General features: G+C 38.4%; 6 protein-coding genes across 9 annotated transcripts; 5 read left to right on the forward strand and 1 right to left on the reverse strand.

The window, feature by feature from the left end:
- Window positions 1–31,723: 31,723 nt before the first annotated feature.
- psmg3 (proteasome (prosome, macropain) assembly chaperone 3) lies at window positions 31,724–33,295 on the forward strand. The gene is made up of 3 exons (XM_033971086.2): window positions 31,724–31,822; window positions 32,120–32,348; window positions 33,099–33,295. Exons 2-3 carry the CDS (start codon window positions 32,130–32,132, stop codon window positions 33,249–33,251), a joined length of 372 nt encoding a protein of 123 aa, XP_033826977.1. The 5' UTR covers window positions 31,724–31,822; window positions 32,120–32,129; the 3' UTR covers window positions 33,252–33,295.
- Window positions 33,296–34,530: 1,235 nt separating this feature from the next.
- tmem184a (transmembrane protein 184a) lies at window positions 34,531–71,042 on the forward strand. Its single transcript, XM_033970627.2, has 9 exons — window positions 34,531–34,990; window positions 35,190–35,417; window positions 41,045–41,210; window positions 44,886–44,976; window positions 48,357–48,432; window positions 54,526–54,617; window positions 57,297–57,466; window positions 58,101–58,298; window positions 67,919–71,042. Exons 2-9 carry the CDS (start codon window positions 35,190–35,192, stop codon window positions 68,152–68,154), a joined length of 1,257 nt encoding a protein of 418 aa, XP_033826518.1. The 5' UTR covers window positions 34,531–34,990; the 3' UTR covers window positions 68,155–71,042.
- Window positions 71,043–71,090: 48 nt separating this feature from the next.
- Window positions 71,091–85,630, reverse strand: mafk (v-maf avian musculoaponeurotic fibrosarcoma oncogene homolog K). 3 transcript variants are annotated; one of them, XM_033970630.2, is made up of 3 exons: window positions 85,362–85,630; window positions 75,196–75,272; window positions 71,091–74,593 (listed from the first exon to the last, which is right to left on the reverse strand). In XM_033970630.2, the coding sequence occupies exons 2-3, from the start codon at window positions 75,238–75,240 to the stop codon at window positions 74,117–74,119; spliced, it is 522 nt and encodes a 173-aa protein (XP_033826521.1). In that variant the 5' UTR covers window positions 75,241–75,272; window positions 85,362–85,630; the 3' UTR covers window positions 71,091–74,116. The 3 variants fall into 3 exon arrangements, with proteins under 3 accessions (XP_033826521.1, XP_033826522.1, XP_033826520.1); XM_033970631.2 differs by having other exon boundaries at window positions 71,091–74,557; window positions 85,362–85,587; XM_033970629.2 differs by lacking the exon at window positions 85,362–85,630 and having other exon boundaries at window positions 71,091–74,557; window positions 75,196–75,288.
- Window positions 85,631–92,513: 6,883 nt separating this feature from the next.
- ints1 (integrator complex subunit 1) lies at window positions 92,514–113,693 on the forward strand. The gene is made up of 48 exons (XM_033970621.2): window positions 92,514–92,651; window positions 92,949–93,022; window positions 93,692–93,982; window positions 94,385–94,581; window positions 94,672–94,809; window positions 94,934–95,093; window positions 95,165–95,270; window positions 95,692–95,878; window positions 96,254–96,399; window positions 96,472–96,613; window positions 96,695–96,871; window positions 96,947–97,055; window positions 97,134–97,254; window positions 97,345–97,422; window positions 97,522–97,679; window positions 98,388–98,484; window positions 98,572–98,663; window positions 99,264–99,324; window positions 99,398–99,595; window positions 100,005–100,134; window positions 100,733–100,912; window positions 101,080–101,229; window positions 101,739–101,918; window positions 102,001–102,105; window positions 102,339–102,506; window positions 102,609–102,720; window positions 102,793–102,951; window positions 103,030–103,176; window positions 103,245–103,343; window positions 103,415–103,536; window positions 103,647–103,901; window positions 103,967–104,126; window positions 104,208–104,339; window positions 104,616–104,784; window positions 105,252–105,375; window positions 105,845–105,960; window positions 106,126–106,213; window positions 106,307–106,545; window positions 107,920–108,049; window positions 109,193–109,326; window positions 109,402–109,594; window positions 109,690–109,814; window positions 110,421–110,530; window positions 110,608–110,721; window positions 111,928–111,998; window positions 112,088–112,179; window positions 113,070–113,179; window positions 113,285–113,693. Exons 2-48 carry the CDS (start codon window positions 92,968–92,970, stop codon window positions 113,398–113,400), a joined length of 6,543 nt encoding a protein of 2,180 aa, XP_033826512.1. The 5' UTR covers window positions 92,514–92,651; window positions 92,949–92,967; the 3' UTR covers window positions 113,401–113,693.
- A 9,133-nt stretch (window positions 113,694–122,826) lies between these two features.
- si:dkey-43p13.5 (paired mesoderm homeobox protein 2) lies at window positions 122,827–124,203 on the forward strand. The gene is made up of 3 exons (XM_033971656.1): window positions 122,827–123,088; window positions 123,365–123,522; window positions 123,838–124,203. Exons 1-3 carry the CDS (start codon window positions 122,827–122,829, stop codon window positions 124,201–124,203), a joined length of 786 nt encoding a protein of 261 aa, XP_033827547.1.
- A 1,794-nt stretch (window positions 124,204–125,997) lies between these two features.
- micall2a (mical-like 2a) lies at window positions 125,998–142,011 on the forward strand. 2 transcript variants are annotated; one of them, XM_033971657.2, is made up of 17 exons: window positions 125,998–126,199; window positions 126,788–126,836; window positions 130,274–130,415; window positions 130,932–131,095; window positions 131,167–131,297; window positions 132,250–132,792; window positions 133,312–133,496; window positions 135,580–135,637; window positions 136,245–136,423; window positions 137,311–137,412; window positions 137,597–137,661; window positions 138,559–138,682; window positions 140,606–140,708; window positions 140,872–140,945; window positions 141,604–141,718; window positions 141,789–141,835; window positions 141,932–142,011. In XM_033971657.2, the coding sequence occupies exons 1-17, from the start codon at window positions 126,057–126,059 to the stop codon at window positions 142,009–142,011; spliced, it is 2,304 nt and encodes a 767-aa protein (XP_033827548.1). In that variant the 5' UTR covers window positions 125,998–126,056. The 2 variants fall into 2 exon arrangements, with proteins under 2 accessions (XP_033827548.1, XP_055079627.1); XM_055223652.1 differs by having other exon boundaries at window positions 138,565–138,682.
- The last annotated feature ends 2,168 nt before the right edge of the window (window positions 142,012–144,179 follow it).

The raw sequence follows: 144,179 nt of genomic DNA on the forward strand, positions 1-144,179 counted from the left end.
TAATTACTTTGCCATAACTCATTCTTCCTATAGAAACACAGGTACCATCACCAGGCAGCAGACATAAAGGTCTCTCCCCCGTCTCTGCTGCAACAACACTTACACAAGATGAAAAACGTAATTAGCCACTTCCATATTCGCTGCACTTAAACGCTGCTATTCTCGGCACCACAATACTGCCTTTCAAATTAGGACCCTGCTAAAATCCTAAAAGCGGTCACTCTCTGATGCACACAAAACCCAGCATCAGATCCTTTTCACAGCTGTTTTGCAGAGAACACTCTTGTGATTTCCCCGGAGACGTTGTGGAGATTTCGGATCAAATGCCGCGCGGAGAATTGCGAGTTTACAGCTTAGAGGTCGACTGGATGACAAGCGCATAGACTTGGCCCACGCACGTCTCATATCTGCAAATATAAAGACTACTTTCAAATCCAAACCCATAGCAACACATAGCAACACTACTTACCTGCGCTACCCACTCATGAGTCAGGCGTCTAATCCACAGCTGTAATCCTGGCTCTGGTGGTAATATGAAAACATCACAATAATGTTGTAGAGGCTGCAGACAGACTGGGTGTTGCTATTTTGTACTTGAGCAAAGGGTTCGACAAAGTGAAGGGAGTGACTAAGGTGTATTGTGTTCATAGGACGTGCACAAGTAATACTCAGATTTAAAGGGCCCATATTAGACTATATTCTCTGATCTGTGTTATGTTGCTTTGGAGATGTAGACTAATAATAAAGTGTTACTCAAACGTGTGAATGAAATAAAACACAATTCCAGGTATGTTTTTGATGAGGTAAAAACAATCTAACATGGATTAAAGCTCACAAGAGTCAATTTTGTGTAATATTGGACCTTTAAACAAATCACAACATACAAAGGTGGAAAATCTAAGCAAATGTAATTCAAATAGTGTTTTATTTTTGCTGTCAATTGAGCGCACGTCTAATAATCAGCTAGGATTTTACCTAGACACAGTAGTTAGTTGCAATGAGTGTATAATTTGTACAGTTTTATATTATAGGATCAAATCTAACTAAAATATATGGCCTACTTAAAAACAGTATGTAACATTTCTGGTACACTACCTGCTTGTCTCCACGGAGATGTTATCGCTTTACCATGTGTGGTCTTTGACGTCACAATCAGCCTATCCAGGGACAACGGATGGAAATTTGCCTGTTGCTTTAATCTGACATATTTACACATGACTCATAATGTAAATTAATATGTATCTATGTACATAATTATTGGTATAAATTAAACTGTGGAACATCCAGAGTAGGTACTGGACCCTCTACCCGAAAAATTATATAATGCGCCTTTAAATTATAGGCAATATTTGGAGGACTCTGCACACAACTCAACTTGCCAAAGCGACTGTACTTTAAGAGCCAAAATTAAAATCTGGCAAATATCAATGCTTGCTAATAAAAGCAATAGTTGTTCATTTGTTCACCCCTTCAGACTGAAGTGGCTCGACTCTTTGGGCCTTCGACAGTGCACATGACATTTTGAAAACCTCATGATAATCTTTTATTACCTTCACACCACAACACATCACACTGAGCCTGATACTAATGACATCAAACAGACAGAATAATGACTATCGACTGATCGCTCAATGACAGGTGGAGCAATATTTTCTGGGGATCAATATTTGAAATTAAAGTTAAGATACACTTTATTGTCCCCTTAGGGAAATTTGTCCTCTGCATTTGACCCATCCATCAGTGCTCTGGGACTACCCATCTCTAGATCTTGCAGTAGGCTTGGTGAGGACTACTTTTTCCTGGGGGATTTTAACTATGATGCACGTTTTTCAGTATTTATCGTGGGTACTTCTTCTTGGAACATTGTGTTATTTTTGTGTACAATAAAATTTGAGCTGTAGAGGGTTGAATAAATAACTTCTATGACTCACAGATATAAACTAACTACCGAAGTGTTTTATTCTGCTGTTAATTTATCGCAGCTCCAGTTAATCCTGCTTTAAGGTTATTGTTTCAAAGGCAAAAAATATTTCAGTAATAACATGTCATACTTCAAAATGTGTTATCATGACAGACTGGAGACCAAAGCATAGGCTAGGTCTCTACTGGTCTACATTTCAGTGAATAACATGTTTACCTTTAGTCCAAACATTACGCATATTGAATTGAATTGAAGTGAACATTATGCGGATGAAACGTGATTGGCATTTGGCAGGTTGAAGGTTAAGATAACAGATAAACAGTAGAGAACGTAGCGCTCTAAACTGTTTGGCTATGCCTGACTTGATCCTTGATAAACCCAGAGCCAACAGATGTTATCAACAAGCACATAGCCCCGGTTATGAATCCCCAGCTAAATAAAATCAGAAAATCAAAATGCTAATAATCACAATATGGCTGCATGTTGATCTCCCTGGTGGCTAAGCTAACCCCCGTGGTTAAAGCCATGGATTATTCATAGCCTTTACACCATCATTAGAAATCACTAACTAATTAATAGATGGATAGCATTGGGTTCTTAGCTTGGTTTAACATAACACCCAAGGTAACACACTGCAGAAGTATGAGAAGTGAGAAGTATCTGTTTTGCATTGGGTAATACTCAAAAGAGGCACATAATGAGCAATATTCCCAGCTAATGCACTGTAACAGAACTGCTCAACACTTTGTTTATTGCACTGGGACTTGTCAACTCTCATGACAAGAATTCTGCCGGATATGACAGTGATGCATGTGAAATAATTATGCATTCTCATCTTAGTTAAAAATGATTCTTGGCTTAGAAAATTATGTAAATGCGCATTAAAGCTGAAGATAAAGCGTTACCACTTGTAGCACAGGACTGACACAACTTTATGAGGTTTGATTTTAACTTAACCATGTACTGATGACCAAAAGTAGGTATTTAGATCTATCTATGTTTAAAACTATTGTGCGTAGATAGAACACTAGTAGCCACAAAACAGGTTAACAGCATTGGATAGGGGGTGTGGGGGTCTTCGCCCATAAAAATGCTAGCTATTTAATTCAATTTTTTTCAGTTTTCTGGTGAATTTTAATACAATGTTTGATTTTAACTTATCACATACTGCTTTGGGGGTCCTTGCTAATAAAAAGCTAGCCATTTTTTTTTTTTTTACTTTTTTTTCGGTATTTTGGTGAATTTTAACATGTTTGATTTAAACTTAGCGCGTACTGATTACCAAAAGTAGGTATTTAGATCTATCTATGTTTAAATCTAGTGTACAGATAGAACACCAGTAGCTGCAAAAACAGTAGTATACCAGCATTGGACAGGAGGTATGGGGGTCCATGCCAATAAATACAATAAAAAGCCATTTTTTTCAGTTTTTTGATGAATTTTAATGTTATCCAGCTGGCTAAAGTGCAAAATTCTAAGTACTCTTAAGGGCCCTCGGGTGGTTTCAGGGCCCTAAGCAGCTGCGTAGTCCACATATAGGGTAAAGCCTGCCCTGCTTATACTCTGCTTATTCAGTCTTTTGACCAAAGGGATTGATAGCATTATTTTGATCCACACACCCACAAAGGGAATCTAAAACCATTGCGTGTCATTGTCCGAACACACAGACAGACATTAAAATATAAACCGTGGTAATAGTCAGACTGTTTCTGTTGCGATTTGCTATTAGCTAAAAGCATACTCTTCAGCCACTATTACTGTAATGGAACAAAATTGTACTTTAGGAACAACACCCCACTTTTGTTCACATACACCACAGGCACATGCAGCCTGACCAGCCCTCTGTCCCAGCATGCTCCGACAAAATGGTTGAATCAGTGAATCAAGCTGTCTCCAAACTCACAGAGGGAATGAGAGCAGCACGCCTGGGGTGGTCTATTAAGGCCCGTGTTTGACATGCATGATTTCAAGTTTTATCTCCCTGCTGCGTGGGGAGGTCCCTCACACAAAACCAAGCCTTCTTTTCCATTTATCTGACAAATGGTTTGAGGGCTATTGGATAAAATTACTTTCACTTCGGAAAATCGCCGGCTCCAATTATTGCCCAAAGTGGAGTCTTAACCCATTCTCTTTAAGTTTATTTCACACAGCGAGACCGTCTTCATTTGAATAATTTAATAACAAAAAATGCCTTTCAGTCTGGAGTAAATTAGTTTGTGAGACGTCCCCCACCAAGGGGCAGATAAGAACAGTGCAAGTCAAACACAATGTTCTTGTTCAGTGCGCACATTGAAATGATGGACATGGGCTATAGACTCAAACAAGACCTGGACATTTTAGGCCTTTGAAACCTTATTGTAAATCAAAGCAAACAGCAAAGGGACCCGCATAGGAGTACATACCTCCCTAACCTCATCAGCCAGCCCTCACTCTCGCAGCTCCCTGTATCGATGCATCAGTGACGGATAGCTGCACTCCACACTCCCACACCAAATTACTCTGTGGTCGTGTTAATTTAGCAAATTAAATATCAAGCCAGCCAGCACAGAAACAAAAGATCTGAGAGGTCACTTCCAAATGGACGTGTTAAATCTAACTTATAGTTGGGTTTAACGAGCTCGCTGGTGATGTATTTTCACCTATTAAGACAACACATATTAAAGTGCGAGGTCTGTTTATGGAATACTGTAGTCTCATTAGAAAACTGTAAATAGCTATTTGATGTGAAAAACAATGGGTCGTGTTTGTGATTCCAGAAGATCTTAAAGCTCCACTATGTAACATTTCAACCAATAACTGACTCAAATTAAAGCCAATGACTATTTCGAGCTAGGTCTATGGAGAAGCAAGCCCACACACAGCAACGGCACATAATTTTTTAAGCTAATTTAATAACTTTACTTGTTTTAGTCCATTTATTGTCAGAAATATTACACCCTAGGGCTTTAAAATATTCTGTTTTACTGTTGTGGCGTTCTACAACATACTTGCTTCATTCAAATGTCTATTTTTAAAATGTTGTGTATCGACTTGGAGCCTGAAAAGACAAGTTGTCGCTAGCAAAAACATACGTCTTAACACCTGTTCCATATTGCATTGTACACTGTGATAATCTCCATATGGTTCTTACATCTGACAATTATTTACACGCTATAAATATATTCTTGGAAATGTGCATTGTGAAGAAAAACATGAAAATAACTAAAATTAGAAAGGTTCAGCAGTATGGTATAAACATATTTGCTGGAAATACCTGGGTTTGCAGAGTCTCTTGCTAGTCTCCGTGGAAGTTGCCAAATTTAATGGTATTTTGTGGAACATTCCAGGCAAAACAACAACAGAATAGAAAGTTTCAGACATTACACTAATTTACATAGTGCCCGTCATCTGTTGTAGCAAGTTCATTCATTCATATTATGTTGTTGCTTTATACGGGAACCTATCGCATTACCTTCCTCGGTTGGGATTAATCTTGGACAAAAGCTGTCTGGTAAATACATTCTTAGTCGAGAAAACATAAAAAATTACAACTTTCAAGTATGACGGATGTAATTCAGTCAAAAGATTTCAGTGAACTTGTGGGTAACATATTGTTGTAAAGAAACGAGATGGAAGAAGCCATTTAGCATTGCTCCCTATTTTTCTCGATGACCTTTACGGGAGGTGTGAGCGACGCCAACGTGCTCTAAAGAACGCCAATCCGGGAGGTGCCTCAGCGCTCACCAAACGCCAGTCATCAAAGAGAGAGGCTGCAAGTGATGAATGAATTTAAGGAGGCCCGCCTACAAAGACATCAACGCGTCAGGGTAAAAAATGGCGTCTATTATGTGTAGTGAAAAACAGCGCCCAAATGGTCCCATCAGTTGGATGTGTGCAATAATGTTACAGACAACAATGGTGCCAAATGTAAGAGGACAAATGAACGCAGGTGTTTTTGAATTACCATAAATGTCACTATAAAAATGTGCTTTTAAATGTGCCACTATGTTTGGGAGAAAGATAAGAGCAAGGTTGAATGAAGTGCAGTTCCTTCCTGTTATATTATTATTATGTGGCAGATTTGTTTTGCTTTTTTAAAGGTCCCATATCACGCAAAATTGACTCTTGTGAGCTTTATGCCATGTTATAATGTTGCCTCATCAAAAACGTACCTGGAGTTGTGCTTTGTTTCATTCATACATGTTTGAATAACACTTTATTATTAGTCTGTCTACATCTCCAAACCTTAAAATGCTCTGTTCCACCTTGTGATGTCATGTAGTGATAGTTTAAGTCAACAGCTACCTTTTGTTCAGTAGAGATTGATAATTCCTGGTCTGAAATCATCCAAATGATTCTAGTGAAAGTGTATGGACAGATTGTGACATAGATCTTAAATGGTGAAATATGAGGATTTTAAATAATAATATGTAATGATGATAATGCACTGGGGTTTGATTTTTGGATATTTTACATTGCATTTTAGTTCACTACAGTACTATGTCCACATGTGCCCTTGAACTGATGGAAAGTCACGGCTGACAATCTGTGGCAACGGCCTCTCTGACTATGGCAAATCTCATAGATATATAACGGTACACATTGGTTGAAGTTTGGGATTTTACCAACAGCTTTTATGGTTATAAGACAATCACCACACAACCAATGTCACACTTGCTTGTATTTTTGATTTTTAGTCACTATGACAAGTTTCCTGTCCGTTACAGACTGTATACACGGTGTTCCAAATTATTATGCAAATGATATTTTTCTCTGATCAAATTGTCAATTGTCATAATTCAAATCATCAATCTTTTGAGAACAATATGAATGTTATTGAAGAAACCTCCCAATGATGAACAGTATTTTTTTCAAAAATAAAAACTTAAAATGCACAGTTCCAAATTATTATGCACAACCGAGTTTCAAACCATGTTATTGTTGTAAAGAACTGAAAATGGTCATTTGTTTATTTTTCAATGAGAAGCATTAGCATACTAGCATTACTGAAATCAATCAGTAATCAATTTCAATCAAAACGTCTTAACTGGTCAAGTTACATTTTAACATAGGACTCCTTATTTGATAGAACCTTCACAATTCTTGCATCCATTGAACTTGAATTTGTGGAGAGTTTCTGCTTGAATTTCTTTGCAGGATGTCAGAATCCTCCCAGAGCTGCTGTTTGGATGTGAACTGCCTCCTGCCCTCATTGATCTTTCTGTTGAGGATGCTCCAAAGTTTCTGAATAGGGTTGAGGTCAGGGAAGGATGGGGGCTACACCATGAGTCTTTGATGCCCATAACAGCAAATGACGCAGAGGTATTCCTTACAGAAAACACGGTTCTTCTTTTTGTACCATGAAAAAATGTGGTCAGTCAAACTCCACATACTTTACAGAGATCATTTTCACACCTTCAGGGACCCTAAAGGGGCCGACTATCGCTCTCTCCATGATTCCGACCCAAAACATGACTCCGTCACCTCCTTGTTGATGTCCCAGCCTTGTTGGGACATGGTGGCCGTTCAACCATCCACCACTCCATCCATCCAGGGTTGCACGGCACTCATCAGTGAACAAGACTGTTTGAAAATTAGTCTTCATGTATTTGTGGGCCCACTGGAGCCGTTTCTGCTTGTGAGCATTGGTTAAGTGTGGCTGAATAGAAGGTTTCTGCATAACTGCAAACCTCTGGAGGATCCCACACCTTGATATTCACACGACTCCAGAGGCACCGGAAGCTTCAGATACCTGTCTGCTGCTTAGTAATGGCATTTTAGCAGCTGCTCTCTTAATCAGATGTATTTATCTGGCAGAAACCTTCCTCACTGTGCCTTTATCTGCACAAATCCGTGTGTGCTCTGAATCAGCTCCAAATCTCTTAATAGTACGATGATCACGCTTTCGTGAAATATCTAAGATTTTCATACCTTGTCCAAGGTATTCAACTGTTTCACGCTTTTCGACACTAGAGAGATCCTTTTTCTTTCCCATATTGCTTGAAAATGGTGGTCTGCTTCATAATGTGGAATGTCCTTATTAAGTAGTTTTTCCTTTAATTGGACCTGGCAAAGTCATTGGCCCAGGTGTGAGATTGATTTCACTGACCCAAAGAGCTCTGAGACACAATACATCCATGAGTTTCAACACAAAAAATGTTACATTTATGACATTTTTTTTTTACCTTAAACACAATTTGCATAATAATTTTGAACTCGGTGTAAATGAACATAGCTAACCTGCTAGCCGTCGAGTTCCTAATAGGAAGTGAACACTCCAATTCACTTTTTATTGAAAAACTTTCTCTCTGTAACTGCTGCTGTCAGGCTCATCATTTTGCTTTTAAAATGTTCATATTAATCCGCGCTACAAGATTCAGGTGTTTTTATTTGGTGTAAATAAAATATGAGCATTACCTTCAACAGTTTCACTCATGATTGGCTCTTTGGTTGCTATGATACTCGTAGTCGGACTTCTAAATATAGAACTCAGCTCCAAATTTGCCACTATAACCACTCTAGCCTCGATGAGCTTCATTTGCCTGGAGCCGGACGCTATGGGTGACGTCACACTCCCTTCGTCCACTACTTCATACAGTCTATGGTCGCAACCAAAACCCACTTACTGTCATGTTTCTTGCCTACGCATTTTCTTTCCTGTGTTATTATTACAGTGCTAAAATACTTTTTAATAGTCACTCTCTTTGCTGTTTGATCTTTCTATCAAAAAAATTATAATATGCACGAGTAACTCACACATCCATGAGTGGCTTTTACAGTGTAAGAAGAAAATCCTATTTATTTGGCTTTTTCTCGCGGCCTGACACGTCCTTCGTGTGAAGTCGTCTCATTGGTGATAAATCATGCAAAATGACACTGAGAAATGGCACTAGCAGCTCCTTTCTCTCTCACACAGCTGCGACACAAATGAAAGATGCATCGGGAGCAGAGAGTGTGTGTATGTACATTATTACACATTTAATTTCCCCTGCGCTGACTCCATGATGTGGTCACAGTGTTCCTCACCTTTAAGAATACGGGACGGGGACCTGCAGCGACCCAGACTTTATGAACCTGCCCCTTCTGCTCTCGCCTGGGACCACAGGTGATTAAAAGGTTTCTTTGTCTGCTGACAGCCCCACTCTGTGCACACACAAGCACACACACGCACACACACGCAACACCACAATAGTTATCCACCAGGTATAAGTGAAATAGAGAGCCACAGCAGGAAAGAGTGGAGACAGATTTAAAACCATTCTTTTATGTACAGAAAAAGAGTATTTAGGATTTTGGAACTTCTTATTTGAGACACGAGGCAAGGTGGGTTAAGTGTGTTGCCCAAGTACACAACAGCAGAGCAGCATGTATCTGTGGGAGCTGGAATTGGGGCCATAAAATAAACCCAACTGTCAATATGGGTTTATTTCATGGCCGAGTTCTGTTAATATTTTTGGACTGATATATAGAGTAGATTTAGATTTTCTTTTCCCCAAAATATATTCCGCATTACAACAAACTCAATGACTGACTATACACTGCGCTTCTCTACATAAAATATTACAGGGAAAATAATATATTAAAAAGACCCAAGCAGTTAAATGTTGATTAAAAATGCCTGAATCTTGAGCTTGATTAAAAATGTGTTCAGTTGCAAAGCCGCCAGCAGTTGAGTTTATTCCTTGATGTAATATTTCTTTTGATTATTATTAACTTAAAAGTCCTATATTAACCAAAATTGATTCTTTTGAGCTTTTAGCCATGTTATAATCTTGTTACCTCATCAAAAACATACTGGGAGTTGGTTTTTCAGACATGTGTGAATGAAACAGCATCTTTATTATTAATCATCTGTCTACATCTCCAAAGCTCAAAATGTCATGAAGTGGTAGTTTTCAAGTTAACACCTACATTTTACCTTTTGTCAAGTAGAGAGTGGCAATTCTAAGGTTGAAATTATCCAAATGATTCTATTCAAGGTGTATGGAGGTTAAAAACACAATGGAGCACTTCCTGTATTAAAACATGGCATCAAAAGGTGGAACAGAGTGTTTTCAGTTTGAGAAAAGAAGTCAGCTTAAGTATGCAGGGTTTGTGTGTTAAACGTGTGAATGAAAACACAACTCCAGGTCTGTTTCTGATGAGGTGTGACAAAGTGGGCTTTCGTCCTGTTTAATTTCACCTTTTTATTTAAATCATCAAACACACTTGTTAGTTTAAAGATATTTGATTTTGTTAAATGTAGTTAATTCAGTTCAATACTGCAAACTATGTACCTGAATCTCCACATGGTCCAGACACAGAGGAGGCGAGACCTATGTCGGCCATGTTTAGAGGCTTGGGTGTGGCTGTGGGCTGGACCATTTGGACCATTAAGTTTGTTTGTTTCTTTTGTGTTAATGTCTTATGTATTTTGTTTCAATGTTTTAAGTGTTTATAGTTTATTTAGTATATTTAGGTAAGGAACTTGGGCCCTGAAAGATAGTTTAATATGAGATATGGCTAAAGTTATACACACAGCACCTGGGAAGAATATGGTGTGTACCGGGGGGAGGTGGTTCTTGTGCAGGAGGGTATTTAAGCAGGGCTAATTAGACATTCAGGAAGACGTATAGCCAGGGTACAGGTGGATTTGCTCAGGTTTTTTTAAATTTCTGTTGCTTTGTTAAGTTGACCACAGTTAATTTAAAATTATAAACATTTTTTTTGTAAATATGTTTTTTTTTTTTGCCCACAGTCTACCACGGTACTTCAAAGAAATTTTGTCAAATGGGACTTTTCTGAGTCGGCCTCCTACTTCTACCACATCGGGCCAGCTTCCCCACATGAGGAAACAACATTATAACAGGTAAGAAAATGTGGCTTTTGGAAGTTGAACACTGAGTAGAAACACCAGCACGTATATGCCGAGATGTTCTGAAATAATACAGAGTAGCTGTAGGCTCTGGCTGTAGCATAACCAAATTACTACAGTCAGATTGGATCATAACCTAAAAATAGCTAAGGGACATAAAACCAAACATAGACCATAGAGTAAGGCAGCGACATGCAGCATCCTGACCACAAAACATGCACATGGAATACTAACCTGAAAACACAACTCCAGGTATGTCTGCGATGAGGAAACAACAATATATAGATCAGAAAATAGCGTAATATGGGCTTTTTAAAAAAGCAATCAATCCAAATGCGAGATTCCCACTAAATCCTTTGCTTTTATGAGGTGTTGGGTTTTACTGTCTACAATTCCATCTACTCCCTAATCAAAATCTCAATCCACATGAGCACCAAAGGAATCAATCATGTTAAACGAACAACGAAATATTAAATACGTAGGAGTAAATGTTATGGCTGAGGTTGAAATCCCGAATGCACTGTAAAATTAACAGTGTCCTATATTACCCTGCACACTGAAATGGCACATTACACAGACGGTACGCTACCTTCATTTTATTTTTAATCAAGTCAACTTTTTACAACGTGTAATCACAGACTGTATAAAAAAGTGGACTAAATGAGTGTGTATATGGAACATGGCGGCTAGCAGGTTAGCTATGTCCATTTATATATACAGTCTATGTGTGTAATTTTGCATATCTCCAAAGCAAAAATGGCAATACTTTTTTTTTATTTCCTCTCTCATCAACTATAAAAAGCTAATCAACAGTCTCCATTTAGTGACTCTCTCCATCACCTCATCTTTTTCTGAACAGTCTTCAACTCGCTCTCACACTGCTCATGAAGTCGCTCGTTCATATGTAAACCTTCAGCTACTCACACTAATGCATTATTTAGGACTCACTTGAGCAATGTGCATATTATGTATGTCATTATAAAACATGTACCACACTCTGCCACAAAAGTAGGGTCTGATGCCTCGGGAATCCTGAACAAAATGAGACAGATTTTAAGAGTTTAATAAACAAAAAGGGTGATCGCAAAACAATTTCCATGAATGATCACTTTGGTTTAATTGCAGCGTATTTGGTCGTTTAAATAAATCAGATTATTAATAAAGAAAATAACTAATGACAGTTATTGTGTTCACCTCCATATAAATAACAGATACACAATAGGGATGGTTTAGGTTTATTATACTTTTTTGTTTTTCCTAGTAGGCCTGTCATGAAAATAACTTGCCGTTGTATTTTTATTACAGATATTAAAAGAAAAAACACATGTAACAAGGGTAATTTCTAGAGACTCGCCCTCGCTATACACCCTCGACAGTAGCTCTGTTAGTAGAGTTAGTGTTTGTCCACTGAAGATTGGTGGTTCAAATCCGTCTCTTGACACAAAACATCGTGGACCAGAGGTTGGCGGTGCGATTCCAGCTGCCCCATGAATGCTGTCGTTATGTCCTGAGTGAATAGGTGAGTGATTCCCTGATGCAAAACGCTTTGAGTGCCTTGAACGTGGAAAAGCACTATATAAAAATGGACCATGTTAACATATATACCAATATAATTCTGCATATTAACAAAAGCTAAAACCATAGTTATTTATTCATGGGTTTCAAATTCCTATTCCAAGTTAAAAGATGTAATCATTTTGTGAAACAGCATGGCGAAGGTTACAGACACCATGGTAGTTTCAGCATCCTTCGTTCATTTATAGCATATTGTAAAACCGAACATTAGCACAGTACCGCTTTGTAGTAACTTTGAGTGCCAGGCTTGTCCTAACAAATGTTTGCCGTTCCCAGTGGAGCCATACGGTCACCGCTTCTGTAGAAGATCAGACAAAACAACAACGCGACAGGAAGCGAGCACAAACTTTGAACAAACCGTCACGTACAACACTGACTCTATAGTAGCTCTATTTACATGACCGCACACACCCACCGCGGATTCAAAGGCATCATTTCAGAACTTGTCCCTGGAGGGCTCTTGGATGGGGAGTGAGGAGACGCAGCCACTTTTGTCAGAGGAGCAGAGAGAGTGGAGGGAGCACAAGAGGCTGAAGGAAAAACGTAAATAACTCTTGGAAGGAACAAGCCGTGACAGATTGGTTTAGCACAGTATCTAAGTGTGTACAGAATGCAGCAAATGTGCGAAATGTGGAAAACTGGCAATTAACAGCTATATGTGATACAGTGTTTTGATGCAACGCCGTGTTATTAGCCAAAAAAACGCATGGATGGATACAATATGGTGCTTTTGGTAGAAATGCATTGCGTGTCCAAATAACTTTTTGCAATATGTAACAGCCAAAACAACGCCTTATAGAGACGACGGCTACAAATGTGTTCCAGAGTATGGCTTTAAAGAAGATCTACTGAACTTATGTCTGCTGTATAGCTATAATCTATGACACCGTGGATCATTATGTTATAATTTGCACATTTTAAATCGCATTGTTAATCTAAAACAACTTAATAAATGAAACGCCCGCTGACTTCTGCTTTAGAAAACTGCAATGTTCGAGAAAAACTGACGTCGCCGTAAACGTCATCGCAACAAAGAGCTGTCGGACCCTCCCATCACACTAACAAGACGTGGATTTTTTTTCATTTGCACCAAAATGACTAAGAGACGCTGCTGAATACTTATCATCGATTAAGAAAATGGGAAATGGGCGAATGCCAGTGGCGGTGAAAACAGGGACTGGTCAACAGTATGGCGTCTTGAAAATAAGCAATTAAAGACTGCTCAAAAATGCATGAATCCCTCCAAAAACAACTCTGAGAGGGTAAATGAGAAGAGGAAACAACTATCATGGTTAAAAGCTCTGAAAAGTCGATTTTGCATAATAGACCTGCTTTAAGCTTATCTAAAAACGCAAGCAGGTGGCAGCACCAGGGCTAAGTCACATGTCAGATGTCAGAGAGGCACGATGTTGTTAAAAATAACGCACGTTTTTCAAGATATTTATGAGCAATAAATACACCCATGAAGAAATAGATACATTTTATACAATTCAGTGGAGCATTACAGACAAAGCAATAACATACGAGGCAGCAGAACCCACACCAGGAAAGTTATATAGTGACCTTTTAACATAAAGCTGAAATATCTGTGTAAACAACATTTGTTTATTTTTATTTAAGTCCTGGATTTTTACTCGCTGCCAGGAGGCTTTCGGGGGAACTTGTGCAGTCAGACCACTGTGAGTTTAACCATGACAAAACAATGGAAGATGTGCATAAGCCAGCAAGTCTCATTTTTAAATTCTACTATGTTATCTACTGTAACAATAAGTAGATGCCCAGACAGATCCATGGATCCTGACTCATTCCTTTACATAGAGCCACATTCAGGAGGTTGACAAAGGATGGAATATAAAGTAATCTGTTTTGAATGAGTACAAAAGTGGGTATGTCTCACAGTTCTAGCCAATGGGTTTCAGTTTCCTGTTATAGCTGACATTTTCATGACTTTTCACCTAGTTTTGGATTGTTACTTGCTATCTCAACTGGGCTAATTTCCCATCATCCTGAAACCCATAGACAGACTCACATCAGTTATCTTGTACTCCAGGGGTAAATGCTGTCTCCACGCAGCCAAAGACCTGAATACAAATGGGTAAACAATCCACTTTTGCATCTACACTGACCCCCTCTGGCTACGTGTGGTATTCGTCCCTGCAATGCATTTCCATAACCCATAAATAGGCTCTTTGATGTTCCTTATATACTTCAGTAAAGTAGTCTCTCGTCAGTCTAAAAGTACACACATTTGAGAGGTGACGCTGAGCCCATATGATGCGGCGGCTATATTCTCCAGACATGACGTCGTGTCCATTTTGGCGCTGCAGACGGCCTTGAGTGTCCCACACCGGAGGAATTTAAAGGTGCCGGGTGAAGCTCTGTGGGAATACTCAGACACAGAATGGAAAACTAATGGATGCCATCTGAGTCCAGGTCCGGAGGCAACACGGAAAAAAATAACTTCAGATTACCATGTCTGAAAATACACACGGAAGATGTACATTTCAAATTTCCTCTTCCTCATTCTATAATGCATAGTGTACCTTAATATGCTACAGTATGGTTTATAAAAGAAACTATGAATCACTGATATAAAAATTTAAAAGGGCCCATATTATGCTATTTTCTGATAAATGGCATAACGTCGTTTCCTCATCACAAACAGACCTGGAGTTGTGTTTTGTTTCATTCACACATGTTTAACACTGTATATTTATGTCATGTCATGTGTTTTTAACTTCATACACAAGAATCATTTGGATAATTTCAGCTGTGGAACTGCCAATCTCTACCGAACTAAAGGTAAAAGGAGCTGTTAATTTGAAAACTGCTGCTTCATGACATCACAAGGTGGAACAGAGCATTTTGCGCTTTGGAGATGTAGACAGACTAATGAAGGGTTAGTCAAACATGTGCCAGTGAAACAAAACACAACTCCAGGTCTGTTTTTTAGGAGATATGAGGAAATCTACTTAAAAGTATTAAAGTATCTGTTTAAAAATCTACTTAAAGAGTGAAAAGTAAAAGTACTTCCTGAAGATTCTGAGATGTAGTAAAGCTTCAAATATTGTGATTTTTTATAAAGATTTGTATATTTTCGTTTGCTCATATTATTAACGTTTTAAAAATAAAACCCTTTTCAGCAGGTCTCAAACAATAAAAAGTCTAGCTAAAAAATGTAGTGGAGTAGAAAATACAGATACCTACTCTCAAATGCAGTGAAGTAAAAATAAAAGGTACTTTGCCAAGTTCCACCACTGCTACTACTATAACAACTACTCAAGTATTTATCAGTAGCCAAAAATATCTAGATTTTTCATAATTAACTAAATCCCCCTTAAACTTCTATTCAAAGTCTGTGTGCTGGTTTAATTGGCAGCATGTCTTGCAGTGGCAGAAACATAATAATTGCATTAAGAATTCTATTTGCACCACATGAAGCGGCTGAATGTCAATATTAATTATGATGAATATTTAATTTCTCTTCCAGACGGTGACAAATGCCTCACGGTCATTCTGATCTAATGAGGTGCTACATCAGTGACCCAGGAGATAATCAGTGGGAAAAATTAACAAAGTTATTTCAATGAATCCACACCAGATAGGATTGTGTGCAGTGAAGAGCCGGCCTCTCATGGTACATTTATAAGAGCATGTCGCCGGGCTGCTCAAACTGATTACTCCTAATGAACTCATCAAACACGCGGCCGCTACTGTTTAGACAGAGTCACACAGAGGCATCGATATCCACGGGCTTTACTACATTCATCCAGCTTTGTGTTACGCTGTCATCATTGGTCCAGGCTCAGGGCTGCAGGAAGCAATCAGTGATGTTAATGAATACAAAAGCCAAAACATCTGAGGAAGAATATTTACAAGTGAGTCACCAAAAGGCTAGTTAACTTGGTGAACTTGTTAACTCGCTTACAAAGTCCACTCTTACTGCTTTTGATTTCTGTGAGTCATGACCATTAGTAATGCAATGTTAGTACTATGATTACTACAAATGTCTCTTCTGCTGTTTTCCCTGTTGTCTCCCCCTCTCTTTCTGTGTTGTCTCTCTCTTCCCACCTGGTCCTGCAGTATAAGAAGTCTGGTTTTTCATCCACTTCTTACCAGTTTGTCATTTATACTACTCTTGTTAGTAGAGGCGTTTGGCTGCACAAGACAGTTAGTTAGTTTTTTCAGCGTTTTTGTACTACAGTTACATTGTCCTTTGACCAGGTGCCTCTGTCGTTATTTCTGGAAGCTGTCTGCCCATCTCCAACCTGTCTACCTGCCTGCTCACTAGTTGAGTTATCGTTCAATACAATTAAACAATAATTCAACCACAAATCGTTATCAAGATCACTATATCTGAAGCTTTATTACGGACACATCTCCAAATCTGCACAAAATACTATTACATATACTTTTTACTCTTTAAATACATTTTTAAACAAGTACTTTAATAGGTTTAAGTACATTTTTTCATGTGATACTTTTACTTGAGTATTTTTTTGACCTGTTACCTGAATTTTTAACTAAATTACAAAATCAAATACTCGAATAAATCATGTAGTAGTAGTAGTAGTTAAGTAGTAGTAGTCAGCCTTATATCTTACCCTTTCATAATAGTTGAAAGTAGTTGAATATTTATGTATACTCACCTGTTCTATTGGCATTACTACACTGGCACTTTTAAAGCTTCTATGACTGTGATTATGACTACTTTAATGTAAGGTGTTAGACCACTGATCAGTGCCAATTATTTTGACTATGATTAAGACATATGCTTTTGACCTTTAGTTGTAACATATGATGCACGTGGGTTATTATTTCATATGCTATTTATTTATTGCAGTTATAGCAGTTGGCCATATAGGAGCTGGTATGACTGCCATACTGTTGCACTGACTGTTGTAAATGTGTTATTTTTATGAGTTTTAACTTGTTGTTGTGAAGCACTTTGTGACTTCCTTGTCTGTGAAAGGTGCTGTATAAATAAACTTGGCGTGTTTACTTGCTTGCTTGCTATATTTACTTCACCGATATATAACGCTTCAAAATTTGTTATTGTGACAGGTCTACAAACAGTAATAATAAGTGTGAATAAAGCACTATTTTAAACATTACATACGACAGAAGTGCCTCCACAGGGTCCACAGAACTCCACAGGTAAAATATAGGACACTGGGGATTCTAGTCTACTGAATTCTGCTCATGTTCAGAAAGGTAATTGGGCAAGTTCACTTTTTATGCAATGAAGTTGGAAAAGCTTACTTTTCCCCTTTATTCACCTTATTTCGAAAGTTGCCGTGGGCGCCGCCATAGCCACTTGGGTTGTATTATTTTGCATGAAGCTGCCGATCCTGACAGCAAATAAGAAAAATATTCTATAGGGACTACAGAGCTGTTTTAAAGCCTCCCAGATAACCGATGGATTGTTGACTTGTTGGTCACATAAACATAGAACATTTTACATAAACCAACTAACTTTATTTCATATTTTAGCAGCAAAACTTTTCCCAAATTCTATATTGAAATTAATGGAATTCTCACTTAACCGGAAGTGCCACCACAAACAAAGCACCGTTTAGTCAGATTTATGACGACTTTACAGTGGGCGGAGCGATATAAGGTGAATAGGCGCACTATGTAACCTGCTCATCTCCATGGAGATGCAGCTGCTTTGACTGCAATGTTCCACTAAATTGCATTAAACTTTTCTCTCTTGCATTTATTAAATTATAGGTAAAACTGCATTCTTACTGTCAGAGTCTCACCTCTCCACAGATCTGACCTGTCACTTGGTATGGTTGCACCTTCTGCTTTTCTCATGGAGATAGGTGGGCTACTGCGAAACATGCGGTAGATCTTTCATGAGAAAAGTTACATAGTGCACCTTTACCTGTCATCTTCTCCCACTCTCTTCCTCTTTATAAAGTGTCTTTGAGTATTCAAAAAAGCACTATATAAGTCAAATGTAATCAGATGTTGGCCATATTTCTCCCACCTCGTTCTAATTTACAACCTGCTCACTATGGCTATAAATATTAAACTAAGATGCAAAATAGAAAATCAAGGATGTCTCACAAAACAAGGACGAGAGGAGCAGCCGCAGAAAAGAACAGAGGGGTTAGAGCTTATGTAACCGGGACAACCATAGGACGCTGGTTTGTTGTCAACACAAGGGAAATAATAATAGCAGCCGGCGCTACCTCCTTCACACAGCTCTGAGGAGATCTCCATAATTTATCCAGGTTTTGCGACATTCGTGGAATACAAAACTCTGCAACTTTATAGAGGAGAAACCTAGACAAAATACTGTACAACGGATTTAAACAAAAACCTGATATAGAGAGAGCTGGAGATTTGTCATGAGCAGAGTTAGCTGTTGTAGATGCAGTTTGGCTTGGAAATTCCTATTAGCTGATTGTGTCTTGGCAATGCAGTGTTTAAACAACTAAGATTGCTTTATATAACAAAGCTTCTTGTTAAAATTACTTTGCAATGATGAGTCAATTGCTCTCAATCCTCCCTCATTATTCAATTTTGTTTATTTATATGGCACATTAAAAACAACTTCAGCTGCCTAAAGTGCTTCACATAAAAGTCAACAAAAAACAAATATACAGATAATATGGCACACAGGCAAAGAACAATAAAACACCAAGATATCCTGTCTAGCTTGTATTAAATGCCAGGGAGAAGAGCTGGGTTTTCAGTCTAATTTTAAGCTGCGTTAAAAGACTGAGAGGATCTGACAGGCAGAGGGCGCTGTTCCATAGACTGGGTGCTGCCACAGAAAAAGCTCTATCACCTCTGGTCTTGAGCCTGTCTTTGGGCACAGCAGCAGGAGCGGGTCAGCTGACGTCAGGGCTCTGGGTGGAGCATAGGGCTGCACTCTACGGGTCCTCCTCAAATAAAGAGGACCCACAGAGTGCATATTTACCTTGTGAGATTTTGACATTTGGCACGTGTTTATTATCTTTTATAGATTTTGAAAGGTTTGATTTCCTGGTGGACATTCTGTCACATACTTGTCTCATGAAGCTACTATTCCTTTGCCTTAAATCCTTCACAGTGAGACATTACATGGTTTTATTTCATTTGTTGACCTGTAATTTGACCCAGTGGAGTGGAGATTTATCAGTTTAATGCCATACAGTAGAACATTCCCAGCAAAGCAATATGATCTCCGAGGAAACAAGTACAGGCCTGACTTTCCAGCAATTAAATGATTCTATCTTATTTGTTGACCTGTAATTTGGCCCCGTGGAGTGGAGATTTACCAGTTTAATGCCATACAGTGGGACATTCCCAGCAACACAATATGATCTCCATGGAAACAAGCAGGGGGCCAACTCTCCACCATAAAAGTGATGGAGCGCACAGCTGTTTATTGTACTAATACTTGAAATGAAGCTTGAAATGGTAAAACAATGCAGTAGTCCATTATTTCCAGAGACATTTTTTTTTAGAGTGCATCTTCTATTTGGAGCTAAAAGAGTCCATCTGGTCAGTGGAGCCTTCTCCCTGTTATAAAGCCCAATGTGTTTTGTCTCTGTCTGGTCAGAGTCTAATTCTCCTGGGGTTGGACTGCAGGTGTCAAATGTCAGCACACAGTCACAGTTAAGCTCCATCAGTAATACAGCACAGCACTCTAGTGGCCACCGCAGTAATGATTGGCTCTGTGCGACTTTCACTGAGAAAATCAAGACAAAGGTGCCAGAAGGACAGCGGCCATAACGTATACTTGAGGAAAAGTACTTTTAGTGAGAGGAAGAGGAGTTATTGAAGAGGTGAAAGTCAATACGTCTTTTTACTTTGTGTGTTTCAGTCAATAAAAAAATCAAATCTTCCAGGCAAATGTTTCTATTCACTCCTTGGTGTAAAATAAAAGTTGTGAATGAAAGAACAGTAACGGTTATGTGACTATATGGCGTATGAATAAAAAAAGGCGAGAAATTCAATCTCGTGAGACCAATGCCAAGGCAATATGGCTGGAACGTGAACTGAAATCATGGTAACTTGGCCAATACCTGGAGGACAAAAGATGAAAGTGAAGAGGGGAGGAGGGTGTGGTCTGGACGTATGAGGAACAGTGTGATTGGTCGACCCGGTATCCAAACTCCGTCCCTGCAGCCAGGTGTTTGCAATCAGAAACACTTGGCTGTATAAGGGCAGTAGTCTTGTGTAATGTCACCAATTACTGTAAAATTGCCACTGGAGACAGCACAAACTCAGGTTTTGAGTGTTTTTGACCAGAAAACTGCATATTGACCAAGTTTATGCTAAAGTTGTTAACAGAGCGAGTAAGTTGCAAACGGTGCTGTTAAAACGCCATATAGACAATTTAGTAGCGGAAAAAGTGGATTTAGTGTTTAGTTTCGCTTTAATGGTGGTTGCAATTCAGGAGATGGGCCCACTTCTCCTCTCTGAAAACAAAATAAAATCCCCCCTCTCAAAACCAGCTAGCTCTGTAGTTTAAACATGTTCTGAAAAAGGATCAAGTCTTTCATTACAGAAGATTAGCTGTTAATTCTTCAGTCTTTTCTCCACTCATAATACTGTACACATTAGGAATGACCAAACATGCACAAAAAATCAGTATTAGATTTATTTCCCCATTGTTCAGACCTTAAACACACAGCACCTTGCAACAAAACATAATCACTAACATGTCCAGCCAAGACTATGGTTTTCCTGTACTACTAAGATGTGTAGTGTAGGTCTGCAGGTCTCTTGTAGAGTTGTGAAGAGCATGATTGAGAATTGAATAAATAACCCACACTACAAGAATACAGAGAGATCACTTGGCCGGCTCAGGCTTTATAATCACTGCCAAGACTGTATTGTATCAGTGTATGTTGTAGTGTCACAGTGGTTTCACACTCGATTTTGATACTAAGGAATAGGACTAGACTCAACAGATCCTCAGTACTGATTCTGATACCTTCCTTTTTTGACAATAGAATGTTATTTTCAACATTTAAGAATAGTACCATCTTTTACACTGCCTGGCCAAAAAAAAAAAAAAAAAAAGTCACCACCTGGATTTAACTAAGCAAATATGTTGTGGTTGATGCAGTTGGTCAGGTCTAGGTTCAGTATCAGTCTGTGCTCAAAGAATGAGGTCAGCTGACACCTGAATATACTGAATGACCAGGTTACTCCATCAGTGGATTTTTTTCTTCCCTGATGGCACGGGCGTATTCCAAGATGACAATGCAAGGATTCATCAGGCTCAAATTGTGACAGTGGTTCAGGAGCATGAGACATAATTTTCACACATGGATTGTCCACCACAGAGTCCAGACCTTAACCCCATTGAGAATCTTTGGGATGTGCTGGAGAAGGCTTTGTGCAGCGGTCAGACTTCACTTGACCATCATCAATGCAAGATCTTGGTGGAAAATTAATGCAACACTGGATGGAAATAAATCTTGTGACATTGTAGAAGCGAAATCGAAACAATGCCACAGTGACGTACTCAAAGCTAAAGCTGGTCCAACAAAAGTGTGTGTGTTTGACCTTTTTTTTTTTTTTTGATGATGATGACTTTTTTTTTTGGCCAGGCAGTGTATATTACTATGTGGTCTTATATCTGTGTAATCCCTCAGTTTTCTAGGTTTGTTACATCACAGCATTCTATACGCCAATCATATTTAAAACAGATGAGGGATGCTAAAAGTATTATTACTAAAATGCAGATTCTTGTTGAAATAAAGACAGTTCTTGGGTCTAGCCACTGATAGAAATGATCAGGTTCAACATTTGCAAATATGCTTTTAGATATTTGTGATGAAAGTACCATTTAATCAATAGGGGAAACTGGCTTCTGCCTCCGATCTGAGAGTATGACATTATCACAAAATAGAATCTGAAAACCACCCACACTAGTCTATGTGTCTTATACTTGCTCTGATACAGCTCAGGATCATTCTAAAGATATTCAAGAAAGGTTCATTTCAGTCCAGTGAAATGAGTAAATGAGTATCTACTTTTGATAATAGTTTTAGTATTGATTAGTATCTGATTTTCGATACTTTTGACAACCCCAGTACATTTAAATACATCCAAGCTCTCCTTATTGGCACCATTTTTCACAGCTCACTGGAACATTCACACTGCTGCATGCATTCAGTTTGTATGAGAGACACTGGATCGGGCAAGAACACGACGCCAATTTAAATTCAAAGGTTATAGAGCTGTTTGTGCATGGAATATTTCATTTGAGGTGGCATTTTGGCACACAGCGGAGGTTTAAGACAGACAGAAGAAATACAAAAAAAAATGGTTGAACAGGCACACGGAAACAGAAAAGTGTTTGTAAGATGAAGCAAGCCCTAAGCACCATCAGCTCTTTTCAATGTGTCAAAGTCAAACAAGTTTTCATTTGTCACAAAAATCCACTTTGGGGACAGAGCCGTGTGTTTATCGCCTAAAGAAACATCAAACAACAAATAAAAAAGAGATCTTCTAAATGTGACAGTAATGCATTATGAAAAAGTTGGCTGCATTCTGATTTATGTATCGAGCAAAAAGTATAAAGGTTAACACTCAGACAGTTTCCCTGCAGCTACTAAAAGTCAAAAAGCTTATCTTGTGTTACTGATATTACCACTATCATTACTTACTGCTGTTATAATTAATACAAATTATAATAATCTGGCACCAGACGCCCCAAAGTCAATTTACAATTTCATGCATTATTCATTCACTCCTCGTGCTCTATGGCTGCCAATCTGTTCTTAGTTAAGGCCCTTCCAACCACAAACAGTTATTCACATATTACACATTATTGCCATAGACTGTTTATATAAATGGACATAGCTAACATGCTAGGCGCTGTGTTCCAAACAGGAAGTGATCAAATCATGGGCACGCTTCCGGCTCCATCGACTCCAATTCACTTTACATTGAACAATTGTCTCCCCTCTTTCTGTAACTGCTGCAGTGAACCTTGTCATTTTCATCCTAAAATGTTCGCTCTACATGATTCCGGTGTTTTTATTTAGCTATTTTGTCCGTGCGTCAAGATATGAACATTAATAACAGGCAACTCAAGAGCCTTCTTTCCCTGAGGTCACTCCTGCTATTGATACTCATGATCGGAATCCCAAATATGGGAGTCGGCTCCAAATTCGCCGCCATAACCGCTCGCCTCGATGAGTTTGACTGGAGCTGAACGCTATGGATGATGTCACACTTCCTTAGTCCAGTCTGTTCTTTATACAGTCTATGATTATTTCGTAATGCAAGGTTAGTAATGTGTCTTGCCCAAGGACACAACAAAATTACTCACTGCACAGCTTGGGTTTCGATATTGGCTTTGACTATTACCGGTAACTAGTCAATACAAACAAGTGAACTGGAAAATATTACTGCCAACTCCTTTTCAGACATCCTTGAATTTATCTAATCTATCAACTATCAAATATTTAATGATGCGATGCAAATAAATAAACTTGTTGTTGATAAAAATAAACCATGATCTGTTTATCTAAGCTTGGTACAAACACTGGATCTGCTTGTGCTCTGTGTGCAGCGTATATAACAGCCAACAATGAGTAAAGGTTGTCTGTACAATTATAAACATATCAAACAAGAAAATGCTGCACTTTTCTTCAAGCAATACTGAAATCCTTGTCCACGCACAAGGCTGAACATCGCCCGAGGTTCCAGACAAAGAACTGATAGATCCTACTTTTTCATAACTCAATGTCTCCGCAGTGGATTTTATCGTTGCATATTACTCCATCTCTACGGCGGCACTAAGCCATGTGTGAATCCCTGGTGAAGCCACTGTAACCATTTACTCAGCCCTTTGCCATTCATTATGCAATCAAAGTCTTTATTCATTCAAAGATATTACATGAAATTCGTGATTTGGAAGTAGGACTCATTACAATGACAGAGCGGCGTTAACCTTTACTCAGAACCCAGTGGATATGGGAAAATGTTCACTTGGCAGTTTGCTAAATGACATGGCTTATGTATATAGGATAGGTTTTACATATTTAAAAAGGCAGGGCATGGTATAATGGTATAATTAATTAAACACCTTTCAACATATATGCTCTGTGTGCACTATCATTTAATAAAGAGCCTCTAAAAGGTTATCTCACAGTGCTTTGGAAGTGCTTCTAAAACTGAGGGAAGTGAGAAATATTGTTAAAGTAAATATATATGATAAATGATAATATTGAAACCAAATTATGAAGCAGAATTATCCTCTAGTTTGTGTCTATAGTGTCATAGTTTGACTTTCTACAGCTCAAATCTCATCGTAGTACAGAAGATTAACCAAATATTTCCCATTACTACAAACTGTACTGACCCCAAAACGATAAGTTGATACGGTATTTATCGTGACGGCCTATTCATCAATTAAAGATGCATAACTTTTCTGGCTGAGTGCACACCACCTCTTTCACTTAATGGAGATGTTATTCATTACTCCTTTGCTTAAAATGTTCTGCAGTATGGCATTACACTTATCGGTTTCCATGGAGACAAGCAGGTAACACCCACAGGCCAAGTTACAGGTCAGATCTTTGGGGAGGCGACCCCATTTATAGTAAAAAAAAAAAAAAAAAAAAGAATACTTTTGAATGTGTTCGAAAAAATGCTAGAAAGACCAGTTTACTGCCGCACTATAGGTCAGGACATCTGAGGTAAAGAAATCACCATGGAGACAAGTGTAACCAGAAAAGTTATGCCGGGTTACTATTCAGATTCTACCTAGAAAGCCAAACCCATTATAAACTGAAGTGCCACTTTATGTGAAAAGTTTGCAGCTGAGTATCTTATTATTTTTGATCTCCCATTTTAGAAAGTGCAACTCAGAACTCACACTTCTTGGACACGTTGGAGAGGGGTACTTGTGTCATTTCAGACGCCGGAAACTTCACCTTTTAAACACAGGCAGCCAAAGCATGACCTTTAATTAAAGAGAAAAACATGACAAGTTTACTGCGTGTTCCTGTTGAAGTCACAGGGCTTTAGAAAGGGTATATAGCCCCAACAATAACAATAGAGCAGACATCAAAACTTCTAACGTTGCACTAAACTGAATGGTTAAGAAGAGGTGGAAGAAGTAATCAATTTTATTACTTAAGTAAAAGTACAGATACTGAAGCAAAAAAATACTCAAGGAAAATCTACTTGAGTAAAAGTATTAAAGTACTTGTTTAGAAATGTACTTAAAGGGTATACCATATTTTGTGGTCCTATAAAGCTTCAAATGTAGTGATTTTGAGAAAGATTTTTGTAAAATTTTGTTCACTAGAAACAACCGAATCAATCGTGGCTTTATTTGTATAATTTTGTTTGCTCAAATTATGAAAGCGTCAAATATTTTAGCAGATCTCAAACAATAATAAAAAACACTTTTACTTTTGAGTCCTGTTAAAAATGTAGTGGAGTAAAAAGTACAGATTCCTGCTCTCAAATGTGGTGAAGTAAAAAATAGCCAATTTAAAGTACAGATATCTAAACTTTTTACTTAAGTACAGTACTTTACTTTTACTTTGTTGCAATACACCACTGAACTTAAGTATAGTTATTTTAAAGATTTGATTACCAAAAACAAGCAACTGCACATTAAAATCAATTGCAACCGTTTTCATTTCATGCACAGGGAAAGTACAGAAGAATAGATTTTAAATACGCCTGAATAAAACAGGTTAATGTATTAAGCACCCAAAAGAAAGAAAGGGTAATTTTGTCCGAGCTCTTGGTTTAAATTGGAAAATAAACTATAATTGAGGTTCACAAAAGCAAATTGCTGTCCGCGTTTAATTTAATTCAAAGGGTCTATTGTGTGCCTTCTGCAGTCAGTAAGAAATGCCATACCAAAAATAAAGTAGTAATTATTTTCAAGAGCTTTTTGTTAAATCGGTGCCTTTCCAGGTAACTATTGTTTTAAGTGAGGTGCATTGGCATACAAAGGAAACTGATGCCGGTAACAACTTCAAATACATCTAAAATCGAGATGTAATAAAAAGGCATTACTATAAAAGGTGCACTATGTAACTTTTCTAGGGGAGGGTCTGCCACCTGCTTGCCTTGAAGGTGTTTTTACTTTGCCAGGAATGTTCCACAGTATCATATTTAACATAACTATATCCATGGAAACAAGCAGGCATGTCAAGTAACGAAAGGTCTCTGCAGCTTCCAAGTTCAAGGCATTATTTTAGCTAGAAAAACACCTGTAATTATTTAAACTATCATTATTATTATTTATTTAAACGTTTTGTCTCATTCACACATGTTTAACACACAAACTCTGCATATTTACGCACTCTGTTCCACCTTGTGATGTCATGTGGTAATACAGTCAATGCTTCACTGTGTTGTTAAACTCCTTACACCTTCATTAGAATCATTTGGATGATTTCACTACCTCTAGATGACATCACGAGGTGGAACAGAGCATTTTGAGCTTCAGAAATGTAGACTGTTTAATAATAAACTGTTACTCAAACATGTGTGAATGAAATAAAACACAACTCTAGGTATGTTTTGAGGAGGTAACAGCATTATAACATGGCTTAAAGCTCACAAGGGTCAATTTTGTGTAACACAGGACCTTTAACTACTGACATATGCAGCGTAATATATAGGATGAACACTATGTCCTTTTAGCTGTACCTTCCTCATAAAAATTCACCTAAAGAGACCAACAAATTCGTAGACTACTGGGGGAATACAGTATATCGATATTTGCATTATATCTGGAGATAGGAGTGATCAGTCAAGGACACACATGGGTAGCCAGGGAGCACAGGGAACACTTGAACCAATTTCATAGCTGCTACTGCACGACTCAAGGCGCATAACAATTCACCTGCTCGGCTTGACTTTGCAGTGTGTCAGTTCACGAGGAGGAAGCGTGCTTTTTGGATCAGCTCGATGCAGCTCTCCGACTTCTGTGGGACCTCGCAACTGCCGAAAAAAAAGTGTAGAGCAAGCATTTTAGCAAACAGCGAAAAATACTGAAGCGCTTCACTCTGCTATAGCTCTAACAGGTACATACAGAAGCTGGGATTGGCTGTAAAGGACTGCTAAACGTATGCAGGCCTATATTTATTTATAGGAGTAGTGCATCCAAAGATAGAACAATAGTTGCACAGTATTCCTGGGTTTCACTTGACATCGCTACATCCCATAGGCCAGTCATGTTTAATTTAAATAAAAAATATTGTTAAAATGCAGGTTTCTGTTCTAATACACTGAGTTTTTACACCAAATGTGGCAGCAAATGTGGCAGAAGATCTTCCAGAAGAAATACTCGGAGACCTTCCAGTAGAGAAACTTCAAGGAAATCTACCATGTCATCACCAACCGCAACAACACAGTGAAGTAAGTGAGGTTTAGAAGAGAGTTGTGTTCACCTGGTCAAATCTGGCCTCAATAATCTGATGATCCTCTGACCAATGTTCCCTCTAATTTTTCACGAGTCTGAGCAAACACACAAACTTCCTGAGCGGTCCCATGGACCACTGTGAGCAACATCAGACGTGCGCACTGTGGTCATGCTGCATCGCATCCATCCAAGTTAAATGGTTTATTAAAAGAATCAAATTACCGCATTTACATTTCTGTTATAAGACTTTTAATTAAGTGCTTTAGCCACTTATACAATGAAAATAACAAAAATCTTGCTCATGACCTGTGTAGTATGTTAATGCTATTGGAAGTATAAATATTTAATTTTAACTATGGAAAAACATGAGCTTCCAACCAAACCAAGCCAACTGTAAACTCCAATGTTGAAAACACACTTAACATTTTTATTATAAAGCTCTGACTTGTATTATGAGTATAAGCCATTGTGTGAAGCTTTTGCTTCATTTTTACAACTCAAACTAGTGACAGTATTCAATGACCTATACACACTGAGAGGAATCTGTATCTGCACACCCAGCTGCTCTATTACTGTACATTTACATATCATATCAAAACACAATATATGTGTATTTGTATATAAAATATATTCAAAACAAGTGGAATGAGTCAAAATAAATATATATTTACGAACCACACACTGCAAACAGTGAACAAACACACACGTCAAAATGTAAACAAACACACATTGGAAACTAAAAATACACTGTACATGTGACAGTGTGACAGTCATTCTGTGACACAGGTTGGAGGATCGAGTCCCGCTCGGACCAACTTCTGTCATTGTGTCCTTAGTTCTGTCATCTTGTTCTTAGGCAAGACACGTCACCCAAGTGGTGTGTGCGTGACGATTGGTGGTGGTCAGGGGGGTCAATAGCAGAATAAACCACGCTTACCGATCAGGAACAGCATCCAATCCATCAAATCATAAGGTCCTCTGCTCCTGAGTCCACCATGAGATCTTCGGTCGTGGAACCGATCACTCGGTTCCACGAACCGCTCCGGGTCCGAGATGCCTCTAGTTTAACTTGTACAAACATCCACAGTGTCCTCGGTCGCGTACTTCCTTTGTTTTGTCCATTTCGTCATGCAAAACTGCTGCAAAACAGTGCGTAAAATTACGCAATTACGCGCGCTTAATTTTACGCGCGGATCTTTGCCCGAGGGCGGGCCGTCGGAACGTTCAGGGATTAAACAGCATTTAGAATCATCAGCGAGTCTTCACTCCATATCGGTCACATGTCGCTAAACTCTGGTAGCGGCCCATGAGGACGCCTGTCAATGACGTGGGTAAACTGCGCAAATACGTATGTGAATCACATAATCGGCTGGAGAAGCTCGTCACCGGTCACACTCACTGACTCACATTGAAAAATAGCGCAGAATGAATTGTTGTGTGTTTATTTTATTTTCAACTCCGGTTCGATTTTTCTTTTCTTTTTTTTGGAGGGAACAGTACCTCTGACCCTACCTGACCAATCCTCCTGTTACTCTTTATTTGATTGAGAAGTGCAGTATGTTTCTGCAGCTAAACTTGAATTTCAATAAAGTATCTCTGTCAGGTTTCTACGCTGTCTAACCCTCTCCCTTCTGTGTCTGTGCCTGGAGCTGGGCGGAGACTCTGGCACCACACCTGCTTCTGATCAAGCAATCAAGCTGTACATGTGAGTAGAAAGGGACTGACAATCCAACACTCAGGGCCAGATCGTCTTCTACCGGTATTTCCACTGGTCGTCCTTCCAGTTTATTTGCTAGTGTATCCACCGTGATCCCACTCCTTGGAACCACTCTGCACCTCTGTCTCTGACCCAGCTCTCCATGTCTGGTACAAACACCCCAGTCTGTGACCCTGTGACCCACAACCTGCTCCGAGACTACTGCCTACGATACCACTCCCAACTGTCTGCTTTGTCTTCCTTCATTCACATTCTTGTATCTGCAAATAAACTCTGTTGAACTGTTTCCCGAGTCTGTATCTTTGGTCCCTCTGTCAGTCTTTACAACACTCTCAGTATCTCTTTCTCTCGCTCTCAAAATACAATGTCGTTAATACAAAAATTTGTTTCTACACATGAAATATAGTTTGACTTACTTTAATATAACCTACAAAATGTTAGCAGTCGCCAGTTTCAACCATATCATTAGCATTTTAACACCATAAACTATCTACATTTAGCATGCATACCACTTTAAAATTGTATCTCGATGTACTAATGCAACAGTTAATAACACGCAAATGCCAGTGAAATGTAGACACATAAAATATAACAGAAGACAGTGTTGCTCAGAGTCAAGGACAGAGCTGTGAGTTTCTGTGGCCGTGCTGTGTGGGAGTTCATGAAGACAACGCTACGCTGACCAGAAGAGGATCCTCCTTCACACACACATACACTATAAAAACTGTAAACACACACACACCTCAGGACTCTCATCCTGTCCTTTCTGTAAAGTCAGTTGCATCATTCTTCACTTTACCTGTGCAAAACTCATTAAACCCTGTCTGACTTTATGTTCCAGACTGTTGGTCCTCTTTGACGCATACATCAGAAACGAACATTCTTACAAAACTTACACATTCAGTTTAAATGTAACTTTTTTGGTACAGGGATGTCGGCCACTTGTTACGCTCCATGGCTATATTGGCATTATTTTTGCCTGCAATCTTTCACAGTATGGCATTAAACGTTTCTCCATAGAGACAAGCGGGTGACACAACCAGGGCAAGTTTCAGGTCAGATCTGTAAAGAGGCGAGCCCATTCACTACACCACGAAAGCTTTATCTGTTTCAAAATATTTGGAGTGGCTACTGCATTGAGTGAACTCCCACCTCGGTTACTACATGGCTATACTGATCGTATGTTGCGAAAATAAAAACGACCAAGCATTCACTTCAAAATTACAGCTCCACTGACAGTTAATTAGAAAACAACCTGCTTATTTAGCTCATTGCTTTGGAAGAGCTGCGGCTAGCCTCTAATATTGATTGAAAAGTACTGGGCCAGAGGATTGCTTTGTTTTTGTGCTTAAAGGCTGTTTTCATGTGAGTTGCTTTATTAACACAACCCCTTAGCCCACTGTGTACTCCCATATGAACAGAGCAGCTGAATAATCCTCATTTAAGGAAACTGACTAAGCAGATTAAGTGTAATCATGCATCACAAACAAACCTTGAATTGTCTTTTGCTGTGAAAGCGGCGCATATTTAGGAGCAGTTTGTTTGTGAAGTTTCTTAATCTTCCAACAAACTTGAGCTGAGAGATGAATATTACAGCTGCTTCCCCCAGATTTTGAAATAATAAAAAGAGAAAAGAGTTAAACAAGTCTGGAAAATGATCATGCTTCAAAAACAACGAGAGGGAACTGATAGTATTAGTCCTAGTGCGAATTTCATGTTTAAGAATTTAGGTTTGTACTGTAATGAAGAGATATTTTTGGCTAAGCTCGTAATTTGAGCTAATAAAAATAAACTAATAAAAATGGGTATAAAAATGTTCTGAACTGAAACAACTGAAAAAAGATTTCAGTTGTTACAGTTGAACAAAATTCAGCACAAATCTTTATCAAAATCACTACAATTGAAGCCTTATGAGACCTCCAAATACTAACTTTTTACTCTTTAAGCACATTTTTAAACAGGTACTTTGATGCTTTTACTTAAGTAGATTTTTCCATGTTATACTTTAACTTTAACTTTAGTATTTTTGCTCGAGTATCTATACTTTTAAGTAACAAATTGAGCACTTCTTCCACCTGTGATTACTGTCCTTGCAGAGATTTCAAAACTGCCTAATGACGAGATTAATTCAGGTAATTATTTATTAAGTTGAGTACTATCCTTTTACTTACTTATCTTAAAATAAAACACGTTAAATTATGCCGAAATAGTGATGCAATTTGTAATCATACCTTGTGAACTGGCAGATCAGTACACTGGTCAGGCGCGCGCACTGACGCCTGCGTCAGTTCCTTGCGCATGCTCAGTACAAACCCAGGCGCATGTTTTGCTTCCGTGGTGTGAGTTGAATGAGCTGTCAAAAGAGTTATTTTGTATAGCAGATTTACTCTAAACTTAACACTGCACAGTCGCGGAGAAAAGGTAAGCAAGTTATATATAGACTGATGTATTTAATCATGTATTATTCGACGCAGATGGCTTTTACCGCTGCTGTATATTAGCAAAATGTGATGCTACTGTTAGCATCTGTCAGTAGCGTCTCGGGTGAAAACAAAACGGAGCTAAAACTGATTCATAAGAACTTGTCGGCTTATGTTAATTAAAATGCCTTATAGACTGTTGGATTGTATGTCTTAAAATTAAATATAGCAGTGTATAGACATTAGCCAAGTGTGTAATGGTTCATGTAATAATTCTTGCACATGTTTGTGTCCATAGGTGCACCATAATGTCAACAGCAGAGTCCATCATCAAATCAAAGCAGGCACAGAAAGAAGTCAATGGCATTTCCACACAAGTTGTCTGCACAGAGTTTAGTAATTACATTTTTGTTGTGGTCACTCAATATGGAAAAATAGGCACTTTAGTATCTGTTACACCAGACTCCAGGTGTAATGACATCAGCACTCAAACTTTCACCACAAAAGTATTACTGGGAAAAGATGAGGTAAGTCAATGTACTATATGTAGTATATTGTACAAATCAAAAAGTAACTAAGCAGTCATATCATTCTGCTTTGTTTAGATACCTAGGTACTTATTGTTATAAAACTAGTGCAAAAACTAAATTCTTTACTTGAACAAGTCAATACTGAAATAAAAATCACAGTTGGACAAGTGGAGAACTAATGTAAGATCACATGACTTTTGGTTATTATTAACAAAAAATCAAAAAAAGAATATCATTTATGTTGAAAATTACATTCTGTTGTCTAAAACAAGTGTTTTATCGTTGTTGCTGTATCAAAATCAGTATTGAGTATCAAGACTTGAGTCTTATTGTCGAGTTTGATATGTTAGTATTGTGACAATACTACAGTTTCTATTCCATTCAATTACAGGTAGACAAAATTAGTCAGATTATTACTTTATCGACTTATTGTTCCAATACATGATAAATGAAACCATTATTTTGGGTTGTCAGTATTTTAAAGACCAGTATTTTTGATTATTTGAGCTTGTGATCCACTGTGTCAGGATACAGTTTTCTTATTTATCTACTACATGCTGGAAGTGACAACTCCCTAATACAGCACATGAAATGTATGTTACACTTTCTAGAAGGTTTCATGATCACTTCCTCTCACTAGAAACACAAAGCATTGTTTATCCTTTGAACAATTGAAACTCCTTTTCTCAGTATTAATAAATGAAGCAGAGTGACCAGTTGTTCTATGTTTTCTGTTTCTATTTTCAGCCGATGACACATGTTTGTGCCAAAAACCTGTCAACATTCGTCTCACAAGAAGCTGCTAATAGACCTATTCTATTGGGACTGGCCCTCAAGGATTCCTCCAAAGATTCAATACAACACTTTAAAGAGATGATAAAATCCTGCCAAGTATGGTGAAGCAAAGAAGGACAAACGTGTGCTTTTTGTAACTTGCAAATTGTTGTTTTTTTTTTATATTTTTCTCTACAATTTTTCTGCAATAAAGTAGAATGTTCTTATATCTGACTAATTGTGGTAAATTTTAATACTAGTAAATTTCAATGGCGAAACTCTTTTCATGAATCAATATAACATTCAATCACTTAAGCCAATGCAAATGTACCATCTTATCATTCCTGTTAGACTTTGAGTTAATGTGATATTTTGATGTTATACAAATACGCGATTCCCATAACAATGTGCATAACTAATTCTCCAAGCATATTCCCGAAAATAGCTTTGAACAGAACAGGTCACCTTTGCAAGTTGCGCTTTCAAATAAATGAAATGCTCTTTTTGCAGAGAAGAATAAATGGGACTCAACTCTCAATAGACTGTGTAAATGAATGGAATGAACATTTAAACTCTATAAATTGCCCCATCAAATTGAAAAATTGACTTAGATGTTTTATAGTCTTGCTGTTAACATTCAGTGACTGAGATAGACCCCCGGCTCCTGAGTGTACTTCACAAAAACGCTGCTTCAAAGGTCATACTGGTTAAGAGCCTGTTTCTAGCATTGTTTTGACTCCACCTTATTAGGGTGTGTTGTAATAATACTTAATATATTACGGTAGTTAAGGCCTACTTTCTTTTTAAGATTTTATATGACTGAGAGATGAGTATTAACCTTTTATTGCTGGCAGCATGAATCTGCTTCTACAAACATAAATAATACAGTGCAACTTATTATTATTATTTTTTTTAACCTCTTTTACATTGGCTCAAATGCAGAGGGAAAGTACAGTAAAGAAGAGTAGGAAAGATGTAGTTTATGTTGTGCAAATGTATGCTACTTGTAATAGGTGGTTCTTATAATGTTTGCATTCCAACTTATTCATTTGATTTGATTTATTTATTTAATTGCCAGAAAGTAGCCACTGCTGTAATCTTGACTGGTGAATCAATACAAAATGCAAATGAGCCCAGGGAGAGATACTATTCTTCTACTGAAATAATCAATCACTATTTAAGTAATTTATTTTGCCTTCTCCCCTCACCGTGTGGACAGGCATAAACATATATTACACAAGTCTTTTCTCCCACAGTCACACATCTAAGCACGCGTTTGGGTTGCGGCTAAAGACATTTACGGTTGGACCCTTTGTTCTTCTGCACTCAAGGGTTTCGAGTTGTTGGTTTGTTTCGACGGAGCTTGAAGACGACGTGATGACGTGATGACGACAGACCACGCGTCGTCCCGGTGCGTCACGTGACCAATCCACCTGTACCTAACCTGTTTACGCGAGCGGCTCTTCAAACTCATCGCTGAAGGATATTGACAAATCTTGCCTTTTTACTCCCCGTGTTGTCCTTCCTAAATTTGCTGTATTTGATCTTTTTTATTCTTCTTGAAGTTTAACGCGTTTTTACTTTAGTTTTGCGTGCTTTTAGTGACTTTTTATCACGTCTTTTGTGGACTTCGCTCTCTCTACACAGATAACTATCAAACAAGGAAGTGTGTCTCTGATGCGCTTACATGGCGGCGTCTTTGGGGTGTTTGTAAATGGCTTTGGATGCTTGCGTTTTTCTTTTGGATGTTGATCCTCTAAAGTTGGCTTATACACGGGTTGTTTGTGAAGACTTCCTCGTTAACTGGATAAAGCCGATTCCTCCCCCCTCCCTCTCCTCCTCCTATTCCCTTCTCTACAAGCAAGGTGAGCTAGCTGTGTGCTGTTGACGCTAATGGCAGTGTCATTTGGTCATCTTTTGTAGGCCATCCAGTGAAGACATTATTTCTGAGTACACCTCCTACTTTTCCTTGTGTCCTGTAATACACTTTAATGCACCTGTCATAACCTTTGCCTCCAGTTTCCCTGTAGTTACAACATGTTTTATGCTTTTCTCTCTTTATAGATGAATAGTTCTATTGAAGCAGTGGATCTTACAGGTGGAAACGATTCATTTGTTCACCTGGATGCACCAATTATCCCTGACACCTCCTCAGGCAAGTCCAATGCGACTATTATCCAAACGCCAAATGGGACACTCATTGAGCAGGACCAGATGTTCCTGAACACAGTGACAGCACAGGCGCTCTCCGGGCTGTTCGTCTGTGCTGCCCTGCTCATTACATGCCATCAGGTGAGTCTGTGCTATTTTGCAATCTGTTGCAACATAACACAATCACGTGAGTGTTACTCTGAAATCAGGCTTGTGTTATATTTATTACAATACAAAACAGTTGTTGACATCAAATACATTCTGAGATTGTGAGGAGAAAATACTGTAGGCTAAACTTTCTACAAATTATAACTTTTTCCATATATTGTAATATTATAAGTACTTAATAGTAGCAGTAGAAGATAGTCTAGTCACTTTTAAAGCTCAACCTTTTAAATATTTTTTAACATTGCTATAGTAATAGTACTACATATTAACAGTGGTGAAAGACGTACTTCATTTTCTTACTTAAATAAACATACAGCTACAGCAGTAAAAAATACTCAAATGAAAGTTAACGTGAAATCTACTAAAAATTACTTACTTAAAGAGTAAAAATTTAAAAAATGTTCCATGCGGATTTTGAGATTCAATAAGGCTTTAAATGTAGTAATTTGATAACAAACTATTGAACAGAAACAACAACAGAAACTACCTGGTTTTATTTATACATTTTTCTTTGCTCAAACTATGAACATGTTAAAAATAACCCCTCAGACTTTTCAGCAGGTTTCAAACAATAAAAAAACACTTTTACTTTTAAGTCCAGTTCAAAAATGTAGTGGAATAAAAAGTACAAATACCTGCTCTCAAATGTAGTGAAGTAAAAGTTAAAGTATCCACTTTAAAACGCACCTAAGTAATGTACAGATAAAATTTGTATTTATAGTGCTTTACTAGTTGTACTATGTTACGTTCCACCGCTGCAAAGTAGCAATTTGTACCTTCATGGCTAGACAGTGAATCAAACACCTTGGCTGACTAAAGAGATGAACATGTTGCAAAGTGACAAAATTGATGGGGATTTTGAACAGTAAAAAATGCAGCACTTAGAGAGGATAAAATCAGTGCGTGTGGCTCTAGTCTGTAATAAAGCCGTCCAGAATAACTTAACCCATAATAGTTGTAATAGCAGTGTATGTAATCAGACACAGTTTGAGGTGGCCAGATTGCACCTCCCTTGCCAGAGGATGAAAACTAATTCTTGTATTTACAAAGGGTTATTTCATGTTGGTGTTACAGGACGCTCTAAGTTTCCATAACTTCATGACTACACAGACATATCTCTCCTAAAGCTAGTGTTTTACTGCCCCTTTGCCTGAGGTGTTTGTCCAGTCTTTACCGTGGAGATCACACTGTACCAGTACCTGTGTCAGTAAATAAGAAAGCGGTTTAATTCACAAAACCCAGTCACAAAGGCTCTCCTACATGGAAAGAAAGTGAAGTTTTGCATCATGGAGGCTAACAAGCACTGAACATTTGTCAAATCAATATGCAAATCACAACACAGTGGGGGACGGCACACAGCTAATTTAAGCACTTGTTTATTTAATTCTCCTGATTACAATTGTTACAAGATTTTATGTAATATTAAAATTGTATGCCCTTCTTGAACTGCTCTTTAGAGATATCAGTCAGTTGTGTGTGTATAGATTGAGTGACTATAGAAACAAATGTTCTTGCTTCTCCCCAATAGGCTATTTAGTTGCACCATTTATAAAGAAGTTAATTGTAGAACCAAACAAACAAATCCCAATCAATAACCAGGAAACACACAGCCAGTGTTTATTGTGTCTTTAAAGATGCACTATGTAACTTTTCTGGGCAATGGGTGGCACCTTCTTATTCGTGGAGATGTTATTGCTCTCCCTGTGATGCTCCACAGTTGCCATTAAACAAATCCATCTTGCATTTATTTGCTTACTGGGGTTTTTATTGCAGAAAAATGTTGGGGGTGTTACACAAGTGACCTGTAACTTGACCTGAGGGTGTCTCCATGGGGAAAGATAAATAGTCACTGTGGATTATTCCAGTGCTCCCCCACGTTAAGAGGAGCCAGCTGAGGTAGCGTGGGTATCTGTTCTGGATGTCTCGTGGACGCCTCCCTGAGGTGGTGTTCAGGGCATGTCCCACCGGGAAGAGGCCGCGGGGAAGACTTAGAACGCACTGGAGGGACTATGTCCCTCGGCTGCCCTGGGGTTCCGCTGGAGGAGCTGGACAAAATATCTGGGATTAGGGAAGTCTGGAAGTCCCTGCTAAGAGTGCACCTCCGCGACCCAGCCCTGGATAAGCAGAAGAAAATGGAGGGATGAAAGGATGGATTAATCCAGGCCAAACAATACCATATACACATCAAAAGAGTTACATAGTGTATTATTTTTCATTGCTTATAGTTAAATAGTTTTAGACATGCCTCACGATGTGTTCATAGCATTTCATATGGACTATAACCACAGGAATGAATGAGCTTCTCCACTCTAATCTTCATGGCACCATTATATACACGGTATAGTGAGTTGTTTTAAGAAGGAAGTTAACTGTTGAACCAAAAAGCTCCAACAATAATAAACCAAAAACACAGGCGTCTTATATCCTTAGCACTGTTGCTGGGCTGCTGTAAATGACTGTTTTCTCGAGTGTGGCAGAGTTGCCCACTGCGTGCAGATAATGGCTTATCATTACAGCTTTATCATTTGCTGAGAATACAGTGGGGTGCAGTGTATTATCAGCAGGGAAATCAATTGATATTAAGATAACATTTACAGCTTTATTCAGAGCTATTGTCGTGATCACAGTGTTTCAGCGCTATATTATTCTGATTTTGTATCGAGTTGTTATTAAGTTCCTCAATTCAATAGCGGCAGTGTTTTCCTCTGCGTGTGGTCATAGCTAACGTTAGGCACAGGTGTATCTGTTTTTATTGCAATATTTGAAAATACGCACCGTGCTAGATCTGAAAAAGCAATTCCATTTTAGACATCCACTAAATTGGCTGCTTGCTTTATAATACAGCCTGTGTTTTGTTGAACCTAAGGCGTTTTAATTGAACAAATAAATAGTGAAAGGGGCCTGCGGGAGAAGACAGCCGCCACACAGGGAGGCAAAAATAGTAAGTGTTGCAATGCTGCTACGGTTTCATTGGAGTCGGCTCCTGAGAATTGGTATAGACTCTTAAACCCACTTTCTGAATACTAAGCACAGATAGACAATGACCTTAGATCCTCTCTGCCGCAGTTGCCAATACTTTTCAGGCTGGTAATCACTGAAGTGTGTCTCATTTTGTCTCCCCCAGTGCAAGTCCCAGTGCGGCTCGATAAAACCATAAAACTTGTCTTTTGCAATATTTTACTAGCACATTTTTAACATTAAAAGTTGTTTAAAGTGGCTCATTAGGATGTCATCATACATCAGTCATTCTTTTATAGTTAAATTTATGGTAAATGGTCACGGTCACATTTTTATATCGCGCTTTTCCACCTTCAAGGCACTCAAAGCTCTTTACATCAAGGAACCACTCACCCATTCACACACACATTCATACACCAGTGTACACAGACACTGGGGGCGAGGTGGGTTAAGAATCTTGCTCAAGGACACAACGACAGCATTCATTTGCCGGAGATGGGATCGCACTGGCAGCCTGTGAGTCAGTGGCTCTGACTGCTCAGCCAAAGATGTTTTATGTTGAGAGCAGGATTCACACCTCCAGCCTTTGGACGCTCTACCAACTGAGCCACTGTCAGACTTGACATGCATTAAAGCCTTATAATTAACCCATCCACATTATCCCCCAAATCGCGTCATAATTAAAGGCATAATATATAGGATTTATATGTAAACATTGTGTTTTTTAATAATGTGATTCATTACAAAAGCATACATTTTGTAAAAGTTATTTATGTTTGGTTTTGGTCAGAGAAAGCCAAGTGATCAAAAATCCCAAAAGGACACTCTCGTTGGCATGATGTGCAGTTACTAATGCCATCCAAGCTCACTTGTAACTATATAGCTGAAACCAGTGGATAATTTCAAACTCATTTTGATTATAAGGAAAAGGTTTAATATTTTTCTAGATAATGCAATATAGTTTTCAATACAAAATGATAATAGCTTCTTTAATATTTCCACATGGTCTTGGCTTATACAAGTTCTGACATAAAGACCACTCTAAAAGGTCAAATTTTGTCCTATTTATGTAATTCACTGATACTTTATTGTACCAATTAGTATCTGAGTATCAATACTTTTGACAGCCCTATTAGCCTCATCCATCAATCATAATGTAATGCCCAATGATGAAAAACGTTACAACCAAAAATCTGCTCTGTTGTTATGTCAACTGTTCCCTAGTTTGTGTTATTTTGAAGTGTAAAGATACTCATCATTTTATGATAATTTGCTCAAACAGAGGACATCTGTCACAGTCTACTCCTCTTCCCGTGTCGAGGGAACGTCCAAATGCATCTCCATCCCTCCCAGTAATCGCCCTTCAACCCATTTAATCAAGCTGGAAAAGAGGCTCAGTGTCCAAACCCAGGCCCAAATATTCTCAGCTCTCTCAAGAGAAAACGCAAAATGAAATCCGAAAATGTCCTGGCAATACTAGAGATTTAATAAAAACCTTCGTAAACAATTATATGGTAATGTTTTCAGAGGCCCGGGGACAAACTTTGCTTCTCATCAGCCAAAGCTTGCATATGTTAGAAGAATTGGAAATTGCCCATAGAGGTCGAATGTGGCTTGTTTTTGGTTGGTTGGCTGTCAGTCTATGTCTCCAGCACTGTAAAATAGCTTGTTATTGTACCAAAATGTTAATATTATACAAAATTATGGTTACAATGTGGGAGTAGTAGAATGAGGAGTGGTATGTTTTTTCATAGGGGTGCAGGAATAATAGCAATCAAATCAAACTTTGAATGTAGACAATTAGCAAATCCCAAATTTGTCATTTCTATTCTATAATTTCTTCCACAAACAACCAAATATTCTTATTCTGCATTATAACAGCTAACCCTGTAGTTTAGATCTGTACATGTTTTGATATGCAATTCTTGTATTAGTTGTTTTTTTTTTAATCAGTTCATCTGGACACGTTTATAACGTGAACTTTGAACAGAATCCTACTATTAAAACATAAATCACAAATGATCCTAATTGCAATGCTTGTCCAAAAGGTTACAATTAGATATTTTTACCAAATCATTCAGCCCTAGCTCTTCATTATATACATATATATATATACAGTATATACAAAAAATTGTATTACTATTTTTCTCTTCCTTGAGTACTTAATTGCTTCTCATATTACGTGTTTACTTGCCAAAAATGTGATTCTCTACATTGAATTAAAGATGGAAACATCCCCCATTAGTTTACTGATAAACAGAGTAAGCAAAGGCCAGTCTTGTTAATGGCCCCACTTCTCAGCAAAGTACACCCTGTAAAAGTATGTGTGGGTTTAAAACAAGTTCAAGTCAGGTGATCACTGCCTCTTTTATTGCCGTACATTTATATACTGACAGTGTAGACGGAGTGAGATAAATCCTGGCTATAAATACAATAATGATTGGACTTCGCAGTAGCTTGACATCCCACTCTTTTCTATGAATATCAATTGAAAAACAACAGCTTATTTTGTGCTGGCTGTAATGCATCAACAAAGGTGTATCTATTTAGGACTGTGTTTTGACAATATTGATCTATAAAGAAAAGCTTTCTTGTGTCATAACTTATATCTGTGTGTTTTTGTTTTTGTTTCCTCATGGCAGATCTACACACATCTTCGATCGTACACTGTCCCTAACGAGCAGCGCTACATCATCCGTATCCTGCTTATTGTGCCAATCTACGCCTTCGACTCCTGGCTCAGCCTCCTCTTCATCAGCAACGACCAGTACTATGTCTACTTTGACTCTGTGCGGGACTGCTATGAAGGTATGTGTCTAAGTGGGAAAAGGTTTGGTCTTAATTGTGATAATTGTTATGCGAGGTGTTATGGGTAGCTTTGGGCTAGTTCGATGATAACTTTGTTTTCGGTTTTGACGCCTCTATAAACCCACAGCGAAATTACTTGTTTGCTGTTGCTTAGTTTTGAACTAAAATGTGAGCTGCTTAACTGATATGAATATTTAATCAAAATTATAAAGATTTGCATATAAAAGCTACATGGATTTCTATATTGTTTGCCAAAAACAACAAAAACATGCATATTATTCTGAAATAGAGACATTCTGAAGTGGACTACAGTCAAAACTATAATTAAATCAGAAAACATTTACAGCTGTATGCAAATCAATAAGCCTTGGGCATGTATAGACATTGAGCCCATAAGTTATTTGACTCTGATGATGTCATTATTTAATGAACTTTACCCCCACAATCGAACAGGCTGTTTACAATTCCAACAGATTAAGAATAGTTCTTCATGTTTTGAACATTTTCTACCTTGGGCAGTTGTATATGAGAATTTTGTTACACGACAAAACTGGCAGTATCCAAGACAAAAGAAAAGTGTTCTTTCTACATGATGTATTAATTACATGGGCCTATACAGTATTACACTGTTGTGTAATTCCCATATTAGTCATTAGTCACTTTATCCCATCTCAATAAAACAATAAGGACCTGTTGAATACTATCATATTCTGAAGCTGATGCTGTGTTCTTTATGCACAAATTAACGTCTTTAGTTTATTACATATATCTTACGTTTATTATTATATTGATTATTATTATTATTGTAACATGTATTGAATTTACCAATCTAACTAGACATCATGTCTACCTTGGATTATTTTAGCACTAATCTCACCTGCTCCTTTTTGGCCCTAGGGGCATCCTTACTGAAACCTCCTGCTTTAGTTGCACACAGTGGTGTAGCATTTCCTGTGGTAGACTTTATACAGATGAGAACCCACATGTAGGTGAAAACCCTGGGCAAACGTTTTGTTTTTTTTAAACTTTCTTTGTTCTCTATTGTTCAGAGACCTCAATGTTTTGCAGTGTTACATTTCTAAGTATGTAATTATGAACGCCTTTACTGATTATGATTATGCAGATTCTTTTCAAGGTGTTTAAAATGTAGCTAATTGTGCTTTAATGAACATTGGGTTTTTTTAGTATATGCCAAGAACAGTTTTCTTTATATAATCTATGGATCAAGAGATGAACATTCTGTACCTGTTAAGTTTTGTACTCATATGTTTTTGCCCTAAAGACATTTTAGTTTGTAGTCGTATTATATTATGTATGTGTATTTTTCTTAATATTTGTAGGTCTATATTGACTTAAAGAGCCCGTATTTCCTGTTCTATGTTATAATCTTATTTCCTCATCATAAACAGACCTGGAGTTGTGTTTTGTTTCATTCACACATATTTAACACAAACCCTACATATTTAGGCTGAGTTCTTCTTTCAAACAGAAAACACTCTGTTCCACTTTGTGATGTCATGTGATAATACAGGAAGTGCTCCACTGTGTTTATAAATTCCATACACCTTCACTAGAATCATTTGGATAATCCCAGCCCTGGCACTGCAGATATCTATTGAGCAAAAGGTAAAAAGGAGCTGTTAACTTGAAAACTACCGCTTCATGACAGCACAAGGTGGAACAGAGTATTCTGATCTCTGGAGATGTAGACAGACTAATAATGCAGCATTACTCAAACATGTGTGAATGAAACAAAACACAACTCTGGGTATGTTTTTGAGGAGGTAACAGCTTTATAACACGGCTTAAAGCTCACAGGACCTTTAACCTTTAATCATATTTTTGTGACTTTTTATCGTCTGTGTATTTTATTTGTGGGGGTGCTTTTTAACTTGGAGTACAGAAGGGAGAATATGATTTGTCAATGACTCTTGATACTACTCCACATCCATTTGTGTTTTTTATTGAGCTATGTTATTATTACAGATAATATTTAACTTTACAATGTGGTTCAAAGGTTTTATCATCCAGCTTAAACTGCCCTCAGTAATATAGTTGCTCGTGATATTTTATGTAGCAATGCATCATACTAAATGCCTAAAGGCCAATATTACACTATTTTCTGTCCTCTGGTAGAATGTTGTTTCCTCATCACAAACATACCTGCAGTTGTGTTTTGATTTATTCAGATATTCACACAGATTTATTGAGTTGCCAATTTCATACTGAACCAAAGGTCAAATGTAGCTGTTAACTTGAAAAAACTACCATTACATGACATCACAAGGTGGAACAGAGCATTTTGAGCTTTGGAAATGTAGACAGACTAATAATAAAGGGTTACTCATGTGTGAATGAAACAAAACACAACTCTAGGTCTGTTTTTGAGGAGGTAACAACATTATAACATGGCTTAAAGCTCACAAGAGTCAGTTTTATGTAATATAAGACCTTTAAAGACATAGTTATTCACCAGTGACAAAGGTGAAACTTATGCCAAGATGATTAGTTGTAATTTGAATTTGGGAAAAAAAAAAGTTGAAAAAATCCATTATTCAGAAGATTATGGTCCCCGTTGCTTTGAGTCATTTTGCTGTTGATTGATGCGGTGAGAGACGCTCCAGTGTGCTCAAACATAATGAACCTGCTCTCGACCGGTCAGCCTCTGCGTTAGCTCCTTCTAATCCCTCCTTAAATAGCAACAAAGGATGAGCCAGGGATTTCCAAGTCACAGAGCCCTCAGAAGTAGCCTAATGTAAAGACTAAATTGGTAATTATCTCCAAATGTAGAACTAATTGTTTTTATCAGTTGGAGTTTTCTCTGAAGGAATAATTTGACCTTTTTTAAACGAAGATATGCTTTGAAGGAGAAGGGGGATAATCCGGGAGTTGGGATCATCTTGGGCTAATGGACACTGCTATATGTGTGCATGTAAAAGAAGTTTTATCTTGGAGCATTTATATCAGTATCTATTAAATTGAGTAATAATAATAGTGATTAAAAAGTCTTAAGTAAGTTCAATTTAAAGTGACTCATGTTTTTTTTCTAAGGGAAACCGTGGATCCGAGCATCTAAGTTACTCATTATATATGGGACTAAAATGTGCTAAAGTGATTTGTTCTTCTTATAGTGGACAAAGTTTCTAGAAAAATAATCAAACTGTCATTTTGTCCATGAATCTTTGGTCTGTACAGTTCAGACACTCCAGTACGCAGTGTGAAATGGGGGTAGGGAGTGGGGAGAGACATTAAGTGAAGCATTAAAGTTTTAATTCAAGAATCACTCTCACAATGCTGAGCCATAAGGACCATTTGTACAAAAAAAACTAAATATTCCATCTTTTAATTGGCCAAAATCCATAACACGGGATCCATAAGAGGAAGAGTTATATTATTAAAACCAGTGATGGAAGATAAGGAAGCACAGGAAGTAGAATTTTTAGGTATTTGTACTTTACTTGTGTCAATTTTACAGTTTTACTTTTTACTTTTACTTCACTACATTTGAGAGCAGGTATCTGTACTTTCTACTTCACTACATTTTTGAAGTGGACTGAAAAGTAAAAGGCACTTTTCATATGATTTGAGGAGTTATATACGAATACGTTATATTCACCACAGTATGTTAACAGCACAGAGGTGTATATGTGGGTGATTGTCTTTTTTATCTTACAGCTTTTGTCATTTACAATTTCCTGAGCCTGTCCTTTGAGTATCTGGGAGGAGAGAGTGCGATCATGTCGGAGATACGAGGGAAGCCCATACAGTAAGTGCTCACATTTTAATCCTACGCGGTCAGGTTCACACCATTACTCCAAATGCACGGCTTTTATGGCAATTTTCTTTCTCTGTTAAATGCATTTTGTCTGATCAGTATTTTCACTTTGACCATTAAGTACCGTGCTACAAGTGCAATCTGGTTTTAGGAGGGCGGCTTTTACTCACTCAACTATAAGGCAAAAGTATGAGAGAGCTTCATCTAGAAAATGTCATTGAGAGTACAGAACTAGCTTATTTAAAGTGCCAGTTTGGGCCTGTATGCTAGCTTTAAGTATTGTATGTCTGCCTGCTCCTTAGGTACTTTAGTTATTCAGAATAATTTAGCGTGTTGGCAATATCCACCGCTTGTTCTGAGTCTTGACTTATCCAACTAAAAAAACTAAAACACAAAAAAAATTGGTGCAAGTGGCTGGCCCGTCAACTCTGACATGCAAATCCCGCTTTTTCAAATTAATTTCCATATGCCACTGTTTTTATCTAGGCCTATTGGTGTGGAAGTTTATGTAAATGTATTCAGTTTTAAAACAGACAAAACAAGCACAAGGCTTTGTAAGTATTCTCTACATAATGCGCTCCCAAAGTGAATTGTAATTAAAAGACATTAAGGTGTAAGTCTATTAAGGGCAGTGGCAGTGGTATGTAAAGCATTTTGTATTGCACTTGTTGGTTAATGGGGTGGAGGTAGGGGTGCGTAGGCGTGTGCGTGGGGGGCGTTCGGCTCCGGAAGTCTATGTGAAGTTGTGATATAAAAGGTTCAGTGCCCTATCTTCAGCTCTCCAGGTGTTACCAGCCGAGTCGTCTCCTGCGTCTGAATTCTTAGGACTTATAATGAAGGTTTAAGGGCTTTTAATGCATAGTTACGTTTGGGAATGTGCAGATGAACATGGCTGTTTGTGCGCTTGGTATCTTTTTTAACATCTGATCTATCAATAAATCAAGTAAAACACAAGGTAGAAATGTTCCCTCTTAATGTTATTTAGCTATTTGGATTATATTTGTAAGCCAAGTTCACTAGCAAGGTCGACGCCACAATAAAGATATCTACTGATGGATGATACGGATGTGGCGGCTGGGGAGAGACTCCGGATGGGAAGGCCCGTCACGATAACACATTTCGAAGCGCGATATATTGCTGAAGTAAATATAGACAATAAACGATAATACTGAAACTAATTTATGGCACTGACTCATAACTCAAGAGCAGATTTAAACTACAAAAATGATTCTAAGTCTACAATATTAAAAATAAATAAATAAATAGGAGAATGAAACGCTTAGTGCTTAGTTTGTATCTTTAATGAGACATAGAAGTTATTAATTCAACCTTTTAAATCTTATATAGCCACAAAATAACCAAATATTTCCCAGTAATACAAAGAAAAAGTACAGAGGTTCCATTTTTCATGTACAGAATGATAAGTCGATATAGTAATCAAGGATTACTGTCTCAGGTGGTCAGAGTCACCCCCTCCCCCGTCCCTGTAGATGATGATGTGTTGAGGCTTAAGACGGGAGACGTGGGGCGGGAGGGAGTGAAAGACAGAGTGGAGACAGGTGGTGTTGTCGGGATAGGCCTGAATAAATAGGGCTTGTGCATAATTCGAGGTGTGGTTGTGTTGAGCTGTGGGTGTCGGGAGAGGAGTGAGACGTTGAGGTGTGGTTGTGCTTTTAGTCAGTCGTATTCACTCCCTTTAACAGCTACAATAATTACATTAATAAGATCAAATTTTGCTGCTGTTTTAATAACTGTTTAATGGGTCCATATTAGGCTATTTTCTGATTTATGTTATGTTAAATGTTGTTTCCTCATCACAAACAGACCTGGAGTTGTGTTTTGTTTCATCCACATGTTTAACAAAAAATGCTGCCACTGTTTGAGTTCTTCTCTCAAACAGACAACACTCCACCTTGTGATGTCACATGGTAATACAGGAAGTGCTCCACTGTGTTTTTTGTACACCTTCACTAGAATCATTTGGATAATTTTGTCCTGGAATCTACTGAACAAAAGGAAAAAAATAGCTGTTAAACTGTCACTACATGACATCACAAGGTGGAACAGAGCATTTTGAGCTTTGGAGATGTAAATAGACTAATAACAAAGGATGACTCAGACATGTGTGAATGAAACAAAACACAACTATGGGTATGTTTTTGATGAGATAAGAACATTATAACATGGCTTAAAGATCAGACCTTTAACAGCACAATCAATTTAAACATTAACCAGAACAGCTAAGTCTGTTTGTTGATAACTAGAATTGTTGTTCTGTTCCTTGAGGTTAGTGATCCTCCTCCTTGCATTGACTTGTGTGTTTTGGAGAAGGCTCAGGTTAAGTGACAGCCACGCCAAACAGTTGCTCTAAATCCTAGTGTAATTTGAAGCTAAAATATCTTTTTGTGTTGGAGTATCCCACAGAGGATTTGACTGCCAGCTCGACCTAATGCTTTAACGACTTGATCGATAATGGTTTTGTTGTCAGATTTGTATTGAGTATACTTCTTCATATCATGCTGCAAACACTAATAACAGTCTACATTTTGATCAATAAAGAGGGAAGTCGTTTCCTTGATCTGAAAGCCACTGTTTTTCCAGGGGTTTTGTTGAATAAGAGAGAGAGCTGCACTGAACTCAACTCGGTACATTTTTAGTTCACAATGCTTTTAAGGTCAAGCTGTGATCTATGTATACAGTTTCATTGTGTTTCATTGATTCACTGTTCATTCACTGGCCATGTTGAGGGATTATTGAAGAGGAAAATCCTTTTCAATAATCCCCAACATGGTGGCGCCCTGTTGCGACTGCTACTAACCAGCTTGTTAATGTGCAAAAACGCAGTAGCAGATTCACTTTTTAAACTGTTGTATTTTTTAAAACTTTGCTGGGTCAAGAAGCAGCAAAATTTTGTTCTTAGTGTTTGCTTTTTAAATGTGTACCTTGAATTGGGAGGGATGCACCGATCCAGCTCATTCTGTTCCAACATCAATGTGGATACTTTGGCTTTAAGTATAAGCCGATACCTGAGAGACTGAAAATACAACTTATTTCCTTAAAACATGAATGGTGAATGGTAAAAAATTGTCTAAAAGTGTTTTGTAACTGTTATCATTTAAAGTAACTACAGAACAGCTTTGTGAAAATATTACGAGGTGTTTTGGGCCAGCATTGTTCAGTAAATCGTCTTATTACACAAATGTATAGGCCAAAATAGGATATCGACAGAACCGATACTTTGGAACCAATATAAGACCTATCACAACTTTCAATATCGACGCCAATATTCGGTGCATCCCTACTTTGAATGACAGTAAAGTCTAAATCTATCTACAGCCATCAGTCTAATGTCTGATATTGTGCGTCCGCAGGTCCAGTTGGATGTATGGTACATGCTGTCTTAGTGGAATGAGTTATTCCATTGGCTTTTTACGATTCTGCAAACAGGTGAGTCTCAAGACTATTGTAAAGCGGTCAGCCCCGTACACATTATCTGTTACGAATTAATGATGTTATACAACTTGGGCTACATCAGATCAAATACTACTCTCAGCTGAAGTAGCAGGCCTAGATTAAAAGTTTGGATGTGCCCAATGGAGGTGGAAAATTGCTACACGGATAGAAACCATTTATCACTCACTCATGTATTTTTGATGAAAGTGTTATATTGAAGAGGACTACCCGGCAAAATTACTTAAAGCCCTACTATTTGTCATGTTCTTGGGCAAGGCACGTAAAGCACCTTTCAGAGAGTTTTATCTAATGCGTCATTGTTAAAAGGATTGCTTGTAATATTCTATTCAGTGCAGATCTATCCAGTGAATGACATATGCTGTAACTGGCTATGTGTTTTTCAATAGAGCAGTTGGAAAAACAGTTGGAAAAATGGGCCAGGTGAAAGGGTCTTGATAACAAATGCGAGTGATGATAGGAGCTGTCGCCGCAGTGTTCGTGTTTATTGTCTGGGGGGGCTCCAGCAGCAGACGGCCTAACTGATGCACATGGAAACGGGGAGTTATGTCTTCAAAACAAAATGCAGCGTGGAGGGAATGAGCTTTTTCATGAGCGGGCCCTGATAAACACCGCTCGTGCTGGGAATTCTCAGCAGCCCACTTTTGGAAGGGGAACAGGAGTTGGCGGCACACGGAATTCAAAATAAAGTTGTAAAAATAGCTCTACAAAGGCATTGTTTTAAAACAGTCATGAGGTGAACTGTAATGAGTGACAAGAAGACATAGATCTGTCATAACAACACATTTTGAAGTGCGATATATTGCTGAAGTACATAGACGATAAACGGTAATATTGAAACTAACTTATGCCACTGATGCAATAACCAAAGAGCAGATTTAAACCGCTAAAATGTACAATATTGGTAAAACAAAATCATGAGCTGCAATAAATAAAAAGCAGGAAGGAACACTTACTTATTTACGTACTTAGTTTACATCTGTTAGCAGTATAGCAACATAATTAATATTTTTCACTTGTTTTGATAACTCACACTTTTCTTTTTCCTATTAAAAACAAGTACCGTAAATTTCGGACTACAGAGCGCACCTGATTAAAAGCCGCACCAGCTAAATTTGAAGAGAAAATCAATTTTGTACATATATAAGCCGCACCTGAATAAAAGCCGCAGGTTTTCATATTGTAACATGAGATATTTACACAGAAAGACGGTGCACCGACACGCTTTTTTTAAAACTGTGCCTGAAAATTGGAACCAACACGACAACAACACGGGATGAACACATCTGCAGGTTTAGAAAATAAAACTGCACCAAAACGGAAAATCTGCTTTTATTTCCTCTGAAAACTTTTGTCGTCTTTTACATTGACCAAGTTGGATTCATTGATGTCGAGCTTACGTGCAGTGGCTCTATTTCAGGAGTCTGCAACCCGCGGCTCCGGAGCCGTATGCGCCTCTTTCAGCCTTATACTGCGGCTCTGCGTGGCTGAAGTGTATTTTATTTGTGTTAGCTCTTTTTTGTTGTAGTTTAAATTGGAAGATTATTATGATCTTAAAATAAAATTATATTTTCTTATTTTTCGTTGCTCAAAATAAGCGTCACACTCGCGGAACAATGTTCAAAACAAACACCGCTCACGTCTCACGTCTCACAGACACAGACACTGACACAGTCCTGCGTAAAGAGCCCTGATTTTCAGACGTTGTGCGCACAGGGGTCAGGAGCAACTTTGGCCCGTCCCTAATGACACACTAATAAGCTCGTCCATAGATGTATCATGAAAATCCTGCTGGAAATCGCCACAGAAATCTATTTGATATAGTAGCAAGTTTATTATCTGCTCTTGTCTCCGCGGTGACGTATCACGTATAACACATCAGACACGTCACCCAAAAGTAGAGCCACAAGCGAGTGAAAATGAGCCAAAACAAAAGTCTTTGGAGAGCTTTTAACAAAGGGGAAAAGGACAACTGAGGAGCCAGAAGAGGAGACTACACCTCCAAGAAAAAGAAAGATAAATTTAACAGACAATGCCTACTTAAAACCTGGGTTTGTCGCTGCAGGTGACTCACGCGCACAGTCCGCTCTACGTAACATACGGGAAAAGCAAATAAGGCAATGAAACCTTCAAAACTGCTTTGGCACATGGAGAATAAGCACCTGGGATTAAACGATACGCCTTTAGAGTTTTTTAAAGAAACTGCGGAGCAGAGTAGACATAATCACATAATCAGTGCAGGGCTCCCTCTGATGCAGCGGTTTGGTGAGTTGTATTTTTTTAATGCACTTAAGTTGTTTTTGCCATATTTATCTGCCACGTGTAGAAGGCTTGTCCGTGAAAATAAAACCCAGGGGCCGTTATCCAGTAAAAAATCCATAAATAAGCCGCACTGCTGTACAAGCCGCAGGGTTCAAAGCGTGGAAAAAAAGTAGCGGCTTATAATCCGAAATTTACGGTAGTTGGCTTTCAATACAACTTTCACGAACATAATCAAGTTGAATAAAAGTCAGTTTATTCTTCCAAAGTCTGAACTGAGCTCTGAAGCACTTTTACAGACAGATGTGTCAGTAGGCTGCAGACCTCTCCATTAAAAAGCGCCATGCTTCTAGTGATTTCAATCTAGAGTCAATTAAAAATCAATTAATTTCACAGCACTGGTAACAAGTCATGAAATAAGTTATTGCCTAATCATTCCATTGAGCTCTTGGAAGTACATTGGGGTTGGTTTAATTTGGTTTTAACATAAATAGCCTATGGACAGATTATAACTACATATAAATTGTGTCTGCAGCCTCTGAATACAGAAAAAAGTAGTTAAAAAGGTGCAATTGGTAGTAAAATACTCAGTGGTGGAAGGTAACAGAGTGCAAATAGTGAAGCTAAGTAAAGCACAGAAACCTAAAAATTCTACTTGAGTAAATTTTACAGTGGATACTTTTTACTTCACTCCATTTGAGAGCAGGTATCTGTACTTTCTACTTCACTACAAGGGTTATTTTGACCATGTTCGTGGTAACATCCTCACTAAAGTTTTTGAGTTTAAGTTCCAGCTTTGGGCAAACAAAAATAATTGCACAAAATTCATGACGAAGACTAACAAATTGATTTGTTTTTCAACTGTTGACCAACATCTGTATAATTGTTTTAATCAGTATCATTACATTTAAACACTCAAACAAATTAACAGACTTTACTTTCACTTGAGTAACTTTTTACCTCTGTATCTGTACTTTTTACTTAAGTAACAAAATCGAGTACTTCATCCACCACTGCTTGTAACATAGTTGGCAATTCTGATTCACTACAAAAATATCAATCCAACTTGAGTTTGCAGGAACATTGAAATTTTCGTACCTCCCCAGTAAGCATTTTAACACTTTTTCACCATTAGCTGCACTTTCACAAACATCTATGCATTATTATGAAGTGCATCTGTATATCTGAAAGTGTAATCATACCAACCTCGCTCACTAAAGCAGTGAAGAGGCAGAGCGCAGTATCCAAAGGCCTTGGTAGTGCAGCATGTTAACATTGTAACAAGCTCTGTGTGATTCGATGAGGTTAAGTGGATCGATGATATGAGCTTCAGCCTTGAGTTACTGTGGTACATAGAGATAAGGTTAGCGGATAAGCCCTTACAGTCTTATAAACTGGTTTAGATATTTGGCTGTTTTATCAGAGTATCACAGAGCACTCCGGGACACATTTGTTAAGCATTAAAAGTCTGGTCGTGTGGGCCGGCCTCAAGGTGAGCTGTTCTTGAGAGGGCAACTAGGGAGAGAGTGAATGTAACTTGGACTGCTTTTTATTTCATTAGCATGGGTTATATAATGTCATAACCTTTTTTGTAATGAACGATTGGGTTAAGCCACAACAGAAAGAAACACTGGCGAGAATCCAACCACAAACCCTTGAGATAGCTGGATTTTCCATTACTATTGCATTGAATATTACGATGTCGACTGGTACTCCAACTGCTATGTCAAAGCATTTTACTGTTACCAGTGCTTTAAAGAAGACTTATTGTGCTTGTGTGTGCTACATAACTGTAATCTATGACACCCATGGATCATTATGTTATAATTTGCTCATTTCAAATCACACCATTTATCTAAAACGACTTAATAAAAGAAGCAAGTCCGCAGAGGTCCACATTGGAAAGCTGCAGTTCCCCATGGGAGCTGACGTCACTGTAAATGTCATCACAACAGAGAGTCTGATGGATAGCTGCAGAACACACTAGAGAGCAGTGGATTTTTCTTCGTGTACCAAAATAACTATGTAACACTGTCGAATCCTGCGCGTATTACCGATTAAGAAAGTAACATTGGAGAACGAAATAAATACAGATCAGTGGGTGCATGCTGGTGGCGGTGAAAACAGGGACTAATCAGCAATACGGCGTCTTGAAAATAAGTGATTAAAGATCGCTAAAAAATGCACAGTCTCTCCAAATACAACTTTGAGTGAATAAATGATGAGAGGACACAACTATAACATGGTTCAAAGCTCTAAAAAGTCATTTTTGCTAAATAGGTCCGCTTTAAATATTACTTTTAAAGTCAGCTTAGATTGTTCATAGCTGTGGGATGAGTTTATTTTATAGCAATTACATTGGACAAACTAAATGCATTTCAAGTGTTATAATAAGAAATGCTAATTTTCTGTTCATGGGAGGTTTTTAGAACATTTTAAATGAACTAAAGGTGCGTATCAAAATTGTTGTTTTTGGAGATATGCAAATAAGAATACCAAGCATAACATGTTTCATCATCGCCCTCATCCTGCCCTGTTATCATTAATAGAGTAAGAATGAATATACTGAAGTACCAGACTGTGGCTTTTAATCCTCTGAAATAAATAAGATATACTTTATTTTCAGCCATAAATGTATTTAGATTATTAATACTACAGTTACTTCCCAGCACTAATCACTCAGCTAATCTGTTTGTAGATTTATGCTAGAGATGGTGTTGTTTCAGACATAAAAAAACAAGTCAGAGAATAATTGATATGCATGCTATCTCACCGCGCAAAACAATTTCCATTGAAGAACTTTAAACTGTGAATTGTGTTTTGAATACTGAGCGCGTCACTCAATCTCTCAACAGATTATTGGCTTTGAGAGTTGAGTGAGTGTCAGGTCTGCATAAAACATTCACAGTGTGTCACCACTGAAGGTTTCAAAGCGAATCTGTAATAAAATGATGAAACTTTGTCTGATCCAGATTGATCTGGACGCATGTGGAAAATCTGCCGCGGGGTAATTAAAGGTGGGGTACTTGAATTTCATGCAGCAGAAGGAGGAGATGGCTATTTAATCTGTTCAACTCGTCAAAACTCTTAAGCACAAAGTTAATATCCACATGCTTTCATTTTCAGGCACAGGTACGGCTTTGAAACAGCTTTTTCAGCCTGTGAAGTGAAACTGGGGTGGACCGCCCAAGTGCAGCCAGTCAGCTTTCAAACTGCCAGGTTGACGAGAAATAAACATACTTTATTATTAGCTGCAGACCATGTGCAGCCATTAGATTTTCACAGTGTGCTGCTTTTACAATATTGTGTTTGAAAGGGAAACACAAAATCTACTAATCTACTTTTTATTAAAAAAAAACCAAAAAAACAGCTTTAAGATAAACCCTGGGTCCGCAGCCTGTCAACTGTGAGTTTTTCATGTATCTGGAAAAATTCTTTGATTTTTAAAATAAGTATTTTCTAAACTGCCTCAGTCTGTGTGCACACTGCCCAGTCGTTTCCAGATTGAAAATGGCAGATTGCAAATTACTGGAAATGTTCAGATTTTCAGGTTGAAAACGACTGTCAGATGGCAGCTGAAAACCATTGTCCAGATGACTCTCTTTGCAACCTTTTCTCCCATGATGGACCGCTCCTGGACGAATGAGGGAATACACCAACTTTTTTTTTGATATGCGTAATGTTTCGGCCCTCCGGCTTTCCTCGGGCAAACTGAGCCATTTGCCTGAGGATTTGACACTGGAGCAGATCTCTGTGCGTTGCCTGTTGCTTGATTTTGCGTCTCAATCGGTATTTTGTGTTTTCTTTCAGGCCACACTCCAATTCTGTGTCGTCAAACCCATCATGGCTGTCATCACCATCGTCCTGCAGGCCTTTGGCAAATACCACGACGGAGATTTTAAGTAAGCTACTCCTCTCTCCTCTTCATTTATCTAGTGCATTCATACCATTGCCAGCAGCATAATTTGTTATTTATGCACACAGACAAACAATGTGCAAATAGAGATAATGGTATCACTTGTGCACAGAACGCAGGTGCATTGAAATGAGTCGAAACGCTCAAGTAGAAAGAAACTACTATTTAGATGCGTGCAGGTGCTTCAGTGTGCATATCCATTTTCATTGGGATAGTTTGAAATTGGCAATTAATCCAAGTGTTATCATGATTATAATTGTTGCTCCAATCTACTTTCTCAACAGGTAATGTTTTAATAGTGTAAAAGTGATTCATTTTCAGCTGTAACCCAGGCCCCCATAGTCACGATTTTTTTTTTGTTTTAATATGATTTAGCAGAGCTCTTTCTTTACTTCATCCTTTAGGCGTGAGACTACAGGAGGGAGATATACTCAAAAACTGGATAATGTTGCAGTTGTTAAAAACTCTTTCTGAAAGGCTACATAAGAGCTGATTTTTAAAAAAGCATATAATGTAATCTATTGAAAAGAGGAGTGCTGTTTCTATACTTTAATGGTCAATATTACAGTGCATTAACGTTTTGCGCAGTACATGAACCTCAAAAACACCACATTTAGAGGGAAGTTTTATTATGTTTCGGATGGATTGCCATTGTCATAATATCCCCTGAACAATTCAATTCAAGTTTATTTATACGGCACATTTAAAACAACTTCAGCTGCCCAAAGTGCTTCACATAAAAAGTCAACAAAAAACAGATTTATAGATAATACAATACTTGGACAAACAACAATAAAACGCCAAGCTATCCTGTCTAGCTAGTATTAAATGCCGGAGAGAAGAGGTGGGTTTTCAGTCTTAAACTTCCTAACTGGGACGCGGCGGTTAGCAGGTTAGCTCTGTGCATTTATAAATACAGTCTATGATCAACCCTTAATTGCAGCGCTTGTCAGAAAAATCGCAATTAGATATTTTTCCCAAATCGTGCAGGCCTAGTGCTCTCATGTTTTCTCTATAATCACGCTCCACACTTGAAAACTCATAATTAAATTTCTGTACTTTATTTTTCACAAACTTCATAATTAGACTCTGTATTACAGGCAAAACCCACGAGTTGTGATGTGAAATGAAGACCCTCAGTTTGTGGCTCGTGAAGCGTTGTTTCATTTTAGTTTATTGGTTTTGAATATCAAGCTATATTAAGACCAGCAGACAACCAAATGTGATTTTTACCTCATTTATCTTAGGCCCACGAGGAGTTGCAGCCGCTGAGGAGGATAATTGTGTCATTGTATTTAGCGTGCCCTCCAAAGCTGTAAAAAAAAAAATCAACATATTTATTCCCCTCTTCCTTCCGTGTCTTTTATATAAGTAACAATGGAGACACGTGCCTGAACTTGGCGAAAAGTTCGACGAGGCTTGTGTGACAAACGTTTCCATTCACTTTACCCATTTTAGCCACTTCAAGTAACAATGTTAGCAACAAGAAGTAAATCTTTTTTTTTTTTATCCCACTGCAATGATTCACAATTGTTTTCCTCTCTTCTCTGGCTCTCAAAGCTTCATGGGAGTAATTAGCGCAGTCACAGCCGGGTCCTTGGAGACACGCTTTAGAGAAAGACAAAGAAATAAATACTACCATGGAACTTTGAAATGCTTCTTGCAGTGAGAGCGAATACTTTATTAACCACCTGTTCCTATAAGTACAAGTGTATATTTAGCCAAGAACAGAATGTAATTAAGCAGTGCCTTCCAAATGCTGAAACTTGTTAAGATAAATTTACGTTTTAAGTATATACATCAGTTGGCCACATGCCTAATATGAAACCTGGTATACACAACAAATAGACTCGTTATTAGAGCTGCAGTTTTAGACAGGCTGTTTATTGCTTGCCAGGGATCAAGAATACACACTTACACACTTCAATACTTTACGAAGATGTGAGTCTGGTCACCGGTTCTCAAATGGGTGTGATTGACAGGTATGGTCTGATGGTGTTGGAAAAAATATAGGGGTAAAAAATATCACAGGGGGTTGAAAAACATTGCGGATTTCTGCAAAGCACTAAACTTTCCTTCATTTCATATTTGTCACTGAAAAAAATGAATCTGATTGCATGATCACGTTTGACTGGGCTTGAGACGCAACTGAGGGCGAGGGACTAATATCAATCTGTATGAAAAATATCAGTCTGGATTTGCCAGGCAGGTTTATTCCTATCAGTACTATCACATGCCTTAAGATTTATATGGTGTATTCACTAATGTCATGTCATGTTCATGTTCCCTGCACTGAAAAAGCTGTGTGTGTGATGCTGTTGAAATAAAACGATACATATAATGGTGCAATATGTAACAGGTAGAAGGTGCACTACCCACTTTTCTCCATGAAGTTGTTAATGCTTTGCCAAAAGTGTTCCCTGGTAAGGCATAAAATCACCTGTAACTGAAAAAATGCAAGATAGATACAATGCCGTACTGTAGAACATTCCAGGCAAAAACAATAACATCTTCATATAGACAACCCCCCAACAGAAAAAAGTACATAGAGCAACTTTATGAATGTGAGCTTGCAATTTATAATATATCCTCTCAAAATCGCTCTGATATAGCATTGTGAGTGGTCATAATGATGTGGCTGATCACTGTGTGTTCTTTGTTGCAGTGTTAATGGAGGATACCTGTACATCACAATAATCTACAACTTGTCCGTGAGCCTGGCCCTGTACGCGCTCTTCCTCTTCTTCTTTGCCACGAGTGACCTGCTGCGGCCGTACGAACCAGTGCTCAAGTTTCTCACCATCAAATCAGTCATTTTCCTCTCATTCTGGCAAGGTAAGCCTCGTTCATTTTGTTAATGTTACTTATACAAAGTGAATACAAACTTAAATGTTATGAAAACATTTATATTATAATTAAATAATAAAGTCATTGATCCCTGAATTTTCATCTGTATCTGCACCTTTTATGTACCCTCAAAAGTATCGTCTTGTGATTTCTATGTTTTTTACTTGATTAAAGGAGGACTATGGAACTTTTTTGGTGGGGAATCTACCTCATAAATTCCACAGTATGGCATTAAACTATCTCACATTCATTCAGTTACAGGTGTTTTTATTGACCAGAATACATTGGAAAAACAGGTGTGCGGTCAGCGGGGTTTCCTCTCCACAGATCTGACCTATAACTTGGCCCTGAGGCATCACCTGCTTGTCTCCATTATTTAATGCCAACCCATCGAACAGTCAAAGCGATAACATCCCCAGGGAGACGAGCAGAGGATGGAACCTCTTTAAACCGCTTTGAGTGCCTAAAAGGTGGAAAAGTGTTATACAAAAATGTGACCATGACCGTAATAGAAAAGTTACAAAGCTCACCTTTAAACTACTGAAATATAAACATTTAACATGATTTTTTTATACATTTATTTCTCAACAAAAAAGTAATAAAACCCTTGTATATATTTCAGGTATGGTCCTGGCCATCTTGGAGCGCTGTGATGTTATCCCTAATGCCCTGAAAATCGACGGGCACGGGGTAGGGGCGGGGACAGTGGCCGCGGGCTGGCAGAACTTTATCATCTGCATCGAAATGTTCTTTGCCGCCATCGCCCTGCGGTACGCCTTTACATGCACCGTCTACCAGGAGAAGAAGAACAACGTGCAAGGTGAGAGGATCCCATCAGGGCAATGAACGCAGCTTTACCTCCTTCATTTGCTTCGATCTGTTAACTCACTTTTCCTCGCACATTCAGCTCATTTATATAGAATACTTTCAGTGTACACTTGGTGGAAAGGACTGGACTTTTTCTACTGCTGTATGTAATGAATATGGCTCCTTAAGTGGAATTTGGGAAAAAAAAAAAAAACATCTGTCAGCACAATCCTGTAAAACTAAATCACATTATAACTGGATTTTGGGAAAAGTAGAAAGAAGCTATTTTATCCACGTAAGATATAGTTTTTTAGGCATAGGCTCTCAAAATGCCTTCTTAATATCAACTATAGGCGACAGTAGCTCAGTTGGTAGAGCGTTTGTTCACTGATCAGAAGGTTAGCTGTTCGAATGCCACTCTCGACGCAAACGCGCTCAGGTCCACTGAGTCAGTAATCAGTGGTCAGTAATTGCGTTTGGTGCAATTTGGAATATATTTTGGGGAAAACAATAAAAATCAGCCGTACATATCAGTCCAAAAATATCGGCAGAACTCGGCCATGAAATAAACCCATATCGACAGTTTCTCAGTTGGTAGAGTGTTTGTCCACTGATCCGAAACGTGACGGTTCAAATCCCGCTCTTAACATAAACATCCTTGGTTTCGCTGTTAGGCAATTTTTGCTCTCACGCATGACTACTGCCAGCGTGTCCTTGGGCAAGACACTTAACCCACCTCACCCTCAGTGTCTGTGTGTGAACGGGCGAGTGGTTCCTTGATGTAAAGTGCCTTGAAGGTGGAAAAGCACTATATAAAAATGTGACCATTTATTTGATTTTGTAATGCTTGTCTCACAACACTATAAACAAATTACATTCACAGGCATTGGAATGATGAGAAATCAGGTTGTCATAGCAATTGACTATTCCAAACAAAAATATTGTTCTTTGAAATAGTCACAAGTCCTCAAAATGGTGGCGTCTCAACAAGGAAAACAAGGTGGGGAAAAAATAGTTGGGAGTATTGTGGACATTCAACATCAGAATACATCTATTTACTCACACAATCCTACATCAGTATACACACAGTGGAGGTAAAGTTTAAGTGCCTTGCTTAAAGACAGTAGGGACCAAACTGCCAACCTTCGAGTTAGTGGGCGACACTCAACCTGAGACGGTGTTTTTTTGTGTGTGTGTAATCCCAAAGTGAAGTTGCGGTTGTTTAAAGTTAAATAAAAGTCAAATCAAAAGCCCTAGCATCAATGTACCTGATTGTCTCTCCTGATATAAACCAAAGGCTACTGTTTAATACCCTTGGACGAGTGATGATTAAAACATTCCCATACAATTTATTTTTGAACAATATCAGGATCAAAGCATGAACTGAGGTGACCCTAATTATTGGAGCTCATTCCCAGCCTTTGTTCACGCTTGTGTAAAAAAAAAAAAAAAAAAAAAAACTTTCTATCTGAGACATAATAATAGTGGAGCGAGCTGCTGATTCCTCTTGGTTATTATTAGACTGTTTGCTGCTAATCGAGCTATTTAGTCCCACATGAATGAAGTTTAGAAAAGTTGTGAATGGAGATGCATCTGTTTGATTGTTCTAAAGTTAAGACTCTATTATTTGAAAGTTCACTTTTTATAATGTATCTCCAGTAGTACAATGTTTTCTATAGTGTCATATGATACTTAAAGGGCACGTATTACACTGTTTTATGATCTATGTTATAATGTTGTTTCCTCCTCAAAAACAGACCTGGAGTTGTGTTTTGTTTCAATCACTATTACATGGCTTAAATCTCCATTCTCCATTTTGTGTAGTATTGGATATTTAAATTATGTTTGGGCTCACCTTGGCTATGGATAAATCTAATTTGTATACTTACTAATAAAATCAATCCTTTTTTAATTAGAGATTGGACATTATAATTATTTAAAGCCCCAGAGTACCTTCTTCCAAAAAATAGATTAAAGTAAAAGCTTTTTTTTTTTTTTTTTTATGTTTTTATTGCACTGAAAAATGTACAAAAACATCCTGCTGCCACTTGCTTGTCTCCATAGAAGTGTCGTTCCTTTGACTATAATATTCCACAGTCTCTATCTATCTATCTATTTCAGCAGAGAATGTTCCCAAGTATTATTTCATCTTTCTGTTTAATTACATTAATACGAGGAAGGAAAGGTGGCCCAGACAATTGTGATACAAAATGGATTTCATATTTCATCCATACAGCCCATAGAAAGGTCATTTTGTTACTGATTATACTAATAAATACTAGACTCTTACTAGACTAGATCGTACTCCGCCTCTGTAACTTTTGAATGACAGTCCGTTGACGCCCCATTTGTTCAAAGAGACACTGTGCAGTCAGCGTGTAATAGCCAATGAGAGAAATGGTAGCCAAAAGTCCCCTGGAGTCATTTACTTTACTTACTTTTGAACGTGGACTATAAAACATCCGGTCGCCTTATAAGAATGCACAATCAGATTTACATAAGCCTTTGTTATAGCCACTTAGTTTGTTAGTTACAGACATTAATTCTATTCTTTGCTGACAAAAGACTCTGATTATTAAAACAACATGACATATTCCTTATAGTTTTAATGAATGACTATGACAGTGTGCAGTGCTATAATGTTCTGTCGGGCACACTTTCATTCATCATTCATTCATCTTAGCTGATTAGGATAGGGTACTTGTTCAAATATAAATAGAAAAGGAAATATTCAAAGCATTTTTCTACAGAGGAAAGGGATTTTTGGACACACATTAGTTAGTTAGTGCTTTGATAGGCTTCATTAGACAAGAGAACATGGGAGACAGTCTGCTGTTTCTCTGGCTCTGGAATTGGACGTAGCACAAAGCTTATGTGCTCTGCAGATGCAGAACAGACTCAGACTAGATTTCAACATATTTATAATTCATTATAATAATTCAGTATGTAGTTATCAGTAGTAGAAGGTAACGAAGTAAAAGTAGTAAAGTATAGATACCTAAAAAATCTACATAAGTACATTTTAAACGAGACACTTTTTGCTTTTACTTCACTACATTTGAGAGCAGTATCTGTACTTTCTACACCACTACATTTTTTGAACTGAACTGAAAAGTAAAAAGTACTTTTCATATGATTTGTGGGGTTGTTTTTACCATGTTTGTGGTAACATCAACCCGATTGTTTTCAAGTTTAAGATTCAGCTTTGAGCAAACAAACAAAAATGCACAAAATTCATAAGAAGTTGATTTGTATTGTTACTACTTTTATCAATATTACTACATTTATCCCTTTAACAAACTAACAACACTTGTGTGAAATGCTTTTACTTTACGCTAAAAGTACATTTTTAAAGAGTACTTAAATACTTTTACTTAAGTAGATTTTTTCAGGTGATACTTTTACTTTTTCTCACAATTCCATTTTTACCCTCATAATACCCAAGAATCATATTTTGTGGCAAAGATCCTGTCATATGTAGGCAAGGGACGATATTGAAATTTGATGTCACTGTTGTCATGGCCAAAATAATTGCGATTAAAGATAATATCATGATAATTAAGTTGCTGACAGTTAAAAAATATTACAGATATGAATAATTATAATTTTAAGACTATGAAGAGGTTCCCTATTTAAACAACTTATATTCAATTCAGGTTAGTTATATAACTCGATACATAGGAAAAGAACAATAAAAAAAAAAAAAACCTGTCTAGCTAGTATTAAATGCCGGGGAGAAGAAGTGGGTTTTCAGTCTAGTATTAAACTGCATTAAAGACTGAAAGGAGTCTACACTAATCCAACTATGGCCTAAAATTCAAGATTGACAAAAAAATAAAAACATTTTCATGTACAAAAAAATTTATGTTTCAAAATGACTCAAAAGTGCCACCTCAAAAATCTAAATACATTACGGCAATGAGAGACCTTTTTTATTGTAGAAAAATGAAACTTGGTACAAACATAGCACATGTCAAGGCAAATAAAAAATTATATTATAACTTCACCCTAAACCCTACAGGATGTCGGCCATTGTGGGCAGAACCCAATTTTTTTTTCAAAATTGTAGCTCTCACATTTGAATTTTTTACACTGAATTTTCATTCAAGAAACTGGACAAAATGAACTAGGCCCATGTGGGATCAGAGGCTCCTCTGACGGCTCCTCTGGGATGTAAACAGTCCGTCCTGTGACCAAACATCCATCAATGACCACAACCCCTGAAAAACAAACTTCTATGAGCACATCTAAAGTTTGAAGTAACCGTACTGGAGTATAGTTTTGGTTACTCGTCCCACAGTGAGGAAGTCTATAAGCAGAGATGTGTAGTACTCAGTTACATTTAACTTTTTGAATAACCGTATCTTTACTCCAACTTAAGTAATATTTAGTTTGAAGAAACAGTCAACAAGTGACAAAAGCTTTATGTTGACAATATGAAATGTTCTGAAAGTTTGTGTTTCTTGCACCGCTCCTTCAGTAGTAGTTTCCCCAAATACTTCATGTAAATACTCTTTGCTACTTGACATATTTCTTGGATTACGTTTAATCTTACTAGTACAATTTGTGGCTAACTCTACCCAATTTGTACGGACATCAAGTGACAGCAACATTTGACTCTCACAGTTAGCTAAAAACTACTAGCGTTAAACAGAATATATTTAATATTTTGTATATAAATTAAAATGTCTAAATGTGGGTAAAGTATAGTAAATAAGTAAAGTCATCTGAGCTGAGACATGCTGAGAGCTGAAGTGGTTGAATGTGAGGCCCACTGAGTTCGAGTTCTGCTGAAAAACAAATGAAGAATGAGCCGATTAGCTTGACGCTATTGGCTAGTTAGCTTAGCTTATGCAACTATTAGCAACCATGGAATGTATCTGGTTACCATGACAGCAGTTAGCTTGTTTTGATTTAATTTTAGGTTTGTTGTTATGGTTTTACATTGTGAAAAGAGCGCTAAACATTGTCAATTCTTTGGGTCACTATATAATCTCAGGGACTTCTGCTGGTGTATTTTTGCCTTATGCTCATTTTTATAGATGGTTTTCTGTATTTTTAGCTAAACAAATGACAATACATTCCCTTCTTTACTGTTGGCAGGTATCAAATTGGTTAAAAATAGAGACACCTGGCCCATAACCCACATTGAATCTAGAGCAGACCTATCACAATTATTATGATGTCACTTATGTTGAATAAATAGAAGCCTCACCAGCCCTGCACCTATGACTTTTCCCACTGTGAGGAAGTCTATAAGCAGAGATGTGTAGTACTCAGTTACATTTTACTTTTTGAACAACCGTATCTTTACTCCAATTTAATATTTAGTTTGAAGTAACAGTCAACAAGTGACAAAAGCTTTATGTTGACGATATGAAATGATCTGAACATTTGTGTTTCTTGCACCGCTCCTTCAGTAGTAGTTTCCCCAAATACTTATTAGTATAAATACTCTTTGCTACTTGACAAATTTCATGGGTTATTCTTAATCTTACTAGTACAATTTGTGGCTAACTCTACCCACTTTGCACGGACATCAAGTGACAGCAACATTTGACTCAGTTAGCTAATAACTACTAGCAGTAAACAGAATATATTTAATATTTTGTACATAAATTAAATGTCTAAATGTAGGTAAAGTATAGTAAAAAAGTAAAATCATCTGACCTGGGACATGCTGAGAGCTGAAGTGGTTGAATTTGAGGCCCGCTGAGTTCGAGTTCTGCTGAAAAACAAATGAAGAATGAGCCGATTAGCTTGATGCTATTAGCTAGTTAGCTTAGCTTAGCTTCTTTCTCCGAGTGCAGAGAGAAAATGGCAGAAATGTAAGGAATGTAAGGGCTTATATATGCAAGTATTAGCAACCATGGAATGTATCTGGTTACCATGACAGCGGTTAGCTTGTTTTGATTTAATTTTAGGTTTGTTGTTATGGTTTTACATTGTGAAAAGAGCGCTAAACATTGTCAATTCTTGACTCACGTGTGGGTCATTATATAATCTCAGGGACTTCTGCTGGTGTATTTTTGCCTTATGCTCATTTTCATACATGGTTTTCTGTATTTTTAGCTAAACAAAAGACAATATATTCCCTTCTTTACTGTTAACAGGCATCAAATTGGTTAAAAATAGAGACACCTGACCCATAACCCAGTGGTCCCCAACCTTTTTATCACCGCGGACCGGCCAACGCTTTAAAATTTTACCGTGGACCGGGGGGGGGGGGGTGCTTCATTGCCTCATTACAGAGCTGGTCGCTGTATATTATGCAGAGCGGGCTTGGTCTGTGGGAATCACCTGTCGCGAAAAATCCATAGTTCAAGTAGAACTCCTGGTATTGTCTGGTAAAAGCTTTCTTTTACTTGGAAGTTGGCTCTTTTTCTGTCTCTTCACTGGGCCTTTTCCCCTTCGAAATGAAACTTTCCAAAGACGTCTGTTTTTTACTCATTTTGTTAATTTGTGGGTTAAGTTGTCGGCGCTGAAGTGACAGAAATGTAACCGAGAGAATCCGGTCATTTTTCAAAATAAAAGATTTTTCAAAATAAACGATTGTCCAGACTCAGATAATAAATAAATACAACGGAAATAATTAATTATTGATCCACGGACCGGTACCGGTCTACGGCCCGGTGGTTGGGGACCACTGATCTATAGTATTATACTTTCTTATAAGCGAAAACAACATTGATCAAGGCAAGACAAGTTTATTTGTATAGCACAATTCATACACAAAGTAATTCAAAGTACTTTACAGAATAAGAAAGACATTAAAATCACAAAGCAACAAATAAATGTATAAATAATCATCAAAATATTAACATGAAAAGAGAATAGTGCTGAACAAAACCCTTTCAGTCATATGCACAGCTAAAAGAAGAGATTCATCATGCACAAGTAGCTTTTTTCTGCACATTCTGGTGATATAATGGTGACTATCAGGATTATATAAAATGTCCCACAAACTGATAAACGATATTATTGTCCCGTGTCTAGTCATGTGTATTCTGTAGCACTGACATTCCCGGTGCGCTCGTACTCAGCTCTACACAGATGTTAGTGATGTGTTTTTGTCTTTGCCGTTTACAACTTGGACCTCTGATTTTCCATTGGCCTCTTCGTCCTTCGGGACCCTCCATGCAGACTCAGCAGAGCATGTTTAACTCCCCCCTTCACCTCTCCTACGTGTCCCTTTCATTTGCAACATCCATAGGCCACATCCACGCCGCTGCTACTCACAGTGAAAAACCAGACTGTAGCAATTTTTTTCTTTTCCTTTCAATTTTTTTTTTTTTATCCAGAAGTCATTTTAGCTGCGAAGCGAATTGAAGCTGGCTCGCTGTGGGGGGCTGAGGGTCTATCAGCCCCTGTGACTGAGAGCAGCTTGGTTCATTTAGACACAGCAATGGGTGAAATTCAATGCTGAAATATCGTTTAATGCTTGTTTCGGTGCGTTATTCAATGAGCTAAAATGATCAGGTAATGCGTGTAATAAAAATGAAAGGATTTGTTCAGATTCATCTCAGCTAATGCCCCAACAGAGGTGAAGGCTTTTTCTGTCAGAATCGAAGAACAGTGTTTTGATGTGAAGATTTGAAATAATGAACTGGTTCTTTTAGTATCACTGCTGGCAATTTTACTCACAACAATATTATGGCTGTAAATGTGTTTTATTGATTTCAAAGTAAAATAGTCCGAATAACGCTTATGCTTCTTAAATCTATCCACTTTATCTGCTACACTTTATATCTTTAGGTGTTTTTTTAATTTATTTTTTTACTGTTTTCTCTATCCCGATGTAACCTATAATATGAGACACACTCCTCCTTCTAAAAGCCCTTATGTTTAAGAAAGTAATTTGTGAGTACCAGCCATTTCTTTAATTGGTACAAATATCTAATAACCAGCTGTGTCTAAAGTAATTTTTTTGGCATGAGGCTTGTACACTTCAGAGGCTCATATCTATGAAACCAATGAAACTCAGAAAAGTCTATCACACTGAAATATAAAGGTTAGCTCCTATAACCACCTCGATGAGCTCCATTTGACTGGAGCTGAACGCTGTGGGTGACGTCACACTTAGTCCACTTGTTTATACAGTCTATGGTTGTAATTGTTTGCTCTCATATTTTATCAGGGAGGAAGGAGATGCTAACATTTTTCAGCACAAGGTTGTACACGTCAAAAGCTGATAACTATGATACCGCTGAAACTCAGAAAAGTCTATCAAACTAAAATATAAAGCTTAGATATGGAACTTTTCACTGATAGCCCTTGTCACCTTGAGTGGTACAGATATAGTCCATGGGCCAGACCCCAAATTTTGACATAAGTTTGATAACAAATGACTTTTTTTCGGAATTTTTTATGTAAAGCACACAGGTTAATGTTTAAATATATTCGTCCAGATCTTTGCTTAACCTGTCTCATGAAACTGGACATTCACTTTAAATGCAGTGTTTTTTCTGTCATGTTTCTGTCTTGATAACTACAGGTGTAATTCAGTTTTACTTGACACTTTTTAGTAACTTGCAGTGTTTTGCAGCAGTTAGGCTTTTGGCAGTGTCTTTGTTCTTGTGATAACTAAAGTTTAAAGCGCTCTAGAAGTAAAGTTGAGCTGAGTTGAGTTGATGATGTGTTTAATCACTTTATGCTCACTTCTTTATAAAATACATCTCCTATTAACTCTCACAGTAAATACAAAGCAACAGTCAATAAGCACAAATTACCCTGTGACTTTAAAATAAAAACAGAAATAAACATTTTTATACGGTCATATTCAAGAGTTTCTTTATATGATTGTGGAGTAATCAAGTCTCTTCTTATTGTCTTCTTATTGCGCTGTTTTGCATATCAGCTATAAGCCTTAAAACTCCAGCACAGGCCGATATTTAGTTTGGGCTGAAAAGGCTTTACGATAGCAGAAACAGGAGAAACGTGGTGCTTTGTTTGAACACTTAAGTGCAGCATTAACTTCAGCACATAAGACGAGAACACTGCACTAAATCTGTCTCCTGGTTTGTGGTGATTCAGGACTGTAGATGTTTAAAATATTCACTATTGAAATTTTGTTTTTTTTTTCTTTTTATGCGATTCTGGCGACACTGGTGTATGGATGTGTGTGTGAATGGGTGAATGGTTCCTTGATGCAAAGCGCTAGAAGGTGGAAAAGGAGGGGAAATGATCAAAATCAGCAATATATATCGGCCTCAAAATATCGACAGAGCTCATCAGCTGATCTAGATTCAAAAACATCGCCATTGGCTGTGAAAAAAGTCATATCGGTCAATCTCTAGCGAAGTTGTTGTGTTCACTTCATAAAAGCTCACACGTTTTATACATTTTCATATTATTTCTGTAATTTTATCCGTACAAAATGTCATTGTGTTACATATTGTGTTCATACTTTCATAGCAGTACCTTCCAAGACGACTATAGAGGCAAAACTTCTGTAAAGCTTCAACATGTTACTGGAGGGTAATAAAAACACATTGGATCTGACATATCACCCCATGCCACGACTTGCCTCCAGGTCGGACATATCTGACACCACATAAAGCTTTACTCGCCTTTCTGCTGTTCACGATCTATTTCCCGTCATCTCACCATCTTCTCCTCCTTCCCCCCCCACAGATAACAGCATTCCTCCTATGCAGAGTATCTCCAGCGGGCTAAAGGAGACCATAAACCCCGGAGACATGGTCCAGGACGCCATCCATAACTTCTCCCCGGCCTACCAGCAGTACACGCAGCAGTCCATGCAGGAAGTGGTCCCGCCCAGCAACACCAACGGGAAGGCGACCGCGGGCAACAAGAACCCCCGCAAGTCCGACAAAATCATGCTCATCACCTCCGACGATGAGTTCTAGGCGTCTCTCCAACTGTTTTTTTTTCATTTTTTGGACCCTGGGGGAAATGGCTCAGTAGCACACCGCAGCCAGATGAATGTGTTTTATGATACTATAACGGGAAAAAACAAAACACCTATTGCATTATTTTTACGAAATGTGCAACTATGAAAGAGGAAACCTGGAGTGGTTGCAAATCGACACAATTTGTATATTAATTTGTTTTGTGTTTTCGTATCAGATGCCCTAACTGACGCAACCCATTTTGATTGAAGGCTGGGAAAAAAAATACATTGTCCCCTCACTAAAAAACAGCTTGTTGTACTATTTATTAAGAATTACGTTGCTTTTCAATCGATTGTGAATTAGCTACTACAAACCAGTCCAATTTGCATATTAATTTGGCAGTCACTTTATGTCAGATGCCCTAACTGATCCAACCCATTTTAATAGACGGCTGGGAACAAAATTGACCCCTCAGGAAACCACTGCTTGTTGTTTTATTTGTTTAAAAAAGTGCCCCTTGAATAGAATTGAGATAAACCAGTCCAATTTGCTTATTGATTTGGCTGTCATTTTATATCAGATGCCCTAACTGATGCAACCCATTTTAATCGATGACTGCGAAAAAATTAAGCCCTCACCAAAAGACAGCTTGTTTTATTTGTTTTAAAAAAAAGGGCACCTTGAAAACAATCGTGATGAGCCAGTCCAATTTGCATATTAACTTGGCAGTTATTTTATGTCATAAATTTATCTATAGCTGGGAAGATTTCCAGGTACCTCGCGTCTAAAATGCAAATGTTGTTGAACCCAAGGGAAACAATTATATATACAGTAGTGGTTGAGTTGTATTGTCCTATTTAAGGCTTATTTTATTCTGTGTATAAATTATAAATCATAGTGAACTGGATTACAATCTACAAATAATCTGCCTCCTTTTATCCTCTCTGCATATTAATCTGGCATACATTTGTACCAGGGACGCTCTTTCGAATGCACCTCTACAATAAGATGTTTGTTGTTGAACTCCAGGGGAATGACCATTTAGCATATCCAGACGAGTGCTGCTTGAGTTGTATGATCCTTCTGTATTGTTTCACTGTGTTATCTGTATGGAATGGCCACGAACAGATTGAAACACGATACCATTCCCATACACAGCCATTTGCCTCGATGAGTTTTGTTTTCGCGTTATAGTCCATGGGCTAAATTTCGTTATCGCTACGGTGGCAAAAGCTATCAGTGATGTACTTTGTCGCTCACTGTCAGGTTCTGCTTTGAAACAGTAAAGACATGGTATATATTTTTGATTCCTCAGATGCCAGAGAGTAATTTAATATCACGAATTTGTGTCTGTCATGTTTCTAGAGGTTTTAGGGATAAAAGTAGTAGGACAAAAAGTTGTAGGAGTGAAGATGTTTCGCTGCTTCTTCAGTTTTGGTCAGATTACTGGTCGACACTGCTTTATATCTATCTGAAGGGAGGAGCTAACTACACTGAAACGCACCTATTGTTTACAGTGGCTTTTTGTAGGTTATGGTTATGGTTAAATGAAATACAAGACACAAGAGTCTAAATCATTATCCCACAGGCAGCACGTGGTCTAAACCAACATATGGACCTGTGTTTAAAGTGCATTTTTCGGTTTGTACACTTCAGAGGCTGATAACTATGATATCGCTGCAACTATCAGATATAAAGCTTAGATATCGAACATTTCAAAAATCACTGATAGCCCTTGTCACCTTGAGTGGTACCGATATGTCAAATTTCGGGGTCTGGTCCATGTACTATAAGTTTGATGTCACATGGATTATTTGTGACAGCACTTTTTTCAAATTTGGTTATATAAAGCACACAGGTTAATGTTTAAATATATTCTGTCTTTTTGACGTAGCTACAGCTGCTAATGCCTGCTAATGGGATTTTACATATTGATCACATTTGTTTGTGAGATGCTCATCCAGATCTTTGCTTTACCTGTCTGCTGAAACTGGGACATTCACTTTAAATGAATATACCTTTGATGTCTTCTGTTGCAGTGTTTTTTCTGTCATGTTTCTGTCTTGATAACTACAGGTGTAATTCAGTTTTATTTGACAGGTTTTAGTAACTTGCAGTGTTTTGCAGCAGTTAGGCTTTTGGCAGTGTCTTTGTTCTTTTGATAACTGCTCACATCATAATCCACTTTTAGGGATTGTAAAATTGTACAGGAATTGTCCTTTTCATGTATTTTCTTTTAAAATTATAAATCCAGCTCTTGTCACTAGCTCAGGAAAAAAATGACTACAGGCCGCGAGGTACAGTCGCATACCAATGTGTGGGATTCAAAGTGGAAAGACATTCTATGCAGCACATATTTCAGTATAAGTATTTATTATTTATAATTGTATAGTAAAAAAATGTCTGTTCTGTCATCTGAACAGAATTTTTTTTTTTCTTTTGCTATGGATCTTATCTGTACGACTGAGCGATTACACTGACAGTTGTAATTGTGGTCATTGGGATTCATAGCTTCTCCAAATATGAATTATTTATCATTCGGCTTAATATCAGCAGTAGGAAATGGCTTATTCAGTAATAAAGGCCATTCAACTTTTATAATTGAAGTACAGATCTGATGTTACCTTTCCACAACATGGTAATAAGGTATGTACCTGCAGATTCTGGCTTATATTTAGATGATTTTATTAAACTTATAATTTAATAACACAGCACATGTACAGCCGGTTAGTACTGTTGCTTTTGAATGACTTTTGTAAATGATGTAACATACTCAACCTCCTCTGTGCCAACGATAGCTGCCTTCCTGAAAAGCAGAAATGAATGTATATTTGGGAACAAGGTTGTTTTAACTTGTCTCTTTCTCCTTGGCACTCAATAAATACAGTTGTTTGATTAAATGATTTTCATGGATTTTTTTGTGTGTAAAATTAGACACGAGGAATGTATAGTTTTAAAACAGAGACAGATTTATTTGTACATAAGGGTTGAAAAAAACATGTAAATAAATGTATGTAAAATAAAAATAATTTAGGTTTTAATAAAATTACATAAATCAATGAAATAAATATAAAACATGAGTAATGACAAGATGTGAAGGGTACAATGTATGCTGCCTTATATCTGCCCTTGTTTACAGTCACTCGATAAGCCTCCAGACTACAACAAGGAAAGCCCATATCATTGAAGTACATACTTAACATAGCACTGATGGCAAGCATTTAGTCAGCCACAACCATATAGTACTTTTAAATGCCCCACTAAACTTCTATGGAGCTGGTTCTACCTCTAAACACCTAAAATAATGAGCTAATTTACAATGTAGCTTGGACAGAGAGCTTGAGTTATACAGCTTAGTCTAGTTAAATTATAAACTATAGAGGACATATCCTCAACCTCCAACTTGTGCTTTGTCAATAGCTTCAAAAATTGCATTGCAAGTTCACACCTTGAACTTCAGTCATACTCACTGGAGACATGTAATAAAGTATTTGTATACTTCCCTATGGCAGTACTTTGTGTGATCACCTTGAGAGAGGTTTGTCTTGTTAAGGCACAAAAATAAAAATACATTTGTTATGCTTTAAGCTGCTGAGCTGCTTACAGTAATAGGCGCTTAATAACTTCTATACGCATTTTGTTTACCACAAGATGTCATTGTGATGTCTGACTTTAATGTTGAGGAATTGAGTCAAAATGAACAATGTAAACATGCTGTCTTTTACATTTTCTATGTCCATAAAAAGATTTAGACAGTCTTTTAGCAGCTTTAGGTATATTTTAGTTTTAAAAAAAGAAAAAAAAGCTATAGCAAAATCACGTGAACTTGAGCATCAAAAATATTTCTTTAACCAAGTCCCATTGAACTTCTAAATGTTTACAGCTAGGAGGATGTGACTGACATTTTGTGTACTACATAGCTACTAAGATCTGAATCAAATACAACAGTATCTGTGCTATGTTTCTTCTATCAGGGTCTAAATCAAAAGAAACAGTTGCATGTATTTGCTTTATTCTTATTCTGTTTGTTGATGTTTGGAACATCGTGTTCATAACCTCAGTTAAACATTATGTGAGTACTGTGTGGAACAAACTGAACTTTATAAAATATGACAGCTCTTTCAGAAAAGGCATTGACATAATTAAACTTGATTATATAATCACACCACTCCCAAGATAGTACAAGACATAAATATAGAAAAATATGTAATGTATATTGTATATGTATATAAAAGTAAATACAGTATAAGGGAGAAATCGGGACGTATAAACATTAAAACCAAGTGAAATTACAAAGTCGAGACACAGCAATGCCCTGCTTCACAATCACAGCAGGTCAAACAGCAGCAAGGCCCCACCAACAGGGGGCAACAGTCGTGTCCTCTTGAGCAGGAGAAGTCCTGACAACAGCTGTCATCCTCACTCCATCAGGAATGGCTCCCAGCACACAGAGCGGGTTTCAAGTGAATTCAGATCGAACTTTACAAATGTCTGGAGTGAAGAGGGAGACAGCCCAGAGTCAGGAGCCCTCTGCTGAAGAGCGTGTCAAAAGCACAAGTAAAGAGCTGTGTGAACCCAGCGCCGCTCAGCCGCTCTGTGACCCCAGGAAGGAATGATATTTGGACGGACTTTCAATGTCGAGTGTCACTGCCACTGTGGGAGCAGCTTTTACTGTTCAGATTTTAGGAGAAATGAAACCAAGCCCCAGGTTCATGTCTGTAATATACAGGAAGTGCGACCTGTGTGAGCTATCACTGAACATCCAATATGGACAACATCAGTGTGGCATTAAAGAGGCACAGTGGTGCTATGGGCTTTAACCTGGTCTTCAGTCACTCAGGTCAGACCTGAACTCTTTCACATTTAAATATCACATCATCGTATCTAAGTCACATATCTAGACGTTCTTATTATACTGTCCCCTAACAGTTTAAGTGCTTTCTGCTAAACCTCTACTGCTCTGCTTAAGTGTTATGAGCCTGGCACAGCCACAGCCTGCTGCATTAGACACAATGGAGCTGTGTCACTTTGTTTAAGTTCCCCCAGAGCCTATGTTTTTTTTCTCCTCACAGACATTAGCCAGTCCAGGCATTTGAACTGAAGTGCTAGCAAAAACCTTTCCACAGTACATTCGCGATGCAGTAGTGTGCCTTTTATAAAAATCACAGACACTGATTCTCTATTTCACATGACAAAAGAACTCCTACTTTTACCATTCAACAACTTCCTGTTCAAACCACCGCAACTGTCTTTAGCCATCAGCATCACCAGCCCAGCAGCTAAATACTACTCAGTCCTTTCTCCACATCTAAGTGCAGTGCTATCCAACATCCCCATAGAGAGCAATCCGTATGCTGGCTCTCCTTCCAACCACACACTTAGCCGCCAATTCCACAGCTTTTCTGAACACTTTTCCAAAAGAGTAATCAGTGAAAACATCTGGTTGTGCGTTTGGCAGAGTTTTAAAGGCAGAGAATTGAATCGCTTTTATAAAATGACTGAAGAAGTGTCCAGCTGACCTCGGAGTCAGGGCACGTCACAGTCGCGTGGTTTAAGGCAACGGCTCTGAAATCCCCCACTTAAACTTTACTATCTGCTTTCTGTTAACTGTTATGGCATATATGGCTCCACTGTCTCTAACATAGGCTTGTGCTTGCATTGTAAGGCAAGTAAATATTCATACAAATAGAAATCTGTGCTATCAGTCATGAGGAAGGGTCACAGAGGGTCAATGCGGTGTTGGTGTGGGAGGGGTGTGGCCTGTGCGTTGGGGGGCGGGGCCAGGAGGCTTTGCACAGTGCACATACAGACAAATGTAGAAACAGACTTGTGTGAATGCAGCATATCGCCTGTGAATGAAGACATGGGACCCACTGCGCCCTCAGTCTCTCAGCTGAGCTCCCCTCAGTTCAGGGCGAGCGAGTCAGGTCTGAACCTCAAGGACCAGGCGGAGAACGGGAGCCCAGCCCTGCCGCCACTAGGACGGGGCGGAGAAGGGGGCGGAGCTGTTGGTGTTGTTGTGATTGGCCGATTTGACGATGGTGATGACGCTGGTGGTGGCGACTTTTCCTGGTGATAGGGGCCCGCGGGTGACAGTCCGGGCGAAGCACTGCAGCGCCTCGTATTTTGCTCGAAGGGCGTCTAGCTCCAGTCTCATGCTGGCGTTCTCTCGGGCCAGTTTGTCCACCTCCATCTGCAGCTCGATCTTCTGCCGCTCCAGCTCCTCCTTCTGGGTCACGCGTTTGATCCTGCAGCTGGCAGCATATCCCCGGTTCTTGAGGGTGCGTCGGCGCTGCTTGAGCCTCACCACGTCCTCTTTGGTCAGCCCGCGCAGGTGCTGGTTGAGCTCCCGCACCGACATGGCCACCAGCTCGTCATCGCTGAGGGCAGGGGCATTCTCACCCGCCTCCTTCTTGACCTGCTCAGGCACATGAACAATGCCAAAGTCAAGGTACTGAGAGGACACAGAATTTATAGTTATTATTCAGACCAAACATTTACAATTCAAAATGCAAATTCTAAATCAAATCTAAGCATGCTTACTGAACGTAGTATGGTTCAGCAGGAATTAAAGGTGCTATATTAAGCAAAACTGATGCTTGTGAGCTTTTAGTCATGTTATAATGATGTTACTTCATCAAAAACATACCTGGAGTTATGTTTTGTTTCATTCACACATGTCTGAGTAACACTTTATTATTAGTCTGTCTACATCCCTAAAGCTCAAAATGCTCTATTCCACATTGTGATGTCATGTATTGGTGGTGTTAAGGTAGTTTTTACCTTTTGTTTTGTAGAGGTTGGAAATTCCAAGGCTGAAATGATCCAAATGATTGTAGTGAAGGTGTATTGAGTTTAAAAACACAGTGGAGCACTTCCTGTATCACCACATGACATCACAAGGAGGAATTGAGTGTTTTCTGTTTGAGAGAAAAACTCAACTCTGGCTATTTTAATGAGGAAACAACATTATGACATAGATCAGAAAATAGCGTAATATGGCCCCTTTAAATTATTCTAATGTGTTAACAAAAGGCAGAAATTAAGTATATTTACCTTTAATGCTTTGTGCGGCTTGAAATGAGTCGTCATTCCCTGCATGCAGAAATCTGTCCAGGAACTCACAGAAGCCACTGAAAGACAAAACATGGAATAATGATCATATGTCCAACTACATATACAGAGCTGTGTAAGTATTGAGTGCTCAGTGTTGTGTTAGGCAGTAGAGGGCAGCAGACGACCATGAAAACACCACCTCTGACTGACAGAGCCTTATATAGCCTATAGTTGCATGGAGGCGGGTCTTTAGTTCACTAGACCAGAGCAGGATTAGTTGAGTCCTCCCATGTGTTTGTGTGAAAAACCTGACATTTGAGCTGCGTGGCTGGGTTTTACGTTTTCAAGCCCCTCTTTGTAGTCTTTTGATGCTTTGAAGACGTAACAAAAGGGGAAATCAGATTGTCCTGCTATAAGACGCTGCGTTTTGGGACGTGAGGACCGGCTCGACCGCCGCGAGCTCAGTGTCATGGAAACGGCGTGTCCAATGGGCGTGGGAGTCTGAGTCACATGGTCAGGGAAAGGGTAAACAAGGCTCATTCATAACCACAACACAGCTTACACACAGCTCCAAATTAGAAGCACTGTGCCGCCAGTCAAGACCAAAAAGTCCACAATTAACCACGTTTTCTTAACGGTGCACTACGAAACTTTTTGGTGAAAGGTCCGCTACCTGCTTGTCACGTGGAGATGTTATTGCTTTGCCTGAAATGTTCCACAGTACGGCATTAAACTGATATCTAGCATTTTGTTTGCAGTTGCGGCTGTTTTATCTGGAAGAACACGCATTGTTGCTGTGAAATGAATCGTCTCTCCACAGATCTGACCAGTAATTATGCATGCTTAGCGTCACCTGATTGTTTCCATGGGGATACATAGCTACAGTTTAATGTCATACTGTGAAACATTTCAGAACACGCGCCGACATCTCCGTGGAGGCAAATTGCTGGAATACGCTCCACCGGAAAAGTTACGTAATGAACCTTTAAGGCCATCACGCGTACACGGTTTAATAATCTCATCCGATCATGTGATGGTCGATTAAAATAACGCGGCATTCGCTTATAACATTTACGCTGAACTTTGCAGAGTCGCATGTGGAAAATTCCAGGCGATAGGGTGTCACAGAGACATAGTTTCCTTCAGAGTCACGTAGTATTTTTACGTTTAGACAATGCTCCTCCGAGTCCATTAAGAGCCGCGGGTTTGGCCACAGGGTCCTCTTTCACACTGGGCTTTCCTGCTCTGCTACATGCCCTTATTTAACTCGCCTGGTGGTTATATTTAGCCCGCTGTGCTGACAAGAAATTCTGCCAACTAAACAATTTAAGTGAGTGTGCGATAAGTGATAGCCAGAGGAGTCAGTGCCCTACGCAGCGGTTTGTGTGCAACTTTGGGAGGGAACGCAGGGTGGAGGGAGCTCATTTGGGAAAAGTAGTTTCTTTTTCCTAGGAAGGGTATATATGACTAATAACGCAACAGTTAGACAATTGTTATGAAAGGGCTTAAAATTAGGAGGGCTGGAATACACTGATTTATAAAGTGGTTGTTTGGTGTTTTAAACTAACAAAAAAGTGTATTGTGTGGCCTGTGATGCAGCAGAAATCCCCCAAAGGGCCTCGCCTGCATAAGTGTGAGTTTGTATGTTTGAGCTTTTGCGTGGTTCAGGAAGTTCAAACCCATGAATAAGAGGATCGTGTTGAACCTCATTCACCCTGGTCGTGAGATGGGTATCTTTGATTCAGTCTGGGTAGCCATGGTGATCTTTTGGCTAGTCCCAAACAAACGCAAAGCCATAGTAGTGGGAGTAGCCTAATCAGCAAAAAAATCAAATTCCTGCCAAGGTTGCCGACCGCAATTTAGTGTTTTACAGAAGAGCAACTGATAAACAAACTTTGAAGTAGAGACGAGCCCATTTGAATAGCAGCGCTTGAAAAAAGTACCTGAAGGGACACTGGCTCTGTATATGAGCGCCTATTATGAGTCATTCTGAAAAGTGAATGTCAGGCAATCTAACTCCTGAGGCACAATAAAGAGAAAATGAATTAGACAGCATTTGTAATATGCAAAACCTACATTGCATTTCATTATAGCTACACAACAACACATACCTTATTTGGGTTGCATTATGGGTTGGCAGTATTTACAAAAATGAATAGAATAGAATAGAAAAAAAAATAATGTATACACGATGGTAACCAGAAATGTGCTAATGTGTGAGTCAGGTTAAGTATTAGATAGAAATATGATTTTATATACCCTCCCCTATTTGAAGCTTGTTCCATTTTATTTTTAATTGTTTCTTTTTTAGTTACTTTTTAATTTAGGTGATCTACCCAGGATTAAAACGTTGCATATTCAAAACAGTACTAACAGTATTGCTGATAATTCAATATACTGCCCATCTTAAACGTTCCATCATATCACAATTTACATATTTGAAGTGTTGTTACTGTAGCAATGTTGACATAACTACAAATATTCCCGTGTTATGAATAGTCAACAGGTTTCAGTCTGGGCCTCCACCACCTCACATGACCTCGCTTCTAAACAGCCACACTATCACTTCTCCCTCTCTCATTTCTGCCTGTTTGGGATCTGACCATAATGTAATTGCACTGTTTTTGCAACAAGTTCTCAAATCTGTGAAAACAAAACTGAAGGAGAAATCACGTAAACATCTGCAGACAAAGATGTCCTTCACTCGCTTTCCATAAGTCCAAATATTTAAGAGTAAATATGGCATCATTATTGTTTCTAATACGAAGGAATTTCAACATGGCACTTCACACAGTAGCGACTTGAACTAAAAACTAAACTAAAATATTCATGTAATTCACAATAGATCACCAACAAGAAGTAATTATTGAGATGGCACGGGGCAACAAGTATATGATTCGATGGCAACAGTATTCTTAAAATAAGTAGGGGTTGGGTAACTACGGATTGTAAATAAACCTACAGAAGCATTTTACAGGTTCTATATTACACAAAATTTACTCTTGTGAGGTCTAACCCATGTTATAAAGTGGGTGCCTCATCAAAACGTACATCGGGTTAAGTTTGTTTCATTCACACATGTTTGAGTAACCCTTTATTATTAGGTTGTTTACATCTCCAAAGCTCAAAATGCTCTGCTCCATTGTGACATCATGAAGCAGTAGTTTTCAAGTTAACACCTCCTTTTACCTTTAGTTCTGTAGAAATTGGTCATTCCAGATCTGAAATTAACCAGATTATTCTAGTGAAAGTGTATGGAGTTTAAAAAGAGTGTTTTCCGTTTGATAGAAAAAGCCTAAATATGCAGAATTTGTGTGTTAATGAAACAAAACAACTCCATGTTTGTGATGAGGAGACAACATTATAACATACGTCCGAAAATAGAGTAATATGGCCCCTTTAAGTAATGAACACGGCAAGCATTTTATACAAGAATTCTTTGGGATCCAAAAAGAGATTTCAAGCAATATATCATCAGACGAGCGCAGTTTATGTCCATAGTGAGAATAAAACTCATCGATCAAATAGTACACTTGCCCAAACATCTGGCAGATGAGCTAATGCAACGTCTGCCTTTCTCTAAAGACAGAGACTTTTTGCTGTGATTAATATTAACAGTACGAATCATTTGAAATCTCACTCACTCAATATTTTTTTTTTTTACATGAGTTGAAAAACATTACAGCGTTTTCTAAATCCAGTCAGTGTGACCTCAGGAGGCCTCTTTTCTCATACTGCTGCGGAGGTAAAAACAAGGCATTCCTCAGTAGCAGTCGGGTCTAAACAGGTCTTGCATCAGAGGGGGTCCCTGCCTGGTTACTGGGGATATTCGTTGCAAAGATCACGGAAAAGTGGTGTGGGGCCTCTCGATATTCATACAAAGGGCCTCTAGCTTGAACCAAGGGGCCAGCTTGTTTAAGTCAAATTCTTCAGGCATGTGCTTATGTTTTTGCAAACGGTTCAAGGAAGTTTTTTTCCCTCATCAATCTCAGAAGTGGAAAAACAACTCTTTACATTGCGTAGTCAAGTGAATATAGGCCTTGTTGCACATTTCATAACAATCACACACAGGGGAAAACAGTCCTTAAAGGTTTTCCAAAACAGTAAAAGAAGGAGTCTGGGAAAATACCTCCAGGAAAAGCTGCAGATGGTGGGTAGAAAGAACAAAAAGCCCACATTCCACAGGGAGTGCACACATGTGAGCAGCCACACACATGCAAATGGACCATCGCGAGGAGCAGGGCCCAGGGAGATGTCCTGGGATGCACTCGTACCGCGGGGGGAGGCGGGGGAGCAGACGGGGAACAGACGAACTTGCTTGTAAAACCTCAGCTGCAAATTTCACAAAATGTCTGGAATTCAAAAGTGTCTCAGTATGTCAGCGTTCACTTGTCCAAACAAATCAAACACGTCTGGAGTGAGCCGTTTGGTGTCACAGAAACAAACACTTTTGCCAAGTTCAAGTGAAAAAGAGCAAGCCAACATTTAGCCCCCCTGAATAGAACATTTTCACATTTGAGTGCAGGTCTAGACGCTACTCAACAGGCTGTCTTTGTTGCAAGACCACTGCATTGGTATGTCTTTATAGAGAGAGTTTATACCCACACACTCTCTTAAATAACTCAAAACTTAAATGTTCTTACAATTGCACTGCGTAATTTTTCTGGTGGAGGGTATGTCACCATTATTGCTTTGTTTGGAATGTTCTACAGCATGGCATTAAATCTCTTTCTTTTGTCGTTTTTACAGCTCAAAAATCCTTTGAAAAACATGCATTCTTACTGTGACCCTTGCGCAGATCTGGCCTAGAGCTTGGTCTGGTGTTTCCATCTGCTTGTCTTCATGGAGAAATATAAGTTTAAAGAAGAACTATTTTGCAAAATCATCTTTTCACATTTTTAACCATGTTTTAATTGTTTCTCCTTCTCATTGATCCTCTCAGAGTTGTTTTTGGAGTGATCTGTGCATGTTTGAGCAATCCTTAATCACTTATTTTCAAGATGCAATATAGCTGATTACCCCTGTTTTCATCACCACCAGTACATGCCTACTGCTCTGTACTTACTTTGTTCTCAAGTTTTATTTTCTTAACCGGTGATTCAGCTTCATGTAGTCATGTTTGTACCAATGAAAAAAATCCACAGATCTGCAACTTTCCAAAGGAGCGACTGACGACTTCACGGCTCTCTGCTGTGATGACGTTTACGGCGACATCTGCTCCCATTGGGGACTACAGTTTTCTAACATGGAAGTGAGTGGACGCGTTTCTTTTATTAAGTAGTTTTAGATGAATATTGCAACTTAAAATATGCAAATTATAACATAATGATCCACGAGTGTCATATATTATAACTATAGAGCAAACACAAGCACAATATGTCTGCTTTAAGGCCGTGCTGTTTAAGGCAGCACTAAACAAAATACAAGGACTTTTATTTCGCAAGTTTGGTTCATTATGTCCACGTCGGTCAAACTAAATCTGATTACACTCATTGATAGTCCAAGTAATTTCCCTTATGGACCAATAAGTTTGTCTAAGTATCACATAAATTTGGATATTGAGAGGAATGAGAACAGAAGGAGCTTTTAAAATCCCATCATATTGTCTAAGAACATTAACTTTGATCAATTGCTTCTATTTTTGGTTCTGGGATCTGGTCAAGTTCATGTCCACACTGAGTGACTCTAGTAGGTAACAGGGAGGCCCAAGCTCTTTACTAAAATAAACAACACATCCACACTCTTACTCCAGTGAAAAATGCACCGCTGGCTTGATTGGGGCCCCGGAATGTTTCGCCTGTTTTAAGTGGGAGTTTAAGCCTTCACATTCCCTGTCTGCTTTTCTTGCATTTTTCTCAGGGAAGTCGGAGAGGATTTTTTCCTATCTGCTTTCCCCCAGCGCAGCACATTCGGTGGGCTGTTCTGTTGGAGGAAATGGAGAGCATAGCTGAGCAGTGAGTCACGCTGTTTACTGGTAAAAAGCAGTGGACCAGCGGCAGGGAATCACACCCTCCTGATCTGACGTTTCCTGGAAAATCCCGCGTTTCACTGGAGGAAGGAAAAGTACATTGGGGCTGGCATGAGAGAGAGCGCCGCAGCTCCGGAGCAGGGAAGGAAAAGGGAGGAGGACGCAGCCATGATTTAAGCAAACCAAGTGTTCTCTGCTAAAACCGCAGACGTTAGGCTTTGGAGAAATGCAAGGAATGTTTAAAAAAGGCATACCTGCAAAACTCAGGCCTGAAATATGAGTCACAATATTATTCTTACTACTTCAAAACAGGGCTGTCAAAAAATGGATACCCAGATATTGACAGATACTAAAATTAGCACCAAAACTACTCATTTGAACAAGTATTGATGTTATAAGAAAAAAAAAAATTACATGAATAGAACCAAAATAGGGCAGACATTTCCTGAATATTTTGAGAGTAGTCTTGCTCTAAATCAGGAGCCCATGGGAATATAAAAAAGACACTAGTATCATTTTGCGTTGTGTTTTGTACTGTGACAACCCTACTGCAAAAATGCTTATCACTACTTTAATTACACGTGCAAGCCTACTTTGATCATTCATGTATTAAAGTTTGGGACCGGCATAAAGAATACAAGCTTGCCGTGATGTAAATGAAACCAAAGTCAATGCTATTGTTTTGAGTTAAGCTATTGCAGCAAAAAGAACGGATAAACGTTACAAATGTGCTGACGTGGTTTGAATTGAAACATGATACTGTAAATGCCAAAGGGAACCAATGATGTGTAATAATAACGTGTGAGTCATGCACAATACCACAAAGTTCTCCATACAAAGAAATTAACTCAACTTAAATAGAAACATTACTGCAACCCCGAATAGCAGTACTACCCACTACTACTACTATTACTACTGCAGCTACTACTACTACTACTACCACCAATTGTTCTCCTAATACTACTCTACAACTACAGCAATGGAAATATTTATGCACACTACTGTTGCAAAACACTTGATACAACTGTTCCTATAAGTGGTATTGGTACCGCCACCGTCAAATTTTCAGCTAGGCACAAATCATTTTCGAAACCATCAAAGCCAAATTCACCATGTTTTTCTGCTATAAAACAGGGCAAAAACACACACCACGTTCTTTATGACTCATCACTTCACAAACCGCAGCTATTCTACTTTCACAATACGCCACCACAAAAACACTGTGCTTTCTGTCTCCATTGACTGACCCGGACACATTGGATATTTGACTATATAAAGCTTGAAATTAGGGATGGGCTGATAATTGGTGTTCAGATAAATCATATGAGCTCAGGAATTCATCATTTTTGGTAATTTTTTATATAGGTCAGTCAAAATAATGTAAATAACTAAGCAATAGGGTCACGTTTGTTATATAGTAGTAAACTCAGTCATAGTAGGTTATAAATGGTCTGTTTTACCACATCTCTGCACACTGAAATAGTAAACAACTGCACTTTTTTTGTTTAAAGAGCCCATATTGCGTTATTTTCTGATCTACAGAATGTTAAAATGTTGTTTCCTCATCAAAAAAATACCTCATCAAACAGAAAAGACTCTGTTCCACCTTGTGATGTCATGTGGTAATACCAGAAGTGCTCCACTGTGTTCTTAAACTCCATACACCTTCACTACAATCATTTGGATAATTTCAGCCCTAGAATAGCTAATTTTATACTGGACTAAAGGTAAAAGGTAGTTGTTAACTTGAAAAGTACAACAACATGACATCACTAGGTGGAACAGACCATTTTGAGTGTGAATGAAACAAAAACACTCTGGGTATATTTTTGATGAGGTTACAACAATCTAACATGACAAGAGTCAATTTCGCATAATATAGGACCTTTAAGCATTATAAAATACGCATCTCTACAATATATAGTTGTCATAGAAACCCTATACTGTCCCATACAACAACTTTTGGGTGAACTATCTCCCAGTTTTTTTTTGCGTTGTCACCGTTAGACAACAAAGGGTGTGGCGGTATGATTCAGTAGCTTCTGCATCCAAAAGAAGACATCATCGTTTTTATGATGGGAGCACATGGTAACCTCATGACAGAGGAGTGCTCCTGTCTGCTGCTCTCATTCCGCCTTTGCAAAACACAGCAGCTCACCAGAAAAAAACAGAAATCCACATAGGTCCAAGGAATTCTCAGACTTGTACGTTCAATGTAGTATTCTAGGGTTGTGCCGTAGATCAGGCGTGAGTTGAATCAAGATCCAATTGTTTGTAATTGTCAGTGAGTGATCGGCTTGGGTCTTTAATCGAGAGATCTACAGCCAATCCTCTGTCAGTAAAAACATGTTTGGATAAGACTTCACACTTAGGAGGAATCAGTTTAAATGATATTTGTGCATTAAATTAAAGAAAAAAAATCAAATGAAATAAAAATATATGATTGACCTACAAGATAAACTGTTTTTTGCTAGATCCAAAACCCAGCTCTAACATATTCAATAAGAGTGGATAGATGACTAACATTTAGCTAAACAAGGACTGGAATAAACCAAACAAACACAGATTAAAAATGTAAGACATGTAAGACCCAGAAATGTCTAATGACTAAACAATCTAAAACCAGCATTAAACAAAGATTAAGCCTGGGTTAAACATGATGATAATACAGATACTGATTGATGGTTATAGTAATAAACCAGGTCTTAACTGAGGATAATATAAACTCGATACATATAATATAAACCAGTGTTTCTCAAACTGTGGCGGGGAGCTCTGAAGGTGGTACAGCTCAGTGTGTTTACCTAATTTAGAGTCTATTTGAACTGCTTTTGCATTGCCTTTGGATAAATTCTTGTTTAGAACTACCGTGACAGTTATGTAGTCCACTTTTAGACCTGGTTTAGCCCTGGACTAGACCTGCATAGTTCTGGTTTTAACTGAAAAGCCAAATCTCTTCTTTAGTAGTAATTAGTGTGAAAATCTGCAAGTCACTGACCTAAACTAATATAATCTAGCATTAAACAAGAATAAAACCTGCACAGAACTGCTTTTGCAAAAAAACAAGAAAGCCAGGATACCACTATAACCCAATAGTACCACCCCCACAGTTTGAGAACCAGTGCCTCTCAGATCTGTGGCTATCTAATTGGAAGACATTACTCACTGGCTAATATTTTCCATGTATCTGAATAGCCTTAAAAGGTCGCTCTTTCTTTAGCCCAGGCTATTGAATAAAACACAATACCATGGCATTCAATATTAAGCCAGTAAATAAAACATTCAGTATCAAAGCTGTTAATAAAAAGCAGTTTCTAAATGTGGATCTGCTGCAGAGTGATAGTTTTTCCTGGGACAGACCGGTCAGCCTTGGTGGTCCTGATTCCCTCCTTGCCCTTTGTCCCACATGTCTCTCAAATGCGCACCACGTGTTGTTTCCAATGTCAAGAAGTAGGCTGTTAAGTCGTTTTTTTACACTACCCACAGTTAATCGAGCGATAAAACGAGCGGAAGTTTTTTTTTAAAGGGTATAGGGTGACGTTAAATTAGTCAAAGTATCACATATTCCTCCCGGCTAATGCTAAACCGTTGGAAAGTGCTAAATTAGCCAAATTAGCAAACAATCACATGTTTAGTAAGCTAATTAGAAGAGCGCTGAATAAATAATAAAACAGCAACAAATACTACATTTCTACCTCTTATTACAATGTGTTTAAAGTTATAGTAACACAAAATTGCCGAAATAGCAAAAATAAAATATTAAAATCGAAATATATAAGATAATATTTCAGTGAGTACATGAGGCGTGGTTTCCCTGTGTAACATTCAAAAATACATTAAAAAAAACAGCGAAATTACGTCATAAATATTTTTTCAAGCAATTAAAAGTGTTTAATAAATATATTCATTCTTATTAGCTCAAATATGCACAATCAAATGGTTTTAATTGGTCCCCTGTTCACATATGGCACAGTCTATCCGCTTTTAGCTGTGTTATGTTACTCTGACTCAACACGTGTCCTAACTTCTCAAACTATTTATAAAGTCAACATTTGATCTAGAACTTTGATCTAAACAAATCCTATACAATAAAAGCACATGGTCAGTATTAAAAGCGGATCAATGCGCCGATCTGTCACCGTGAGAACTTGAGCAATAGTCAGGAATGTCAAAACATCTTCTAAAAAAACAGCCTTACCTCTATGGACGGCTCGTATCTATGAAGAGGAATGCAAAAAAGTAGTGGAGTAAGGCTTTCTCTTCCAATGAGCGACGAAACTTGACACAGATTGTATAAAGCGTCCCTCAGCAACAGGCAGCGGTGTGTCCTCAGAGTAAATTAACTACAAAACAACAACAATGTACTGCATTCCACGCTCTGCTTCCGCAAGCACTCACGTCACCGACTCCTCGTGACCGCCCCCTCCATTCATGAAAATAACTTTGTGCTGACGTCAGTGTGGGGAGGGGGGCAGGAGCAGGCCAGAAATAGAAGATAGATACTGCTGGCCACTGCTTCTGCTTACTTTACAAAACTAATCTGGACAAAGTCGAAGCTTGTTGCCAAAATTAGACAAAAGTTGGCCACTGAAAGGAGAAGTCATAAGAAAAGTTGAGAAAGTGGAGTCATGGTGTACACAGACCCCAGTGCATGGCCCCCTCCTACACTCTCTTTTATGGTCAGGTCTACAGAATAAAAATGTGCATAAAGTGAGCGAAAACAGCCCCCACCTCGCCCGGAGCTCAGAGCTGGGAGCGGAGCGGCATTCCATTCCAGAGGAAAGTATGTAGTTGTAATCCAGCAGTCACAGGATTTCTCTTATTTTAACTGAGCAGCTACAGTAACGTCACAGGTTATTCAGGGTAATTAAAGTCCACATGAATGTGTGAACTCAGTCATATTCTGAGCTGTGTTCATTAATCAGCACAGCTCAGCATTGAGGCGGTGAGGCGGTTAAAACAGATGCAGTGTGTTTACACTATAAATACTGCAGTTCAAACAAAGCTAAAGGGAGAAGCCACACACTCTCCCATTCTTTATGCTGACTGGACTGAGAAAAAGATTTGTATGTTCACATGAGTATTTCATAATTATATATGTATTTTGAACTGGTCTTACGCATGTACACACAAAATATTCTGTTTGCTATATGTTTCTTTTATTATTTAATTTTTTGATTGGCCTATTCCCATAATATATTGACAATTAAGTTGACAGTGGTAGTAGCAGTAGTTGTAATAGTAGTAAACATTTCTTGACCAAAATGTTTTTTGGGTTTTTTTTTGTAGCCGTACTCGGGTTTTGTTTTGTTTTTTTCTTCAATAGTTTGGCTTACATCACTACTGTGTAATAGCCTAAACTGATCATGAAAAAAGCTGTATTGTACCTTACCCACTCGTTAAAATATAAGGCTAGAAATAAAGGCTTGAGCTGGTTGCGTACGTGTTTCATTATTTAATGAGTGCTGCTTACTCATCATATTCATTCCATGATGTGAAGTTGTTAGTCATTAGTGTCAAGAGAGGAAATATGCTGCATTGCTTCACTCTCATGACGCACATCCAACTTTTATATAAAGAATGTGATACGGACACTTAACGTAGAGTGAAATGTGACTGGAAACATTCACCTGTGCCTATTCTGATTCACAAAGGAGATAATGCACAAAAAGTCTTCTAGCTAAAGTGACTTATTCCTCGCTTTTCTTTTGATCCAGAGCCAAAGAATCCATGTTGACGTTACTGTAGCTTTCTGTCATGGTTTGAGGTTGGTGATTCAGTGGATCAGCTCTTCCTCTTGTTGCATGTGGAAGGCATTGTTCAGCATGAGAAGGTGCATGGCTTTATTTCATGTGCAGCAGTGTGTCTGCTCGTGAAAAAACAGTGCTCTTTCATCAAGTGCCTTATTCTGGTTTAGCCTTTTTATCGTGTTTACCACAAACAATGCATCACTTCCTCTGTGCAGCCTGCAGGGAGAAGAAGAATAAGCAAATAGCTTATTTCTCTCTATCCTCTCTATACATATGCTCACACACACATATGTAAAAAAAAATAAATTATATATATATATATATATATATATATATATATATATATATATATATATATATATATATATATATATATATATATATATATATATATATATATATATATATATATATATATATATATATATATATAAAAAATATTACATCTATATTAAAACATGAATTTCTATATAATATTTGTGTACATACATCTTAGTGATTAACATCTTTGCAAATAGCACTGCCAGGCTGTAAAGCCTCCAAGGTCCATAGTTACAAGATAGCCAATTATAGCTACAGAATGCAGACTATGCACAATATATATTAGATGCATACATATACATATGCATAGGGTCAAACAAATCACTAGGGGTGCAACAGGCTAAAGTTCAAGTTTAATAGAATTATTTTTCCATTCAGAAATCTGACTTTACTGAATTAATGAAAAGTGAGGGCAGGGAGTTTCAGTTTTGATTTACACTGTGTGAGGATTCATATTAGATTTGAATATAAGCACATATCTATTAATATGTATTATGTATTATGAAGTAAAAAATAAGCACACAGATTTTCATATATATATATATATATATATATATATATATATATATATATATATATATATATATATATATATGTATATATATATATATATATATATGTATATATATATATATATATATATATATGTATATATATATATATATATATATATATATATATATGTGTATATATATATATATATATATATATATATATATATATATATATATATATATATATATATATATATATATATATATATATATATATATATATATATCTCCATCCATCCATTTTCTTCCGCTTATCCGGGGCCAGGTCGCGGGGGCAGCAGTTTAAGCAGGGACTCCCAGACTCCCAGACTTCCCTCACCCTGGACACGTCCTCCAGCTCCTCTGGTGGGACCCCAAGGCGTTCCCAGGCCAGCCGAGAGACATAGTCCCTCCAGCGTGTCCTGGGTCTTCCCCGGGACATATATATATATATATATATATATATATATATATATATATATATATATATATATATATATATAGTATTGTTCTTTGTTCTCCCGATGACAACAACTATTTTGGATTCATATCTATAGCAAGATGAGAAAGAACATTTAGGTGAAATAATTAGTATTTATTACATGATTTTATTTTTATGGCATGCCGTGTGTGATCTCACTGCAAAACAACTCAGGCACAAATAAGCTTTGAACCTTAATATTACTAATGATAAAAAGCTGAGAAGAAATGAAACTCAAGCAGTTTATTTTTGTACAAAGTTTTAAATTGGACCAGTATGCAGTTTTGTCCATCTGGCAGTACACAGTATAATAAACGGCATAAAGTACACCCATTGAGGCCAGCTAAATACAAACAGCAGACATGTGCTGAACCTGTCGGGCAACCTTAGATCATCTTTCTGTGGGGTCTGTGCAGCTTAAAGGAAGGGTTAGGTTTCAGGAAGTAGCATTGACTCAGTAATCGGGCTTGTTTCTGACTCAGACTACTGAATGCGGAAATGTGATCTGCTCCAAGGGGCCCCCCTGTTGTAAGCAGCACATCCATTTTTCTACCAAACTCAGGGGTGGAAACTGGCTATAGGGTTACAATATATGTTTTGTAATCATGGCCTTTCCAAATATAAACTACCGGTAATAATACTACATATACTACACTTTCCTGGAAGTTGGACTTATGGCTGTGCAATATAATAATAAAGGTCAAATTGTGATCTCATCTTAATGAAAAACTGCTATTTTGGTCATATTGTGAAATCGAGATTCACTTTTTCACCCACTTCTCCTGTTGGTTAGCCTCCTTAAGGTTGATTTAACCAATCACAGTGAAGCGTGAACTTTCAGAAGAAGCAGATGATTTTATTAACCTCTTAAAGGTAATAGAAGAATACAAAGGTAAATGGATCGTGACAAAATCAAAATTGTGATTTGGCTCAAAGAAAATTATATAAATTTTTTGCCATATCCAGTAGTCCACCTTCACATCTGCAAACATTCATTTCAACATCGTGATGTCATTAAGTGCTTATCTGTGTTTTTAAAGTTCCTGTACACTCACCAGACTCATTCAGTTCAGTTCCTCTCTTTGCTCAAAGTTCCTTCACTAAAAGGCATATAAGCAAATGTTTCAGCCTCATATGAACTACTTCACACCAACAAGTCCTTTTTTAACTTTTTTCTGTTTATGTTGCTTCATGCATTTGTCACACATTTGTTATTTTGAGTACTTTTACTTCTTGACTTCTTCCTCCTCAAACTGAAACAAGGCTGATGTCACCCACAGAATCTTAAACTAATAAGGAAAAAGCTCAGAGGAAAATCTCATGTTCGCCTTACAGATGTTTTGACATTGTTTAAGAATAGAAAACACTCTTCCCCTCTGGCCTCTGTGGCTGGATGTAATCTGACATGTTAAAGCATTTTTGGGTACAAACCTCTAGACTTCCCATATGAGACAAGATTTAATTTAGAACATTACTGAACATTCTAGTGACTTCATCGAAATGTGTTTCAAATGAAAACACTTTACGTAACGGCCTGGCGGCTTGGATCAGCGATCTTACTGTAGTAATGGTAGTGGCAGGCAGCAGCTGTTTAGGTTTAAAAACACTTTCATAAATTACAAATGAATGATGCCGAATTTGTGTGATTTACAGAAATATTATTATTTTTTCGACCAAAAAAGGTAGTTCAGTGAAATGGCTGCAGGCTATGTTAAAATTACATTATACACATAATTTTCACTGATATTTTATTGGGTTCAGCCATTGTAAACTCTAAAGAGAAAATATGTGATACTTTTAATAGGCATTTTATCTCTGCATGTGATGTTTTGGAAAATAATGGTGGTCCTTCTGATCTTGATTATGCTGAATCTGAACCTCTGGCAGTCACTTTTTCTCTTTAAGACCTTTTACTTACATGGAGGTCTTTAATGCTCTCCGCTCCATAGACCCAAAGAAGTCCACGAGACCTGATGACCTTGACCCAAAACCTTTATTACTGGCTGCCCCATATTTATTTCAACCTCTAATACATATTTTAACTTATAAATTCAAATGGCAGCTGTACTAGAATTATGGAAAACAGCATGTTTTTGCCTTCATGCTATGCCTATAAATGTGGGACAACTAAAAATGAATAAATCATTTCTGGCCAATATCTAAATGAACTTGTCTTGAAAAAGTTTTAGAAAAGTTCATCAAATCAAGTTACAGTTTATTTAAATAAATGCTCCATTTTGAAATCTTATCAATCAAGTTTCAGAAAAGGGCAAAGTTTGATTGTATAGCTGTTTATTGATTTGACTAAAGGTTTTGATTCAGTAGATCATGAAATCTTCTTGAAGCATCTGAAGCACATTGGACTTGACAATTCTACATGTAATTTGTTCTGAAATTATCTTTCAAACAGACACCAGCAGCTGATGGGTTTTAATACAATTTTTTTACTTTATGCAAAGGAGTGCCCCAAGGCTCAATTTTGGGCCCACTATTTTTTTTTACTATATTTATTGATTTGATTGGTTGCAATTTAAGAGAAAGACCCATACATATATTTGCAGTTGATGCTGTTTTAAAACTGTAGTAAGATTTTGATGGTATCCAACCTCAAGCATCTTAAATTGCCATTGAATGCAAATAAAACTAAGTATAAACAACAACAACAACAACAACAACAAAAAACATTTAAGTAATGTGCAAGTTACACAACTTGCACAACATACGCTAAATGCTACATTGACTGAAAGAGTCATCATCTATAAATATCTCGGATTTTTGGATTTTCCCTTGACGAAAAGTTTTCCTCTAAAATACATATCCTGGAACTGCTTAAAATCTAAATTATAATTTTATTTTAGAAACATATCTTGTATCATATTGAATCATAGAAAAGAAAATGTTCAAGCAACTGCTTTCTCTGTACATAACATACATGCAGACTTCAGCCTCTACTTTGAAACCTTTAGATACTCTCTTTCACTCAGCCCTTTGTTTCATAACAGGTGATGAATGTAAAACCCATCACTGTTCACTCTATGAAAAGCAAGTTGGCCATCGGTATCTGCCAGACGCTGCATAAAATGTATTTATAAGGGACGACTTGATAGACTGCCTGAATATCTCACTTGCTTGTTGAACTTTGATACGAGAACTTTTAATACAAGATGATTGTCCATGTCTAACAGTTGGCTGCACTAGAACTGATATGGGAAAAAAAAGCTTTTAGTTATTTTACTTCCCAAAAATGGAATACATTTCCAGGACAAAACTGGAGACATTAGTGCCACAAGTTCACTTTAATAATCTGGTGATAAACATTTATAATCACACCTGCAGCTGCTTTTAATGTTTCAAATGGACCTATGTTGTTTTTGTCTTTATTTCTATTGCTCTGTATTTTAACAGAGAGCTCTTGAAAAAGAGAGTCTGGTGCTCTCCCTGTAGAAATAAAGATAAATGAAAGAAAATGGCATGGGTGGGGCACCATAGGATACTGTTATATGAACAAAAGAAGGGGGATATTCTTCTACTTTGTTAAACAATATAGGCTATGGGTCCCGTAATATCAAGACTTTAAACAGAGCTGCAGGCCAAGTCAAAACTAAGTTAAGTTAAAATAAAATAAGAATTAAAGTTAAGAAATAAATAGGCTACTGTATAATTAACATGTACCTAATCAAGAAACTGATAATGTATTTAGATTGCCATTGGCCCATATAATGCGCCTCAGGGCTCTGATTATGATCTTTGATTACTTGAGCATATGCATATTGTTTAACCATAACAAAAACACTCAACACTTTCATCTACTCCAGCAACAAACGTTTTTGATTTGATAGAGTCAAACAGTGACACCTGGTGGTCAGTGACTGAGTAGCTACATGACAACAGTAAGTCTGTTTTTTATTTTTCTGTGAAGGTTCGGTGGGTTAAAAAGTTAGATTAAATGTAAATGTCTTCTATCAGTTTACTCGGCAATGGTGACTGACTTATGGAAATATGACTCAAACCACACAATTAGTATACTTATTTCTTTATATGCTTCTGCCATCTGGTGGTCACGTGCACAACAGCGTCTTATGTGGTCTCAAATAACCTCAAATAAAAACACATACTCGTATCTGTTCCCACTTTTACTCATATTAAAAATAATAACAATAACAACTTAGCAGAAAGCTTAATATTAACTTTACTGAAGTGATTAAACTGCATAGTGCAAACCGTTGATTATGCAGTTACACATCACATGCAGTAGGAGGCGCTGTGGCCCCATGTGCGCCAGGCTTCTTCATAGAAGGAGTGACCCTGGCTCTAAACATGTACGATTCTTCTCCCTAAATGTGTTAAATATACTTTATTCACCCTCACTGGAGTGATTTAAACCCCCTCAACCAATAACACACGTGAGTTACATCCTCCGTTCATTCATTTGTTCTTACACGACTCGTTTTAGAGCTAGTAGCGACGATCTTAGGTTTACAATGCTACAGGACATAGCGTTCCGGTTAGCGTATGTTGTTAGCACATTAGCCAAGAAGAATCATCTGACCGCAGTTTCACTCTGAGCTTTGAAGTTGAAACACTTTTGTTTATTGGTGTACTGCAATGTCCGTTATTTGCTAATGTTATTTATTTGTTAATGTTTCACATACAATGTCATATTTTGAGTTTCTAAGTTAATCCTTCTCTTTTTCGGTCAGATGTGCCATTAAATTAAAAATGAATCGCCCAAAGCCAGCAAATATCAGACGGCCAAGTGCTGCTAAGCCATCGGGTAAGTTAAATGTCTATTTTTAATGAAAATAACAATTATTTGTATAGTTACAATGTTGTGATAGCCCAAGTTTATGGATTCAATTGAATTACATAGGGTAATTATTATTAACATGATCCCAAAAGATAAATTGTGCACACATGTGATGAATGATCTCATGAGATTTTTTGCCATTTGTTTACATTTGGTCTGGGCAGGGGTTAAGCTAGTGAGTAACATTCTGAACTGTAGCAATAGAAAAATATAAAATTTGTCAACTGGACACAACGTTGTAGGAGTGAAGAGGTTTGGCTGCTCATCCAAGCCACTTCTGGTCAGATTCTGGTGGACACTGCCTTATATCTATCTGGAAGGAGGAGCTAGCTACGCTGAAATTCAAAACACCTATTGTTTACAGTTTCTGTTTGTAGGCCTATTGTGCTACCCTAAGTGTGCACTGTGCCTGAGTCCTACTTAGCATAGGCATTCAAGCCCCTAATGATAGATATCTTCTGAGCTGTAGTAAAAAAAAAAACAAAGCTACTATGCCAGCAAAATATACATTAAAATTAAAAAAGTAAATGTTAAGCCAAAATGGTCAATTTTGTCAAAATTCTGTTTTATCTCATCTTGGGAAGCAACCTTAGTAATTATTGCCTGATTTGTCCAATATGCTGTTTTGTTTCCCAGGTCACCCCCCTCCTGGAGACTTCATCGCTCTGGGCTCAAAGTCTCAGGGAGGAGAACCCAAAGCCCCGGCTGTGCTCCTCAAACCAGCAGCAGCCGGTTTACCCACTGACCGCAAGAGAGAGCCTCCCTCCTCACTGCCTTCCTCCTCTGGCCTGTCCAGTCTCACCAAACGCCCCAAACTCTCCACCACCCCTCCAGTCAGTGCCCTGGGACGCCTCGCAGATGCAGCTGCAGTTGATAAGAGGGCAATATCACCCTCAATCAAAGAACCATCAGTTATTCCTATTGAAGGTTGGTTATAATATATATTTCAAGGGACAAACAGACAGTAATTTAGCTTCTTATAGAGCTGGGAAGATCATCTAAATAATAATATTGTGAATTCCGTTTTAATATTCAGTATATCATTTATAATAACAAATGCAAAAAGAGCTCATTAAAATAAATGAAAAATTGAAAATATAGACTTTCAAATAAGGGTATAAAGTGATATTTCTGTACTTGGGTAATGTGACATCTTTCACATTTGTCTGATACGTAAACCTCAACTAATACATTAACTAAGACATGTTTTAGACAATGACCTAATTTTATCAGAGTATCATTATAGGGATACTCAGTGACATTTTTTTTAAATTTAGCTTCATAGTTATTAATGTGTTCTTGTCTAATATGCATTTTTTTCTGGACTAGTGTCCCCTTCAATGCTCTTGGATGAGATTGAAGCCGCAGAGTCGGAGGGAAATGACGACCGCATCGAGGGACTGCTGTGTGGAGCTGTCAAACAACTGAAAATGAACCGAGCCAAACCTGACATTACACTGTATCTAAGTTTGATGTTTCTTGCCAAAATCAAACCCAATGTTTTTGCCACAGAAGGAATAATAGAGGTAGGAATCTTTACAAAACTGAAGATTAATTTCTTCTTTCATTTCTGCTTGAATAATTTTTTTAATCTTTTGTGCTTGGCTTATCTCAAGGCTCTGTGCAGTCTTTTGCGCCGTGATGCTTCTATTAACTTCAAAGCAAAGGGAAACAGTCTTGTGTCTGTACTCGCTTGTAATCTGCTTATGGCCGCATATGAGGAGGACGAGAACTGGCCTGAGATCTTTGTTAAAGTAAGTAGTAGTAGTATTAGTAATGGTAGTAGTAATAGTAGTAATAGTTGTAATAGTTGTAATAGTAGTAATAGTAGTAATAATAGAAGTAGAGTATCAGGGATCAATGTCTTTATATTTTCAGGTGTACATTGAGGACTCCTTGGGAGAAAGAATTTGGGTGGACAGCTCTCACTGTAAAACATTTGTTGACAACATACAAACAGCTTTTGGCACCAAGATGCCCCCAAAGAGCATGCTGCTGCAGGCTGATACAGGGAGGACTCCTGGAGATCTCAGTGCTGGTAAACTACAGTATTATCATGTGTTACAACATCTATGGAGAAGTTGTCTTCACTGATGTCATTTTTTTCAGGGAGCAGTCCACACCCCTCTACTCCAGACGAGGATGACAGTCAGACAGAATTGCTAATTGCAGAAGAGAAGCTCAGCCCCGAGGATGAAGGGCAGGTCATGGCAAGGTATGAAAGGTATTTATTCTGTGAGAGAAAAGAATTATTATTATTATTATTATTACTGTTGTTGTTGTTGTTGCTAGTTTATTTGTTCCCCAATGGGGCTGTTCCAGTGTTTCAACACAAAGTACAAGAACAGCAGGAGGGTAAACATAATATATCTAAAAAAAATACTCAAAAATAAGGTAAACAACAATTAAAAACAGACTTAAATTTAACCAGTGTTAGAATAAACTTTCAAAAGGGTGTAAATATATTAAAATACAACACTGTACAAGTAGAGTAATACTCTAAGCCTTAAAAACCTTTATATACAATAAGTGGCTATTATTATGTTTATTTGCAATACAGCATATGGACAAATTTAATTCATAAATGGGAACAGTTTGTAAAGTTTGTAAAACAATTTTGTAATCTGTAATTGTAGGTATGATGACCTGGCAGAGAGCGTGGAGGACTACGTGCTTGATGTACTGAGAGATCAGTTGAACCGGAGGCAGCCAATGGACAACGTGTCCCGTAACCTGCTCCGTCTGCTCACCGCTACATGTGGATACAAGGAGGCCCGGCTCATGGCTGTGCAGAGGCTGGAGATGTGGCTACAAAATCCTAAGGTCTGCAGTGTGTCTTCTGTTAATTTAAATTGATCCAGTGTCTCTTCTTTTCTAAAAATTTAATCAAATTTAAACTGTTTGTAATTTAAAGATTATGTGCACTTTTCTATTATTTCTCTCACAGAAATTCCCTTAACACATTGACATATTTTTCTGGATTTAACTTTGTACTTGCTAAAAAGGTTTTATACTAATTAGATGGTGACAACATGCTTGGGTGTTTTATTTTGCAAATTCTGTTTCTTCTTTGATAATACACTGTTTGGGGGCAAAACTAATTGTACTGTACTACAGGAAAAAAGTAGGTACAGGGGCTTTAATTTCCGTTTGTTGACATTTATCCTAATTTGCATACTTTTTTTTTTTTGTGTACAGTTAACCCGACCTGCACAAGACCTTCTCATGTCACTATGTATGAACTGTAACACACATGGAGCAGATGACATGGAGGTGATTTCCAATTTGATTAAGATTCGCCTTAAGCCCAAAGTTCTCCTAAACCACTATATGCTCTGTGTCAGGTGCGTATACTGACCCTTTAATTACACTTGTTTACTTTCAAAATCTAAACTTTTATGTTATTAATTTTATAGGGAGCTTTTAAATGCTAACAAAGACAACCTGGGGACTATGGTCAAGCTGGTGATTTTCAATGAGTTGTCCAATGCCAGAAATCCCAACAATATGCAAGTACTTCACACAGTCTTACAGCACAGTCCAGAACAAGCTCCAAAGGTAACTTAATCTTTGCTGTGATGAAATTTAAAAACTTAATTAAAATCTGTAACCTTTCTATTGTCATTTTTCCTTTTGTAGTTTTTAGCTATGGTGTTCCAGGACCTGCTAACTAATAAAGATGATTACTTGCGAGCCTCCAGAGCATTGTTGAGAGAAATAATTAAACAAACGAAGCATGAGATTAACTTTCAGTCGTTCTGCTTTGGTTTAATGCAAGAAAGAAAAGAGGCCAGCTATGTTGACATGGAATTTAAAGTAAGTTATAATGTAAATAAAATTAACTCACCTTTAATAAGATTCCTCACTAACTTTATCTTTGCTCACTACTAGGAGCGTTTTGTTATCCAAGTTACTGATTTACTGACGGTGTCCATGATGCTCGGAATAACTGCACAAGTAAAAGAAGCAGGAATTGCATGGGACAAAGGAGAAAAGAAGAGTAAGGGTTTGTTTGAAAGTAACTTATTTTTGCATAGTAATGTTTACATTTAATTCTACATTCATTGTATCTTGACAGATTTAGAGGTCTTGAGGTCATTTCAGAATCAAATAGCAGCCATTCAAAGGGATGCCGTGTGGTGGCTTCACACTGTGGTTCCTACGATTAGCAAAGTCGGACCCAAAGACTATGTTCACTGGTCAGTAATACTCTTGATGTTATGAAATCAGCTTTATACTATTATTTGCTAATTTGCTTCTTTTTTTTTTTTTTTTTTTTTTACATCTAGCCTCCATAAAGTGCTTTTCACAGAGCAACCTGAAACATATTACAAGTGGGACAACTGGCCTCCTGAGAGTGACAGAAAGTGAGCGCGTTTGCCCTAGTACTTAAAGATTACATACACCCCGCTGTGAAGTAAATTGTGTGTTCACTAAGAGGATATATTTGTTCCCATCTCTTCCAGTTTCTTTCTTCGTCTGTGCTCGGAGGTGCCGTTACTCGAGGACACTTTGATGCGCATCCTGGTGATAGGCCTGTCCCGGGACCTACCCCTGGGTCCAGCTGATGCCATGGAGCTGGCAGATCACCTGGTCAAGAGGGCAGCCGGGGTCCAGTCTGACGGTAGGGGTGAGGGATATTTCAAAAAAATGTATTTTCTCATATTGAGTGATCCCAACATTTTGTATAGATATTATTCATTATTAATTGATTCTAATAGTGTTCATAAACCTACACTAGGGTTGTCAAAAATTGATACCCAGATACTGATCATAACTAGAAAAAACAAAACAAAACACTTTTCCTGAATGGTTTCAAATTAATTTATATCAGAAGATCACATGGTACTCTTTGAGAAACTGCTATTATTTTGTGTTAAACCTGTAATAAGTACTGAAATTTTAGTATTGTGACTAAATGAACATTGGCAAGACTTAACAAAGGAATACTCTACTTAAGGGCAATTCATTCATTCATATTTATTTCCCCAAAGTCCTATCCCTGCTCAAAATCACATGCTTTTATTTCCACAGAATTGGCAGCTGAATCAATCACAAATCAATTTAAATTAGATTAATTGCACAACATGTTCTGTTGGTGTGTGAGAGACCCACAGCTGTTAAAAATCACTATTTAGGTTGTATATATTAGCCGTTGGCAGTGTATTTGGACGTCTCGTAAACACCTGCTTCTTAGTTAAACCGATTCCTTTAAGTGGCATCATTTGTTTACATACCAGTAAAATGAAGTCACGCTAACAAGGAGTGTAAAAGAATAGGTTGTATATTTCTTTTCATTTTGTGAGAGGTGACGGCCTTTGTTGTTAAACAGATCTGGAGGTCCTGAAAGTGGAGAGGATCCAACTCATTGATGCAGTGCTCAACCTGTGTACATACCACCACCCAGAGAACATTCAGCTGCCTGCAGGGTACATCATCTTGATTAGCTGCTTTTTAAATGTCTACAACTAGTATAGCTTTAAATAAATAACTATGGAAATGACTCTTGTTTAAAGGTACCAGCCACCAAATCTGGCCATTTCAGCGCTGTACTGGAAGGCATGGCTCCTGTTGCTTGTTGTGGCTGCTTTCAATCCACAGAAAATAGGTAAAGCAATTTCCCCTCTCCCTGCAAGAATGAATCTTTTCAAAAGAATTTTGCCAAAGATTATGAACACCTGGAACTGAAGTTTAGTGTGCAAGAGCTGCTTTTACAATATATCTGTGCTCAACTTCATGGAACAAAATTGCATACAGCCACTTAAAGTATGTTTTACCAGACCTATTACGCTATTTTCTGATCTGTTATAATGTTGCTTCCTTATCAAAAACGTAGCTGGAGAAGGGTTTTATTTCATTCACACATGCTTAACACACAAATCCTGCATATTTAGGCTGAGTTTTTCTCTCAAACATTTTAAAACTCCAAACACCTTCACTAGAATCATTTGGATAATTTCGGCTCTTGAATTTCCAATCTCTACTAAACAAAAGGTAAAAGCTGTTAATTGCTGAAAACTACTGCTTCATGACATCACAAGGTTGAACAGAGCATTCTGAACTTAATTAATAATAACTAATAAAAGGTTACTCAAATAAAACACCACTCCAGGTATGTTTTTAATGAGGTAACAACCTTCTAACATGGCATAAAGACAAGAGTCAATTTTGCCTAATATATATTTAAATCAGTATTTCATCCCTCTAGGTCTGGCTGCCTGGGACAGTTATCCTACCCTGAAAATGCTCATGGAGATGGTGATGACAAAGTGAGTATTTTTTATTCTGGTTTACAAAACCTTAATGTTGAACTGTGTGATGTGTTTTCTTTTACCTCCTCAGTAACTACACTTACCCCCCGTGCACTGTGGCGGATGAGGACACCAAAACAGAGATGATCAACCGAGAGCTGCAGATCTCTCAGAGGGAGAAACAGGAGATTCTGGCCTTCGAAAGTCATTTGGCCGCCGCCTCCACAAAACAAACCATCACTGAGAACAACAGTCTGCTCCTGTCTCAGCTGACCAGCCTCGACCCACAGTATGAGAATGATCTTTTGATACAGTGTTTATTATGTTGAGACATTTAAACTCGCACTACCTGATTTTGTCTTAAAAACGTGAAAAAATACAAGTGCTAGTTTTTTGCAATTATTCACTGCGATTAGTTTATAAGGGCTTTGGCTTCCGTAAGTTGTAAAAAGCAAAGTTTTGCCATCACAGTAATGTCAACAACAACTAGCATGCTAACAGCACACCTACATTACTTCCTGGTTCGCGGACATTAAAAAATGCTTTACAATGAGATGCAGACAGCACATAGCGGTCTCATTTTAAACTCAGGAGCTTCTTTTACAGTATATCTGTTCTGGGGCAAGATACATTTTACTTTATTACATTAAATAAATTGGGTACAGCCCCTAAACTAAGCCTATTTGTGTTGTGTTCAGGGGTCCTCCTCGGAGACCTCCCCCCCAGGTGCAGGAGCAGGTCAAAACCCTGAATCAGTCTCTTCGTCTCGGACATCTTCTGTGCCGCAGTCGCAGCCCAGATTTTCTCCTCAACATTATACAGAGACAGGTAAAGAGGGGTTCAAATCAAGGATGATAATGGCTTTATTTGTCTGTGAAAAATTAGCAGCAGTGCCATAGCAATTAAGCATTCCAAACAAAGCATTATGCCTTTTGAATGATGAAAATTACTCATAATGGCACCAATAAACAGAATGCTAAATCTGTGAATATCAGTTTTTAAAGCAAATTGCTTCATAGAATCAAAGTCTTACAGCCCATAAGAACCATCAAGAACTAAATGCATTACTTATAATCATATAAAATTAACTATAGAAACAAGTGTCAGAGTAAAAATGGCAGCCTATAAAAACGGTTTATAAACAGTTTATAATTTATACCTAAAAGTGGCCAAAGCCTTGGATGACCCGATCTCCTCTGGCTGATTACTACTTATTGTTGTAATTTTTTCTTGTCATTCAAATAAATCCTGAATCCTCCTGAAATCCTGCTGTTTTGAAATTCATCTACACACAATATATTGTATTTAGCTGACTGAAGTATAGTTGAAAATACCCTAAATTTTGGCTCTACTGTATGTGTATTTTAAATATGGTAAACTTACTTCCACGCTACCTTGTGTTACATTTTTTTCCGACCCCTCCCAGGCGTCGTCTCAGTCCATGCCATGGTTGGCAGATTTGGTTCAGTCCAGTGAAGGGTCTCTGGATGTGCTCCCGGTGCAGTGTCTATGTGAGTTCCTCCTTCACGACGCCGCAGACGACACTTTAATGGCCGATGATGATGATGAAGGAGAGAGCAAAGAGCAGAAGGCCAAGAAGAGACAAGTAAGTCAACTGTACACAACACCCAACCAACTATTCACATTTTAATGATCATTTATAGACTTTCTTTGTATGCTAATGTGTTAATCGTGTTTACCGCTTTTTGCAATTGAGTGTAAAATAGAATCAAGTGAGTCATTACTAATCCCACGTTTTTAATTTTCTGCTAGAGGCAACAAAAGCAGAGGCAGTTATTGGGACGGCTGCAGGATCTACTGTTAGGGCCCAAAGCTGATGAGCAGACAACATGTGAAGTGCTGGACTACTTTCTACGCCGCCTCAGCTCATCTCAGGTGGCCTCACGGGTGCTGGCAATGAAGGTACTGGACTACACAATACTACACAGTACTACACAATACTATAGTACCTACAGCTTTGATGTTGTGTGGGGAAAAATATCAGGGTTAGCTTTTCCCTTCACATTGATCCATCATGATTTTTAAAAATTTGGTTTGGGAACACCGGGAGGAGGCCCCGGGGAAGACCCAGGACAGGTTGGAGGGACTATGTCTCTCGGCTGGCCTGGGAACGCCTTCGCGTCCCACCAGAGGAGCTGGAGCACATGTCTGGGATGAGGGAATTCTAGGAGTCCCTGCTTAGACTGCTGCCCCCACTACCCAGATAAGCGGGAGAAAATGGATGGATGGTTTGGGAACACACACACAGGACATACTTTTTAATACAATTTTATCTTAAACATCAAATGAATGCTTTCCAATCCAGTGCATCTAATCCAATAAAAAATACCCAGTTTATCCTCCAAAGCTCTCCATGACTCCTTCATCTTAAATCAAACTATTATAATTTTATCATGCTATACATGTTTTAGGGTTTGTCGTTGGTGCTGAGTGAGGGTGCTTTAAAGGACGGAGAGGAGCGGGACCAGCCCATGGAGGAGGACTCCACAGATGCTGAGCTGTTGCCCTCTTACCAGTGGTTGCTCCAGGACCTGCCCAAACTACCTCTGTTCGACACTGTCCGAGCAATGACATCCACCGCCCTTCAACAGGTCACACCCTATTCCCACATTTTAGTTTACTTTCTATATTTTAGTTGAATTCTTGTTAACAATACAATTTTTACTTCCTTAGGCAATTCACATGGAGACAGACCCACAAACGATCAGTGCTTACCTCATCTATCTCTCCCTGCATGCACCTATAGAAGAACAAGCTGCACATAATGATTTGGCTCTGGTAATTATTATTATGAATTATCTGTATAGATGTATTTATATAGACATCCTTTTTTTTTTTAAACTATTTTTGCTACTTTAATTATTTATAATTTTATTACCACTTGTGTTTTTTTCTCGTTATTATTATGTTGCTACTGTGTCCGAGTAATTTCCCCTGTGGATCAATTAAGTTTGTCTAAAATGTAAATATTTAAAATTTGATTATGACATTGTTTTACCACATCTGTCCAGGATGTAGCTCGTCTGATCGTTGAGCGTTCAACCATCATGAACAGCCTGTTCTCTAGACACTCCTGCAGACCTGAGTCAGACGCTGTGCTCAATGCTTTCCTCACCATTTTTTCCACCTACATCAAGAGGATGAGGAAGACCAAAGAGGGGGAGGACCTGTACAGTTGGGTAAGGGCCCCCTTGAGATTCTCCATCTTTATGTTAAGTTTACACTTACAATTTCCTGTTGTATGTCTTTTTCTTATTTCATAATCTTTTGTCGCTTTTCAGTCGGAGTCTCAGGATCAGGTGTTTCTGCGCTGGACCACAGGGGAGACCGCAACGATGCATATTCTTGTAGTTCATGCCATGGTGATCCTGCTGACTTTGGGGCCGCCCAAAGGTGTTTGTCCTGGTATTTCTTATGTTTTCTGTCATGTTAGACACAGACTAATCTTTGTGTTTCTTTTCTAAGGTGACAGTGACTTCTTTGCTCTTCTGGACATCTGGTTTCCGGACAAAAAGCCTTTGCCCACAGCCTTCCTGGTGGACACGTCTGAGGAGGCGCTACTGCTCCCTGATTGGTTAAAACTGAGGATGATTCGCTCGGAGGTCTCTCGGCTTGTGGATGCAGGTAATTTAAGCTTTTTAAAACTTTAGTCCACAATAATGAAATGACTTGAAGGTAACTCTTTGTTTGTTTTGTTTTTAGCTTTACAGGACCTGGAGCCCCAACAGCTGCTGCTGTTTGTGCAGTCTTTTGGGATCCCAGTGTCCAGTATGAGTAAATTGCTGCAGTATCTAGACCAGGCTGTGTCACATGACCCACAGAGCCTAGAGCAGAACATCATGGACAAACGTGAGCACCAACTATTTTTATTTTTGATCCAAAATTGTGTTTATTACATGTGTTTTATGTCGCCATAGATTACATGGCCCACCTGGTGGAGGTGCAACATGAGCGAGGTGCCACTGGGGGGCACACTTTCCATTCGTTGCTGAGCTCCTCTCTGCCTCCACGCAGAGGTGGGTATTTTAGATTAGCTGTGAATCACATCAGAATAAATTGAGCTTTTTCATAAACTATTTTCTGGTAGATTCCTCTGAAGCGAGTAAAGCCAAAGTGACAGTGGAGCAGGCCCCCAGCTCCGTGAAGATGAGAGCTGCCTCTCAGCTCAATATCAGCCCTGAGGACGATCTCACTGGAATACTGCTCCAGGTGAAGGGCATTTAGTGTGATAATACTATGGATAATAAATAATTTAGTGTGATAATACTATAGATTATAAATGATACAAACAAACCAATATGAATGCTTTGTTGTTACAGATCTTCCCGCTGAAGGTGGATGCTCGCTGGCACGGCCCCCCTCCCTCTCAGCTCTCCTTGTCTTTGCAGCAGGCTCTGGCCAAAGAGCTGATGAGGGCCAAGAAGGGCCAGATCCAACAGGGAGGACTTGCCTTCTGCCTCCTGAAGGCCATCGCAGCTCTGCTCACCTCGGCTCATGCTGGGCCTATAGTCCTGTCTATGCACCGGAGCCATGCCCTCTCATGTCCTCTAATGCGACAACTGCACCTCTATCAGGTACAGATGCTTACTTTAGCAACTGTGTGGAACGAGCTTTAATATTAATCAACTGTTTTTTTCAGCGCCTTGTGTCCCAAGACGTGGCCTTTTCCTCCCTGTTTCTCAAAGTTATTGTTGAGATGTTGATCTGGTTGGACAACCCCACCATAGAGCCAGGACCGCTCAAGTCTCTGCTCAAATCTTTTGCTGGACAGAACTCTCATAAACACATGCACACTGACGGTCAGCAGCCCTGATTATTTGTACTATATTTATATGAATATTTGTACACATGTGTCTTATGTCTTTTTCTGGCTCGTTTAGTTCGAACAGGCTTCCTGCATCTTGCTGACGCTCTGGCTTATCAAAGGGAAACTGAAGTTCCGGTCAGGGCTATCATTGCAATGCTAAAGGCTGGAGAACGATATAATGCAGAGACTGAACTGGTTGGCAAAGGTATAAATAATCTACTTGCTGTTCACATGACACAAAATTAACACAAAATAATATATAGGAGTTACAATTCAACATTTTTTTTTAAACTTAATAATAATTTTTATATACAATTATAGGCCTAAGTTATCCTTACTTACCTACAGTGTCTTATGACACTTCATGAAACCTGATTTTCTTTAATAAAGGAAGTGAATATGAATATTACTTTATGAACTGTCTGTGTAGTTGCAGTTAGTTTTCAGTATTTCCCTTATATATATTTCTCCTCTTTCACAGTGTTAAAAGGCCTGATGGAGGTGAAGTCACCGTACTTGGAGGAACTTCTGTCTCTGCTGATGGCTGCTAGTACGCAGGGGGGCACTGCGGGGCCCGTTGCCATGGTGATCTCCTTGTTGCTTCAGGAAAGTGAGGAGCGAGCCGTGAAAAAGGAGCCCGACTCCAACAAGTGAGCGTCGCAATTCTATTTCCCTCTCAAGTCATGCACGGAGCGGTTTTTATTTGACACAACTAAATGACAAACATGGCTGCCTGTGACAAAAATAACAAAACGCTGCTTCATGTCGCCCGCCTTGTACTGCGATTGGATTTGCTTCAGAAAGGTTTAATTGGTTTTGGAGTTTTACCTTGCCTTCTCAGATTGGTTTGCTGTGAAAATCAATGGTTTCTCTCCGTTTTGAATTTACTGCAACTCTGGGGCCCTGGCATTGGTCTTGTAAAAGTTATATACCGTAGAACTGCAGAGGGAATCAATGAACTGATTTAACATACTGGTTTGAACAAAGTTTTCTGCACTGAAACTAACAGCCTTTAGACCTAATACTGTCTTGCAACATTTCCCCATTAACACAATATATTGCATTTTAAGCAGATGAACATATAATGCTAATGTTATGTACTTATTTGTTTGTTAAGTTGTGAGGTGATAAAGTCTGGTCTGAACTCGGGGCTGCTGGTGGACTGGCTGGAGCATCTGGATCCTGAGGTGACTTCAGTTTGCCCAGATCTTCAACAGAAACTGCTCTTTTCTCTCAACAAGGTACATCCCTTCTCATCTTAATTATTTTTCAAATTTCTCAGGATCAATAAATGAATGAACGTAATGTAACTGATTGCAAGAGTTTACCAACTAACAGACTTTTAAATGTTAAGAATTTTCATATAATCAGCTCAAATATAAGACTGAAAATAGCTCAGTTGCATTCACCCACTTACCCAAAAGTTGACAGTTCTCGCTCCATGCATACTGTTGTTGTGCCCTTGTGCCAGACACTTAATCTGCTGTGTACCTAGTGTCTGCTTTCACTGTGTGTGAATATGTGGGTGAATGGTTAAATCCCTTGATGTAGAAATGGGCTGTATCAAAGATGAGTTAACATTGCGATTTATATCAAGCCAAACATTAAATAAACTTTATGTCATAGTAATAATTAACTTTTTTTAAATTAATTTTGTTCTAAATACTGTCCTGTCCTATTATTAACCACAATTATGGTTTTCCCCTTAAGGCTCGTGGCAGTCCGGCCTACAGACCGTATCTTCTGGCCCTGCTCACTCATCAGTCCAACTGGTGCACCCTCCTGCAGTGCATCAGTGCTCTTCTGGGCAAGCAGCGAGACCACAAGTACACGCCTCCTTAAAGCCTTTCCCAGCTATTGTCTTAAGTCATAAAGTAGATTAACATAATTCCTAATACATAATTCAGTATTAATTTCTCCTGTTTTAATGAGATTTCAGATTAAGATAATGTCTTTATGGAGGATTATATTAATATTTAATCATTTTTCAGACTAGACCCATCTTCAGCTTTGGATTTTCTCTGGGCTTGCAGTCACATCCCACGTATTTGGCAAGGGCGTGACCAGAAGATTCCCGAAGTATGCTCAAATATATATATATAAAAATAAATAAATTACAAAGCAAATCTGTAAATGTAACTTTTTGACTTAACTGTGTTGTTGTGTCTGCAGAAGAAAACTGAGAAATTTGTGCTGCAGTTGAGTGCGGAGGAGCTGATCAGTCTGGTGGAGTTGATCCTGGCTGAGTCTGAGCTGAGTAGTCACACTGAGGCCCATAAAGACACTCAAACCTCCAACTCTCTGCTCCAGTCCCGCCTGCCTCTGCTTCACTCCTACTGCAACGGAGAGATGGACAATATCAAACAGGTGGCAGAGTACCTCATCAACTGCATCAAGAAACAAGAGGACAGGTACGCTTTTATTGCTGGGTTTCAGATGACGCCGCAATGTTCTATTGGACAATCATATTTATTACAGGTTTAGGTTAATCTGTCTTTATTCTGAAATGTAGTACATCAGGATCCACACAATCAGTGAATACACAATAGATAAGACCTATCAGTTGTGTCAAGTGACCTTGACTGAAATAAGGAGGCACTTGAAATTCATATTGTTCAAATGCAGATTCTTGTTGAACTACAGTGAGTTCTTGAGTCTAGTCACTCATAGATATGATCAGGTTCAACATTTGTGAGTTTACCTTTTGGATATTTCATAGTTTATATCATTAGGACAAACTGGCTCTTGCCCCCATCTAGGAGCATGACATCGTCACATTGTAGAACCTGAAAACCACCAATTCACCTGCACTACTGTATCTGTAGCTGTTTCTTTTCCCTATCACTAACTGCTTGGTTTTGCACTGTGAAAACATACATTATGGGGCAATTACATATTTATCAGAGGGTTATTTCAGTTCTCATCTCATGTACTTTTCTGCACTGTATTGTTTGGTCTAATTAGCACAAATATTGGCCCCTGTATACAGCACACTGATAAAAGTGCACTACATCGCAGCTTTTTTTCATGTGAGCGCAGATGAACTTTTCCGACTCGTCTGTCAGCCACAATGCCGTGGACCAGGGAGAACTCAATAATTAGGTCTATTGGTGTGAAATTAAAAGCAGCCGAAGTGGTCTTTGCTGTGATCTCTTTAAAAGCTCAGTGTATTATAATGAATCCGAGCGGATTAGGCCACGGCTCTAAACTTGCCTGTGTTGTGAATTCCTGCTCTGACTTAGCTGTCAGAGATCAGGGTGCAACTCTTTGTGGAGGCAAACCCTGCTTTCATGAATATGTCTCTCGTTATTAAACCGCTTTAATGAGGAAACTTTGGCCAAGGTCAAGCAAAATTAGCTTCTGTATTATTGTATTTTAAGTACAGCTAAGCTTTCTGGTAGAATGGTTGCTAGTGAAAATGTAACAGGATAAAAACATGTTGGAAGTAAAGGCTTCTGGCCTTGTAGTGAATCAACATACTCATATGGCAGATAAGCTGGTGTTTACTCCAATTACACACTATCCATTTAAAGACAGCACTTTGCTCTCCATCAAGGTCACTCTGATTTACTCTAATGCACAACTGTAATCACTCCTTTGGTTTGTACAAGGTGCAGAATATTAGGCCGTCAAGAGCCTTAGTCAGTAAGAGGATTTCCTATGATGAGTTGAAGGCCTTTTAATACAAATGCATAGACTCTAGTGTGTGCCCAGTTATACTGTAGTGTAAATTGTACCAAGTGTAGTTTCTTTAAATATATATTTTTATATATTTGTTTCAACAGTGAGATGAACCAGCGATGTCAGAACCTGTTGCTGCAGATTTACCTGCACTTCCCAGAGGTGATCCAGCACGTGAGTCTGCCTGAGAGCACCTTCAGCAGCGGAGGAGCGGCCGACGGCAGCAGCTGTAAGGTACAAATACACAGAGATGATCAGGTGTCTTTACGCTTTTTGGTTTTAAACTATATAACATCTGTAGATCATTATTTTACATTTTGTTCATTGTAAGCCGCAAAAAACTATTTAAATTTTCATTTAGATGTATTTGTTTGTATTTAGAGGAGACACTACAGGCAAAACCCACTTTCTTCATTGTTTTGTGTTTTGGTCAGTTTGGTCTCTTTGTATACAAGCTTTTGTGTGGAAACAACAAAGCTGCCCACTCTGCACTGAAAGATATTTTATTTTTTAATTAAATCAACTTGCAGCCAGAGTTATATGGGAGAATGTAACTTCAGGGACAGATGGATGTGTTTTATGTGTTTCACTGAAGCTGCCTGTCCAGGTCATCATTGTAAATGAGAGGTTGTTCTCAATTGACCCACCTGGTTAAACATTGAATTAATAAATAAATAAATGGATCACCCCTTAAAGTAGCACCTGCATACACCAAACTTTACAGTCTGATACTTAACAAGATTTAGACAGATCTCACTGAAGGATTTGTTGATATCTAATTCCAAATTTACCAAATTTATTAAAGTTTTAACTCCAAAAAATTAGCTGAAATTTGAATATTTAAGCAACTTTTCTGTGAAATTAAGCTTACTCAAATAATAAAATAGAAATGTTTTTTATGCTTTTTGGTGGGGGTGTTTGATATTAAATTATATAATATATGTAGGTCATTATTTTTTTTGGTATTATTTAGTTAATTGTAAACCTCAATATTGATCTAAATCTGCTTAATATTAGAAACAGATTCAGTGGCTTCATGTTAAAACTGCAGAACTGACAAGCTTGCCTCCTCAGTCTGTCATTTTGCTGTAACGAGCAGTGGATTTTAATATACATGTTTTTATTGTTGGAAAATAGCTACATGACATTTTTTAACCCTACATGTATGATCTGGACCCTGAATTTTTTGGAATAATCACAAGTAAGGACAGAGCAGTGAGTCAAGATGGGGGACATACGACATTTTTAGCACCAGAGTCTCAAATGTAGGACAATACAGGATTACTCAGACATGCATAAATTTACAACTCAGGGTTCGCTAATGATGAAGGAACATTGTTTATAAAAGTCGATATTTAAACTTTGATATTTTCTCAGCTTGACGTTTTGGTGCATCGTTTGGTGACACTGCTCGCTGACATTGGAGACTCCAAATCTGCTGAGGGCCGTGTTTCTGATGCTAACCTCGCATGTAGGAAACTGGCAGTGTCACACCCAGTGCTTTTGCTCAGGTAAATACAATAGATCTGTTTTGATATTTAGTACGATGACGAAACCATTTGACCTTTGACCCCTTTACCCTCCAGACACCTGCCAATGATCGCTGGTCTGTTGCACGGCCGCATTCACCTAAACATTCACGAGTTTCGACAGCAAAACCACATGACCTTCTTCAGTAATGTGCTCGCCATCCTCAAGCTACTGCAGCCTCTAGTTTTCCACAGTAACCACCAGAGGGCGCTTCAAGACTGTCTCCTGTCATTTATGAAAGTTCTTCAGGTTGGTTCTTCACTCTCACAAGAGCAATACACACAATTATGTATCTGTAGGTATTTGAAGCTATTTTAATTTACATCTGTTACTGTGTTTTTCAGAACTTCCAGAGGTCCCGTTTTCCACTGGTCTTTATTAACAAGTTTCTTCAGTTCACTCAAAAATACATTACCCATGATGCCTCTGCTGCCATTCCCTATCTGCAGAAGCACTCAAACATTCTGCAGTAAGTTTACAAAACCTAAATTAAAGGTGCACTGTGTAACTTTTCTGCTGCCAACTGTTTGTCTCAATTGAGATCTTATTGCTTTGTATTATCAGGCATTTATTTAATTACACATGATTTTTAGCTAAAACCCCAAACAAAACAAAAAACACATAAAAAATGAGAAACAATTGCCTCTCCATAGCCCTGATCTGTAACTTGGCTTGGTAGTATCAAATTGTTGTCTCTGTGGAGTTTAATGCCATTATGTGGAACATTCCAGGAAAATAATAACATCTCCATGGGCACAAGAAGCATTTCCTCAATCAGAAAGGTTACATACCGCACTTTTAATGCTTAATAAACTAGTAGTAGTAGCCCACTGAATCGAAGGTTGGCGGTGCGATTCCATCTCCCACAGATGAATACTGTCATTGTGTCCTTGGGCAAGACACTTAACCAACCTTTCCTAGCATCTGTGTACAATGGTGTATGGATGTGTGTGTGAATGTGTGAGTGGTTCCTTCATGTAAAATGCTTTGAGTGCCTTGAAAGTGGAAATGTGCTATATAAACATGACCATTTTGCTGATTATAAAATACATTTATTTGTTTTCCTATTTTACAGAAGCCTAAGTGCAGAAAATCCAGACCTGGTTCAGTTAAAATCTCTATTGGCAGGTCTGACTTTACCTGTAAAGAGCTCTTCATCGGAGGTCTCAGCGGAGGAGCGCGATGGTGAGAACAGACGTTTTAGACACATTTATTATTATTAAAGATATTGTAATTGAACAAAATGGATTCCTTTTTCACAGATGATGTAGCGGCCGGATCCTTGCCCTTAGTGAACATCTCTGCCTCGGTGTCGATAAGTCAGGCCGATTTGACACGGTACCTGAAGAAGATGTCAAGAGGAGAAGCAGTGGAAGGTAACTATTATTACTGAGGAACACTTTATATAAAACCACTTCTGCTTAAGTGATATAATGAAATGTGTTTCCACAGTAGAGAAAAGTTTCTGCTTTACTTATATTATTTATATTTATTGAAAAGGTCACTGTTTGGTCTGTGGAGCGCTGTAAAATTGTGATTAAGTTAAGACAGAAACACACAAATAAACAACACATATTGGTTACTTATTGGTTTAGAGATTCAAATGAAATGACTTAATTATCCTATTAAATGTTCAGGTACACCCCAAAACATGTTGCCGAGAAAACTAAAGCTAAAAAAAGATTATTACTGACTGCTTTCACACCATTTGCTAAAACATTTTTTCATTTCCATTTAGTTTTATTTATATTTAGGGGAGACACTACAGGCAAAACCCATTTGATTCAGTGTTTTGTTTTTTGGTCAGTTTGGTCTCTTTGTATACAAGCTTTCATGTGTAAACAACAAAACTGTCCACTCTGCACTGAAAGATATTTTAATATTTAATTAATCAACTTTCAGACATTGACTTAAATGGGACAATGTAAATTCAAAGGCCGTTTTCATAAAATGCATTTTCCCCCCATTGGAACATAAACATTGGACCTTAAAGTAGCACCTACACACATCAAACTTTACAATCTGGTACTTAACGAGATTTAGACAGATCTTACTGAAGGATTTGTTGATAGCTAATTTCAAGGCTGACTTATTAAAGTTTTAACTCTAAGAAATTAGGCAAAAATAAAATTTTTAGACATTTTTCAGTTAATTTTACTCAAATAAGATAGCCAAAATCCCCTCTATATATATCTGTCCCACAAATGGTAAATTTTGGCTATTTTTACACATAAAATGCCCTATTTATATATGAAAACATTACAAGAATGATGAAATAACTTCATTTAGTATGTCTATAATGAGCCATAGATGTTCATAAATCAGCCTTCTACAGCTGAAATCTCATTGTAGAACAGAAAAATAACGAGATTTTTCCTCTAGCACAAAATAAAATTCCCCACGATAAATATTGACCCCCAAAAAGTAGTTTCATCTGCCATGTGTCGAACTATATAGTAATTGTCATGACAGGCCTATGTTCACCTGCAGTGTCTTGTCTTATTACGACAATTTCATACATTCATTGTTCCGAAAATTACCTCTTATAGCTAACTTCTTTTTCCTTGTCTGATTCACTGTAGACGTGTTGGAAGTGTTGACAGAAGTGGATGAGAAGTCGAGGAGGAGCCCAGAGATCGTACAGTACTTTATAGTGCGTCATAAAAACTTGTGTATCACCAGAGTAACTGTGCTTGGTGTTGTTTGTCGATCGTATGTAACAGTCTGTACTTTTGTTTGTAGAGTGATCTGCAGAGACTCATGGCTTCATCAGAGGAACTGTGTCGAAACATGGCGTTCAGTCTGGCTCTGCGCTGTATCCAGAACAACCCCAGGTGACTTGATGTGCATTTGAATCTCATGCAGCATCGGACTGTGTCAGTGTTTATGTGAGATGTGAAATGTGTGGGTAAATGAGTGGTTTAGTAAGTGGTGGAAGAAGCGCTCAATTTTGTTACACAAGAAAAAGTACAGATGTCAGAGCAAAGAAATACTAACAAAAATATCACATGAAAAAAAATCTACTCAAGTAAAAGTATCCATTTAAAAATGAGTAAAAAAGAGTGAAAGTATTTCATGCAGATTTTGAGGTCAAAGCTTCAAATGTAGTAATTTTGATAAAGATTTGTGCAGAAACAGAAACAATTTAATCAATAGTTGTTGTTTTTTTAGCTGTTTTTATTTGTATATTTTTGTTTGCTCAAATTTTGAACATGTTAAAAATAAACCCCAAAGCCTTTTCAGAAAGTCTTAAACAATAATAAAAAAAAAAAAAAACTTTTATTCATCATTTTTATTTTATTTTTAGTCCTGTTCTAAAATGTAGAGTAGAAAGCACAGATACTTTGTGCCAAATGTAGTGAAGAAAAAGTGAAATGAAAGTGAGTGTCCACTTTAAAATCAGCAAAGCAAGTAAAGTAGATAACAAAAATGTATATTTAAGTACAGTACTTAACTGTATTTCATTTTAGAAAGTAAAGTAAAAATAGTAAACTAAATTTGTAGTAGCATAAATCAGATGAGAACAAAATTATTAGTTCAACAGGATTTTTGACACAAACTGATTTTTTAAATATATATAATTCAAGTATTTCTCTTATTTTCCTATTAAACAAATAACTCAAATGCCCTGGAGAGTTCTGATGCTCATCCATCTTTGTTTTATATTCTTCAGTTATTGCCCTGTGTCACTGATACATTATTTATATCATTGTCTTTATTGCAGCTTGGCGACTGACTTCTTGCCAACTTTCATGTACTGTTTGGGCAGCGGTAACTTTGACGTGATCCAGACAGCTCTCAGAAACCTCCCTGAGTATGTGCTTCTATGTCAAGGTAAATGAAACACCTCTTCAGCTGCAGTGAAGGGTTGAACAGATATTTTGATTCCTATGTTAAAGTGAGATGTGACTATAGAAACTCCGTCTTCTCTCTCTGCAGAACATGCCGACATCTTGCTCCACAAAGCCTTCTTAGTGGGCATCTACGGACAAATAGACACAAGCTCGATGATTTCAGAGTCTATGAAGGTTCTGCATATGGAAGCCACAACCTAACAGTTTTTTAAAAATACCTGTTAATTCTAGTTTTCATTCCAAAGTGAATTTTGCATTACTGTTTTTGTAGATCTACTTATCTCATAGGTTACTCAAAAGCTCTTTACATTAGTGGTGTGAAACCGCCATTGGCCTTCTGTTAATTTGGTAACCAGTAAAGCCTCTGTATCTAAATATTTCTATCAAAAAATAAAAAAATAAAAACATAGCAATTTGTTTGTTTTCAAATTATACGCTAAAATCAAAGTCAAAATTGGAACCCACACCCACCCGTCTGAAATAAATGAATGTCCAAAATACTGATTGCAAGCTGTAACAATCCCTTTTGTAGCTTTGGAATGCAAGCTTTAAATTTTGTCTTGCTTCATTTTGAGTTTATTCTTTCATTTGTAAGAACACAATTTTCCACATAAACCAATTATTACCTTTCACTTTTAGCTGTTTCAAAGATAGGACAAAGTGGTGCCAGGTTTGTGGGCTTTCATTTTATTCCAATAATTTGTAGGTCCTGATAAAGGGGAGCGGCTGTCATCGTGACTCGCTCTTCACTGGGGTGTTGCAGACAAATTAAAGGCACAATGTTCACGCTGCAATGGAAACCGTTTTGGCGTGAAAGTGTGAGTGGTTTTGCCCAGTGCCTCTGACTTCATCTGAAAAGCTCTCGATGGAGTCAAAGGCACAAGTTAAACAATGCGGAGGCACGCCGATAAACTAAGGAAGTGCACGTCCCCATTGGTGGCAAACTAAGCATGGAAGTAATTGTTCAATCACCGACTAAAGAAAGCTTTGAAGGCTGATGCGGGTCTGACTTTTTAGTGTGGAGAGTAGCAGGGTTTGGTTACATGGACAAACAGTGGTGGGAGTGGGGGTCTTATAACTCAGACTATAGGACATGTCCACACCAGCAGCTAAGGGGAATCTGACATTCAGGAGGATAGATGGCTGTAAAAGAATATTTCAACAACATTTTTGGGGCTTTGTAATCTAATGCAGCACAAAGGTCAAGTTAATAACTCAGAATGTTTTCAAACATATTAAACAAAGATTTAGAAATACATAAAATGATAAGATACAAGTTTATCAATGCATTTGATCCTGTGTGTGTTTTTGGGTTTTGGGGTAAACGGGAGTGCCCGGAGGAAATGCACAATAACATGGGGAGAAACAAACTGCACAGAAAGGTGCAGGCACGGCGGAAGTTGAACCCAAAACCTTCATGCTTTTTTGCTGTATATATTCATGTCCTCCAACCCCAGTTAACATTGACAATATTCTATTAGTTTGAGAATATGGTGTATACATGAAAATGGGAAAAACATTTCAAGAAGTCATATCCAAAACTCCAAATCATTTCTATTGTGGTGTACACATAAACTATTTCCACATACTTGTATAGATAAATGTGTCTTTATCATGTGTCTTCTGGCCTCTGCTGCTCACTTCCTGTGTACGTGTAAAAGTGTACATTGCACCTGTTTGGTTTCCTATAACCAGCTGAAAGCTGTGTTTATGGTTTATCAATCACTGGAGCACAGGCCTCTGCAGAGCTGCTCTTGGTGCGGCGCCAGCGTCTGATTGGCTGAGCAGCAGTGAGGCGAGACCGGGCTGAGTGACAGCTAACGAGAAGGGAGGGGCCAAAGTGCACCGCTGATCGTCCTGATGGAGTCTGTGATAAGGCAGACCACTTTATTTGTCAGCTGACAACTTCAAGTATGATCTTCATCTTTGTGCATTTCTCAGCTACTGTATAGTACAGTGTAGTATCCACAATTTATATTCCACCTCATTCAAGTGTATTTTTTCTGTGGTTTGCAGCATTCAAAACTAATATGGAGGTAACTGATAGCATTTTCATACTTTGTCCTTTCCCTGATACAACTCCAGGCTTGGGAACCACACAGAGGTGCACTGTGGAATATTTCAATTTCCTTTGGCAAAACACAAAACGATTTTCATACCATTTCCTGGCATGATTTGTGGCCATACCTCTGTGTGCCAACAGCTGTTTACTGACACCCCTCTGTATCCACCCATTAGCCTCGTCCCAGCCTTAATACGGTTTGATCGTCCCTACATCAGAACATATCCTCCTCTATGTAAAAGTGTGCAGTGAGTGATGGGCGAGCAGGAATGCGTTCTAACCCAGATGTGCTGGTACCTGCCCGCGCACATCTGTCTGCTCTCCGTCATCATCTGCGTGGCACCTCAGCCTTAGATCATCTCCTCTGCTCCACGCTTCAGTTGCACTTGGCTCGCATAGCACAAAACAGTGGTCCGTCTGTGGCATCTCTCTGCTCTTTGGCACTTTGAAGTCTCAAGTGTGATTGCTGTTGGATTGTGGCTGCTTTCTCCTTGAAGGCTCTGACATGAGAAGCAGGATGGGGCTCAGGTTTAGCCCAGGTCCAGTGATCCGGGACTAAAACAATCAGCCTGCTCTGTGTGAGGATAAAATCACTGTGCACAGTGAGGGACAGGCCATAGGGGCTTCCTCAGCCATGAAATCCACTTAGCTTCAAGTTCCAAGCACATTTTTGGGATGTTGACTCAATTACACCAACCCAGACCTGAATTAGTGATTTTAACATGGATTTAAGTTCAAGATTAGATTTTAATTTACAACCAAAACAATTAATGTCTAAACTATGAGTCTACCTGGATATTAGGCCTGATAAATATATTTTAAAAGTAAAAGGGCAACAGTGGCTCAGTTGGTGTGGGTGTTTGTGTTTGTCCACTGATCCGAAGGTTGTCAGTTCAAATCCCGTTATCGACATAAACATCATTGATAGAGCAGTTAGATTCACTGACCCACAGGTTGGTGGTGCAATTCCAGCTCCCACAGATGAATGCTGTTGTTGTGTCCTTGGGCAACGCACCTCACCCCCAGTGTCTGCGTACACCGGTGTGTGAACGGGTGAGTGGTTCCTTGATGTAAAACGCTTTGAGTGCCTTAAAGGTGGAAAAGCGCTATATAAAAATGTGACCATTTACCATGTAGACACTTATATTATTACTTCTGTATCGATTTATTGTTCAGTAAGAGATGATCAATGTTTTTTTGCACTCAACGTTTATTGCAGTGTGATTTTCTTAAAGTACACTATGGGTACACTATTTCTTTTTTCTGGGGGGTCCGCCACCTGTTTGTCTCCATCGAGATGTCAGTCAGCTAGGTAGTATCCATAGCAAATGAAAGTTTTGAAAAGTAAAGAACGTATTATTTTTGTTTCAGCGTTTTTGTTTTGTTGTGAATTAAGTTTATTTTCCCATATATTTTCCCATTCAACTTTACCATTATGTTCTACTCCTGCTATTTGCATTTTACAGTGTACCTAACTGTGACCCTACACCCCTCGATCCCTGCACATTGTCAAACAGCGGCAGTTGCGTGTTCGTGTAGATTGACCCGTCTGATAAGTGTAATAATGTGACGTATCATTAACAGACAAGATTTAAGTGACAGCCCTTAAGCCTCACTTACACTTTCATTAAATATTGATCTTATCTGGCCCCATTGTCGCTACAGTCTGCAAATTACACCACACAGATAGATTCGCGTGACGGCAGAGATGGCGATAATCATCTTTCTTTCCATGACATTTGGCAGAACTCTTGTTTTATGAGCTAATGTGTCATTGTCGTGAATGAGGACCAATAATAATGTGGGCTATCTCCATTATGTCAAAAGAGTATCTTGTAACGCGAGGCCAGAGAGGGAGAGTTAATCCACTTCAGCCGAGTCTGTCAAGCAAAAGGCCAAAACTCACTAATTTGATTTCAATTTTATCAAGTACTTTGCTGCAAGTCAAAAAATGTTCCCATGACACTCAGTAATCATCGGAAACAAGTATTTTTTACACCAGGACTACTAACTACATGCACTGTCAAATATAGTAAAAAATTAAATGTATTCTGTCAAATGGACAAAAATTTGCTTTGAGTTTTGCTGCTCAAGATGCTTCTTCAGTTCTGGTCAGATCACTGTGGACACTGCCCTATCTGTCTGAAGGGACGAGCTAACTACACTTAACACTAACACACCTGTTGTTTATAGTTTCTGTTTGTTAGCTAGGTCTATTGAACTACCCAAAGTGTTATCTGTGCCTCAAGTATATTTTGCATAATCGTTCAGGCCCCAATGAGCGCTCTCACACTCTCTATTAGCATACTGGCTAGCCCTGTTGTTTTCCTTGTTTTGATCTAGGTCTGAGGATGGAGTTATAAATGGGAGATAGATGATGTCTAACGCAGACATTCCTGATCAAAGATGGATTGTCTTTCCTGACAAAAATGGCCTCTTTAAATCCCCTCTCAATCTATTTTTTTTCTTTAGCTAAGATCTGTACCTCACCATCTTCAAAGGAGTGGTTAGTGGCTTTGGGACGGAGATGTACAGCAGACTGGGGTCCTGAGCTGCTCTCGTGACGTGCTCTTGGTACATTCAGGAGTGGTATATATTATTATATTATTAACTAATATAATATTATTCTTATTGTGATTTTCTCCTGTAGAAAAACAATATAGATGAAAATGGAAGATGCACAATGTATCTTTTCTGGTGGAGTGTCTCTGCATACAGTGTTCCGCAATATGGATAATGGTGCCAGATGAGGTGACACAACCAGCGCCAAGTTACAAGTCAGATCTGTAGAAAGGCCCCCACAGACAGGAAGAGTTACTTGACAGTGGCTCAGTAGTAAAGCAATAATATAGAGTCGGACTGGCCCTTGTGTCCTTGAGCAAGACACTCAACACGCCTCTACTGTGTGTGAATTTGGCAGTGCACATGTGGGACAAGTGATTCATTTGCCCTGTTTAAGTCTATTTTCATGCGTGTTGTATCATTCTTTAACATGCACTGTCCTGGTTTCTGCCTTTTATAAATGAATAAAGGCAAAAACCAGGAACAACATCTGACCATTTTCTCCACAGCAGCAGAACAGTTAGCCACCTCAGCCCCTCCATCTCCTCCTCGCCACCACGTTTGTTCCTCTATCAAATCTATCACGCCCAACCATCGTATCATCACCGTCTATTTTTGAACACTTCTAAGCGTCACAGTTTTACAATAACATTTCCAGATATCCAAGCGCTTAGTCCTCCATTTTGTGATTCTGTTTTTTTTGCGTCTTTCCTACTTTCGCCCTTTTTCGACTTTGCAACAACTCAAAGCAAGTTTAAACAAGTCTTTCGCAAAGCCCGAGCAAAAGTGCCACGCAGCCTCCCATTGGTGTCTGCTTAAACCCAAACACAATCACCGGTCTGTCGCTCCAGCCGAAGCACTTGCTAATGATACAATGATTACCGCTTTAGCTGCGAATCCTCCGTGTTCTCCTGTCATCCCCGTACACCTCCGAATACCTGGGAGATCGTTAACACCTGGCATTAGACATCACTATTGTAGCTCTAATTCCTCCTTCAATTATCCTTGAGCGGGTCTTTTGAACAACGTTGTCAGTCCCCCCCTCTCCAAGCCGGTTTTCCCCAATTTGGTCCCTGATTATGGAGATCATTAGAGCATTAGAGGAGACAAACACTCTATAGTGAAGATGTGAGTTCGGGGGCAGGTTTTAGACAGAGCAGAAATCCCTGGGACTACCTGTGTGCTAACCGCTAACTCTAACGGCTATTCACATGTCAGTCGCTCCTCACATTGTGTTTGTTTAGCTACGCTCAGACCAGACACTTGTAATCTGCCCCCCCACACAACGCAAACTCAAGAAATCGCTTCCTCCAATTTGGTTTTGTCTGAGCTAATTCTTGCATCATGGTTTACTGGCATCGCAGCTGACCAAATGTGTGGTCATGATCCGCTTCAGAAGGAGGACAGTGAGATTGTGCGCTCTAGCCGGTGGGGTCGCTGGTGCAAATTTCACCAGATTTAAATATTATGTGCGTTTCGATTCTATTTTGAAATCTGAAGGTTGGTTCGCCTACTGCGGTTGTGTCCTTGAGCAAAACACTTCACCCACTTTGACTGTTAAGGCAAATCACATCATTTAGATCAAAGTAATACAGGCTATTGTTGTTTTAAAAGTGCAATATGTAACTTTTCTGTCTGTTATTGCTTTGCCTGGAATGTTCCACTGTATGGCATTAACTTACGTATCTCCATGGAGACAAGCAGGCGAGGCCAAGTTACAGAAGGGTAAACATTTTTATACAGCGGTTTTCTACGTTCAAAGCACTCAAAGTGTTTTACGTCAGTCTTTTACGTTCGTCAGCGGGATTCGAACCGGCAACCTTCATATCAGTGAACAAACAAGTCAGATCTGCGAAGAGGAGAGGGGGAGAAGAGGAGTCACAGCACAAAGCATGTTTTTCTAGCATTTTTTTGAGCAATAAATAAATAAACATGCACTCGAATACAGTACATGCAATAATAGTTACATTTAATGCCATACTGCGGAGTATTTCTGGCAAAACAATACCACCCTATGATCCCTAAACCCTGCATTACTAACACTATGAGAGCATTATAGTGTTTGTTTGGACAGGTGCAAGATAAAAGAGCCACAGGTGAGGAGGAGCTGACCGTATCCTGAGTCACCTTGGTCCTGTCAGCCTTCCCTGTCCCGGGACGTGTGCGGCACTTCAAAAGCCCGCACCTGACGGCATGTTTCAGCTGTCTGTCTCGGATGATGGTGATGATGACGAGCGGTTAGCGACGTGCACGCCGTTAGCCGCTGTTAGCTGATATGTTTGGGATTAATTGAGACACCTGTGTTTAATTCTCCCGCACATCAGCGATCTGTCAGTGAGCGGGAGCGTCCGCGTCACTCACAAATGTGTCAAAATCCTTGTCCCGCACAGCTGCAGACAGGAAAAGACAGAACTGGGATATGTTTGATTTAGGGACGCATCGCAAAACTAAAATCAATACATAAACCAGTATAGTAAAATCTCTTTAGTTATGTTATAGTCTTAACTCTTAGGCCTGTCACGATAACATATTTTGTGGAAGTATAGACGATAAACGATAATATTGAAACTAATTTATGGCACTGACAGCAACCCAAGAGCAGATTTAAACCACAAAAACTATTCTAAATCTACAATATTGTTAAAAATAGTTTGGTTCTTAGTTTGCATCTGTAATGAGTCATACAAATTAATAATTCAACCTTTTTACGGCTTAAATCTTGACATATAGCCAAAAAATAACCAAAAATGTCCCAGTCGTGCAAAGAAAAAGTACACACGATAAATATTGACTCCTAAAAATACAGGTCCAACTTTCATATATGGAACGATAAGTTGATATAGTAATTATATCATGAAGGCTAATTGAATCGGATAGTTAAAGAAGTAAAAGGAGCTTTGCCTAAAATGTTTCACAATATAGCCTTTATTCATCTATCTCCATGGAGACAAGCGGGTAGGCCTACATCTATGACTCATTACACATGCAAACTAATTACTAACATGTTTTATTCTGCTGTTTGTTTATCGCAGCTCATGATTTTTCAACAATATCGTAGATTCAGAATATATATATCACTTCAAAATACGTTATCTTGATATACGTTATCTATCTACAAGCAGGTGACACCATAGACTGAAGTACTAGTCAGATCAATGAGGAGGCGAGCCTGTTCAATGGATGTTTTTCAAAGTATTACAATGTACAAAAGATATATGAGATTAATGCCATACTGTGAAACATTCAATAATAGGATCTGCATACCATAAGACAAGCAGGTGATAGACTCCACCAGAAAAAATACATAGTGCAGCTTTAACAACAGCAATAGCATAGTGACAGAATGGAAATAGTATGGTAACTAAAGGTGTAATAATGATAATTGGATGGTAATTACTCAAACGTTAACCCAGTAGCATAGAACACTGTGAAATATCGAAATTATGGTCTGTATTTCTTGGTAAATTGAATTAAAACAAGACTTCTACAAACACTGCATTCATCCCACGTTATTCCAATGGTAAAAAGTAAAAAGTAGAAGTATTTCAGGCAGACTTTGAGATCTAATAAAGCTTCAAATCTTGTGATTTTTATAAAGATTTGTGCAAAAACAATTCCTCCTATCTTTTTTTTTCTTTGTATATTTTTTTTTTGCTCAAACTATGACCTTGATAAAAATAAACCCTGCAGGCTTTTCAGCAGGTCTCAGACAATAATAAAAATACTTAAACTTTTCAGTACTGTTCAAAATGTAGTGGAGTAGAAAGTACAGATACCCATGTTTTTAACTTAAGTACAGTATTTTAGTGCTTTTACTACATTACGTTCCACCACTGTGTTATTCCATTGCAATGCTATTTCTAGAACTGGATAATTGTAGGTCTATATGAATATCTGAAATCTACCAAATCTTAAAAATATTTGAAAAAAATAAATAAAATCAAAAACATAACATATACAGACAAGGGCATTTTAGATTCATATACACTGATCTCCAAACATAAGGCCCGACGCATCACTTGTCAGAGCGTTTTTGCTTTGTTTTCGTAGCTTTGTACCTGTGTGTAATCAATTAGGATTGCGCGTCCATTAACTACTTTCACAGTGGTGTTAAAGGGGGATTTGTGTGTGTACTTTGAGCGAGGCAATTTGTTGAGTGAAGAGCTTAAAGTCTGTAAACAGGATCTGTTTCACACCCCTGTTAGTGTGCCAGGGAAAACACTACAAACAACAGGAACATTATGGTAAAATGAAAGCTCTCACTCAATAAAAAAAAAACATTTTAGACACATTGTTTATACTGCAATCTGAAGTCTGCAATTTGAGCTGTGTGCGATTTTGGCAAAAGATATTTAACTGACATTTTTCTGACAAGTATTGATTGTGATTAGATTTGTGATTTTAAGTTTTAATAATCAGCTTCTGTTCAAGTTCACTTCATTTTAAACCTGTCAAAAAGAACTGACACAAAACAGGAATGTGAACTGGCATGTTGTGAAGGAAATGATAGTACTTTAAAAATACAGCCTTTTGAGTTGCTAATTGTGTCCAATCAAATTGTAATTTTGATTTGATTGTGATTAACCTTGCAGCCCCCATGTGTATGACCTTAATACAATGTAATTCTCAATACATCGATATTTCCATTGAAAGAAGCACTCTTTTTCTCAATAATATGACTGTTCCGAACATCTACTGCAAACTCCTGACCTTCTACACATCTCTTTTGTACCTTGTCAAAGCATCCAAACCACTTGACAATTCAAAGAGTAAACCTGAGCGGGTCACATGACTTGGCAGAGGGAGGGGACACAGAGAGTACAGGTAAGACCACCTCTCTACACCTTCACTCTCCACCCATCGCTTTCTAGACAAAGTGCTGCAGCGTTCACTCAGAGGACCCTGGCCACATGACAGAAAATCTACTCATTTCAAAGACTTAAGACATGTTTTTGTTCTCTCACAAACAGTCAGCTCTATAGCCAGCCCTGGCCCCTGCTCCGATGCTCCTAAGTGGACTGCACCTCAGCATGTTTACCCCGGGGCAGCTGGTGTCTACTCTTCTGCCTGCGGTCCTTCATTCTCCCACAGCTCACTTCTTCCCTGCGTTTCCGACCAGACTGAGCGCCCAACCTCCCATCCTGATCCCTGGACCTTTTCTCAGCTATGAGTCTTTGAGGAGTTATCTCCAGCCCGAGCCCTGTAAGGAGGCGCTGCTGCTGGCCACACAGACTGTGGGGCTGGGCCAGTTCTCCGAGAGCATAGGTGAGTGTGAGCCAAACACAGTATTATGTTGTGATGTGGGGACACGCTGCTAACGCCAATCTGGCAGTAAGTGCAGATACTTAGACAGGGAGCGTCACCATCTGACTGCTGAGTAAATGTTTACAAAAGATTGGCTAACAGCTCGTAACTAACAATCAATTATGAGGCAGTGTTAAGTGTGCCTAATGATGGCTGTGCTAATGATCCAATCCAGAGACATTAGCTGCTTGTCACCGTTGGCGCGGGTGTAATTGGTGCTTGTGCGGCACTTTCCAGATGAACAGCGGCCAGTGAAGCAGCGGCGCGCCCGGGCCAACTACAGCAGCTGGCAGCTGGAGGAGCTGGAGAAGGCCTTCGAGAGCACGCACTACCCAGATATCTTCATGAGGGAGGCCCTGGCCCTGAGGCTGGACCTCATCGAGGTTAGAGTACAGGTAATTGACTGCACGGGAAATGCACGTTTCATACCACTTTAATTCCAATTAATTAGTTAATTAGCAAATCAAATTATGTAGCCAAGCTTCATTATGGATTTAGAGCGGATTAAATGTCCGACTGAAATGCACATTCATGTGAAGTAGTAAAACTGTAGTCGAAATAAATACATTTAAATATTATACTCTCTGAAAGACTCAATCCAACATTTATGAAATTAATATGACTGTTGTGTTAACCCATCTACCCTCTGCATTGTTTACAATGTCCAATTATTTTAATAATTTTTTAAGTAAATCATTTGTATGTTCCAGGTTTGGTTTCAAAACCGTCGAGCTAAAATGAGGCGTCAGATGAAACTAAAGGGGCAGATGTCAGGTCCTTTTGTCCTCACAAACAGAGACAGTGATGCAGCTCTGGACAGAGGGGCTGTAGGACACACAGAGGGGTGTAAGCCAGGACAGGACAGAACATGTCCATGGACCAAAGCCTCTGGAGCTTTGAGTCTCCACACTGTCCCGGGACAGAGGGCAGAAGGGCCCAGCTCAGAGCAACGCCGCTGCTGCAGCATCGCCAGACTGAGGGCCAAAGCCCGAGAGCACGAGGCTGAGCTCCACAGCTCTGTGACAGCAGACAAACTGTCCACAGCACAGGACACCCAGACCAAGGACACACTCTGAATCCTGTTTGTGCAACTCTCACAATGAAAGGCTGAGTGCCAGTTTACCTCTGTTTATATATTTGTGTGTATATAAATCTGTCTATTTTAACACGTTACACATTTATAAGATCTTTATGGCATTTACAGCTGTAATCACCAGTGTACTTTATTATTGTGATGTTTTCAGTCTTTTCATGTCTGTACCTCTTTAACACTATACTGTGTGTAAATCTATAGTGCTCTGAAGTGAGACTGCAGACGCATTAATAGAAAGTAAATGAAGCACTGACAGGCTCATCCTGACCTGCTCTGATCCGGACGTCTGCGAGCCGACACACGTCCTCTCAGGAAACACTGGAAATAACAAAAGAAATCAGAAACAATCAGATTACAAACAATTACTCATGTCTTAGACGGCTGTGGTTTAGGAGTCACACATGAATAACAACGAATAAAACAAATAACAGTATTTACACAAAGGAAATAAAATGAACAGTTAACATTGTATTATTCAGTTATGTAAAAAGAATACAGTTAACTAAAACTATTACCAAACTCCATATGTGAAAGTGGTTTAGGGGATAGACCACACTGTTCAGGCAGGAAACTATTTAGGTGCTGGGACTTGGTCAATGCAAGGCTGCCCCCTACTGGGCATCTGTACTGAAATCTATCCACCCTCATCTAAAGGTCCTATATTACACAAAATAGATTCTCGTGAGTTTTAGGCCTTTGTATAATGTTGTATCCTCAGCAAAACACATACTGGAGTTGTGTTTTGTTTTATTCACACATTATTCTGGTTTACACCTCCAAAGCTCAAAATGCTCTGCTCCACCTTGTGAAGTGGTAGTTTTCAACTTAACAGCTATCTTTTACCTTATGTTTAGTAGAGATTGGCTATTCCAGGGGTGCAGTTACATAAATGATTCTAATGAAGGTGCATGGAGTTTAAAAACACAGTGGAGCACTTCCTGTATTACCACATGACATGACAAGGTGGAACAGAGTGTTTTCGGTGTGCAAATATAACTCAGCCTAAATATGTAGGTAGGGTTTGTGAGTTAAACATTTGTGAATGAAACAAAACACAACTCCAGGTCTGTTTGTGATGAGGAAACAACATTATAACATAGATCTGAAAATAAAGTAACAAGGAACCTTTAAGCTTGCCCAACTTTTGTAATCAGGGCTCAATCTGATGCTTGTCTCTATGAAGGTGTATTTGCTTTCCATCAAATTTTCCATAGTAGCCTATAACAAAACATTTATCTTCTATTTATTGAATTGTTAAAAAAAAACAAAAAAAAAACAAAAACAAAAGTAACCTAGTGGGCTCACATCCCCACAGATCTGACCTGTAACTTGACCTGGTGATGTCACTTGCTTGAACCCATGGAGATAGATAGATTTATGGAATATCGAGCAAATATCCAGACAAAGCAATAATAGACTATCTCACCTGAAGCATGTGCTGACCCTCCACCTGAAAAGTTCCACAGTGCGCCTTTAATCCCCTTTTATCCCCGAATAAACTTTAACGTACCAGCATATATAATAAATGGCACTCACTATTCATTCCGCAGTATCTTCTCCATCGTTGAGTGCGTGACTTAATTAGAGTAAATATGAGCGGGGGAAACTCACACCAGCGCGCGGCTCCTGCGTCCACAGCGCGCGGGCAGTCACGCACGTGCCAGGCGGAAGCAGGACGCAGCTGCACCGGCGCAGTTCACGGTCAGCCCCCCGCAGTCTGCCCGCGCTCGTGTTGTCTTCCTTACACCTCCTTGCCAGTCGTTTACGGGACTTTTCGGTGCTTGTTGCTCCTCTTTGCCAACAGTGTGTCTCGCGCGCACGGGGGTTTGCTGGACAATGGCCGCCATCAAAGCCTTGGAGCAGTGGTGCAAAACTCAGTGTGATGGATACAGGGATGTGGCTATTACGAATATGACCACGTCTTTTAGGAACGGCATGGCTTTCTGCGCGCTCATACACAAGTACAGGCCGGATTTGATGTAAGTAATTCACCAAAATACAGCTGCGTAAAGTAAACCAGGTCAGATCTCCATTTCGCCACTTGTTGAACTTGAAGTATTTTTAGTGGTCCCTTAATTATGATGTAATGAGAGAGAATTAAGAAAATATGTGTAACTGTATTTATTTTTCCATGGTTTCAGCTCATTAATCACTTTACCTGGGCGCTATGGAACTTTTTTGGTTCAGGATCCACCTTCATGTTAGTGCTTTGCTGAGAATATCCCACACTATGGCTTTAAACTTATTATTAAACGCCAGTGACATGAGCCAGGCCAAGTTACTGCTCAGATCTGTGCGCAGGCAAGCTGATATATCACTCATATAACTGTATAAATGCAAGTGAGATAAGTGTAATGAACATAACAGTAATATCTATAGAGACAGTTAGAGAAAAGTTGCATAGTGTATCTTTTTATTCATTAATAGTCTTTGTAGGTTGTCAGATAATACTGGGTGACACAGTTAAACATAACGCTATACATGAAGATGAAATAGTGATTCTATAAGCTTTCTTTCCCGTTGTGCTCTTGTCAGTAATAAAAATCATCACTTTGTTCTATTCGCAGAGATTTTGAGTCACTGAAGAAGGAGGATGTGTTTGAGAACAACAGACTGGTGAGATGTCAAACTTGTAAAATTAACAAATGTCTTAATTTAAGATCCAAAATCTAGCGTGTAAATCTAGCATCGTTATTGTAAGCCCAAAATACTTGGTATACGGTGGCATTTGTACAGTAGGTTCAATATTTAGCTCAGAATATGAAGGTATCTGGCAACAAAACGTTTCACAAAGGTTTTACTGAATACATTGTGTAAATTCAACTCAGTTTAAAATGACAGACTGTCTGCCATCTGAATTAAAATACACACAAAATATTAGTTGTTTACTTACACTGCCATATGGGACTAAAAAATAGATTTTTTCCAGATGACATCGCTGTTTAAGTTATGTTTTCCTGCCTTGCCATCTATGTGACCTCATTTATGTTGTTAACCCTTGCATGACCTATACTTCCCAATCTGGACATTTATATTATTTTCCCTATTTCCGCAGCTTCCTGACAGTACGTACACAACAGTATATACACAACTCCCCTGTTATTTTAGACAATTCAGAGTGTATAAACAGCTACCGTCCTCACTGCGTCTCATGGCTATTTATTTTGAATGAGGCCTGTTGTCACTGGTCACTCTATACTGACATTGTACTGGAAGGCACTCTATTGTAAACTACTCCAAGTACAAAACGAACTTTAAACCCGGCTTGTGGTCAGTGGGTGCGATCTTGATTCAGGTTCAGGTTTGGTCAAATGCTGAAGAAGCTCCCAGTATAGAAACGTGACACTTGGGTAACTTATCCTCCTGTATATTTTATGAATCGTGTCAAATGTACTGCTTATGTCACTGTAACCCAAATTAGAACTGGTCTTAAGCAAAACCGGATTTTCTTTTGGAGCTGGCATTTCAGCAGCTGTACATTTAATGAGCGTGAGGGCTGAGAGAGAACAATACACCGGTATCCTGCCTCGCTCCCTTACTGTCTTCCTCTCTCTACTTCTCTCCTCTCCCTCATTTCTTCTATCTCTTCCTCTCTCACCCTCTTCTGTCTCGCTCCCTCTCTCTTTCTCACGCTCTCTTTTTCTCTTGTGCTGTCTCTCTGTCTCTTCTCTCTCCTTCCTTCCCTCATCCCCTCTCTCTCCCTCTCTGTCCCCCCACCTCCCCCTCTCTCTCTGCCTGTTTATCTCTCTCCCTCATTTCTTCTGTCTCTTCCGCTCTCTGCCTCTATGTCTCTCACCCCCCCCCCCTCTCTTGCTCCCTTTCTCTTTCCCTGGCTCTCTATCTCTTCTCTCTCCCTCCCTCATCTCCTCTATCTCTTTATCACTCTCTCACTCTCTGTGCCCCACCATCTCTTTCTCTCTTTCCTCTCCCTCATTTCTTCTATATTTTCCTCTCTCTCTTTCTCAATCTCTGTCTTCTCTCTCCCTTCATCTCTCTCTCCTTTCCCTAATTTCTTCTATCTCTTCTCATTTCTACTTCTCACCTTCCTCTCATTCCCTCTCTCTTTCTGTCTGTCTCTTCTCTCTCCCTACAACATCCCTTCGATCTCTTCCTCTCTCTTACACTCTCCTTCATCTACCCCGTCTCTCTGTTTTTCTCTCTCTCTCTCTTGCTCTCACTCTCTCTCAATCTCTGTTGTGTGTGCTTGCTCTCACACTTTTGCCCTCATGGGTCTCTTTCCCTCTCTCCCTCTCTTCCCCTCTCTGTCCCTCACTCTTATCCTCTCTCTCTCTTGTGCTCCCTCACACTTGCCTTCATTGGCCTCTTCTTCTCTCTCTCTTCCTCTCTCACACTTGCCCTCATTGGCCTCTTCCACTCTCTCCCTCTCTCTCCTTCACGTTTGCCCTCTTTGGCCTCTCTCTCTCCCCCCTCTTTCTCTCTCTCCCTTCCTTTCTCCTCCCCCTCACTCTTGCCCTCATTGGTCTCTCCCCCCTCTCTCTTTCCTTCCGTGTCTCTCTCTCTTCCTCTCTCCTCCCCCTCACCCTTGCCCTCATTGGTCTCTTCCCCCCCTCTCTCATTCTCTTTCCTCCTCTTCACTCTTGCCCTCTCTCACTTTCTTTCTCTCTTGCTCTTTCTCTCTCTCCCTCACTGTTGTCTTCATAGGTCTCTCCCCCTCTCTCTCTTTCCCTCCGTGTCTCTCTCTCTTCCTCTCTCCTGCCCCTCACTCTTGCCCTCATAGGTCTCTCCTCTCTCTCTTTCCTTCCGTGTCTCTCTCTCTTCCTCTCTCCTGCCCCTCACACTTGCCCTCATTGGTCTCTCCCCCCTCTCTCTTTCCTTCCGTGTCTCTCTCTCTTCCTCTCTCCTGCCCTTCATTCTTGCCGTCATTGGCCCCCCCCCCCTCTTTCCCTCCCCGTCTCTCTCTCTCTCTCTTCCTCTCTCCTCCCCTTCACCCTTGCCCTCATTGGTCTCTCCCCCCTCTCTTTCTCTTTCCTCCTCTTCACTCTTGCCCTCTCTCTCTTTCTCTCCCTCCTTTTACTCTTGCCCTCATTGCCCCCCCTTTCTCTTTCTCTTTCCTCCCCTTCACTCTTGCCCTCTCTCTTTTTCTTTCTCTCTCGCTCTTTCTCTCTCTCCCTCACTCTTGTCTTCATAGGTCTCTCCCCCTCTCTCTCTTTCTCTCCCTGGCTCTCTCTTTCTTCCTCTCTCCTGCCCCTCACACTTGCCCTCATAGGTCTCTCCCCTCTCTCTCTTTCCCTCCCCGTGTCTCTCTCTCTTCCTCTCTCCTGCCCCTCACACTTGCCCTCATAGGTCTCTCCCCTCTCTCTCTTTCCCTCTGTGTCTCTCTCTCTTCCTCTCTCCTGCCCCTCACACTTGCCCTCATAGGTCTCTCCCCTCTCTATCTTTCCCTCCCCGTGTCTCTCTCTCTCTTCCTCTCTCCTCCTCCTCACTCTTGCCCTCGTTGGTCGACAGGAAGTTTTCCATTCAGTGCCGTGGCCTTTCAGACCCTCCAGAGTCACTCACAGAGACTCTATTTAAAGCACTTTGTATTGTGTAGCTGCTTTAACACGTGTAATTTACTGCCCCCTTTGACCATTATGTACTAAAGCTAAAAGTATCACTGTATTATAACTACACTGTCAATAAATACTTTTGCAAAACTGTTAATTTTCCTAATTGAATATTTTAATTTTGCTAATTTGAACAAAAAGAACCTCAGTGCTTTCTCTCACTAAGCACTGGACTCTTTGTAACCACATATCATGCTTCAAAATTTGTTATCATGACAGAGCCTACACCATAAAATAAATCATATATACAGTGTACGGCCTACACGCACACACAACTTTGCCACCAATCATATTTCATTATAATTTATAAGACAGTACTCTACTTTAGTTTGTTCCACACATTACTCTACATATTTACTTACTTAAGATGTTGATCCTCTAAAACATTTTCTTAACCACTTTGTCTGCATGTTGTGTTCCTTGTGTTGCCAGGCTGTGTAATGCAAAAATAACAAAAGCGTAATATATTTTTTTTCTATTTTCCAAAAGGCTTTCCAAATAGCTGAGGAGAAGTTGGGCATCCCGGCGCTGTTGGATGCAGAGGACATGGTGGCTCTGAGGGTCCCAGACAGGCTCAGCATCCTGACCTATGTCTCCCAGTATTACAACTACTTCAGGGGCCAACCTCCTAGTGAGTTTATATTCTTTAGTTTAATGTACTTAAATAGAATAAAGAATACTACCAGGGTCCAGGCTGTACCCCGCCTAAGGCCCTAAGTAAATGGGTCTCTATCTATGACTCATAATCAGAATAAGTATGTAAATGAAATATTCAACCATTATATATAAATATCTCATTATTGTGTAAGGGTTGATATAAAAAGTGATCTGTTTTTATTATGTAGTATTTATTATTATTATTATTATTATTATTATTATTATTATTATTATTATTATTATTATTATTATTATTATTATTATTATTATTATTTATTTATTTATTTATTTATTTATTTATTTATTTTTAAGTTGAAAGATAAATGGCATTGTTTGAGGGGTCAGATCCATTGACCCACTGCGATTCCAACTTCCACAGATGAATGCTGTTGTTGTGTCTTTGGGCAACACACTTAACCCACCTTGTCCCCAGTGTCTGTGCGCTCATTTTACCATTTATTTAGTATTTGAAGACATTTGTTCTCTGCAGGTGGAGGTGTAAAAAGGCCAGCAGAGGGCTCCAAGGAAGAGCCGTCCAAAAGAAATCTGCCTGTTGTTGCCAAAAACTTTGTGTCAAAAAAAGCCATTGAGAATCGGACACCTCCCAAACATCCAGGTCAAAGTTCACCCAAGACGCCCAGTGATGGTGCTCAGGTAAAATGAGGACAGGGGCTGTGGATTATTAATTACACACTGTATATTAATCACATGGTTTTCATTCACAGAAGGCAGTTCTGACAGAAAATGCCAACAAAACTGGGACTCTGAACAGTAAATGTGCCGCCTGCAAAAACCACGTCCATCTGGTCCAGAGGCACTTTGTGGAGGGCAAACTCTACCACAGGAGCTGCTTCAAGTACGATGTTATTAGCCTGTGTTTATTTCAGCAAATCTAAAAGCTTTTTTCACACTTCAGCCAACACGAATGACTCCCTTTTAACCAAACAATGTATACTTTTTTTAATGGCATAAATGTAACTTAAACAGAATCAAGACACATTGTATATTTAAATGACTCTTCCAAATACAAGTCTATATACAAGAATACAATACATTTTAATTACATAAGGACTGAAATTAAGTCATTGCTTAGTCTTTCCCAGAACCCCACATACCAAAGTCATATAAAAAAAATAATCACCTATTGTGAAATATGTAAATCTGAAATACTGTTGGATTTCATACTCTCTAGGGTTTTAGTAATTTTAGAGTGCAGCAGACTATTCTGCAAAATCCACTGATGTTATAGTTGTTTCCCCTTCTCATTTACTCTCTCTTGAGTTGTATCTGGAGTGATTCGTGCGTGTTTGAGCAATCTTTAATCGCTTATTTTCAAAACGCCATTTTGCTAATCAACACCAGTATACACCTACTGCTCTGTACTTACTTCATTCTACAATTTAATTTTCTCAGTCGTTGATATGCGTAGGATTCGGAAGCGTTGCATAGTCGTTTTGGTACAAATGAAAAGAAATCTGCTACGTGTGTGATGTGCAGTTATCCATAGAGGGCGCCGGCAGCGTCACGGGTCTTTGTTGGGATGACGTTTACGGCGACGGCGACTCTCATTGGACACAGCAGTTTTCAGCAGATTTGTTTCTTTTATTAAGTCGTTTAGATTAATATTGCGATTTAAAATGTACAAATTATAACATAATGATCCATGAGTGATATAGATTTTAACTTTATAGCAGACACCATCTCAATAGGTCTTCTTTAAAACACTTTGAAATACGGAAATATGATGTATTGGTGGATTTTATGTTAGACAAATATTTTACTAATCTTAACTAATCTTACTAATCTAGATGCAGTGAATGCTCCAGCGTGCTCCACACAGGAGGCTACAGACCAGGGAAGGAGCCTGACTCTTTTATTTGTAAGTCCCATCAGAGCATTCAGCCTTCAGGTAAATCTGGGACCAAAACTGGAGCTGGATCTTCAGCTGTTCGCCAAAAACCACCCACCCCTCCACGCCCCTCATCTGTGCTCTGCTCTCCGGTCAACTCTGCCCCGAAATCTGTCAGTCCTATTACCCCTGCCTCCAGTGCCTCCTCTCCCTCCTCTCCCTCCTCTCACTCCTCTCCCTCCTCTCCCCCGTCAACATCATGGACCACCTCAGCTCAAAGGACCCAAGCAGCAAGGCAGAAGTTTTTCCAAAATCCTGCAGATTCTTCACCAAGCAACAGTAAACCAACAGGACCGTCCAGTTTTCCAGAAAGAGTAAAGGTCCCACTCAAATCTGAAGCAGACCAGAGCAAAGTTAAACCAGCGGTGGTGAGGCGACTCGCTGAGCAAAACTGTAACAATAACAACAAAAGACCATTCACCATAAGATCAGCAGATAGAAGGTAAGACATTTCACTTTCCAGACTACAGTGTTAAGTCCTATTATATTTCCTCTCACAAATTGTATTGTAATGTACATATGGATTTGGTGAAAGTCTGTGGAGCCATTTCTGATCTAGCAGGAGCCAAGACTTGCAGCTTCATAGTGTTGCACCTGTCATACATCTAAATTGTATTAATCTTGTTTTATAATATTTTTTATTATGGTTTTTTATTACCTGTTAATAACTTGACTTTGACCTAGGAATATTTTCACATTTCATAAAGAATAAGATTTAAGATTTTGTAGGAGGAGTGTAAGAATTCATATGTATTACAGTCCAGTAAGATTACAATTTTATATTATTTATGTTAGTATTCTTTGAGCATATGTCCTCTCTGAAATGCTAATTGTCCTGGATGTGTTAAAATAGGTCCTCCGAACATAAATCGCAAATACAATTACAATGCTTATTAGAAAAATCGCATTTAGATATATAGATATATATATTTATGGATTATGAGATAACCTTTATTCTCAGATTTGGAGATGAGCCAAATCCCAGCGAAGACTTCAGTTTGAGACCGGACCTCTGCCTCCAAGACCCATCAGGACCCAGGAAGGCCTCGCTGTGCACCGCTCCCACAAACTACGAGCCATCACCAAACCCAGAGACCCTTCACCATAACAACACCAGCTCTACCAGTGTACACAGCAACGCCAAACGTGAGAGCAACTCAACTCACTCCTGTTTGATTTGCGATTTGAACAAGAGCCAAAATCCACCAGTCCCTCTCTTTGTCTTTCTCATTCCTAGACGACAAAGCTCTTTTGTTGTCCGTGGCCCATTTACACAGTTGGTGAATCTAGCATGACGTTTTTGACATTTCCATTCCAGCCCCAGAGTCCCTAATAAACTTTGGGAGTGGGACTGTCATTCTCCCTGGACAGGTGCAAAATGAATCTGTAATTTTCCTGACACTTTGCAAATAGTATAATTGGGAAAGCGACTTTTTAAATAGAATTTCTTCAATTAGAAAGGCCCATGTGGGGAAAGCTGGTCAGGCGTGCGTATTGTTTGTTGAGCTTGGGTTGTTATTGGATGATTACAGAAACTTTCATAAAATTACCAAAGTACCAAACAAAAGAAAGAGCCAGTCTAGAATAAATAGGAAAAATTAGGAATCTGGGGCAGGAGGTCATAAGACATAAACAGTTTGTTCCCAGTGAAAGCAGTGGGAAAAAGCAATACTGTAGTTGCACTTGTATAACACATACAATACACATACTTGTGTACCACCAGTCTATCCAAAATACGACTGAAATCACAAGTTCAAGTTCTTTATGGTCCCACCAGGGGAAATTAGTTCTGCAGCACTGAACATATGAAAACAATGCATATACAGAAGAGGAGGGGGAAAAGGAGGTAAAAACGAACTTATACAAATACAACAATCAGGTACTATTTTAATGGATTTTTCAGATCAACATTTAGTTTGTTTTCATACCTAACAGTTTCGACTGCTCACTAGCGCTCTTCCTCAGAGTGGTCACATGATGTTGCAGTGACGTGTTTGGTCAGCTGATTTAAACAGGTTTAGGCGCTGTCTTCCTACTGGCGGAGGCAGCACCATAGCTGACTGGACACATCATGTGACCACTTTGAGGAAAACCGCTAGTGAGCAGTCGAAACTGTCAGGTATGAAAACAAAATAAACCATGGTCCGAAAAAAGAAGCTGTTAAAATTAATTAACGCAAGAACAACCTTTGTTTGTTCAACCTTATTGAACAAACAGTCAGGTATTGCTGGGTTTCACAGCATTGTATAGACCAATCATATTTAGTACAGATGGGGACATAATTATTAATATTGTTCAAATGCAGGTTTCAGTTGTAATACAGCGAGATCTTGGGTCTAATTACTAATAGAAATGATCAAACTCAACATTTGTGCATTAACCTTTTGGATATATCATGGCAAAGGATAATGTAATCAGTAAGAAAAACTGGCTCTTGACTCCTCCATCTGGGAGTATCACATCATCACATTATAGAAAACCAACTATAGTGCAAATATGCAATATAAGTGTGATAGTGTGCTCAAAGTGTGAAACAGCTGTCGATCACAGCAATACAGATCCAATTGTGTTGCATGATAAAGGCTTAAAGGACAAAGTTAACAGGAAAACTGGATATGTTGCTATAAATGTCTTCTCTTTCCATATGATCAGTTATCAGTTTGGCTAAATAAACAAAAAGGGAGCTGACATATATATTTTTTTATTATTTTTAACAAACGTTTGGGGTCTTTGTGTTGTTTTTACCTTCTGGGACCACCACATCCAATACTCTGCCTCATACACACTAATAGAAATTGTGATATAAACGAATTAGGTCGTCATATTGAAAATGTATGATGTCCCAAGCCTATTTCGACTCTATTTACAAACGGCTTAAACTCTCCATAGAACATTTACATTTCTATCACTTACACATAAATAGAATTGGCAGGTATCAGCCTTAATTACTTTTCACAGTATTTTGACATTAAAACACATGTGTGAGTTGTTTGCAGCTGTGAGGCGAGAATGAGCTCCTTTAGCGCGTTGTTGTGACAGACTGGATAATGAACAGTCTCCACTAAACAAACAACAGGTAACTGTGACATAAAGAGCCAGGGGACAGAGCTGTTTATGATCGTACTGGAGCTGATGCTTAAAGGCACAAGCGCACACAGCGTGACAGATGTGGATGTGTTCATTAGTCAAGTTATTGTAATATTAAACTTTCCTTTTCTTGTGTGTGCAGGTGCATCTGGTGAGGGGCAAGTACAGATCAAACCTGTGACATCTGATCCAGGAATAAAGTAAGTTTTCTTTTCTATTTCTGATCATAGACTGTATAAAAAAGTAGACTAAGGGAGTGTGACGTCACCCATAGAGTCCAGTTTTAGTCAAATGAAGCTCATTGTGGCTAGAACGGATGTAGGAGCGAATTTGGAGCAGAGTATCATATTTAGAATTCTGACCGCCAGTATCATAGCAACCAATGAGCCAATCAGGAGCGAGGCTGTTGAAAGTAACGCCCCTTCCTGCCCGCACCGCTGGTTTAGCTTCATATCTTGATTTATGGACACAATAGCGAGATAAAAACACCAGGATCATGTAGAGTGGGTCAATATGAACATTTTAAGACCAAAATGACGAGCCTCACAGCAGCAGTTACAGAGAGACGGGCGACAGTTTTTCAATAGAAAGTAAATTGGAGCCTATTTGGAGCGTCTAGCAAGTTAGCAATGTCCATTTATATATACAGTCGATGTACAGTATGTAACTTTCTGGAGCTGGAACATTTCAATTCAGCATTTCCATAGAAACAAGCAGGGGCAGGCACTCCTCCATGCAAAAGAAGAGTCAGTTTTGTTCATCTAATAAAACAGTTACGTAATTTTGGTGAATTTTTTTTTTGTGCAGAGGTGCTACATCTTTTCCTGAACAACTTGGTCTTCCCTCTGCTGCTCCTGTCAGCACCCCAGCGAGCCCCCCAAAGCCCCCCTCTGCCCCTGCACCTGTCCTGCCGCCTGTAACTATTCCTCTGTTCATCCCTGCACCTGTCTCTCCACGCAGACATCAACCTGCATCCTCAAACCAGAGTGAGTCCTCCAATTAGATATGTTAAGGATAGTGTAATGTTCTGTAACTATATTTTAATGTATTGTTTCTCCAAATTACAGTGATACTTATTATCTGTTCAACATAAACACACTAACAGATTTAGTAATAGTAAAATGTGTACTAGGTGGACATTTTTAATCCCTGGTTCAGAAAAAAGTAAGTGAAGGCAGTTTGCACCTAAGTATATGAGATACTTGAGCCTTTTTACAAATCCAGTGTTGGGATTATAGCCAGATCTATTCATTTGTGTTAAAACGTTGAGCCCATAATATTGTGCTAGTTAATCTGTCATATACAAACATCATTGAATTCACACATAGTGGTTTGGTGCTTTACAGAATAAGAAAGACATTAAAATCACAATACAACAAATCAAAACATAAATAATCATCATAAAATTAAAGTTAAAAGAGAAGAGTGCAGAATAAAAACCTTTCAGTCGTATGCACAGCTAAACAGAACCGTTTTGAGCCTGGATTTAAACATTGTCAAAGTAGAGGCCTGTCTCACATCTTCAGGAAGACTGTTCCAGGTTTTAGCTTCATAAAACTGAAACTCTGATTCCCCATGTTTAGTCCTGACTCTGGGACCAGCAGGAGATAGTTCATATGGCACTAACATGATCAGCCTCTTACTGTCGTAGCACAAAATTGTATGTCCCATGAGGCTTGAATAAAATGTCCGAGACACACTGATTGCAAAAATAAAAGTACTTCATCATTACAAAAGTCTTAGTTAAAAATAAACATAAACTGAAAACTCTGATCCATTAATATAAGGGAAATAACTGTGATATTTTTGGTATTTTGCCCAGACCTGCTCATATCCACTGCCTGAATACTGTATATTGCTGTTCCTATTTTAGGTGTAAAACTGGGGAACCACCCGGCTGTGAAATCCCCACCCAGGCGCCCAGCTGTGGAATCTATTAGCTCTGCAGCTCAAACCAATCATGGAAATCCTTCAGGTCCTCCTTCTAGATTTATAATTTAAATGTCATCATCAAAGCCACACACACACACATTTTGTTGATGTAGCTTGAGCGCTCATTTGCAGTGTTGGAATAAATCAGTTGAAATCATATTTGACAATGATTTTTTGGAAAAGCTAGAGTGAAAGGTCTGTCTAATCCTGTTGTATCTACCTCTTAGGTGCTAAAAAGGGAAAGTATTTGTCAGATACCAACGCCCCCGAGACCGAAACGAGGTCACCGTCTGTAAGTTCTCACCATTAAGACTCTTATGAGATTAATTAGCAGCTTGATAAATACATGTTCATTACAGTGATGGCCTTCTTTACCTTTAAGGCCAGACTCTATAGGAAGTTGAGCTCTATTAATACATTAATTAATACACATGAAAACGCTCTAAAAGTACTTTCATCTATAGCAAACTGCTTTGTTAAGCCTGTACAGAAAAGACAGAAAAATGTGCAATTTCACAGTTTTACGTAAAGATATTTTTCATTATTAAATATATATATATTGTTTAAGAAATTAACTTGGAAAATGCACAAAAATTACCGTAAATTAATTCAGAAATTAATTTGAACTCAACATATTATTGAATTTGAAAAGATTGCTTAATAGATTTATTATGCAATTAAGTCTGTGGATAATGTGCTGTGGATTTTATTCAAAAAATCTTTTATATGGACAGTTTTATGATTACATTTTTCTAAGCGCAAAATAAGATACAATTCCATAAAAAGTATACTAATATTAATCAAACTGTGTTTATTTCACGATACAAATATTGAAACATAATATTTCCCATACATACTGTAGTGTTCTGGTGTATCGAAACACGGTGAATTTCTTCTAGTTGTTTATTTTCTGAACTTAAGAGCTACTGTAGATCATAATCCATGTCAAAACAAGAGCAATCTTTTTATGTTGTGTTTATGTACTTTGAATTACTTACTTAGCCTATATTTATGCCATACATACCTATCATAACCTACTGATCTGGGAATGGGACAGTGAACCTATGTTAGTTGAGAAGTTTTGTATTATCCTGTGTTTTATCTATAAGAAATATTTATGCCTTTCACTTTATATTGTCTTGTCCAAAGTGTCATCTGAAATCTCATGGTGTTTCTTTGTTGTTACCAGGTGAACACTTGCGCCATCCGACTGCAGCAGATTGAAACAGAGCTGAAGGACATTGAGACAAACCTGTCCCAGCTGGAGCGGGACGGGGTGGAGCTGGAGAAGAGGCTGAGACGCTGTGAGGAAGGTAAGCCACTGTTTAACTGAAAATCAAATCTAGAGACAGAAATCGAATCGCGTTACTCCCTCGGATCTCTGTGTTTCTGCTGTTTCAATATTCTAAACTGGAAGTCTCAAATTTGGTTCAGTTTCCTCAGAATACTGAAGTCATGTTTTGTTGTTTGATGTGAAATGGGACACAGGGCAGAAGCGATAGGTAATAGGAGTTTTTGGAAAGTAGTAGTAAGTACATGGAAAGTAGCATAGTGTATTGGCAGAAACAGGTTAACTATAAAGAGCTTATTACTGGGTTTCTATAAGCACATAAATAAGCAGATACATTTGCATATTACTTGGACGATCAGTAACTTAAATGATTAGGTTAAACTTTTTCATGATATTTAATAAGTACCGATATATAAATAGAAAAAAGAAAAAAAAAATGGGTCACGTACGTCATATAAATATCACTAAAAAGAACACACATATGTACAGAAATATGTGCCCCAATACATTCAGAACAACATTATCGTTTATTTTTATTGCTTTTAAGTAGCTATGTCTACTTAAGAAACAAAGCTGAGCCATTCACGAGATTTCTTTGATCCATTTTAAAATACTGTGTTCATTGGAGGCTTAAATCAAAACTAACTCAAACAACCCACATTTTAACCTGTATTTTCCCAAACACTATAGTTCAAACTGTGACATTTTCTATAATTACTACTTCGTCGTGGCCCAGCTGTGTTTAAATCACTGTCTCATGTGTCGGTACAAAGCATGCAGATATAATATAACATGTATTCCCACCACACAGGACATCATCTGCCTCACTGCTGGAGACAGGAGTTGAAGAATTGTTTTTTGGTTGGTTTGTTTTGGTTGTATTGGCAGCAGGTGGACTCTTTTGTGTGTGTGTGTGTGTGTCTGCATAGCCCTAAAACATGGAGTGATTGATGAGTTGTAATTGGGAGGTCACTAATTGGCATTGGCAATCAATCCTCCTACTCAGACCTTTACCCTGCACACGTCAAGGAAAGTGACACTGTCGTCATGGGACCAAATTATAGTAAAGTGTATGTGTTTATTTAAAGGGCCCATATCATGCTATATTCTGATCTATGTTATAATGTTGTTTCCTCATCAAAAACATATCCAGAGTTGTGTTTTGTTTCATTCGCACACATTTAACACACAAATGCTACATATTTAGGTTAAGTTCTTCTCTCAAACCATAAACACTCTGTTCCACCTTGTGTTGTCATGTGGTAATACAGGAAGTGCTCCACTGTGAAGCGCTTTAGAGATATAGACAGACTAATAAGAGAATTTCTCAAACATGTGTGAATGAAACAAAACACAACTCTGGGTATGTTTTCGAGGAGATAACAACATTATAATGGCTTCAAGCTCACAAGAGTCAATTTTGTGTAGTATAGGACCTTTAATAATGTCTAAACTACACAATAAATATACTCATAAGAATACATTTTATATCAATATTAATAACTGGTTCTGTTAGGTATTAATAAGAACTTCAGTTGATACCGATATCCGATATTTGTTTTGCTGTTGTTGCCAATAACCGATGTAGTTGTATTTTAATAGCTTCTTTGTTCAGATAAAAATAAATGAACGGAAGACGAGATGAACCTCATTGGACTTCATATCAATATCATTATTTTAACATCTTTCGCAAGGCCCAGACAATTGTTCACAAATAAATGTTTAACTTTCACAAACATTATTCCAAAATGTATTTCGTTTTGTTACATGAAGTGTCAGTACTGATACCAGTGTGTGTGTTTACTATTGCAGTACTGATTTAATATTGTTTCTTTCTCTCATTGTCATATTGTCATAACTTGCACATTGTCCCACACCATGTCCATTATTTGCATCTTTTGACAGATACTCTCTTTATAAATCTGTGATGAATATTTTGTTTCAGAGGGAAGAGGGGACATCTTGATGGACCCTCTCATGGTCGACTGGTTCAACCTCATTCGAGAGAAGCAGATGTACATCAGAAAGGAGTCAGAGCTGGTTTATATGTAAGCCAAGATCCTGTTATTAATATCGATAGTATAGTATTATTTATGTATTTATTTACTCTATTTTTACTCTAGCTTTTATAATTTTGTTTCATAAAGATTGTCAGAGGCTTGTTGTGCATAGTAATGTTGTCATTTTATGTGTGACTGTGAAATGTCTCAGAGCGCGGACACTGGAGCTGGAGGAGCAGCAGCCAGGTGTGGAGGGAGAACTGCGCAGATTACTGGAAAAACCAGGTAAGGTATTAAGGTATTTTATAATCTAATTTATTCTAGAGCCTCAAATGATCTTGCGGTTGTCACGGTGTGGTACAGGTTACTGCGGTTACTTTTGATGGCTCTTAAGGCCGTGTTCACACTTGGTTTGGTCCTGGTTTGAGCCCAGTTTAGTCCTGATATAGACTTGGTTTGGTGCTGGTCTAGTCGAGGTTTAGGACCAATATTGATGTGATGTGTGTGTGTGTGTGTGTGTGTGTGTAAATCAGAACACATCCCAAGAGTTCATTTCATATTTTAATCCTATTCTAGTTTGAAAAGTGAACCGGATCTAAACCAGGACTAAGATATGGTTAAGTCCTGGTATTGTCACGGTTCAGTTCAAGTTTAGCTGTAAATTGCACCTTATTAAAATTGGGTTGGTTGTGAAGTGTATCTACTGTAGTCCTAGTTTAGTCTGGTTATGTGGATTAGTCCTGGTTCAGTCCTGTTTTATAACTAGTTTATCTTATTATTTTATTTTGAGTATTTGAGCAAAACATCAGAAAACAATCAGTAGTCGTACGTTACAATAGCGTCTGGATTTACTCCTAAACTAGACTTCGTGAATCCTAAAGTACTCCTTGTTTAGTCCTGGTTTAGATCCATGTTTAGTCCATGTTTTCTTTGATTTTGACAGACCATTTAAAGTCCTGTGAGGAGCAGGAGCGTGAACAGCAGCTGATGCAGAGACTGGTAGAGATCGTAGATGGACGCAACGCAATAGTGGACGGTTTGGATGAAGATCGACTCAGGTAAAAGTCCCATTATAAAAATCTATTTGAATAACAGCACCCAAATATGAACCATTGTTTTCTTAATCAGGGAATTCGAGGAAGACCGCCAGCTGAATGAAATGATGAAAAGCCTTGGTGAGTATTGTGCAAAATTAATTGGTTTCAGATTAGCATTTTCACTTTTTAATTTCAATTTTTAAGATATATGTTATTATTATTTCCACTGTGTAGGACTAAAGAAAGCCAAAACTAAACGGAAGTCTTCCATTTCCAAAATGTTCAGACGCAGAAGTAAAAGGCGAGTGGAATAACGGCTTAAAAGTATCACATATGAAGTATATTTACATTTACTGAGAGGTGAACTGTGGTAATGACATTTTGAATGATCCTTTTGAGCAGTCTATAAATGAATGAATTTAAAGTTTGTGTCTATATAGCTAAAGTATGTTTTGTTTGTAAATGTATTTTGAGAGACAGTGTGGTGGTTTCAATACAAGAAAATGTATGTTAAAATGTATTTTTATAAGGAAACTAAATAGAAATACCATTTGTTCAATTCAGAAACACATTTATTTTGGAAGGAAATATTGGTTAAAAATATCGCTATATATTTATTTTTATTGCGATGTATTTATTACTATTGGGCTACTTTTATTATCTCAAATTTTAATACAAAATATGACATAATCAATAATTATCTTGGTAATGTTGAAAATTGTAATTTAACAAAAAATCTAAATAAATATTTCATTTGCTATTTTGAATTAAACAAATGGAATACTACTTCACTATATTTTATTTGCTCAGTGACAGCAGTGTAACAAGCATCCTCATATTGTATTAGTGTGAGCTCAGGTCTGTAGAGTCTTGTGCATCTGCTCCTCTCTCTGTCTGTACTGTAGGTGGCAGCCTGGCTATGCTGTATCTCACTGCTCCCCACCAAACTTGAAAATCCAATTTGCCACAGTACAGACAGTTAATTTCTTTGCTAATTTTATAAATGCTGCAGAAATGTTGGCCTGCACTGATGCAATAACGTAATGTGAAAGAGGATTAGGTCGGGCAGTAGCTTTTGGCCCGGGAACGGCTTATTTAAACTATAGGTCTGTATTCAGCTTGTTATCTTCAAACCAGGTTTAATTAACATTACTCTTTCCGCTAATATCTGCATCAGGACGCCTCTCCTACCTGAGCTATTAAAACGGGCCTATGCAGCTCTGTAATGTTGCATTTGAATGATATATTTATAGTATTCTTAACTTGTTGTCCATTAAAACCCTTTGAAGATTAGCTGTGTAAGAGAGCCTGAATTACTTCCTTAATAGCTGCTTCTTTGGGGCGCACATCTTTCCATTTAAAAAAATATATGCGTGAACTTTTTCTCATCCCACAAGCTTCAGAAAAAGTGCGAATGCGAGAGACCCACTTTGAGTAACAAACCAACAATACCTCTTAAAGCTGCAAATGATCAAAAAGACACAAATGTTTTTAATAAGGGGTTTTAAGACCATTTCAATGACGCCTATGTACGATTTAGCAAATACATATCCCTCAAACTTGGATCTTCAGTCAGGTTAAGTCAGTTAAGCCAAGTACAGTGCTGCATTATGGGTAATTAGGCTTTGCAAACCAATTCAAGTTTTAAAGTAGTTCATAGAAATACATTATAATTGCAATTTTAACACGTAATCATCATCTTCTGCTGTGTAACTTTTCCATGAAGACGCACGCTTGTTTTCATAGAGAATGTTCCACAGTATGGCATTAAACGTATTTATCCTTGGAGACCTGCAGATGACACCACGAGGCGAAGTTACAAGTCAGATCTCTGGAGAGGAAACTCTGCTCAAGTTATTTATTTATTTATTTTTGCAACAATCACACCTATTATGAAATAAATTATCTGGATACGTTTAATGCCACACTGTTGAATGTTCCAGGCAAAGCAAGAACATCTCCACGGAGACAAGCAGGTGACGGGCCCTCCACCAGAAAAGTTACATAGTGCGCCTTAAGCAGAGGTATGCACATTACTTTTCTCCCAGTATTTGTGGGCAGAAGAAAGTAGTCCTGGTGAAACTACATAGATATCACAGCTGTAAAGGGACAATATTCTCTATTATTACTATTAAAAATGCAATCAGCTGTACGCATTTAAGTTAAACTGTGAAACATCATCACTACATTTAAAATAAATCTTGTGTGTACTGCATGTAAATTCACTTTGAACCTAAACTACAGAAATGTGTGTACTTTTGCATAATATCCCAGTAGTTTAGGTTAAAAGTGAATTTAGATGCAGTACACGCAGGATTTCAAGATTTATATTCAACCCAAACTACAGAAATGGGCGTACTTTTGCATAATATTCCAATCTGCTATATGCTAATGCCGCAAGTGATCAAAAACACATCAATGTATGGTTTAATAGGAGCTTTTAAGGACCCGTTCAATGGTGTCAATATACAGTACATCAGTT

The sequence above is a fragment of the Periophthalmus magnuspinnatus genome, chromosome 8, assembly GCF_009829125.3.
Source record: "Periophthalmus magnuspinnatus isolate fPerMag1 chromosome 8, fPerMag1.2.pri, whole genome shotgun sequence".
NCBI lineage: Eukaryota > Metazoa > Chordata > Actinopteri > Gobiiformes > Gobiidae > Periophthalmus > Periophthalmus magnuspinnatus.

Bases quoted from the DNA above. Each gene is read 5' to 3' on its own strand.
- psmg3 (XM_033971086.2), top strand. From the start codon at position 32,130: ATGTCAACAGCAGAGTCCATCATCAAATCAAAGCAGGCACAGAAAGAA. The intron at 32,349-33,098 runs GTAAGTCAATGT...TTCTATTTTCAG, and splicing joins TATTACTGGGAAAAGATGAG to CCGATGACACATGTTTGTGC.
- tmem184a (XM_033970627.2), top strand. From the start codon at position 35,190: ATGAATAGTTCTATTGAAGCAGTGGATCTTACAGGTGGAAACGATTCA. The intron at 57,467-58,100 runs GTAAGCCTCGTT...TATATATTTCAG, and splicing joins TTTCCTCTCATTCTGGCAAG to GTATGGTCCTGGCCATCTTG. The intron at 58,299-67,918 runs GTGAGAGGATCC...CCCCCCCCACAG, and splicing joins GAAGAAGAACAACGTGCAAG to ATAACAGCATTCCTCCTATG.
- mafk (XM_033970629.2), bottom strand. From the start codon at position 75,288: ATGTTTTGTCTTTCAGTGGCTTCTGTGAGTTCCTGGACAGATTTCTGC. The intron at 74,558-75,195 runs GTAAATATACTT...GTGCCTGAGCAG, and splicing joins AGCCGCACAAAGCATTAAAG to GTCAAGAAGGAGGCGGGTGA.
- ints1 (XM_033970621.2), top strand. From the start codon at position 92,968: ATGAATCGCCCAAAGCCAGCAAATATCAGACGGCCAAGTGCTGCTAAG. The intron at 102,106-102,338 runs GTAATTATTATT...ACATCTGTCCAG, and splicing joins CACATAATGATTTGGCTCTG to GATGTAGCTCGTCTGATCGT. The intron at 105,961-106,125 runs GTACACGCCTCC...ATCATTTTTCAG, and splicing joins GGCAAGCAGCGAGACCACAA to ACTAGACCCATCTTCAGCTT.
- si:dkey-43p13.5 (XM_033971656.1), top strand. From the start codon at position 122,827: ATGCTCCTAAGTGGACTGCACCTCAGCATGTTTACCCCGGGGCAGCTG. The intron at 123,089-123,364 runs GTGAGTGTGAGC...GGCACTTTCCAG, and splicing joins CCAGTTCTCCGAGAGCATAG to ATGAACAGCGGCCAGTGAAG. The intron at 123,523-123,837 runs GTAATTGACTGC...TGTATGTTCCAG, and splicing joins TCATCGAGGTTAGAGTACAG to GTTTGGTTTCAAAACCGTCG.
- micall2a (XM_033971657.2), top strand. From the start codon at position 126,057: ATGGCCGCCATCAAAGCCTTGGAGCAGTGGTGCAAAACTCAGTGTGAT. The intron at 126,200-126,787 runs GTAAGTAATTCA...TTCTATTCGCAG, and splicing joins AAGTACAGGCCGGATTTGAT to AGATTTTGAGTCACTGAAGA. The intron at 141,719-141,788 runs GTAAAAGTCCCA...TTTCTTAATCAG, and splicing joins TTGGATGAAGATCGACTCAG to GGAATTCGAGGAAGACCGCC.